Source organism: Palaemon carinicauda, chromosome 1, assembly GCF_036898095.1.
Source record: "Palaemon carinicauda isolate YSFRI2023 chromosome 1, ASM3689809v2, whole genome shotgun sequence".
Classification (NCBI taxonomy): Eukaryota; Metazoa; Arthropoda; class Malacostraca; order Decapoda; family Palaemonidae; genus Palaemon; species Palaemon carinicauda.
This window is the reverse complement of record NC_090725.1, coordinates 297,566,414-297,688,913: the sequence shown is the minus strand read 5'-3', so window position 1 is coordinate 297,688,913 and position 122,500 is coordinate 297,566,414. Positions and strand designations below refer to the sequence as shown.

Here is a 122,500-nt window from a genome sequence, read left to right as displayed (position 1 = left end):
AGCTCTTTCATATATAAACTATAAAGAGAAACTTATGTATTTATATAACACACACACGCACATAGAAATTACAAAATTTCAACAGAACCATTAGGCCGCACTGGGGTATACTAAGGAAAAGGTCAGTAAAACTGATCATTTATATAATTTTCATTATTGTTCCATACTCGGAGAATAGAAAACATACAAAAAAAAAAGGAATAAAAGTAATTCTACCAATGATTTACCATATAATAAGGAAATCTAATTTGAAAACAAAGTTAAATAAAGTAGAATAAGAACGAAATGTTAAAACACGGAAAGAATAATCCTTGGGTGAGCCATTACAGAGGTATACCTTCGATATTACTACTAACATGAACTTATTTTGACAGGTAATCAAGAAATGTAAACAAAAGATTATAACCTTAAATTGGTGACTTTATATTGGTGTAATTGATAATTTATAGAAATTTATGGTAATTTATATACACCATGGGTTAATTATTCGACTCAATTCATCATTTATAGTGGTAAATATGACAACTTTCGCCCAAATTGAGTAACACAGGATCGTTGGAGAGAGAGAGAGAGAGAGAGAGAGAGAGAGAGAGAGAGAGAGAGAGAGAGAGAGAGAGAGAGAGAGAGAGAGAGAGAGAGATATTTCGCATGTGGAAAATCCTGATTTAGATAGAAAAACCAGTAAATGGAAAATACAGGAGAGAGAGAGAGAGAGAGAGAGAGAGAGAGAGAGAGAGAGAGAGAGAGAGAGAGAGAGAGAGAGAGAGAGAGAGTTGATGGGGGTTAGGTTGGTGTTTTCTTAGCATTATTATTGAATATTGAAGATACGTATAATGGAAGCCATAGTGAATATAGAGGAGCTTTTGTATATCGATGGCCAGGGCTTCCAACGTGCATTGGAAGTAGACATTTCCTGTTTCATAGCCGTGCCCGTCGTACCACAAAACCTGTAGAACACCAAACCTAAACTTCCCCACCTAACCTAACCTATTACAGGAGCGAGAAAGTGGATGTCAGGGTGGTATGTATGTATGACAGCGGCCACATGTATGTATTATGTCTAACTTCGAATACGGCAGTGTAAGGGGGGTCGTTGGGGGCCGTTAGCCCCCCGGGTAGATAATTAGGTAAGGACACGACTTGTAGATTAGGTTGGGGCGGAAAGTTTAGGTTAGTTGATGTTCATTTTTAATCAACATGAAGAACTGGCCGCTGATATACAAAAGCTCCAAAATGAGGTGAGGTTAGGTGGTACACTTGTTTATTTCCTTTGTAAAATGTTGGGTCAAGATATACTGTTGTACAATATTCATAATGAAAAAAAGGAGAAGAGAGTTCTTGGTGTATTTAAAGGTTATTTGAACAATTTTGCTTGAAATATATGTGAAAAAAAAAAAAAATTCAAACTATTGATGTTTTAAAATTTCAGAAGCAATGACTAAAAAACAACATTTAGTTTTGATTTACTATAGTACAATATTAACCAAAGATTTATGTAAGTATTTACTGTACCAGCTGAACTCGGTTGAGTCCCTTGTCAGGCTGGGAGGAACGTAGAGAGTAGAGGTCCCCTCTTTGTTTTGTTTCATTTGTTGATGTCGGCTACCCCCCAAAATTGGGTGAAGGGCCTTGGTATATGTAATGGATGTATGTATTTTAATAAGACCAATGAATTTGATCACTAAAATCCTAGAACCTTCTCAATATGCCCATTTTTTGGCGGCAATTGAAGAAGAAACTGACCAAATGCGTTTCTCAAAAGTAAATTTGCAATCAAGGATCACCTATTTTCAATCAAGAATTCACTACAATTTCAAATGACTTGTATATAGTGAAGAAACATTATCAAAACAGGGGTCCTTTATTTTTTACCCTATCATAAACTTGCATAGAATAAAAACTGTTCAGAATGGGAGCCTTTGTATATCAGCGGCCAGTTCCTCCAGCGAGCATAAAATAACTAACCTAACATACAAGCCATGTCCGTATCTACTTACCTAACACGGGGGGGTGGGGGGGGGGTGGCGCTAACATCCACCTGCAAACCCCCTTACACTACCATATTCTTACTTACATACATACATACAGTTGGACTCAGGTTAGTACAGTTAGGGAAAATAAAAATTACTTAAAAAAATTTGTGGGTACTTAATATCACTTACTGAGTAAATTTTTCAATAGCTTGAGAATACAGCACACTTCTATGCTCCTTTGCTGTGGTGTGCAGAATGATATACTACCAGGCTTATTTGCTCAATAGTTTGGTGGAAAACATACATATGCTAACTTAAATTGACATTACACAATAAGAGAAATTTTCTTGCTATCTATACCCTTCGAAGAATCAGAGGGTACTTCTAAGATAATAATAATCAGCAATGAGAATTATGTTAGATTTTACCGTAGTTATTTAAGCGGTTAATCATATCAATGGATGAGACTTATAGAAGAGTTTGGAGAGACTTAAGGAAGCTTAGGCTTGAGGCTCTTCTGAATGAGTGAGGGATAGAGTGGGAGGCCTAAAAGAACATATCATTCATCAACTGCCACAAACCTGATTACTGTTATTGCTGCTTGATTACTTAGTTCTTTGTCCAAAGTAGAAATAGTAATGACTGCTTATAGAAGAGCCATTAACAGTTTTTATGACCTGCACTTGATAGACCAGGTAATAACTATTTTGGATTAGGCGATTACTTTTGGTTAGTCTGTCTTCAACGACATCCCATCTATTTAGCTTGGACTGGATGGTTGGGGATTCAGTAAAAGTTAAAAAAGTTGCGGGTTTTAGGTCTCCACTGAGACGATTTACATCATTCTCCTCGGGCGACCATTACCCAGCAGGGACTATCACTAGTCCCCTCTAACCTCCCCCCCCCCAGGCACCACCCTGGGAGTAACCCCCGGTAGAAGGTCTCACGGTATTCGCGTCCCTGGCGGGGACCGAACTCGGGACCTCTGCAATAGAAATCCGCGACGCTACCAACCTTGCTATCTATCAGATTCTGATATCCAATATTGTCTTCAAATGTTTAAATGGTTACTCATGAATGGTAGAGGCAAGTAACTGTAACAATACCCTAGAGACTAACCATATATATATATGATCAGTACCCAAGCCCCCTCTCCATCAACCTAGAACCAGGAAAGGCAAGGCAATAGTGCGGATGACTCAGCAGGTACTTATAGGCTCCCTAGCTCACAAGGATGGTGAGGTTACCAACACTACAAGAAACTATCAAGCGTGGGCAGGGCTCAAACCCACGTCAACAGATCGCCAGGTAGTGACGTTTCTAATAGACTACCAAATCTTTAACTTCCTTCTCAGTCTCAGGAATGGGGCAAAGTTATTTGCCTCAAAGTTGTCAAAATCAGCTTCTAAACATAGCAGTGTCATTTACGGTAATCCAATTTGGGAGACAATAATAGACTGTTATTTCTCATGCAAATAAACAGATTTGTAAATTGTCATCTTGATGACTACATTTGAGTCGCATGAAGAGTGTACATGCTTTGACTATTTAAGCTTTACCTTTTCTTGATTGAGATATAATTCAAAACAGAATGTCTTGGAAGACTAGTGTGAGTAAGTAGATGAGAATCATAACTTAGGTCAGCTATAACTTCTAACTCTAGTTCTACATTACCATCATCATCTCTTCCTATGCCTATTGATGCAAAGGGCCTCGGTTAGATTTCACTAATCGTCTCTATCTTGAGCTTTTAAATCAATACTTTGCCATTCATCATCTCCTACTACACGCTTCATAGTCCTCATCCATGTAGGCCTGAGTCTTCCAACTCTTCTAGTGCCTTCAGGAGCTCAGTTGAAAGTTCTACATTATAGATATGAATGTTAATGACAATGTGAATTAAGAGGTTGTTTTCTACTGTAAAAAACAGTAAAGTGACATTATTCTAGTAGCATTATCTTTAGTTCATACAACAGATTTAATTACTATTCTTTGCTCTATTTCAGATTCTAACCAGATCAGAAATAGCAAAGCTGGACTTGTGAAATTAGTAACCAGACTCGAATTGCTTGTAAGGTCTTTCAAGAGGTATCTGAAAATCATCATTGGATCGCCTTGTATCATGTGATTAAAAGCATGTTTTTCTTGGAGTCAAGAAACTGGAAAAAGGAGAAGCTATGTGAGCACTAATAGAAGTAATTGTGGTCTATGAATTTCTTAGTACTTTTTATCATTTTTTAAATTTACAGTATTGCAATTGCAGTTGGTCTGTGCAAAGCTTGAATAAGGTAAAAATGAGGTAAGACATCTTATATCATGTATTAAGTAATTGGTTGTGGATATAAAATATTCAATTTTCAGAAAACATGGGTATTTAAAGCATTTTTTAAAAGATTTTGCCTCTTACGTTTTATCTATTTGTAAGAATTTGATTAACTTATCCTGTAAAATGATTTTTGTGTAATATCTTTCTACCATAAGGAATTAATAATTGATCACACTATGGATCAAACTTTATGAATTTTATGTATTGTAATGTAATTTAACGGAAGCTTCACTATTTCTTTATAGAATTTCAACCATTTAATACAATAGAATATTTAATGGATTTGTATCCAGACATATGAATAGCCCAAAGTCCATGAGAGACTGTCTAAAGAATACTTAGAAATATGGAAAGATGGAAATATTGATTATCTAAGAAACTACTTGTTTAGAACCAATTGCATCATGGATGTGGAAATCGGTCCCGTGAAAATAGAGGAGGTGATAGTTGCCGAAGGAAATTTGGGCGACGTTCCGTATTCGTGTAATGAACAAGATATAAATATCTTTGAGCAAGTCGATCTGGAGATTTTGCCGCAAAAGAAAGTAAGTACGGGTAAGCGTCCTTACGTTTGCAGCACTTGCAGTAAGACGTTCATCAAGAGCAGTCATCTGAAACGTCACGAGCGAATACATACGGGCGAACGTCCTTACAACTGCAGCGTTTGCAGGAAGGATTTTGCCATGAAAGATAACCTCAAGCAGCACGAAAAGACCCACACGGAGGAACGTCCATATGCTTGTAGCATTTGTGGTAAAACTTTCCGTAAAAAAGCTGCCATTACTCAGCACATGAGGATACACACAGGAGAACGACCGTACACTTGTGATCTGTGTGGGAGAAGTTTTGTTCAAGCCGGCCACTTAGAGACCCACAAGAAAAATCACATTGGAGATCGCCGATTCGGATGTGACCTGTGCGGGAAAAGATTCATTGCGAAACCCACGTTAGATAAGCACATGAGAATTCATACGGGAGAGCGACCATTTTCGTGCACTTTATGCGATAAAAATTTCATTCATAAGATTAGCCTTACCAACCACTATAAAGTACACGCTGGCATCCGAGCCTTCTCTTGCGAAATATGTAGCAGGAGTTTCATTCACAAAATAAATCTTGACAAACACAAACGAACACACACTGGGGAACGGTTATTCTCCTGCGATATCTGTAAGAAAACTTACACGACGAAAGACCACCTCAACCACCACACCAGAAAGCACACAGGGGAAAGGCCTTTCAGCTGTCATATCTGCGGTCGGAGTTTCATTCAGAAAGGGTGTCTGAGTAAGCACTTCAGAGTACACACAGGAGAACGTCCATTTAACTGTGATACTTGCGGGAAGACTTTCAGCCAGAGAGGGCATCTCAACAGGCATAAAAAGAACCACACAGCGGAACACTTGTTCTCGTGTAAGACTTGTAACGAAACTTTCCCTCACAACAAAGCCCTTCGGTTACATGCAAAACGCCACGAAAGGGATTCTGTTTATCCCTGTGAGGAATGCAGTAAAATTTTTCAGACCCCACTGAAACTTAAAAAACACACGAAGACCCATGCTCGGAAAAAACTGCTGTCTTCCGGTGAGCAGAGAAAAACTGTCTGTGAAGAAGAGAGTCCTCCCAAAAAGAAGAGAGATGCAGATGAAACCTCTTGCAAAAAAACCAAGGAATTTGTAAGTGTGGATGTAAAACACGAATATGATGAACAGATAAACTTTTCACAAGAGGAGAAAAGTAATTCTCCAAATTGCGAAGAACTCGAAGCACTGTTAGTGTCGGAGACAGGAGACGAAAGTTCTAGCAGAAAGAGTAATGATTTTCTTACCAAGGGAGTAAAGCAAGAGTCTGATGATCAGAAAAATAGTTTATATGGAATGGAAAATAATTGTAAGGATCCTGTAGGAGTTGATGCATCCGTAAAGTCAGATGAAGTTGTTGAAACTTCATGCAGGAAAAGCGAGGATATTCTTAGCGTGGAAGTGAAAGACGAATATGATGAACCGATGAGTGATTTTTGCGAAGAGGAAAGTAGCGATTTCAAGAATCCTGCAGATTGTACTGTCATGCCTACTAAAGACCCTTTATCACTTACGACAGAAGTGGATTTGCAGAGTATCTCGGAAGTTTTTATAAGACAGGAAGAGGAGGATTTCTAAGAATCTTTTAAACGTACATATTAAGGATATAGAGCAGTAGTTCTTAAAGTGGGCAGAACGAGAACGTTGGATTGCTATTGAGGGCCAAAAGCTGTGGGGTAAACAAAGTGGTAAGCTACAACCCTAGTTGGAAAAGCAGGATGTTATAAGCCCAGGGACCCCAACAGGGAAAATAGCCCAGTGAGGAAAGGAAACAAGGAAAAATGAAAATATTCTAAGAACAGTGACATTAAACTAAATATTTTCTATATAAACTATAAAAACATAACAAAACAAGAGGAAGAGAAATAAGACAGAAGTGTGTGCCCGAGTGTACCCTCAAGCAAGAGAACTCTAATCCAAGACAGTGGAAGACCATGGTATTGAGGCTATGGCACTACCCAAGACTAGAGAACAATGGTTTGATTTTGGATTGTCCTTCTCCTAGAAGAGCTGCTTACCATAGCTAAAGTCTCTTTACTTTTTAATTTTTTTTTGCAAAATCTGAATGACCAAACTCAAGTCATAAACACTAAGACAAAGAAACTTGTATAGCGATTATAGATGATGAAATTTATATTAAAATAAACAAATGCAGAGCTTTGTTACGCCGTTTATAGTGTATCAAGGGAAATGGGGTGCAAGGAATTGATCTGAAAGCAAAACGGCAGCCAGCCTGAAAAGAGTTCGGGAACCATTGATCGAAAGTATAATACTGAGGTATATTTCTTTGCTCATGTATTGAGGGGTCTGTGATCGAAAAAACGTAAATTCATTTTATGAGAATTCCTAGCAGCTTAATTAAGAGTGATGCTTGCAGTTGACATGTTACAGAAACCCTTGATCCATTGATTAATGAGCTGACATGTTACAGAAACCCTTGATCCATTGATTAATGAGCTGACATGTTACAAAAACCCTTGATCCATTGAATAATGAGCTGACATGTTACAGAAACCCTTGATCCATTGATTAATGAGCTGACATGTTACAGAAACCCTTGATCCACTGATTCATGACCTGACATGTTACAGAAACCCTTGATCCATTGATTAATGACCTGTTACAGAAACCCTTGATCCATTGATTAATGACCTGACATGTTACAGAAACCCTTGATCCATTGATTAATGAAGTAACATGTTACAGAAACCCTGTGATCCATTAATTAATAAGCTGACATGTTACAGAAACCTTTGATCCATTGAGTTATGAGCTGACATGTTACAGAAACCCTTGATCCATTGATTAATGAACATAAGTTCAAATTTAGGCTTTAATGTTATTAATTATTTCAGCTTATGTGAAAAATAGGGTAAAGTTGTTATTAATGAGGTGATAGAAGAGTTTTGTCATACTTTTATTATGTTTGATCATATGATTTTTTGTTCAATAGGCAGTTAGAATTTTTCATGGACTGTTATATCATTTATGCTATGAATGTTGTTCAGCACATGATCTACCATGAGGATATTTTTAAAATAATTTTCATTAACTTATGAATTGTGTTCTACAGTATAAAAAAGTTGAATTGTGCATATCATAGAAAATGAGGCTTTTAATAGCCAGTTATAAACAAAGTCTATGCTATATTGTTGTAAAGTATATCAATAATTCTCCTAGATTAGAACTTTCAAACATATGATGGGTATCTTTGTGCAATAAACTAAGAATTTTACTCAAGCGCAAAGTAAAATAAAAGTTAACCCTTTTACCCCCAAAGGACATACTGGTACGTTTCACAAAACTCATCCCTTTACCCCCATGGACGTACCGGTACGTCCTTGCAAAAAATGCTATTTAAATTTTCTTTTTACTATTTTTGATAATTTTTTGAGAAACTTCAGGCATTTTCCAAGAGAATGAGACCAACCTGACCTCTCTATGACAAAAATTAAGGCTGTTAGAGCAATTTAAAATAAAAATACTGCAAAATGTGCTTGAAAAAAAAATAACCCCATGGGGCTTAAGGGTTGGAAATTTCCAAATAGCCTGGGGGTAAAAGGGTTAATACACTTTTCTAAAAAAAGTTTATCAGGTTTAAATAACTTTGGAAATTCGTGACGTGTAGGCGTGCTCACTGTCAGTAGAAAGATCAGGTGACTGAGAACAACAAAGGGTTAAGAGTTATGAATTGGATGCCTAAGCTAGTCATGTTGAATAAGACCATTACAACTTAAGAAACGACTCTTGGTCTACATCTAGTTCTTATCTAAGGGACTTACTGTATACTCATTTAAGAAAACCCATTTGCAGTAGCAAATCTATCAGCATGGATTTGCAATAATTATGAAAAAAAAAGAAGTAATCCAGAGACACCAAGTTGGATTGTTGTCTAGATCTCCCAAAGTAGCAATTCAATTGGAAAATGTGTCCAGTAATTTTTAGCTTTGCATAATTTTCCCCGTTGATTAAAGGTATCTTTGGCTAATGGAAATTGACACCATATCTCTCATCTCATCAACTTATAATTTGAAGTATATTTGGGATAGCTAAAACATATAGTCATTATTCTAATTTCCTGAAAAAAAATATGCTACACTAACTAGGAGATAATGAATGGAGAAGTATTGATTTAAAATCTCAAGATAGAGTCGACTGGCGAAATCTAACCGAGGCCCTTTATTTGTGTCAATAGGCATAGGAGGAATGATGATGAACTATATCCACAAGATGCATAAGTGAAATGGTAACATCATCAAATATGAGAGCCAACAATGATGTCACTATTGATAATGTAACATAGTGAGTAAAAGGGCTCATTATTGGTAAAAAGACCTCAAACATGTCAATTTATTACTTGGGTTTGGACAAATTTCATCGTCACGCTGGCCAGCGCAGATTGGTGATGTGTGGAGATTTTTGTCTGATCATTCACAGCAAACCAACCTTGAATGAGTGGCACTAACTAGTATGGTTTTGCTGATCATGGCAATATGTAAACCTTTACACCACGTTAAGGTATCCCTCACTCAGAAAGGGATAAATAAGAGAATACCATTCAATAATCACATACAGTTTTTGTATATCATCATTCTACCATCGATGGACCTGTGTATTGTCACTGTATGGATACAAAGATGACTTAAGTTTATAACTGGCTTTTAAAATCAATGTTTTAAGATTTCAAATAAAATACAATTCATGTTTATATTGCTTAGACTTTTATCACTTAGTAAATGAGAGATCTCTCAAGTTTGTCTTCATAATAAATGATCTGCTGAACAAATTATACATCATGAATCACCTGTGTGTGTATATAAGCCCGTAACTGTCTTGGACATGTTAATGATTTTTATTTTTTATGTTTTGATACACATTGAAACTATTACCTATTGTTATTAAGGTTATTAAGAGAAAACACTGACTTTAGCCTTACAACTTTGATTCAAGAATTTAAGAATAAAGACTTGAAATGTTATAGATAATGAAGAGGGTATTAGATTTTATAGCTTAAAAAAATGCAAAATTCCCAGAATTATAAGAGAATGTCCTAGTGAAAGAATGTTCTATTTTATAACAAAAAATATGAAGAATTGATATTTATTTGTATTTAAAACAAGAAAGCTATCTGTTATAATGTTCTGAATGAAATTCAGAGACTTAGGCGACTTCATTTGAATACCGAGTCAAAAAACCAAACTTTTAAAGGACTAAGGTGACATCATGAAAAACAGAGGTCTAAACCATCTTGAATTTAATTAGTTTAAATTTAGGTATTTCAGATACCTCCTCCTATGATTATTTATGTTCTAGTGGTTATAACATTCCCGTTGAATATTATTATTGTATATTCTACCTTGTATTTTAGTATTAATTCTGTTATCCAAACTTATCCACATATGCTATTACTAGTCGTAAGTATATAATTTTATGAACGTCCAGCTGGAGAGAATTCTCATGTAATTCGTATATTTGTTGGGCCTTGTTTCAGTTATGAAATCTCTTATACAGATATTCTAATACCAAAGATATAGCTTTTATCATTCCCAAATTTACCTTAGTGTCGCCTCTGGAAAATCCCAGAGTTCTATTCATCGTACAGAAGATCCTCAACTTAAAACATTCGAATTACAAATATTCAGAAATACAAACACAAACCCAATTGAAAATAACAAAGATAAGATGAAGAAATACTGTAATAAATCAATATCATATCATTTAACCCTTTTACCCCTAAAGGACGTACTGGTACGTTTCACAAAAGCCATCCCTTTACCCCCATGGACGTACCGGTACGTCCTTGCAAAAAAATGCTATAACATTTTTTTTTTTCATATTCTTGATAATGTTTTGAGAAAATTCAGGCATTTTCCAAGAGAATGAGACCAACCTGACCTCTCTATGACAAAAATTAAGGCTGTTAGAGCAATTTAAAAAAAATATATACTGCAAAATGTGCTGGGGAAAAAAATAACCCCCTGGGGGTTAAGGGTTGGAAATTTCCAAATAGCCTGGGGATAAAAGGGTTAATAGTTAGCAAAACAGCATTAGTAATAACCTGATATCTATTTCATATGAAATCCAGCTATTTGTTGACTTTTGTAGCTGGAAATTATAGGCATGGAATTCACGTTAGGCCTACCCTAGTCCAAAATTTAACAAAATTGGACTTGCAAACAACTCGACTTAAAAACATCTTCTTGTAACCAATTAAGTTTGTAAGTTGAGGAGCTTCTGTATTTACATGTTAATATAAGTGCCTGACCTTTGACCTAATTTTAATACATGTTAATTTAGTTGTATCCAAAATATATTAATCCACTACCAACATTAGGAGAGTGAAGTTATGAAGTGAAATATATATAAACAAGCTCCAAACAGAATTCATCTTAGGGTCTGTTCAGTGTTGTGAGCTGGGTACTGTCACGGCATTTTATAGTGAATAGTTTAAAGGTTATTGTATGGTTTTGACTATTTGCTTACTCATCATGTTACTCATTTCATTTTACATTTTTTATTTGTTTCATATCATGTAATTAAAATCTATGAATTTCACTTATTTTGAAGTTGTGAGGAATTCTTTATTGGGGTGAGGGGGAGGATAGTCGTAGTAGAAGGCATTAGTCGGGTGTAGAACGGCACCTCGTAGTTCCAGGGGATGTTGAAGAAGGAGAGGTCTAACTGGTGAGGGACCTATGGTTGTGGTTCTTACACGCCCCAGTTACTATACCGACACTCATTAGAGTGAGCGAGCTGGTTTTATTCCTAGCATTCCATGCATCTTTTTTATCTGGTATATTTAGCAGTATTTATGCCTCAGAAATGGTGCTAAAAGGAGCATTTCACTGGGCGACACAGGTTCCTCGCCCAGAAATAGATTTTTCCTTCGTCAAAATCCCTTTTTTAATCTTCTACAACCAAAAGACATGTGATATAGTCTTTATTTATATTAGCATACACTTGAATATTATTAATGAGGAGAAAGCTTTACAATATAGGAAATTTTAGTCTTTAAAACACTTACAATTGGAGTCTAATATTATGAGGATTATATTGTGGATGTACTGTATTTGTGAAAATGGAAGGAAAGAAAAATTTATTTCAATCAGGTCATTCTTCCTAGACTTATTTACAGATTCAACGATCATTGATAGGAAGTGGATAGCTCATTTTTCCATATTACGAACAAGCCCATTTTGCTTGTACTGTATCTTAAGGATCAATAAGTAAACTTGCTTAATGTTGAATCTGTAATTATTTTGAGTCAAACTTCAATCCATCAGGCATGAATCTTTTTATCTTGCTACTGATAAACTCAGTTTTGTTGTTGTAGCAGCAGGGCATAGAGACCACTTACCATCCGTACAGTATTTTTCATTTCACTGATTTATTTCTTGGTCAGTTGCAAAATTAGAGAAGAACCGATACTGCATTGGAAGCCGGAGATGAGGGGAGATTTGTTATTATAGACAGAAGGCACTGAGCTACCATTGTCAATGACTTAGTCAGTTCCAAAATTAGAAAAGAACCAATAATGCATTGGAAGCCGGAGATGAGGGGATATTTGTTATTATAGACGGAAGGCACTGAGCTACCATTGTCAATGACTTAGTCAGTTCCAAAATTAGAAAAGAACCAATAATGCATTGGTAGCCGGAGATGAGGGGAGATTTGTTATTATAGATGGAAGGCACTGAGCAACCATTGTCAAGGACTTAGTCAGTTTCAAAATTAGAGAAGAACTGACACTGCATTGTAGGCCGGAGATGAGGGAAGATTTGTTACTATAGACAGAACACACTGAACTAGCATTGTCAAAGACTTGGACAGTTTCAAAATTAGATATGAACTGACACTGCATTGTAGGCCAGAGAAGATGGGAGATTTGTTATAGAGACAAAAGGCACTGAACTTCCACTATCAAGGACAGGTACAGACTTAACAAAACCATAGGATTGGAGATTGGTCAGGAATTGTAGAATTAACAGCATCTCATGTGTCAGGGATGACAGAGAATAAATATCCCCTGTTCCTCTAAGCTCTGAGGGGGTTAAAACCCTGGAGGGCCCTTGTTGTAGGCGAGATGAGTTTGTCGATCAAGGCAATCTTAGAGAAAATGGTAATCATCATTCAAGCACAAGATTGGGTGTGATACATCAACTCTCTTAATACTGCCCTAAGAAGATTAACTTACAGAACACCACCTGTGACACAACTCTCAAAAAAGAAAATACTTTAGGATACAGAGCATGCAGTCAACAATGAAGACAAAAAAACAAGATACTATATCTTATTCTGTATATGCCATAACACCTAGTAGGGACTGTTAACTTACTACTTATCATGTACTTGAAACAAGTGAAGTAGCAACTAACATTAGGCGAGGTTTTGCCGAACCAAGAAAATCATGCCTGCGATATCAACATATTTAACAGCCTCAGTTTTGAGGGAAAATTTTTCATTCAGAATGTTTTATCTATTGTATTGAAATTTCTTTTCTAAGTTCAAAAGGGAATATCATGATGTCTGATATACTTAAAGCAATTAACATCACTAAGAAAGTTAGTAAGATTGTATGTTTAGTTAATCATTGCTTTTCTTAATAAGTAAGAAATATTTGTGAAACTTATTCAATCAAAGTGTTTTTCGTAAGTTTGTATTACCAAATACAGTAGAAGCCATTCTAAATTTTATGTAATCCTATTTTCTTTACTGAACATACATAAGAATTTAAGAGATAACCAGGACTCCTCGCTGCTGGGAGGAAGGACACTGGTGATTGGTGCAATACACGAACATACGCTACCAGGGTCTAAGTGATGTCAGGCAGGGCAGCCCATTGGGACTACGGTCTACCCCAAAGCCAAAGCAAAGTTCTTCAAAAAGAAAGCAAAAGGGCTTACCCCATACAAATGGGAAAAAAGCACGTTAATAGAAGAAATAATAAGTATTATATTACTCTAAGTTCATTTGGAGAACTGTAATATGGTTTGATATAACCTTAGGTGAAGCAAGTCACTGATTTAAGAAAATACTTATGAAAGATTATTATTAGCGCTATACTCTTGTGTTCAAAGTAAGATTTGTGTGTTATCTTTAAAGAATCAAGTATAATAGCTCTTATCCCTTTTACTCCCAGGCTATTTGGAAATTTCCAACCCTTAACCCCCAGGGGGTTATTTTTTCCCCAGCACATTTTGCAGTATATTTTTTTTAAATTGCTCTAAAAGCCTTAATTTTTGTCATAGAGAGGTCAAGTTGGTCTCATTCTCTTGGAAAATGCCTGAATTTTCTCAAAAAAAATATAAAAAATATGAAAAAAAAATTTTTATAGCATTTTTTTTGCAAGGATGTACCGGTACGTCCATGGGGGTAAAGGGATGGCTTTTGTGAAACGTACCAGTACGTCCTTTTGGGGGTAAAAGGGTTATCAGGATGACTGGGTTATCTAGAGAGGCACTGATGTATCTTTATCGTATGCAATTCTTTCATTTTATAAGAAATAAAGTATTTTTGTCACTAAGTAACGTTTCATTATCTTCATAGTACCAACAGGTTGGATTTCTATTCAAAATACTGTAGTATATTTTCTATTTTCTTAATATTTTCAATGTTATTCTTAAAGTGTAGTGTGTTTAGCACACTACTGGTACTGTGGTTTTTATGAAAAGTTCATTATAATGTCCCACTGTCTGGTTTAAATTAACAGCAAATTTCTGAATTTTACAGACAAATAAAGCAGTTTTATTAGAACTCCCCATATTTTACCTATCCAATTACCAAATTTTGGAAGAATGGAATTTAACAAAATAAAAAAAATTTTATCCGCATAAAAGATAAATCCTTTATCCTATCCCTATGAGAATCAAATGATTTGTGTCAGTGGTATAAATGAAATACTTTAGATCTACAGTATTCCATTTAGCTTCAAATAGTACGTTTTTGCTCCAATTTTAATTTATTTCATCTCAGTAGATATTGTTGAATTAATATGAAAACAAATGGAATTGGTTCCTAATTGAATACAAACCTTTTATTCTTTAGTTAAGAGTAAGACTGGAATGACCACTGAATCATAACAAGGTACAGTAGCTATAGCTACCAACGGGTGGTGCGGGATTCCCCGTCACTTTCTGAGAAGTGATGTGGACACAGAGATGGAGATTTGAAGGACAGATACCTGGCACTCTTTCTACCACTGTGCAGTTACCTCTGGGTTTCAAGGCATCTAAACACAACTGTGGCCAAGCCTTCAGTGGCTTCCCTGTCTTCTGAACTCAATCCAGGAAAGGTAGCAAGGGGAAGAAGTGAAAAGGATGCTGAAATACACAGTTCCCCTCTACAGGTGCTGCAAGTAGGGAGATGCCTGCCATCCTATTGGATAACATGGCAGTGACATGGGGCCGAGCCACGGATAATGAGTGTCCTTTGGGATGGTTCCTTACTGCCTTTCCAGGATTGTTGGTTCCCCCATCTCACCCATACCTATCCATTTCTATACCTACCTTCCAAGATGCCAGAAGGTTATGACTCAGTTGCCAGTGATGGAAGCTAAGTTGGTGAAGAACGCACTGAAAGTTGTAGATGACCAGTTTCCAGGCTTCTACAGTTGACTCTTCCTGATGGTGAAGGCAGCTGTGGAATGGAGGCCAGTTTTCAAAAGCGCACCACTGAAGAAGTTTGCTCATCAAACCTCGTTCAGGATGGAAATAGTTGTACCATACTGTCTTCCATCAGATAAGGAGATTTAATGATTTTAGTGAACTCAAGGGACTTGAATTTCAAGATACCCATCCATCAATCCTCCCAGAAGTACCTCCACTTTGTTCTCAAGGGAGCAGTGACCTATTTCAAGTCCATGTGCTTCGGACCGTCAACTGTTCCTCAGATATCCATTCTGATGTCTGCTTTGACCCATTTACTTGGGATACATCTCTTGGGGTCTTTCAAAGATTAGTTGATTTTGGCATTTCAAAGATTAGACATTTCAAAGATTTGTTGATTCTGGTACCGTCAGAAGCACGGCTCTTCAGGATCAAGAGAGCCTCCTCACTTTTTTGTCAAAATCTTGGGATTGTGATAAACTGTGAAAAGATGGGTCTCGTACCTACACAAAAGACAAGCTTCCTGGGCATGCCGATTGACATAGCAAAAGCACGAGTCTCTCTTTCAGACTCCCCATCTATATGCTCAGGGAAGTAGCACAACACTTTCCTCGATTACCTTTCATCTCTGGAAAAGCCTAGGCTTCATAGGTGTCTCAGGCAATCTGAAAAAGCAGCAGTCATCCATTAAGTATCTTCACTCTCATCCAGTCCCAGTGGATCAAGAGGTATGGGAAGATCTCACCTGGTGTCTAGGTGACAGAAACCTTAGAGAGAGTTCCCTTGAACTCTCAACCATGAAATGCCTCTATTCTTTGACTGATATCAGGGATTTGTGCCACAAGGCATGAATATGCTACGTAAAACTAATGAGTTGGTGAAGGAACAGACACATCCCTGCAGAGATTATCATTTTAAAATGCTGGTAAAAGAATGATCCTCATCTAAGCCTCTCAGCAGATGAACCTTAAATCTATATGTTAATCCAGCACCAAAGTTCTAAAGTCTGTTTTTTTATCATAGGATTATGGATTTTCTCAGATACTTTGTCTTTCATTACGGATTTTGGAATGGGCTTATTCGTTAAAAGTAACTAACTTCAAACAGAACAATTCTTGAAAAGACAGTACAGTACTGCCTTTTGGAACTAGAAGAAAAAAAATAATTAAGTTCTTAGAGTAGATAGGTTTCATTTGAATAAATTATTTTTAAGATTTGTAAATTATTGGGGTTGAGGTACTTTCCCATTTAATGGAAGTGAAGTTAAGCCTGTACAAAATTATACAAATACATATTGAGAAATTACCATTTATTGGTACAATATATCTGTAATTAATATTACAAAACCACTTCTAAAGTAAATAAAATATACAGTGAATCCTGTGGTTTAGGAACAACTTGCTCCCAAAATATATTTAAAAACAGTACATACAGTTGGCCTTCAAGTTATGCATATCTAATATATAAAATTGAAACCCTTAAATTCTACAAAGCAGAATTCATTTATCTCATTACCACCAAGCACACCAAAAACTATACAGTATATCATAAACAATGCGACCTAATACAAGGAATTGCTAGGATTAGTTTGTTACCATTACTACGGTCATAAAAATATGTTGTTATATAATTAAGGAGTTTGGATCAAGGAAATATTTTTGGGGAGGTGCTGTGTGGTCTTCAAGGACTTGACTGTGAAAGCTAGTGCAGGTAACCCAATAAGACATAAATACCAAAGAAATATTGTCTCCTCAGCCCTAAGTCAGTGTATTAACGTGCAAGGCACAGATTCGGTGTTTATAAGGAGGAAACCTTGCAAATCAAGGCTCATTTGAACCTGCCACAGTACCTCAGTTGCTGAAAGTCGTCTGCTACGAGTGACGTCGTGCGCGGCGTCCATCCAGGATTCAGTATCATATAACCTTATTGTTTACCAAACCAAAGGTTATGAAACTGCAAAAGTGAGTCTACCCAGCCTTAAAATAGGAAGAGATTTACTTAATATATGATTCTATCATATACATGGTTCTATCATATCACTCTTCTCTCCCTCCAATACCAATATCAGATGAAAATGGAAGGACAACTACTTGTAAGAACTGCTAACTGACAATCAGCTCCCTCATCTCATGGTCATATAACCAATTGTATAAGGATGGGAACCACTCTTCACCCTAAAATATTGAGTATTCCAATACAATTATGTATGTAGGAATAGTCTAAAAAACAGGGTCTAAAGAATCACTGTGATATGGCTGTAAAAATAAACTAATCCCGCCTCAATACTAACCTTACTGTAATGTTTTAATTTTGTATACTTTTAAAAAGTCCAAATTTGTGCTTCGGTTGTTATCACTTGCCTTGTCCAGCACTAGCTAGGAAATAATAAGTGATGTAGAGGGGACTTCGTACGGAAAGTATAATTTTGTGTACTGTCGCCGCTTGGTATTCAAATGGTACAGAACGGTTTTGGGAGCAAGACTTTTTTTTTCTGTTAAATGCTGTGCAATATAGCGATGAGTTACAGAGTTCTTAGGGAGGAACTTCGGTATGTATTGTTTCAATAGAAGTTATATTATTTTCAATGAAGTTTTGTATTTACTAGGGAATTGTGTATTTGTTTTAGTTTGATTCAAGTAATGTGCTGGCTATTAGATTGTGTTAATGTTTAATCCTCGAGTGACATAGCCTTCCATATCAGTGTAAAGTACTGTGGGTAAGCGCTACTTTGGCACTTACCTTTTGTTTCCATGTTCATGTGATTGTAGAGTTCTTTATTTTGATATTATATTTCTTTTCGTTACAGTTTTACAACTGGAATTATGGATTAGCATAATAAACTGTGTTAACGAAAATGCCTGAGACTTATTTACTATTCATGCATCTGTCTGGTGTCTAGCCTTGAACCTTATGTCCGTCACACTTACCAAGGTTATGACTGATAGGCTAATGAACACTCAGTTAGGATTCAACTATCATCAAGCCAGAAATTTACTCCAGTACAATTAAAAGTGATAATATTCACCCTTAACTGAGCTAGACATCCTCTAATGAGGTTATGCTAGCCTAGCCAAGGTGTGGATACCCGCAATTAACCTTCCTTCGTATTTCATAACTAAATGTGATAATTAGAACTGGTTGATAAGACATAGGAGGAGATGATGATGAAAACGAAATGAAGTTACCAATTTGGCACCAACAATCAACAACCCTCCCCTTTTACGTCACTAAGATACAAAATGTCTAGGACAGTAAAAGTCATTATGAAATTATAGGAAACACAACACACTAATGTTTGGAAAGAAAGAAAATAAATTGATCACTACAGTGCCAGTGCTAACCAAGCATGCTTATATGCAATAATCAAAACCATGAAAGGGAGAAAAAACCTGAATACAGGTACTGTATTTATTCTTAATAATGTTCTTGAAGTGCCTGATCACACAGAGATACGTGTGTACCCTTCAACAGCAAAGGTATGAATGGTAGATAAGGGTTTGTTGTGACGTAAGTATGCTGGCGAGAACTGGAATGATGGTTCCTTTTTGGGGACGCCATGTATGACGTTGTTCATAGAAGACGGCTTTCAGCTAGTGAGGTGCTGTGGCGAATTCAAATGAGCCTGAACTAAATACCTAGGTCTCCCCTATACACACTGAGTCCATGCCTTGCATGTTGATATGCTGGCCTTAGAGAAGGAGAGACAATATTTCCTTGGTATTCATGTATTGCATTCCTTGTTCTAATCTCTCACAGGAAGTCCTTGGCAACCACATATCACATAAATGCCAAAAACAACCTGAAAACAAAACTTTATTATTGTACTGTATATCCTTATGACTTCTGGTTTCATTCCTTTCTATAGCAATTATAGAACAAAGATGTTAAACAGAAATTAACACATATATCCTTACCAAAATGTCATGTTTGCACTGAACTGTTATACTGTATTAGAGAAAATGTCTGGCTTAAAATGAATCCAAATACTTAAAAAAACTCCACTGGAGATAGAATGATTTTATATCACTTTATATGAGGGCAGGTAAGTTGAAATCTGGCAATTGAGATACTGTATTTTCAGTATCTATTAAAATTATTCGGTTTTGTATTTAATTTTCCATTTTAGATCATCAATACTAAAGTTTATAAATAAATGGAAGTAATTCGTTGGTCCGGAATAAAAATAAACCCTCATATTATTGCACTGTTGGTTATTCAGTTATTATTATCATTATTACATATTGTAGCTTCTTGTAATACACTTAATTAAATCTTGTCGCCACACTACCCATCCTCCTCCACTTTTTCAATAATTTCAAGACTACTTTCAGAATTAATTACTGTTCTTTTATCTACACTTGTCAATGGATCTCCCGAGTTCCTTTTTATACTTGCATCGGTTGTATTAGCTTGGCCTGGCCCACTGTACAGATCACTAAAGACTAAATTACCTCTCAAATGAGTCCTTTTATGCTTATCTAGGTGACCCTTCTGTCTAAAACTTTTCCCGCAATAATGACACGTGAAAGGCTTATCTCCCGTGTGAGTTCTTTTGTGTTTACCGAGTATATCCTTCCGTCCAAAACTCTTCCCACAGGTCGTGCAAGTGTACGGTCTTTCGCCGGTGTGAATTCGCATATGGACGTCGAGGTCGTTCTTCTGGCTGTAAGCTCGACCGCACACTTCACAGGGAAACGGTCGGTCTCCAGTGTGAATTCTCATGTGAACTCTAAAATGTCCCTTCTGAGTAAACGTTTTTCCGCATTCCGAGCAGACGAATAACTTCCTGCCGGTGTGAGTTCTTTTATGTAAGTTCAAAGTGCCACTGTGGGCGAACCTTTTCCCGCATTCCTCGCAAGCAAATGGTCTCTCGACGTTGTGAGAACCGATGTGCTTGTAAAAGTGATCTCTTTGACCAAATACTTTCCCGCAAATGTTGCAAATAAATGGTTTAGCATTAGTGAGAGTTCCTGGAGCAACAGACTTGGCCTGATTTTCAAGAGCTAGTCCACTCGAATTATTTTCTAAAGTTTCCACGTCACTCTCACTCGATAAAAGCGAGTCATTTGTTTTCACTTGCTCTGATACCGGAAGGCAATTAGTAGAGTCTTTTTTTACACTGGTCTCTTTATCGACATGAATATCCTTATTTCTGTTAAACAAACTGTTAGATACTTCAACTTCAATATGTTTCTCTTCAAAATGACTGTCGATATATATTTTCTTTCCTGGATGCATCCTTTCATGGTTTATTAAACTCCCTTTGTGCTTAAAGACTTTACCACATGTATCACATTCGAACGGTCTATGCCCCGTGTGTATTGTTTTATGCAAATTAAAAGTATCTTTTCGGGTAAAACCTTTCCCGCACTCTAAACATGTGTACGGTTTATCACCGGTATGAATAATCATGTGCATCTTCCAATCGGCTTCTTCAATATACCCCTCACCACATACTTCACACATAAATGGCTGGTTACTTGTGTGAGTTTTCATGTGTGCTTCAAGATATTTTCTTTGAGAGAATCCTTTTCTACATTCCGCACAAATAAACAATTTATCTCCTGTATGTGTCCTCGTGTGTAATTCCATAGCCTGAATCTGATTAAACGTTTCCCCGCATTCCTTGCAGACAAATGGTTTCTCAGAGGTATGAATATCCATATGTTTATCTAGGTGTTCTTTATCACTAAACACCTTTCCACATTCTTTACATAAAAAGATTTTTTCATGCAGAGGAAGCGTTACTTGTGATTCACTTAAATTAGTCCAAGTTTCATTGTTCAGTTTGAGGGGGTCTTTCTCTTCGTGATCCAATTCATGCTCAACAGGACACCTTTCACCTTCTGCTTCCAAAGATATTCCAACGTTACTTCTTGGGCTTCTTGTTATTCTCGCTTCGTCACTGAGGAAAATTTCTTCTTGCCTACGGAGATCAACGTCGGAAATGCCTCGCCGAACCAATTTATTTCTTGGTTTTTTTCTCGTGGGCAAGGTTCCCGCAAGGTGGGCTTTCTCATGTTTATCAAGGTGACCTTTATGGATGAATCTTTTCCCACAGCTGGAACAGGAATGTGGCCTATCTTTTGAGTGATTTCTTTTATGTTTAACCGTATGATTAGCGTGGATGAGAGAGTTTTCATTACCAACACAAGCGTACGATTTATTTCCTGTACAAATTCTCTTAAACTTAGTACGACCAATTTTCTGAGTGAAACTGTTTCTAAAACCAGAATCACTTGAGAGTTTTTCTAATGTGTGAGATCTCATGTGAACTTCAAGAATGTCCTTCTGTATAAAATTTTCCCCGCATTCAGTACATACAAATGATTCATCCTGTAAATGAGACCTCATGTGGCGTTTTAATGTTTCGGCCCGACTGAATTTCTTCCCGCAATCCAGACAGTAGTGCGGCTTTCCGGTCATGTGAACGACAACATGTTTTTCAAGATGGGCTTTCTGTTTAAATCCCTTTCTGCAGACGGAACAGGTAAATGGTTTCTCTCCAGTGTGAATTCTCATGTGCTCAGTCAGTTTTCCTTTAAATAAAAACACCTTTCCGCAATGATTGCAAATAAACTTTTTCTCATTGGTCCCAGTTTCCCCTTTCTCATACGAATTGCCATTTACTTCGCATTTCCGATTTTCCACCGATGGGGAATCCTCTTTAATTCCTTCCTCTGTCTTAGTCATGCAGATCTGGCCATCACAGTCCGTCTCTACCTGCATGTCAAGATCATAATCGTAGGAATGTTCCTGTTCCTCTTCTTTGAAAGAACGCACAATATCAGAGGAAGCCATGCTAGGAATATTTCCATTAGTTTGCAAAAGGATCTTCCCCTGCTCAAAAACTATGAGTGTATCTTTACTATTATATGATGCTGATAGAATAGAATTTTCTTAGGTATATAATGGTTTATACATCTAATACATTTTATAACTAGAGTGGCACTCAGTAGAGGGCATGCCTTCGACACCCCAAGCAGTCTTATTTTGCTCTTAATTCCACTGCGTACTTGAACTTGGATGTATCTTCTTCAAATTCTATTGGATTTGTCCTTGAGTCATACACCACAAGTCCGCCAAGTTTCCTTGAAATAGATTTGGTAGTTTTTCCGTAATGTTGTTCACAAACAAAAAATAAACTCCCAAAATACTTGTCATTTACTTAATATTACAATTTTTTAAAATTACTGCTGCATACTTGTACTTTGATATACTTAGTCTAAAATGTTAACAGATTCATCCTTGGGTCATACCCCACATGACAACTGAGTTTGGTCAAAATCGGTTGAGTAGTTTTCGTATAAAATTGCTCACAGACAAACAAACATTAAATAAACGACGGTAGGAGTGAATATATACCCTCCAAAATATTTCCAAGGCAATCACAAGGAATTTATAATGCAGAACACTGACAATGGCTCCATTAATGTTTACAAGAGTGAATGACTTACCAAGCTATGGAATCACTAAAATTATATTTCTTCACCATTTATTTCTGTCTTTGGGATAATTTTCTACATTGTCATGCCTTCAAATTTCCCATGGATCTAGAAATTAAAAATACAAGGTTCTTAAGCTTAAATTTTCAACACTCGAAATACCTAGAAGGAAAACAATATTAATTACCATACAATTGCTTAAACCATTGGTTCCAACACTTTTCTTTATATTGATATCAAGTAACTATGAATGCATTGTAATATTAAAATGAATTCAATCTTAATGTATATTTGATTCTACTCATATCATTTTCTTCTCAACTTTTAGTTTCATAGTTAGTTTTTTTACTCTTCAAATATTTGATTGACAAATTCATACTCTTCATAAATAATACCAATAGGAACCAAATATATAACTTACATTTAATGTTCTCATCTCACAGATCATTCAAGAATAGTTTTCTGCAAATTAAAATGCTTCCATTGTGTAATAATCATCCTTAGTACACTGAGAATTCATTCAACTTGTTACTTGCATCATAAAATTAATAACTGGAGTCTAATTCCTGGAGATGGAGTTCTGATTATTTCCATTGCTTGATTTTATCTGAAAATAGAAAATTGAAATACAGTGGTATATATAAAAATATGCTTAGGGTTACTGTATTGTCAACCATGCAAAAAGGCTTCTATTCAAGCAATATTTGAAATATTTTTAAACTTTGGAAAGAAAATCACAAATTCTAAAAACAATTTTGTCTTTTTCTTAACTATGCAAACTCGAGTCCTTTAATAGAACTTCAATTTCAGCAAAGCTTGAAACTCAGCTGTAAAATTTTTTGGAAGTGGCGTTGGTGGCTACCGGTGGGTAGGTAAGGATATGGAACCTTAATTAGGTTAGGTGGTGCCCTTGTGTTTATTTCCCTTTTAATTTCTTCGTTTTCAGTCATAACGTCTACAATTCTAAAATGCCTATAATTTGAAAAATATGACAATTTGTCCTAAATTGTATTTTTCCTAGCTATACAATCATTTAATATAGGAATTTGCTTCTGCTCAGCTGAAACAGCCGAAGAGAAAGAAAACCAGGCAGTTGTGCTGATTGGTTGGCTGGCGGTATGGGGCGGAGCTTAGCTCCGGCCCCCACCACCGCCAGCCCGCTTTCCTCATTCAAACGCTTTAGGCTCAATGTGGAACATGAGAGGGGTGGTAGAGGCGGGCATTTATATTAAATGATTACGGGTTTGTATAGCTACGAAAGATGGTATTTTTATTATAAAATAAATTTTTAAATATACTTACCTGGTAGTTACATATATATAGCTTAAATCTCGCGTTTCGACGTGGCACGACAGAAAATTCATATTCGTGGCGATCGCCGCCATGACAGTAGGTGGTCATACATGAACGCCATCACTCGTAGGTTATCAGAACCATTCCCAACATTCTTCAGAAATTCCATGTCTCTATTTTCAGAGGGGAGGAGGGAGGGCCCTTTTATATATGTAACTACCAGGTAAGTATATTTAAAAATTTATTTTATAATAAAAATACCATTTTTAAATATGTAACTTCCCTGGTAGTTACATATAAATATCTGATTCACACCATTGGTGGTGGGTCGAAAACCTCATCCCATTGGGAATTCGTATAATTATTAATAACTACAAATAGTAGTACTAACAATCTGGTTCTAACCTGATAAGGAAACTGGCTTCATAATGATACTGCCTCATTTCGCCTGCATTCCTTAAGAGACTCAGCGATCCACTTAGGGGGCTGTAAAAGTCTCTTGGGGCTGCCACAAGGTCCTCGACCTTAGAGTGGCTAGACCACCACCCTTGCAAACCTGGCATAGGCAAGGATACTGATTCTGACCACCTACTCCAAAAACAATTTTTTTTTTTTTTTTAAACTAGCTTGAGTTGCATCCCAGACTGACGGAAGGCTGTGACAACCTTCACAGACAACCTGTGAACACATTAAAACTAATTTGATTTGCATCCCAGATTGACGGAAGGCTGCGACAACCTTCACAGGCAACCTGTGAACACAAGTACAAGAAAAAAGGTAAGGGTATATATTACGTTATCGGGAAGAGGCAGTAGACCCTTCTCCAACTACGAAGCCGGAGGTAACGTACGGACCCAGGGAACAGCAATCCTCATACTGGGTCTGGACATCTTTGAGATAGCAGTCTGTGAAGATTGATTTACTTCGTCTGAAAGTAGGCTCCAAAATTGACTTCATTGACCTATTATGTTTGTAAGCCAAGAAATTGCTACAGCTTTAACCTCGTGTGGTTTTACCTTAAGGATAGGGAAAACTTCTTACTCACAATCCTGGAGAGTTCCCCTTATTAAATCCTTAATGAAAAAAGCCAGGGTATTCTTTGATAAAGGCAAAGAGGGCTTTTTAACTGATCATCAGAGGCTGTCTGTCTCGTCTTTGAAAAGAAAGCCTAGCTGAAGGGAACAAATTTCATTGTCTCCATTAAAGCCCATCTTCTTGCTGATGGCTTTTAACTCTCCTAATCTTTTGACTGTAGCCAATGAAATCAGGAAAAGTGTCTTCTTGGTGAGATACTTCCAAGACGCCTTGTCCAACTGTACAAACCTACTTGAGGTTAAAAAGGCCAGGACTACATCCAGGTTCCACGAGGAGATTGGATTGTGCTTCCTCTTAGTCGTCTCAAAAGATCTAATGAGATCTGAGAGATCCTTGTTACCTGACGCACCAATGTGTCGATTACGAAAGACGAAGGTTAGTACGTTGCGGTAACCCTTGATGAAAGGCACAGCTAGCTTCTCTTTTGTACGCAGATACAACAGAAAACTCTGCTATATTGGCTATAGAGGTATTGGTAGAGGAAAGTCTATTATTCCTGCACCACACTCTAAATATGTCCCACTCGGATTAGTGAACCCTAATAGTGGTAAAGATCTGGGGCTATCTACCAGCCACTCCATCATCTCCGCAACCCAATGTCTCATGGGCCAAAATGGAGCTATCAAGGTCATGCGGACGTTGGGCGAATCCCTGAATCCTTTCAGGACTCTGTCCAGGATCTGAATGGAGGAAAAGCGTACACGTTTAGACCTTCCCAGTTCAGAAGAAAAGCGTCCACTGCGACTGCTTCCTGGTCTGGTACTGGAGAGCAAAATACCAGCAACCTCTATGTCATTTGTGAGGCGAAGAGGTCTATCGAGTGTTGACCCCACAACATCCAAAGGCTGGTGCACACCTCGTGATGTAGGGTCCATTCTGCAGTCAGACCTTGCCTTCTTCTGCTGAGCAGATCCGTCCTGACGTTTTTCTCCCCTTCTATGAAGTGAGTGAATGGCCACTAGCACTTTGATATTTATGTGTCATTTCCTCTGAGACTATCCACAGATCCCTGTCGAGAATCGTATGCGTCAAACAGGGACAAAATCGACCTCTCTAGTTCAGACAAACCAGACACTTGAAGCTCGCCGTGTGCGCGAACTAAACCGTGTGCTGATTGCTGCGAGGGATCGTCAACAGTACCCGTGTGACCACCAGGGGAAAGTCCTTAGGACATTTCCGGAGTGCCTTGAGCGCGATCTGAATCGATTATCATCCCCAGAAAAATGAAATTCTGTGAAGGTGTTAGTTAAGATTTGGCCAGGTTACCATCAGACCTAACTGTTGCATTAAGGGCATTATCCTTTGAAGAGCCTCCAGACACTTTACTTGTGATTCTGCTCTGAGTGGTCAGTCGTCCAGGTACAAAGAAAATCCTTACTCCCTTTATGTGAAGCCAGGGAGCCACGTTGGACATCATCCGGGTAAAAAACGTACAGTACTTGTACAATGGACTGCCGTCCAGAACAGGTTTTCATCCCCCCCGAGCTTTTCGGAACTAGGAAAAGTATGTTGTAAAAAAAATCCTCCGAGGAGGTGTTCTCTACATTTCTATGACTGATTTTGACAGCATAAGGCTCACTTGTTCCTAAAGAGTTGCTGCCTTGTTTCCTGAGTGGACTGTTGTCAACTCTAAGGGTATCGACGACATGGGAGGCATAGCACGTCTCACTTTTTGATTCAGTTTGTCGTCTTGGAAATCTGCGAGTTTGACCTCCAGCCGCAATCCTCTGAGTTCCCCTTGACGGGGCTCTCCCACGAAAGAGCTGACAAGTGGGAAGAGCCTCCTTTTGTATCCTTGCTAAAAAGCTAGCTGGGAGGACTTATTTAGAAGTCCTAGAGAAAAAATCTTGCGCAGCCTGTTAATCTCTGAACAAGGGACAAACCTGAAGATGAGAATAAACAACACATACAGTAAACCCTCGTTTATCGCGGTAGATAGGTTCCAGTCGCGGCCGCGATAGGTGAAAATCCGCGAAGTAGTGACACCATATTTACCTATTTATTCAACATGTATATTCAGACTTTTAAAACCTTCCCTTGTACGTAGTTCTGTTAACAAACTACCCTTTAATGTACAGAACACTTAATGCATGTACTACAGTACCCTAAACTAAAACAGGCACAAATATTAAAGGTGATTTTATATCATGCATTTCCTAAACACGCTAAAAAGCACGATAAAAAATGGCAACCAATGTTTTGTTTACATTTATCTCTGATCATAATGAAGAAACAAACTGGAGGTAGAGCTTTGCTTATTACCCAGACATATTTCCCATACTTTTCCCTTAGAACTACATCACATCTTCCTACTTTAGATATATATATATATATATATATATATATATATATATATATATATATATATATATATATATATATATATATATATATATATATATATATATATATATATATATATATATATATATATATATATATATATATATATATATATATGTGTGTGTGTGTATATATATATATATATATATTTATATGTATACACATATACATACCTACATATATACATAAATACATGCATACATATATATATATATATATTACTGTATATATATGGGTTATGGAAAAAATCCGCGAAGTGGTGAATCCGCGATGGTCGAACCGCGATGGTCGAACCGCGAAGTAGCGAGGGTTCACTGTAGTCCTCTTTTTAAGAACTCCTGCTGTGAAAAGGGGCGGAAAGTTCGATGGGGCCATCCTTCCCGGCCTTATCAGACAGGCAATCATCTGAGCCTCGTTCTTAGGGTCTGTGGCTTCTGCGAGAGTTCCGAGAGTCCAGTCCGTAAGGCTGAAGACTTCTATTGTCTAAAAGTTTCCTTCAGCAGATGGTCCTTTCAGAGTTGGACCACATAAACTTCGACTTGCTCATAGTTAACCTGAGTGAGGAGTCAACATGTCTGGAGAAGTCTCCCTGGGAGGATGCAGGAACTCCCAACTGAGAACTTCCCCCAGATGAATACCACGCACTAGATCTGGAAGCCAGTCGAGTTTGAGGAAAAGAAAAAGGAGGCCTTCCCTAGATCCTTTCTCTTGGACGTCCATTGGTTGAGAGTTGATTAAGCTCTCTTAACCGATCTAGCCAGGACCATCTTGAAGGAGGATGTTTTCAGGGTCTGCCCTTCAAAAACTGAGAGGGTGGGCTCTGAATAGGTTGAGAAAAAATCTTCTGGATACAGAGATGTTAACACTGTACAAAGTTTTATTTTCTTTTTTTAAATCAGCTGTCTGTAATGAATCCTGAGATTCCTCTTCTAATTCGGCTAATGGAACATCGATTCCCTGATTCGAATGAGTAGGAGACAAAACCGCGTCATCCTGTCGGTTATTGTCTTCCAAAATTAATTCATCTTGTCCTGAAGAAATCTTGTGAAGGATATCATCCAGTTGCAAAGAAGCATCAGGTTTATGTACTGTACTGTAAGCCTCGACGGAGAGACAGGTTCCAGTGCTTCCAGCATAAGATCATCATGCTGTAAGGAAGCATCAACATCTGTAAACCCATGCGAGGGAAAATCTTGATCGCGTGCGTCCAGCATGCGTTCAGCATGTTGTATGTCAACAGCCTGACGCGAGGGAGTGTTAGTTGCGCGTTCAGAAAATCGCGAAGGAGAGATAAAAAAACTTGTCTATCCAGTTGCGAGGACAAGTCCCGATTATATGAGTCCATCATGGGTCCAGATTGAGAATGTTGTATGTTTCCATGAGAGGTATCAGTCTAATGCATGCGTCCCGAATGCCGTGATTCTGCTGCGAGCCATGAGGAAGCGTTAGTATCGCGTCCAGTCAATCGCAAAGAAGAGACAACTGTTTGTCTATAGTGACATGGGACAAAACCTGACTGCATGCGTCCAGCATATGTCCAGACTGCCGCATGCGTCCACTTTGCCATGAGTTTCCAGACTGCTGCATGCGTCCAGATTGCCGTGAGCTAACAACGTGTTGCATGCGTCTCACATGAGCGATAGTCGCGCGTTCCACAGATCGCGAAGGCGAGACAGTTGCTTGTCTATAGTGACGTGGGGACAAAACCTGACTGCATGTGTCCAGCATATGTCCAGACTGCCGCATGCGTCCAGGTTGCCGTGCGTCCACTTTGCCGTGAGCTTCTGGAATTTTCAGAATGCCGGGAGCTGTGCGTCCACCTTGTCGCTTGCCGCAACGCGAGCTGATCGCTGCGAGGGAGCGTTGCTGAGTATCGGAGACATACGCTGTCCGATAATATCGGAAGACCGTTTTCTTGGTCTATTGCTGTCCTTAGATTCTTTTAGACGCGATTTTTTCTGCCCGAGAATCGTAAGCGTCCAACAGAGACGAAATCGACCTCTTTAATTCAGACAAATCAGATACATGATGAGCGCCGTGTGCGCTAACTGAACGATGTACTGATCGCTGCGAGGTATCGTCAACTGTCGATACTTCCAGCGCGCCTTGATCCCGATCTGTATCGATTGTTGTGAGGGATCGTCAACAGTATTAGGGTGGACACCAGGGGAAAGTCCCTGTGACATTTCCCAAACTGGGGGAGGGGTAAACGCGTGTACTGATGTAAACTGAGCACCTTTCACCTCCGACGAACTATGCGTCTTACGGGACTGTTTCGGTGCTGACACGTCGACTTCGTCCGCACTGCAGGATGGTTTATTAGGAGACATACGTCTCTTGAATGAGTTCTTGAACATAGTGGTTGGCCCCAACCACGTTGCGGTTATGCATCGTCCAACGGAGACGCAGACATTTTAACCTCGCCTTTCCTGTGGCGAGGCGGAGCGATCTGGGGATCGTCAACATGACCGCTCGAGGGGACGTCCATTCGCTAATCAAGGTCTGCCATATCCTTTGGCCTTTCGACATTCCTTCTCCCAGGGGTTGGGGAGCATGGAAGAGGTCCCGGACTGGGATTATGACGGACACGAACGGACGCACCCTTCACTGCACTGACATTGAACACTAGCACTTTTAATTATTTCACATTAGATCTTAATAGACCTTCCCGTTGCGAGAGATTATACTCTTTCGTCAAGGGCTAGAAAGAAAATACATTAGGATATATGATTAATATTAGTATTCTCAAAATTTAAATATAAAATAACAATACAAGTAATTGTGAAAACAAAAAACCATTGTCAAGAGTATTACGTATTGTAAATTGACTGCATTGCGTCATTATATGTGCCATTGAACACTAGCACTTTAAACTACAGTATTTCACATTAGATCATAACAGACCTGCCCGTTGCGAGAGAATATCCTCTTTAACCAAGGGCCAGAATGAAAATACAATAGGATAAATGAATAATATTAGTATTCTCAAAAGCGAAATATAAAATAACGATACAAGTATTGTGAAACAAAAACGATCGTTTAATATCTGACATCTCCCTTAGTAATACTACAAGCATAAAATGACTGTACGATTGAGAAAACTCTAAATCAAAAATTGACTAAGGGAAATATACTAATAGGACAAATATATACTTGACTGAATTCCTTCAAGGTAATCACATTCCGCTCTGCTAAGAGTTACGTCACAAAATAGTGACATCACAATGTTTAATGTAGTAAATGTCTTCCTTCCATTATAACTTTAAGAGTTGTTCGTTAATAAAGTAAGGGGAAAAATCTTTGATCCCTCAATGTACGAACATAGAAAGAAAACAAATACATACATGCTCCCTGTTAATTACAGTGCAGGAAGTAAGAGCAGCTCGAAAGCCGGTCTAGCCCAACACCCAAAGTTTAACAACAGAAGAGCCATCTTGAAAATCAAGTTCAATTACACTGTCCAAGTTGGACCAGCAAAAAACTATCCTATACAATATCTTCGATAGTTGAAAGGCAGCGAAAGCTATTAACAATAATCAGACAAAAGGTACTTCACCAAATTGTAGAATAAAGTAATATATCCACGAAACGAATTCCCGAGGTGTTGACTCGATCAACGACAGAGAATTTCTGAAGAATGTTGGGAATGGTTCTGATAACCTACAAGTGATGGCGCTCATGTATGACCACCTACTGTCATGGCGGCGATCGCCACGAATTTGAATTTTCTGTCATGCCACGTTGAAACGCAAGATTTAAGTGATACAGTATACATATATGTAACTACCTGGGAAGTTATATATTTGAAAATACAATTTAGGACAAATTGTCATTTGTTGCGACGCGATATACAAACCTCGTAATCATTTAATATAAGAAGACTCACTGGTCGGTGAGAGGTCTGCCTTTGCTGCTTGTGGACAGCTAACTGCCCGGATATAGACCTGGTCTCGAATGAGAGCAGAGGACTAAATCCACCTACCACTGTCTCTTGACCTGACATGATGATGGTGGGGTCTGAGAGACTGGGAGCCGCCGCGCGATGTGTAAGAGCATCGCGCGACCAGAGAGCGTGAACGTAAGAGACACTCGACCCTAGGGTCACAGTGACTGGATGAAACTCCGAAACCAAAAGGTAAAGAGTTTATACATCAACCATCTTCCCTGCCTAGCAGAAGATGACAGGGGGAGAATACTGGTAAACAAACTCTAGCAATCTTACCTGGGAAGACTTGTCTTGATGTATGGAACTCCAAGGGAGGAGACAGAGAGAAAGGCGGATCACCAGCAGACTGCTTTCACACTGTCAAACATAGCATAAAATCAAGACAAGAGACTTCCCTATCCAGGAGGAACTGGAGAGGTCAGACAATAGCTTGAGCTGCTACCACAGGGCCAAGAACAAAAGTTTCCAAGGACTTGTGCGTAAACTCCCTCAAGTAAAAGGCCGTAAAGGTGGTCTGGCGTTTCCCAACACCAGCCTTCAGCACTTGGCCCACTGCAAGATTTCTCTTGAAAGCGATTGTGGGGGCAATGCCCCAGATCTCCGTGAGCTTTAACCCTCGCTGGTGCTTGGACCCTTGAGGAAGTCTCATACGCCTTGCGGATGGTTTCACGGACCCAGAAGGATATCGTGTTCCTCGACACCTCCCTCTTGGTTCTGCCGGTGCTAACGAAGTCGTCGACATTTAGGTCTGAGATGCCGAGTTCGCTTAAGATAGCGTCGGAGACACCTGACGGGACAGAGAAGCCTCTCACTTGAACCTCCACATCCGGTAAAGAAGGAATAGTGAAGGCCTCGAACCTGGGATCGTGGATCGCTGGATTCTGAGTCTTGGCAACAACCTCTGGCACAAAACTCAAGGGGATCTCCTTCCAACCATCTGCGTGAGTGATATTACAGGAGAGGCCGTGTAACTCCCCGACTCTCTTCGCCGATGCTATGGCTAGCAGAAAAAACAGTCTTAAAGGTCAACTGCCTGTTTGAGGCACGGCTCAAGGGTTCATACGGAGCATGAGTAAGAGACCCGAGAACTAAGGTGACATCCCACTGGGGAACTCGAAGTTCCCTCGGGGGACACGACTGTTCGAAGCTCTTAATGAGCATAGAAATCCCCAGGGCGTTGGAGATATCTATACCCTTAAGACGGAACACCATTGCAAGGGCATACCTGTACCCTTTAATGGCAGAAACCGAAAGGAGCTTATCTCTGAGAAGAGAGACTAGGAAGTCTGCAATCTGAGTTAAAGAGGCTCCGACTGGAGAGATACCCCCTCCACTACACCAATCACAAAAGACCAACCACTTCCCCTGGTAGACTGTGGAGGAGGATCTTCTAAGGTACCCTGACATCTCTCTCGCAGTGAGTCGCAAAAAGCCTCGTATTCTGAGATGCTGATTAGTCTACACGCGTGAAATCTGAGCGACTGCATCGCCTGGTGGTACCTGTTCGACAAGGGTTGCCGAAGGAGATTGGGCCAGTATGGTAGCTCTCACTGTGCCTCGACCAGGAGCGCCAACAGATCAGGAAACCACTCTATGTGTGGCCATAGTGGAGCAATGAGAGTCCTCCTGAGTCCTGGTGTTACTAGGACCTGGTAGAGGACTGCGCGAAGCAAGCAAAAAGGGGGGAAACGTGTAGCAATCCAGTAGATCCCAAGGATGTTGCAGTGTGTCCTTAAACGCAGCCGCAGGATCTGGTACTGGAGAGCAAAACACGGCAAGCTTGGCGTTGTGCCGTGTTGCGAAAGGTTGATGCATGGCTCTCCCCAGAGGTTGAGAACTCGACTCCCGACCCAAGGGTGAAGAGACCATTCTGCCCCTATTACCTGGTTTCTGCGACTTAGGGTGTCTGCCAGAACAATTCTCTTGCCTGGAATGTACCTGGCTGACTCTCTGCCCACAGAAACACCTGCCTCGTCAACTGTTGCAAGGGACGTGAGAGCGTGCCCCCTTTGCTTGTTGACGTGCGCGACCACGGACGTATTGTCGCTCATTAGCACTACCAAGTGCTCTCTCAAACGGGACTGGAAATGGAAGAGTTCTCTTGAGACTGCCATCATTTCCAGCACGTTGATGTGCAGGTGTTTCTTCTCTTCCAACACACACCCCTGACACAACCAAGTCGTCCAGGTGTGCACCCCAACCTTCCGTGGACGCGTCTGTGAACAGACGGAACTGAGGTGGAGAAAGGTTTATGAGAAAACCCTCTCATGAGGTTCTCCTCATTTAGCCACCAAAGGAGATCCTCCCTTACCTCGCATTCCATGAAAACCGGATGAGAGGGAGGATCTTTGGCTACCGACCACTGGTCCTTCAGACACTACTGAAGGGAGCGGAGGTGAATCCACCCGAAAGGAACGAGCTTCTCCAGCAAGGAGAGGTGACCTAGAAGAGCTTGCCACTGGAGGGCTGGAATGCCGAGTCGATCAGCATTCCCAGATACTTCACCTTCTGCTTGGGAATGAGGTTCGACTTCTCGCAGTTTACCACAATCCCCATATCACGACAAATTGCCAGAAACGAGTATCGATCCTGAATCAACTGCTCCTGCAAGGGAGCGAGAGTCAGCCAGTCGTCGAGGTACATCAGTAGGCGGATGCCCCTCGAGTGGGCCCAGTCTACTACTGTCGTGAACACTCGCATGAACACTTGGGGAGCTGTGCACAGTCTGAAGCACAGGACTTTGAACTGATACACCTCCCCCCTGAAGATCTGAAGATGAATCAGAGGTACTTTCTAGACGACCGATGAACTGGTACTTGAAAGTACGCGTCCTTCAAGTCTATCGAAAGCAGGAAGTCGTACTGCCTGATGGCTAACAGCACACTGCGAACCGTTATCATCTTGAACGCAGTTTGCTGAACAAACATGTTTAATGGCGAAAGGTCGATGATCAGTCTCAACCTCCTGGTGACTGATCGTGTACGACTTCTCGCGTAACCTTCTCCAACATTTCCTGGACCTCCGCCTCCAAGGCCAGAGCCTTCAGGGATGTTGGATCGTATGTGTGGAACACTATTGGAGTGGAGGATAGGGGGGGTCGATGAAGCACAAACGGAAGCTTGTACCCTTGGTGAAGGGTCGACACTACCCATTCCTTGGCCCCAAGGTGCTGCCACATCGCCCAATGGTGCGATAAGCATCCCCCTACCCTCGGTAGCATGGGAAGGGGAAAGCCAATCTCAGCGTTTCCCTTTCCCTTGCTTGCCCCTGTTCTTTCCTGACGTGGAGGAGCTCCCGAGGGAGGCTGAAAGGTCTGTTTGGGGGCAGAACCCTTTCTGAACAGGAGCAGGTCTCGGCTGCACAGGAGCACGACCAGTGGTACCCTTGTTACTTCCGGTGGGCTTGGCCTGACTCAGCCTGGCTGCTGACGGTTTCGCGGGACTAGGTCCCTTGAAACTCACAGCCTGCGCCTGGTGGATAATGGAGTCCTTCGAGTCTGAACTTCCTCTGGTGGAAAGAGAGAAGTTGCAGCTCTAATAGGAGTGTTCCTGAGTGCCAGGGCATATCCTGAACCAATCTGTCTCGCCAAACGAGGGGCTACTGCCTCTCGTTTTTTTTTTCTGAGGATCAGATTGGCATACTGGGTAGCAAGCTTGTCCAAAAGAAAAACAACAGCTTTCCCTCCAGACAAAGCCAGGTTCCTGTACTGCTCCATGTGTTTGGGGGTAGCGAGCTTGGTGTCCCGCGCAAACACTGTGGCCGTACCACACCAGTGGTCGAGCCACGAAGCAGCCTTGAGAGCAGCTACAGAGATGGACTCCATAGTTGAAATCTCAGAGGCCGAGAAGGCCACTCTCTGGGATTTCAAGTTCTCAACCAAGGAACCCCCAGCAAGTGCTCCGACCGTGGGGTCGAGAGGGAGAGGACAAGACACAGAAGACTCAGTGACATAGTACCTCTTCTGTCGCTGGAGTGGTTGAGGGAGATGCTTGTTAGAAACTTGGCTCCTAAGCGAGTCACCAGGTCCTGCGATCTGGTCACTCACTCAGTCCAATGCTCGAGCAGCCTGTCTCAACCAGGGTAGTGTGAAGGGCTGTTAACTGCCTTCGGGAGCTCCCCATAGGATCTTCAAGGCTGTACACCTATCTCAGACACTACCTCAGGAGGAGCCCTGAGGCCATTAATCTCACACATGGGGTTAATGACCTCTAGGAACTGTGACTCCAACTCGGGATCTTCCGTCTCCATGGCCGGTGAAGGCCGTGGAAATGGCTGATCCCTCGGTCCCGCTACATCGTAGGTGTAGGGGAAGCGACATGCTGCACGGGTGATGACATCCCCCATGAACACCCTTGCTCTGATCCTTGGACCAAACCAGGCGTGTATTCAGGAGTTAAGGAAGGACCCTGGCAGGGTTCATCCCCAACGGAATGCATCGAGATTCCCACTGCGACCGAGTGCGCGACTGGTCGCTGCGAGCCCCTCAAAGAAAGTGTAGACAGGTTAGTCACACGAGTGGTGCGTGCGGCCTCACCTGTTACATGGCCAGAAAGCATGGGGGTTGGCTGCATCTAGCGCGGCTGGTATGCGTGAGAGCTAGCCTGGTCGTGCACGACCAGCCCCAATGCCGCAGGCTGAGCCGCGAGGTAGCTCCATGCCGGGCCCGAGTCGCGCGGTCGAGTACGCGGCTGTCTGGGCCTGCTCCCTACTCACGCGACACTAGTCGCTCAGTCGGTCCGCATGGCTACCCCGTGGAGGTAGTTGTGCATACCGCGGATTCTTCACAAGAGACCACGGCTGAGATTTCTCATGCCGAAGCCAGGACTCTCCTTTCCCCGGTCAAGAGCGGTTCAATTCGAGTCTGAGCAGTAGATCGGGGGCCTGAGGACCCCATCACCATGCTTTGGGAGACGATACCTACGCCCTCGAGCGCGGTTGTCGTGTATGGAGGCCTTACGCGAGATTCGCCGTGAACAGTCCCACTAGTGCGGGGAACACACGAATCTCGCACATCGCCCTCATTCTCCGCAGAAGAAGAGGTGGCTTGCGGCGCCATGTCCCTTTGACTACGACTGGCCTTCCTGGCCCTCTTTGCTTTCCTCTTCTTCTCCTTCCTCTTTCCCCTGGGTGAGAATTCTGAGTCAGAAGATGAAGATGAAGAGGAGGAGGAGAGAGGAGGAGGAACTAGAAGAGGAATAACACCCAGGCTTCCTCTTCTTGTGCCCCCTCCAAGGTGCTAGAACGTTAGTCGAGGCAACAGCAGACGACACTGGACGAGGATGAACAACCTGAGCCATGTCTGTAGGAAGAGCCGTGGTCAATGAACATGGTGAACCTGAAAAATATATTGTATCAGCAGGAGTTTGGCAGATTTTAATTTTAACCCTTTTACCCACAATAGACGTACTGGGACGTTTCACAAAACTCATCCCTTTACCCCCATGGACGTACTGGTACGTCCTAGCAAAAAACTGCTATTTACATTTTTTTTTATTTGCATGTTTTTGATAATTTTATGAGAAACTTCAAACATTTTCCAAAAGAATGAGACCAACCTGACCTCCCTATGACGAAAATTAAGGATGTTAGAGCAATTTAAAAAATACATATTGCAAATTGTGTTTAAAAAAAAAAAATGCCTGGGGGTTAAGGGTTGGAAAATTCCAAATAGCCTGGGGGTAAAAAGGTTAAATGCTTATCAGCAGGAGATTTGGCCGATTTTAATTTCAACTGACTTACGGGCGAAGCTGTAAAAGGTTTGCAATCAGTCGTTAAAGAAATTTCAGTGATTAAAACCTTACTCTCCCTTGTTTTAACAGGGAGTCCTGCAATTATTTTACCCTTGGAAAAAGTTTGCATTTTGCCAGGAACTAATGCTTTATCAGGTACATAGTCAACAACAACAGGGGCATCAGTGAACATGGGAGTCGATAAAGTTACAACCCAGGGTTGCCAGGTTTCCTAAGTGAGAAAAGGCCAACTTTGATCAACTGCAGCTTAAAAAGTTAAAAAAAGGCCAAAGATATAGCCTTTAAGGCCAAACTTTTATGATATTCCTAAAGGCTAACCAATTTTGAATAAAAGGCCAAATATGATGTCTTTAGCTGAAAAAAGTCAACCTAGTAACCAGTTACAAACTCAATTACATTAATTTATTCATCAACAATCGTATCATTCAAATAACGTTGTTGAAGCTCGTCCGCCATATTTAAACGGCGTTTTAACAAATTTAAGTCAAGTTTACCAGATAATTCGAGAGACGCCCAAAATTCCCCCTTCTTACCAGGTAACATGTCGTCATCGGTATCAGACTGTCCAACAATCATTTGAGTGTTTCTCGTAATCGCCGAAATATGACAAATTCGAAGATAATTTGTATTTTTCCTAACCATACAAACCTTAGCTATTTACAAAGGGTTATTACTTTTAGCGTAGCTGAAATGGCGAGCCATTAGAATTTAACGAGGGTGTATTACCCCCGCGCTAGTTAGCGGGGGGGTAGGGGAGTGGTAGCTAGCTACCCCTCCTCCCCCTCACACACAGGTGAATACTCACTTTCACTTAGAGGTAGGACTTGTCTTGGGGGACAGGGCTGGCGGGCAAATATGTGTAAATAGCTAAGGTTTGTATGGTTAGGAAAAATACAAATTATCTTCGAATTTGTCATTTGTTCCGTAACCGAAATACAAACCACGCTATTTACAAAGGGTGACTTATCCCTTAGGAAGGGTGGAAAGTCCCCAGCCATACTGGCTTTGGCTTTACCCGGGGACTCAGAATCCGAGTGAGTCGCACTCGAGAAAAGGAGTCCCTGCACCTCACAAGTTCCTTGCACCGCAAGGAACCATGTGGCCTACGTAAGCTTGTGTGTGAAGGAAGAAGTGTGACCCGTCCTAGGCAGTTGACCTGGAGTTCCAGAAGGAACTCTGGGTTAGGACGTTCCCAATACCACCTCGTCAGGGTATGGGGGACGCGACAGTATTGACTCAATACTCGGAACACAAGGAAGCATGGTTTACCTGCAGAGGTTCGAGGTCAGCTATGCAGAGACCAGGATGCTGCTTCCCCGTAGAGGGGATGATGAAGAAAGAAGTAAGGGCCAGACATACTTCTTTCGTTCATGCAGACTAAAACCTGATAACAATGCCCTCAACCTTCTGCTACCTGTCCAAAAAGGAGCCTGAGGTTAGACCAGCTGTTGTGTAGCCACCACAGAGCGATAGAAAACGTATCGAGACTCCTGTGGGTCACGCCCTGCAGGAAGCGGGCTGCGAAGGTCATCAGACGCTTCCAGACTCCAGCTTGTAGCACCTGCGTCACAGAGTAGTATTACTCGAAGGCGAGGGACGTTGCGATGTATCCAACATCGTGCTGTAGGGCGACGTGACGGGGGAGGGTCTGAAGACAGGTCGAGATGAATGTCCTTGAGTCCGGGCTGAAGAGGTATACTGGTGACTCTCCCCCCATGTCCTCCTTGTGTTCCCAAATCGGCTGCAACTGAGGCCAAACTGCAGCTGTTCCCAGCGCTAACCTCTCGATTCCTGTACTGGCAAGAAAGAGAAGGTCTTGGGACATCAGACACAGAATGGAGACTCAAAATCTTGAATGAATCGGACCGAAGGGTCGGGACCCTCAGATTCTGAGTCTAGCCAACAACTCAGGAGCGAGCCTGAATGTTGCCTTCCCCTCTTCCTTAGAAAGGGGGGGGAGTAGTAAGAGACCAAGAAGATTGCTTACACACTGGCCGTGGCCAGAGTGAGCAGAAGACCCAAGGCGGAATACAATCCGAGGCCTGTCATAAAAGGGTCTTGAGAAGATCTCTTAAAGGACTAAAAGTCCGAGCCATGCTCCAAGTTGGAGGTCTTCCTCCGACTAGGGCAGGGACGATCGTAGCTTCGCATGAGCGAGGATAGATCCAGCGGGCAGGAAAAAGTTATTCCTTTAAGCCTGAAGGTCAGGGAAAGGCTGAGCGACAGGCTTCATTGCCAAGAGCGGAAAGGAGTTTCCTCCCGCCGAAAGGCAATAAGACCGTTATTGCTGGAGAAGAGGCCTCACGGGAAGAGGTATATCTCCCACGGCACCAACCACCTTAGACTCTTCACTTTGCCTGGGAGACCCCTGTGGATGACTATCGCAGATGACGCGACCTCCGTACCGCGACTGTAGCGGGTTGTCTCTTCTAGAGGAGGAAGCGTAGTGTCTCCAGGCATGAAGCCGAAGCGACGTCCCGGTTCGGGAGAGATGTCGCAGTGTGGTTGCTTGAGTAGTCTGCGCCGTGGGAGAAGCTCTCCCGGGAGTTCCGTCAGGGGAAGCAGAGGGTCCAGAAACCGTTCTGCGCATAGTCCCAGTGGAGCTCTCCCATTGAAAGGTTGACAGACAACCTGGTTTTGTTGAGACCCATTGTCCGCAGACAAAAAGGAGGGAAGACGCAGGCGTCGAAGTTGTCCCACCATCACCGGAATGCATCTTGCCAGAGTCTCGGGGTCTGAGACTGGGGGGAAAACTAGCGGAAGCTTGAGGTTCCAAGCTGTCGCGATCAGGTCCCCCAGACCAGCACTTGCTGGTTACCCAAGGTCAAAGACCCTTAGGTACACTCTCTCTATGAGGCTCTGCTCGGATAGTCTGAGAGAAACATTCCCCTGCCTGGAATGAGAGAGCCGATGGTGGAATTGAGAGAATCTCAATCATCCCGGTATCTCTACTGCAAGATGTGAAGGTGTGAAAATGCGTCCCCTGCTGGTTAGCATGAAGTCGACACGCAACGGGGCGACTTGGCAGGAGCGGTAGGATCTGAAGAGGGGCCAGACTAAGGCCCTTAAGCCTGCCTGAATGATGGAGAGGTATCCTTCAGGTCTTGACCATAGGCCTGGACCGGAACATGCCCCCCCCCCTTTCCTTTGACGAGTCCGAGAACCGCATCAAGAATGTGGGGAAAGGACGAGAATATCCACTACCATCAAGAGGCTCCATAGGTCAACACCCATTGCAGGTTTAATAGTTCCGCTGGTCCCATAGGGCCAGGGAGTCCGGTTAAACATTGCCTGAAGCCACCGGAACTTGGATCGCCCCACATGGAACTTATCCTGAGGCGACCGTTCGGACTATAAACGGGTCAATGAGGAAAGAAGAACTAGGAAACGTTCCAAGGTAGGGCTGAAAACTCTGCTTGACTGAGAACAGGTACTGCGACTCTCCTCAGTCTTGCCACAGTCAACCGAAAGGAAGGCTCGGAGGATGTGGTAACAGAATCTGGCGTCCCCAGGTGGTCACCCATCCAAGTACCGACGTTGCTTAACCTCGCTGGACGGACGAGAAGCGGGGTTTCCAACGTGGTAAGGCGGTTGACTCAATATCATGGCCAGATACTCCAGATGTTGAGGCAGAGGAAGAGAAGGCTCCAAGCAAAATACCATGAGCCCACACTCATGGTCAGCATTCGGAAGCTTTTCCCGGCGCTGAAGAAGGTCGAAACCCGAGCCTACCGGAGTTGACCAGCCCTCCAAACAGCAGAGGAGGCGGAAGTCTGCACCTGAGCGGCCAAGAGGAAGGCAGGGAGAGTTCTCTGGGGAAACAAACCTGCTATGCCACGGCGGGATAGCCACACTGCATCATAAGCAGGAATACTTGCAGTTTAGGCTGAATTCGACGAGCACCCTGGAAGATGGATGGAATGGAAACTGAAAGTACCCGTCCTTCCGATCCAGGGTTAAAGGAGTCCTGTCGCCTCGTTACCAGTCTGATCGATTCTGCTGGTCTACGCTGGCCAAAGTTTGTTCGACAAACTTGATCAGGGCTGAGAGGTCGACTATGGACATCCCCTCTCAGATCCTTCCTTACAAGAAAGGATCGACTGAGGGGGCCGGGGGTGAAGCCGTCGATGATCCTAAGGAAGACCTTCGCCTAAGGTATGGATCATTCTGCCCAACAGGGCAACTCTGCTGATGCTATGGCATAGAGGTTCAGAGACACTGAATTCGCTGACAGAGACGGCAGGCGCGATATCCTTGGCTACTCACAGAGATTGTGCGGGAATGGGCATCGGGAAGCTGTCATTCGGATGAGTAACCTTAAGCATCCTCCCAGCGAAAAAACCTGCAATCCTAGAGTTCGTGAACTCCTTTTAGGACTATGCCCCCCCGGGGGAGTCTCCCGTGCCATCTGTTCCTGACAGGAGGAAACTGCAATTGGACACCTTGTCCCAGTTGTCGTAGCCGATAACTTAGGCCGACGTGGTTGAAAGAAAAGGGAGCTGGAGCCCTGCAGAGTCTGGAAGAAAGCGCCTTGGAGGAGTGAAACCGGAAGTCGATTTACTCCGCACAGCAGATGTTTAAGTCTCTGTCCTTGGGCAAAGACAAAACTCTTCTCAAGGATGGAAGGGTGTCTGAGGTCGTTGACCTCCACAGATGAGACACCCGAAGGAAGCCTTCAGTCAGTGCGTCCAGATGGTACAACATCGAGCTTGTCCGCAAGTAGATACTTAACGACGAAAGGCCAAGGTGCCTGAGCTCGAGAGGAGGAAAGTACCCTTGATCTTCCTGTAGCTTCCTTGAACCAAACCTCGGGCCGTAACCGAGGAGGGAAAGAACCTGGTAAGCTCCCAGAGGAAGAGGTAAGCAGTCACCCCTTGTCCGATGGAGAAATCTTCAACGGAAAGCCCCCCCGCCAAAAATCCTTCCAGGGCGGGAGAAGGAGAGAGTACTCGTGCAGGAGAGGGGACCCTCGAGACCGACCTCTTGGGAACCAACTTCGCCCTGGGGGAAGTCACCACGAAGTCCACTCCTCTCTTTCTCTTCAGCGTAGGAGAGACAGCCGCTGGTTTGTTACCCTGGCCGGTGAGAGCTGGTTTCATAACCCTCATTAACGCCCGTGCCAGCGGATCAAACCATGTCTGCTGCTCCAAGGACACAGAGTCCGAAATCCTCGCTAAGGTGAAAGGGATCGGGCGATCCTTTGGAGAGGACACGACGGTTCCTGCCTGAAAAGAAGGTGGGAAGAATGCTGTACTGACCTGTCTTCGTCCTGCACTACCAACCTGTGCTTGGATGGAGGTGATCCCGAGTGCCGCCTAGGAGCACGCGTCCCTGCTGCTACCACCGGCTGTGGAATTCGCCGCGAACTATGGTCGCGCGAGGGCGAACGGTCGCGCAAAGGCGAATGGTCGCGCGGGCGCACAGGCGAGTGGTCGCGCGGGCGCGCAGGCGAGCGGTCGCGAGGGCGCGCAGGCGAGCGATCGCGCGGGCGCGCAGGCGAGCGATCGCGCGGGCGCGCAGGCGAGCGATCGCGCGGGCGCGCAGGCGAGCGATCGCGCGGGCGCGCAGGCGAATGGGCGTGACGGCGAGGGATCGTGCTGCCGCGTAGGTGAAGAAGATCGCTGGCGGTAAGCGATGGCGAGCAGCATGTGTAGGTGAATGATCGCGTCGCAAGAGGGCGAGCGTTCAGGGTTGTGCGATGAGGAGCAGCATGCGTAAGCGGGCAATCGTGCAGGGTTGTGCGATGGCGAGCAGCATGCGCAGGTGAATGATCGCGTGAAAGGGTGCGATGGTGATCAGCATCTGCAGGAGGGCGATCGTTCAGGGTTGTGCGATGAGGAGCAGCATGCGTAAGCGGGCAATCGTTCAGGGTTGTGCGATGGCGAGCAGCATGCGCAGGTGAATGATCGCGTGAAAGGGTGCGATGGTGATCAGCATCTGCAGGAGGGCGATCGTTCAGGGTTGTGCGATGAGGAGCAGCATGCGTAAGCGGGCAATCGTTCAGGGTTGTGCGATGGCGAGCAGCATGCGCAGGTGAATGATCGCGTGAAAGGGTGCGATGGTGATCAGCATCCGCAAGAGGGCGATCGTTCAGGGTTGTGCGATGAGGAGCAGCATGCGTAAGCGGGCAATCGTTCAGGGTTGTGCGATGGCGATCAGCATCCGCAGTTGAGGGTCGCGCGATGGCGATCAGCATCCGCAGTTGAGGGTCGCGCGATGGCGATCAGCATCCGCAGTTGAGGGTCGCGCGATGGCGATCAGCATCTGCAGTTGAGGGTCGCGCGATGGCGATCAGCATCCGCAGTTGAGGGTCGCGCGATGGCGATCAGCATCCGCAGTTGAGGGTCGCGCGATGGCGATCAGCATCTGCAGTTGAGGGTCGCGCGATGGCTATCAGCATCCGCAGTTGAGCTAGTAGCTGGCGAACCATGTTCCTTCAGAAGTGTTGGAGAACGTTGGCGTGCCAGCTGTAACACACGTGGGCGATCCGGAGATCGCTGGCGAGCTGATGATCGCTGACGAGCTGATGATCGCTGACGAGCTGATGATCGCTGACGAGCTGATGATCGCTGACGAGCAGAAGGCTACGCGTGGAAGCCTGCGCAAAGAAGAGTCCTTGACCCCGACCTGAACCGAAGTTCTAGATCGCGAGGGCGAACGTGGGCGCACAGGGCACGTAACAGGAACCGCAGGGAAGATCATCTTGAAAGCGCTGACGAACAGGAGAGCGCTGACGAACAGAAGGGCGCGCAGGGAAACCCTGACACGCAAGGGAAGAACCCCCGTGGGGGCAACCCTTTGCCCCGAAGGGATCGTTGTCCGCCGGGAGACTGATGTCCGTCGGAAGACCGCTGTCCGTCGGGAAGACCGTTGTCCGTCGGGAAGACCGTTGCCCGTCGGGAGACGAGATTAGACTGCTGTCCATCTGCACCAAGACGGAAGATCGAGAAAAAGAAGTTGTAGGCTGCAAACGGAGATTCAAAAAGGCGCCTCAAGCACCCTTATAGGGAGATGAGAGGCCCTTACGACGAGGCGGACGGAGGGCCTTACGGCGAGGGAGGCCAACAGCAACAGAAGAAACCTCCGAAGAGGAGTCTCTATGAGTGTACTCTCTCGCGAACGACAGAGAAACACTTCGTGGAAGAGACTGGTCAGCCAGTGACCTAAAAGGGGCAATCCTCCGAAGAGGAGCCCCTGCAGTTGCCCAGCCCCTTGAGCGAAACTGCAGGTGCGACCGCTCAGCACCAAGAGCATAGTCGCACGAAAAAAAAGGCAAGAGAAGAACCCCCCAAAAGAGGAAAAGCTCAAGCCTGGACAGGAAAAAACTTCCCTCGGAAGGAAAGTTATCCGCCCAAGAAGGCAAGCCTCCTGACTGTTCTAAAATGAACTGGAGAGCTGTCCATCGACACGGGAGTACTACCAGTAGAAGGAGACACGCCCCTGACGACAATACAAGGGGGGAGGCAGCAACAGCCGAATCCCCAGGACTCAACCAGACAGCTCACACCGTTGCTATATTACAGAAACGAACTAGATCGGTAACTGTAAAAAAATAAAACAAATAATATTAGTACACATTCATTCCCCCGGGAAGGCTCCGAAGAGGAATCCCGAGGAAAAGGAACAAGAATTACACAACAGGCACGTGCCCTCACAACCACTTACACTCGCGGAAGGAGAGCTGTAACCAAAACAGAATTATAACAATTATAATTATGTAACTATGTAATTATGTAATTTAAAAAAAGAATGAACACTAAAGAAAAAAACGAAAACCCCGAAAGGAATCGTTCTACAAGCTGAAAAATTAACAACTACAATTAGATTCATAAACTAATTGAGACAAAATGTACGGCGTAGCAACCCCACCCACACGGGAAGGAAGCTACAATGGGCGTAGTAAAACATAGTAAAAGGGTGAACGACCTCAAGAGAGAGAGAGAGAGAAAGACCGAAGTCAAACTCGATCGCAACCCATAAAATTAGGCCGTGGTGGCCTAACTGCCGAGGCCTCCACGTAGATATCGTACACTACACACACATCTGAAAAGGAAACTTACTTATTTCTATACTCAAATATATATACAAACATGAAAACATGTTTACATATATATTGAGTAAAAGAAAAGTAAGCGATTAAGTAAAGACAAAACAGACAATGGCTGCCAAGCGAGGACCAAGACAGAGACGTCTGTCACAGTCCGAGCCAAAAGTGAAAGTGAGTATTCACCTGTGTGTGAGGGGGAGGAGGGGTAGCTAGCTACCACTCCCCTACCCCCCCGCTAACTAGCGCGGGGGTAATACACCCTCGTTAAATTCTAATGGCTCGCCATTTCAGCTACGCTAAAAGTAATAACCCTTTGTAAATAGCGTGGTTTGTATTTCGGTTACGGAACAAATGTTATTTTCATTAGTAAAATAAATTTTTGAATATACTTACCCGATAATCATGTAGCTGTCAACTCCGTTGCCCGACAGAATTCTACGGAAGGGATACGCCAGCGATCACTATACTAGAAGGGGGTGTACTCACCAGCGCCACCTGTGGCCAGGTACTGCAGTACTTCTTGTTGACACCACCTCAATTTTTCCTCGGTCCACTGGTTCTCTATGGGGAGGAAGGGTGGGTCAATTAAATCATGATTATCGGGTAAGTATATTCAAAAATTTATTTTACTAATGAAAATAACATTTTTCAATATTAATCTTACCCGATAATCATGTAGCTGATTCACACCCAGGGAGGTGGGTGAAAACCAGTGTACATGTATATCAGTAAGCTAAGTATCCCGTATTTCATATTATTAGTTATTCAAAATAACAATGAAATTATAAGTACCTGGTAAGGAAGTCGACTTGAACCATTACTCTGCCTTTAATAAGTTCGTCTGCCTTACTGAGCGCAGCGTTCCTCTTAGGAGGCTGAACAACCCTAAGGTGCTGAAGTATAAAGGGCTGCAACCCATACTAAAGGACCTCTACACAACCTCTAACCTAGGCGCTTCTCAAGAACGAATTGACCACCCGCCAAATCAAACAGGATGCGGAAGGCTTCTTAGCCTACCGTAACAACCCAAAAAACAACAATAAAAGCATTCAAGAGAAAGGTTAAAAAGGTTATGGGGTTAAGGGAATGTAGTGGCTGAGCCCTCACCTACTACTGCACTCGCTGCTACGAATGGTCCCAGGGTGTAGCAGTTCTCGTAAAGAGACTGGACATCTTTGAGATAAAAAGATGCAAACACTGACTTGCTCCTCCAATAAGTTGCATCCATAATACTCTGCAGAGAACGGTTCTGTTTAAAGGCCATCGAAGTGGCTACAGCTCTCACTTCGTGGGTCCTTACCTTCAGCAAAGCAAGGTCTTCATCCTTCATGTGAGAATGAGCTTCTCTAATCAGAAGCCTTATATAATACGAAACTGCGTTTTTGGACATAGGCATCGAAGGTTTCTTGATGGGGTATGAAGTTGAATCCTAACAAAACTCAAAGTATGATTGTAAGTAGGTCAAGGACGGTGGTTCCTCAACATCCGGATCTCAGTATTGATAATGTTTCTTTAGATATGTATGACTCTTTCAAAATTTTAGGTGTGATTCTCGACAGTAAATTTACTTTTGAGAAACATATAAGGTCTGTGTCTTCTTCAATTTCACAAAAAATAGGCTTATTGAGAAAGTCTTTCAAGATTTTCGGTGATCAATCTATTCTGAAGAAGTGTTTTAATTCTTTCATTCTACCTTGTTTTGAGTATTGTTCTCCTGTCTGGTCTTCAGCTGCTGATTCTCATCTTAATTTGTTGGACAGAAACTTACGGTCTATTAAATTTCTTATTCCTGATCTAGATATTAATCTCTGGCACCGTCGTTCAATTAGTTCATTATGTATGTTGCATAAGATTTTTCACAACTCTGACCATCCTTTAAATTCAGATCTCCCTGGACAATTCTATCCTGTTCGTAATACTAGGCAGGCAGTTAATTCTAATAGCCAGGCCTTCTCCATCACGAGGCTCAATACTACGCAGTACTCTAGAAGTTTTATTCCAGCTGTGACCAAGTTGTGGAATGATCTTCCTAATCGGGTGGTTGAATCAGTAGAACTTCAAAAGTTCAAAGTTGGAGCAAATGCTTTTTTGTTGACCAGGCGGACATAGTCTTTTTATAGTTTATTTGACATATTTGTATTTGATGTTTTTGATAGTTTATTATATGACATGTCTGTTTTGACGTTGTTTCTTATTTTAGAATGATTTATTGTTAATTTGTTCTCTTCATTTATTTATTTCCTTATTTCCTTTCCTCACTGGGCTATTTTTCCCTGTTGGAGCCCCTGGGCTTATAGCATCTTGCTTTTCCAACTAGGGTTGTAGCTTGGATAGTAATAATAATAATAATAATAAGGCCTCTGACTGTCCTCGTATAGGTTTTGACCTTTTAAGATAGTATTTCAGAGCTCTGACAGGGCAAAGAACTCTCTCTAGCTCGTTACCCACCATGTTGGAAAGGCTAGGAATTTCGAACGATCTAGGCCAAGGACGTGAAGGAAGTTCATTTTTGGCTAAAAATCCGAGCTGTAAAGAACATGTTGCTGATTCGGATGTGAATCCTATGTTCTTGCTGAAGGCGTGAACCTCACTAACTCTTTTGGCTGTCGCAAGGCAGACGAGGAAAAGAGTTTTGAGAGTAAGGTCTTTGAAGGAAGCTGACTGGAGAGGTTCGAACCTAGGAGACATAAGGAACCTTAAGACTACGTCTAGATTCCAGCCTGGAGTGGACAAACGACGTTCTTTAGAAGTCTCGAAAGATTTAAGGATGTCTTGTAGGTCCTTGTTGGAGGAAAGATCCAAACCTCTGTGGCGGAGGACTGAAGCCAACATACTTCTGTACCCTTTAATCGTAGGAGCCGAAAGAGATCTAACATTCCTAAGATGTAATAGGAAGTCAGCAACTTGGGTTACAGAGGTATTGGTAGAGGAAACTGCATTGGCTCTGCACCAGCTTCGGAAGACTTCCCACTTGGATTGATAGACTCTACGAGTGGATATCCTCCTTGCTCTGGCAATCGCTCTGGCTGCCTCCTTCGAAAAGCCTCTAGCTCTAGCGAGTCTTTCGACAGTCTGAAGGCAGTCAGACGAAGAGCGTGGAGGTTTGTGTGTACCTTCTTTACGTGAGGTTGACGTAGAAGGTCCACTCTTAGAGGGAGAGTCCTGGGAACGTCGACCAGCCATTGTAGTACCTCTGTGAACCATTCTCTTGCAGGCCAAAGGGGAGCAACCAGCGTCAGCCGTGTCCCTTCGTGAGAGACGAACTTCTGAATGACTCTGTTGATGATCTTGAACGGCGGGAATGCATATAGGTCGAGATGGGACCAATCCAGCAGAAAAGCATCCACGTGAACTGCTGCTGGGTCTGGAACTGGAACTGGAACTTTGTACTGTTCGTACAAAGGGAGCCTCTTGGTCATGGAGGTGGCGAACAGATCTATCGTCGGCTGACCCCACAAGGTCCAAAGTCTGTCGCACACGCTCTTGTGAAGGGTCCATTCCGTGGGGATGACTTGATCTTTCCTGCTGAGGCGATCTGCTGAGACGTTCATATTGCCCTGAATGAACCTCGTTACCAGTGTGAGGTTTAGACTTCTTGACCAAATGAGGAGGTCCCTTGCTATCTCGTACAGCTTCCTCGAATGGGTCCCTCCCTGCTTGGAGATGTATGCCAAGGCTGTGGTGTTGTCGGAGTTCACCTCCACCACCTTGTTTAGCAGGAGGGACTTGAAGTTCATTAAGGCCAGATGAACTGCCAGCAGCTCCTTGCAGTTGATGTGAAGCGTTTCCTGTTCCTTGTTCCATGTTCCCGAGCATTCCTGTCCGTCCAAGGTCGCGCCCCAGCCCGAGTCTGATGCGTCTGAAAAGAGATGAAGATTGGGGGTCTGAATCGCTAACGATAGACCCTCCTTGAGAAGGATGTTGGTCTTCCACCACATGAGAGTAGTCTTCATCTCTTTGGTGACAGGAATAGAGACCGCTTCGAGCGTCAAATCCTTGTCCCAGTGAGCTGCTAGATGGAATTGGAGAGGGCGGAGGTGGAGTCTCCCTAACTCGATGAACAGGGCTAACGATGACAGGGTCCCTGTTAGACTCATCCACTGTCTCACCGAGCATCTGTTCCTCTTCAGCATGCTCAGAATGCACTCTAGGGCTTGGCTGATTCTTGGGGCCGACGGAAAAGCCCGAAAAGCTTGACTCCGAATCTCCATTCCCAGGTAAACGATGGATTGGGAGGGAATAAGCTGGGACTTTTCTAAGTTGACCAAAAGACCCAGTTCCTTGATCAAGTCCAAAGTCCAGTTGAGACTCTCCAGACAGCGACGACTTGTGGGGGCTCTTAACAGCCAGTCGTCTAAATAAAGGGAGGCTCTGATGTCCGCTAAGTGGAGGAATTTTGCAATATTCCTCATCAGACGCGTAAACACCATAGGCGCTGTGCTTAGGCCAAAACACAGGGCTTGGAATTGGTACACAACCTTTCCAAAAACGAATCTCAGGAAAGGTTGGGAGTCTGGATGAATAGGAACGTGAAAGTAAGCGTCTTTCAGATCCAACGAGACCATCCAGTCCTCCTGCCTGACCGCTGCTAGGACCGACTTCGTCGTCTCCATAGTGAACGTCTGCTTGGTGACATAAGCATTGAGCGCACTGACGTCCAGCACCGGTCTCCAACCTCCTGTCTTCTTGGCCACCAGAAAGAGACGGTTGTAGAAGCCCGGGGATTGATGGTCCCGGACTATCACCACTGCCTTCTTCTGTAACAGGAGCGACACCTCCTGGTGTAACGCTAGCCTCTTGTCCTTTTCCTTGTAGTTGGGAGAGAGGTTGATGGGAGAAGTGGTCAGAGGGGGATTGCGGCAAAATGGTATCCTGTAACCCTCCCTTAGCCACTTGACAGACTGGGCGTCTGCACCTCTTCTTTCCCAAGCTTGCCAGAAGATCTTGAGTCTGGCTCCTACTGCTGTCTGGAGAGGAGGAGAGTCAGTGTTTGCCTTTCGAAGGCTTGGGACCTTTCTTAGACCTGCCCCTGAAAGCGTCTGGACGGGTACTTCCTCGGCTGGGGGCTCTGCCACGAAAGGGCGGAATAAATCTTGTAGCAGGAGTATCGGCCACTGGGGTGCGGTAAGTTCTAGGAACTGAAGGAGCAACCTTAGCCTTACGAGCTGAAGAGGCCACAAGGTCATGAGTGTCCTTCTGAATAAGGGCCGCAGACAATTCCTTGATAAGCTCCTCAGGAAACAGGAACTTAGAAAGCGGAGCAAAAAGTAACTGAGACCTTTGACAAGAGGTGATACCAGTGGAAAGGAAAGTGCACAGTTGTTCCCTTTTCTTGAGTACTCCCGAAACAAACATGGAGGCAAGTTCGCCGGACCCATCGCGAATTGCTTTATCCATACAGGACATTATAAGCATGGCCGAGTCCTTGTCAGAAGGGGCAGTCTTCTTGCTCAAGGCCCCCAGGCACCAGTCGAGAAAATTGAAAATCTCAAAGGCGCGAAAGACACCCTTTAAGAAGTGGTCTAAGTCGGAAAAAGTCCAGCAGACCTTAGAGCGCCTCATAGCCGATCTACGTGGAGAGTCAACCAAACTTGAGAAGTCAGCCTGGGCAGAGGCAGGGATTCCCAAGCCTGGTTCCTCTCCTGTGGCATACCATACGCCCGCCTTAGAAGTCAGCTTAGTAGGAGGAAACATAAATGAAGTCTTCCCTAGTTGCTGTTTGGACTGCAACCAATCCCCTAACATTCTTAAAGCTCTCTTAGAGGATCTAGCAAAGACGAGCTTAGTGTAGGCCGACTTAACAGGTTGCATGCCTAGAGAAAACTCTGATGGAGGAGAGCGAGGGGTAGCAGAGACAAAATGATCCGGGTAAACCTCTCTGAAAAGAGCCAGGACCTTGCGAAAGTCAATGGAGGGTGGTAACGAATTGGGTTCCTCCACGTCCGAAGAGGGATCATCTAGGTGCGCAGCTTCCTCCTCAGAAACCTCATCACCTGAGTGTTGAGAAGCGAGAGGTAAAGTTACAGCGGTATGCTGAACAGCAGAATCCTGACAAGCGGGTGCAAAAACACTTGCGGTCTCATCCTCAAGTCTCTGTTGAAGAGGATGAGGGCTAGTAATGACAAAGTCATGAGGTTGGGATGAAGGAGGTTCTGCGGAGGTTTGAGGAGCAAGTGTGGTGAGAGGCGACTGAAGTAAAACCTGAGGTTCAGGCTGCAAAGACTGGTCAAGTAGAGGAGAAGGTGGTAGATGCATGCGTTGAGGTGGCTGACTCATTGCATGAGGTTCCTGTCTCAAGAGTTGCGCTTGCTTCAAGGGTTGAGGTGGTTGCGCAGTAAGAGATTCCAGTCTCACGAGTTGAGGTTCTTGAGGTGTGAGCTGCGAGAGTTGAGGTGGCGGCTGCGCAGAACGCGGCTCCTGTCTCACGAGTTGAGGTTCTTGAGGTGCTTGCCTCGAGAGTTGAGGTGTCAGCTGCGAGAGCTGAGGTGGCTGCCTCAAGGATGGTAGAGGTTGTCGTACCTCAAGAGGTTGCTGCCTCGAGGATGGTCTTACTGCAAGAAACTCTTGTCTCAAAGGTAGAGGAGGTTGTAAGGCATAAGACTCCTGTCCCCATTGTTGAGGAGGTTGCCGCGTGGTAAGAGGTTCCTGCCTTAAGGAAGGTGGAGGTTGCTGCACAACGCTGGTATCTGGCAACTCCCAACGCGGTAGCTCACGCATGGAGGTAGCTTGAGGAACCTCAACTTCGTACGTCTGGCAGACTGGACTGCGGAGAGGAGGAGGAGCGCTCGCAGGCGGAGGTGTAACCTTCTCTGCCTGAAACTCACTCATTAAGACCGCAAGCTGCGACTGCATGGACTGCAGCAAAGCCATCTTGGGATCAACAGACGATGAGGTCTGTTGAGGCAAAGCCTTAACAGAAGTTGAGGTCTGTTGAGGCATCGCCTTACCTCTCTTAGGAGGTGTGCAGTCACCTGATGACTGCGGCGAGTCAGAGCTAGCCCAATGACTACATCCGGGCTGTTGAACTCGTGAGGTTTGGACTTTACGCTTAAGAGGTCTTGAGACCTGAGTCCAGCGTTTTCTCCCCAAAAAAGCTACTGCAGACGAGGAAATTAAAGGCTCAATCGTCTGAGAGTGGAAGTGACGATCTCCGTAAGATACGCCCGCAACCACCGAGGATACTTCTGTGCGCCGATCAAGGCCTGCCGAACCCTTTTGCCCTTCGACATTGCTTCTCCCCTGGGCTTGGGAGCTTGCAAGAGGTCCCGGACTGGGAGGACGACTGGCACGCACAGAAGTACCCTCACGCACAACACTGACACTGACACTAGCACTCGGCACAGCACTGGCACTACCACTTCCCACTGCACTTTTCACTTTAAGTTCCTTGACGTCCGCCAAGAGGAACTTGTGGCCACTCACTACCGACTCCACTTTATCACCTAAAGCCTGAATGGCACGTAAAACATCAGACATATCAGGCTGAGCACAAAAAGTAGGTTCGGGGGTAGCCACTACAGGGGGAGGAAAAGGTTGAGGATCATGGGGTGAGGAATAAAGCGAAGAGCGAGCCGAACTCCTCCTAACTCTCTCTCTCTAACTTAGTGGTATACTTTAGGAATCGAACAAAATCAAGTTCCGAAAGTCCGGCGCATTCCTCACATCGATCTTCCAACTGACAGGATTTTCCCCTACAGTCAGAACAAACGGTGTGAGGATCAACCGAGGCCTTCGGAATACGCCTAATACAAGTCCTACATCGTCTTTGGGGAGGAGCTTGAGAAAGGTCAGACATCTTGAATCAAAGAACAGTCAAGGGGGATTCCAATTAAAGCAAAAGATCGTTAACCATTAATCAAATCAATATAAAAGCTATCTAAGCTAATAGACAAGTTTCCAGTATAGCGAAAGCTGAAATCTTAGAGCAATACTTCACCAAAAACCGTGAACAAGACTCCAAAATTATAAGCGTATCCATGTATGTCTTGCCGGAAGCACGACAGAGGAAAAATTGAGGTGGTGTCAACAAGAAGTACTGCAGTACCTGGCCACAGGTGGCGCTGGTGAGTACACCCCCTTCTAGTATAGTGATCGCTGGCGTATCCCTTCCGTAGAATTCTGTCGGGCAACGGAGTTGACAGCTACATGATTATCGGGTAAGATTAATATTGAAAAAGCGAGAGCGCTAAGGTCAACAGCTCCCCCGCCGAAACCTGAGAAAACCCTGACAGACTGTGAATCCGGGCTTACCAAAATGGCGGCCAGGATTCACACTACGACAAGGAGAGCCTTGAGAGCAAGGTTTTCCCCTGCATGTCGAGCAGAGCGTGTACAGGTCTACAGAAGGTGACAAAAGCCACCCACTGCAACGCCCGCCACGGCCTGCATAACATCGCATTTTAAAGAATAACTTTCTCCTGCCAATCACTAGTACACAAGCACAAGAGAAGGCAAAGGGCTGCTAGCGTAGAAAACGGAGAGTAGCACAACCATCCACATTGAGCCGAAGTGAGTGAATGAGGAAAGCGGGCTGGCGGTGGGGGGGGGGGAGCTTATACCGCCAGCCAACCAATCAGCACAACTGCCTGGTTTTCTTTCTCTTCTGCTGTTTCAGCTGAGCTGAAGTGAATTCCTATATTAAATGATTACGAGGTTTGTATATTGCGTCAGAACAAACTGATTTTCTGATTTTCGTCAAGTATTTTCATCAAAACAGTTCAAACTAATATTAAATACACCAGGAACACTTCTTACTTTCTCCATTAGGAACATTGTACTATATTATTATTATGATTATTACTAGCTAAGCTACAATCCTAGTTGGAAAAGCAAGATGCTATAAGCCCAAGGGCTCCTACAGGGAAAAATAGCCCAGTGAGGAAACGAAATAAGGAAATAAATAGACAATATAAGTAATGAAAATTAAAATAAGATATTTTAAAAACATTAACAACATTAAAACAGATATTTAATAAATAAAATATAAAAGGACTTATGTAAGCCTGTTCAACATATAAACATTTGCTGCGAGTTTGAACTTTTGAAGTTCTACTGATTCAACTACCCGATTAGGAAGATCATTCCACAACTTGGTCACAGCTGGAATAAAACTTTTAGAATACTGCATAGTATTGAGCCTCATGATGGAGAAGGCCTGACTATTAGAATTAACTACATGCCTATTACAGTATTACGAACATGATGGAACTGTCAGGGAATATCTGAATGTAAAGGATGGTCAGAATTATAAAAATTCTTATGCAACATGCATAATGAACTACAGTAATTGTACGACGGTACCAAAATGAGGAAGTTCAATCTCCTTTTACTAAATGAAAGCAATATGTCTTAACCTAAGGTACCCGCACCTATCCCTTTGTACAACGGTAAAATTATAGTTACAGACAGAACAACGTTATGAACGGAAAAAGTTTTCCTTCAGTAGATAACGTTATTCCACTGAATTTGACTTTCATTTCAACAGCAAATAAACAGAAAACCTGTTACACTATCTAAAAACAGGGATATTTTTTTAGAAATCTAAAGGTTTTTGCTCTCCCATGCGCTCGTTTCGTTCGCAGAAAATAAGAAAGATCAAGCTCCTATGTACTGGCAAGCAATACATTGATTGTTATTTGTAAGATGACGCGTTTCTATAGGAAACACCTGATTTATAGTAGAAAAGCTTTTCCCGTTCGTAACGATAATAAAACCCTAACAATGACCTGCCATAACTGGTGGGGGACCCTTTGTATATCAGCGGCCAGTTCCTCACGCATTGATTAAAAATGGACATCAACTAACTTATACTTTCCCCCCTAACCTAACCTTCAAGCCATTTCCTTACCTACTTACCTATCGGGGGGGGGGGGGGGGGGGGGAGGGGGCTAATGTCCCCCTGCAACCCCTCTTACACTTTCATATTGTAAGATAGCCATAATAATACATACAGGTGGCCGCTATCATACATACACCCCCTGCAGGGCTTAATGCCCCTCCCCCATTACATCTAGTACTTGTACAAGGTATTGGGTGGACACGCCATTCTGCAAACTACCCAGCCTCTTGTAATTTGTTGAGACGGTTTGGGTGTAAAATTACTAATTAAGACTGAAAACCCATATTTTAGAAGTGCCGTATTCTTAGCTTACCCTATTACTAAGTTCCAGCAGTTTTTATTCTATGCAAATTTCCGATAGAGTTAAAAATAAGGGAGGTATGGGCATGGCCGCTATCATACATAGAGGTGGCCGATGTCAGACATACAGGTGGCCGTTATCTTACATAGAGGTTGTGGAACCTTTGCATATCAGCCGCCAGTTCCTCCCTTAAGGATTAAAAATGGACATCAACTAACCTCAACTTTCCCCCCTAACTTAACCTACTTACCTAACGGGGGAAGGACCCCCCTAAACTAAAGTACTCCAAGTTAGCCGTAATCGTATATGCAGGTGTCCGCTATCATACATACACCCAGAGGTGGCCGCAATTATACATACAGGGGGTCGTTGTCATACATACTGGTGGCCGCTATCATACATAAAAGTGGCCGCTATCATACATACAGGTAGCCGCTATCATACATGAGGGTGTCTGCTATCATACATACAGGTGGCTGCTATCATACATGAGGGTGTCTGCTATCATACATACAGGTGGCTGCTATCATACATACAGGTGGCCGCTATCATACATACAGGGGGCCGTTGTCATACATACACTCTCAAAAGAGCATCTATCATATCACATAAGGGTATTCTTACCTTCGAAAGGTGTTAATTAAAACACCTTAGACTGTCAAGCTGATGTCGAATCCAAACCGGTCAGCCTGTATAAAATGAAAGCCAGCTCTGGTATATCTTAATTGTAATGTTATTTGACGGTCTACGTAGTTTTATTTAGGATGAATCTGGAATTATTTGGCAGAATTAAGGTTCAGCTGTTGACTTAAATGACAAAGAAGGAAAATATCCAATGTAGGCCATAAGTCAAGGTCACCGATCACCTACAAACGTCAACACAGTCATAAATGTAAACAAAACCTTCTTCTTCTTGCGTGTAATGCTAAAGAATTAACATCCTATTTCTTCTTCATTTAATAAATTATATTCCTTAACGCTAGTTTTATAATGATTACTTTGCCCAATATATAACTTAATTTGTTTAAGGAATGCTTATTGTATTATTTTTCTGTCTTCTATTCCTTTGATATTGGAGTCAAAAGTAATTTTTAGTATATTTATGCATTAAAAAATGTTTGTAATTCTATTTCAAGGTAAATTAGGATAATATATACATACATGCACACACACACACACACACACACACACACACACACATATATATATATATATATATATACACACTGTTCAGTAATGCATATAACGTCAGCAAAATAACTCGGGAAATGTTGTAGCATGGGTGTATTAATTAGGGCTCTGTCAAAATTCTATTATTCTTACAGATTGATGAACTGTATGTATAAAACGTAATGAGTTAGAAGTAAATTTTCCCGATATTTGAATCTTCAAACTAAAATAATACTACTCCCTCTGTGCCAAAAAATTGCTTCACTGACATTTACTGTATATGCTATCAGAAAGAAAATATTTAAGTAACAGTTGCTTACTTTCTATCATGAAATCCAATACTGATAAGTTAAAAATTCAGGATTAAATGGAAAATTATATTTTGAGAAAACATATTGATTTACATGTTTCTAGAATTTGAGCCATATGAACAGGTGTTGGTACCAAGGAGGCCATGCAGCTGCAGGGTGCAAGTCGAAGTTTAGACATTTTATCATAACCTGTTAGTATCACTATTCGTAAAAAAATTTTAGAAATTTACTGTGTGACATTTGAAAGTTTTGTGATAAAAACAAATCCTCAGTTCATGATTTAGTATCACCCTTATATGATAAAGAGCAAGTCTCTCTCTCTCTCTCTCTCTCTCTCTCTCTCTCTCTCTCTCTCTCTCTCTCTCTCTCTCTCTCAACTGGGCTCCACAAGGCACTAGACCAGTTGAAAGTTTTATGTGGAAAACAAATCCTTTGTTCATGATTTAGTAACGCCCATTATGATAAGGAGCAAATCTCTCTCTCTCTCTCTCTCTCTCTCTCTCTCTCTCTCTCTCTCTCTCTCTCTCTCTCTCTCTCTCTCTCTCAACTGGGCTTCACAAGGCACTAGAACAGTTGGAAGACCCATGCCTACATGGCTGAGGACTATACATTTGGAAATCAAATCGCCTAAAATTATATATAAAAATCAGACTATATATAAGTTTTTTGAGATTAGTGTTACTATATGGATATGAATCATGGTATGACAATGAAACAATCACCAATAGATTTAGTAGATTTGAGAGCAAAGCCACCAGAAGGAAATTGGGAGTTAAAGGGCAGGGGAGGATTAGAAATGAGACTATAAGATATTATTCGAGAGCCATATGTGGATGAGATCATGATGAGGGGTAGATGGAGATGGTTTGGACATGCTCTTCACACATCCCCAAGAGAGATTAGTTCATCAAACGTTTAGCTGGTCCCCACAAGGTACTAGAAGAGTTGGAAGACTATAAAGCGTGAAGTAGGAGATAATGAGTGGAGAAGTATTAATTTAAAAGCTCAAGATAAGAGATGACTGGCGAAATCTAACTGAAACCATTTTTGTCAAAAGGCATAGGAGGAGACGACGACGATGATGATGATGTGTGTTACAAAAATAAGAATTAGTATCAGGTTATTGTAATATATCACTCATTCTTTTTGTGCCAGCCCTGTCTGTAGTAAGAATACCTAAAGGGGTGGACACAATGAAGTCACCATTTAACAGATATTGGACATATCAACAAAGTTATTAAAGTTTTTAATTCAGATGCAACAAAATTGACTGGGTTTGTCATACATTCTACTCCTGATTATGAGGCCATAGCCAGGAATGTGCAAAATTACTGAGGATAATTGAAATATGCATCTCTGGATTACTACTTTAACACTGGTAATTTTCTTGGGTATATTAGTTTTGTGTTTTCAACGAAGACCCAGGCCTACATGGCTGAGGACTATGAAGCATGAAGTACATGTTGAGTGGAGAAGTGTTGATTCAAAAGCTCAAGATAGAGACGACTAGCGAAATCTAATCGAGGGCTTTTGCGTCAATAGGCGTAGGAGGGGGTGATGATGATATCAGTTTTATAGATACTGTATACTGGATAAGTGGTAATCACTAATCAGAGGAGTTGGAGAAATCCACATTTGGTTATATACTAATAACATATTCTATAGCTTGAAAAATTAGGTAAGAACTGTCAGTTACATCACACTGACTAACGGGGTTTTTATTCTTATCATTATTCACTCTAGTTTTGGGGTGTTTGAATGTGCATGTATGTAGTACGATAGAGAGTAAAAGATGTGAGATTAGAAGTATGTTTAGGAATAGAAGGATGGATACCTTGGCTTTGTGTGAGACAAAGATAAAAGGGAAAGGTGAAGTGATGTTTGGTGAAATGTCTGGTAGAGTGTCCGGGATTGAAAGGGGAAGAGCAAGAGAAGGTGTGGCTTTATTGCTGAGTGAATGGATGACAGGTAAAGTGGTGGAATGGAAGGAGATATCATCTAGGTTAATGTGGGTAAGGGTTAGGTTGGGTAGGGAATGTTGGGCTTTTGTCAGTGCATATGGGCCATGTTATGAGAAAAGTGAAGAGCGGAATGAGTTCTGTAATGAATTAAGTCCTGTAGGTGTGTAGAAGGACTGGGTAGAAGGAATTATGTAGTTGTTATGGGTGACTTAAATGCTAGAGTGGGTGCTGGAGAGGTAGAAGGTGTCATTAGGAGGTATGGCTACCAGGTGAAAATGAGAGTGGTGAGAGACTGGTAGATATGTGTGTTGAGCAAGAGATGGTGATAAGTTCTAGCTTTTTAAAAAGAAAGATAAAAACAAGTATACATGGATAAGAGCGGTAAATGGAAGAGTGGTAGAAGGGCATTAGTGGATTATGTGTTGATAACTAAAAGAATGTTTGAAAGATTGAAAGATGTGCACGTGTTTAGGGGTATGGCTAACGGTATGTCTGATCGTTTTTTGGTGGAAGGATAATTAGTTGTAGCAAAAGAGTGGGGAATAGAGTAGGTGGATGTAAAAGGGAGCTAGTGAGGGTTGAAGAGCTAATAACAGTGGGGGGGGGGGTAAAAAGTAAATATCAAGAAAGGTTGAAAATGGCATATGACAAAGTGAAAGTAAGAGAAACTGGTAATTTAGAGGAGTGGAAGTTAGTTAAAGAAAATTTTGTTGGGATTGCAAGTGATGTGTGTGGCAAGAAGTTTGTTGGAGGCAGCATGAGAAAGGGCAGAGGAAGTGAGGAAAGCACTAGATGAAACGAGAGTAGGAAAAGCATCTGGTATGGATGGTGTGAGAGCTGAGATGTTAAAAGGGGGTGTGACTGTACTTGAATGGTTGGTGAGATTGTTTAATGTGTTTTGTGTTGTCAATGGTACCAGTAGATTGGGTTTGTCGTGTATTGTACCACTATATATGGGTAAGGGAGATGTGCATGAGTGTTGAAATTCAAGGGGTATTAGTTTGTTAAGTGTAGTTGGAAAAGTGTATGGTAGAGTACTGATTAATAGGATTAAGGATAAAACAGAGAATACAATCTTAGAGTTACAGGGTGGTTTTAGAAGAGGTAGGGGCTGTATGAATCAGATTTTTACAGTTAGGCAGATATGCAAGAAATATTTAGCAAAAGGTATGGAGGTGTATGTTGCATTTATGGATCTGGAGAAAGCGTATGATAGAGTTGATAGGGAAGCAATGTGGAATGTGATGAGGTTATATGGAGTTGGTGGAAGGTTGTTGCAAGCAGTGAAAAGTTTCTACAAAGGTAGTAAAGCATGTGTTAGGATAGGAAATGAAGTGAGCGATTGGTTTCCGGTGAGAGTGGGACTGAGACAGGGATGTATGATGTCGCTGTGGTTGTTTGACTTGTATGTTGATGGAGTGGTGAGAGAGGTGAATGCTCGAGTGCTTGGACAAGGATTAAAACTGGTAGACGAGAATGACCATGAATGGGAGGTAAATCAGTTGTTGTTTGCGTATAATACTGTACTGGTTGCAGACGCGGAAGAGAAACTTGGCCGATTATAGACAGAATTTGGAAGGGTGTGTGAGAGAAGGAAGTTGAGACTTAATGTAGGTAAGAGTAAGGTTATGAGATGTACGAGAAGGGAAGGTGGTGCGAGGTTGAATGTCATGTTGAATGGAGAGTTACTTGAGGAGGTGGATCAGTTTAAGTATTTGGGGTCCATTGTTGCAGTAAATAGTGGAGTGGAAGCAGATGTACGTCAGCGAGTGAATGAAGGATGCAAAGTGTTCGGGGCAGTTAAGGGAGTAGTAAAAAATAGAGGGTTTCGCATGAATGTAAAGAGAGTTCTGTATGAGAAAGTGATTGTGCCAACTGTGATGTATGGATCGGAGTTGTGGGGAATGAAAGTGATGGAGACACAGAAATAGAATTTGTTTGAGATGAAGTGTCTGAGGAGTATGGCTGGTGTATCTCAAGAAGATAGGGTTAGGAACGAAGTAACGAGGGTGAGAACGGGTGTAAGAAATTAGTTAGCAGTTAGAGTGGATATGAATGTGTTGAGGTGGTTTGGCCATATTGAGAGAATGGAAAATGGCTGTCTGCTAAAGAAGGTGATGAATGCAAGAGCTGATGAGAGAAGTGCAAGAGGAAGGCCAAGGTTTGGGTGGATGGATGGAGTGAAGGAAGCTCTGGGTGATAGGAGGATAGATGTGAGAGAGGCAAGAGAGCGTGCTTGAAATAGGAATGAATGGCGAGTGATTGTGACGCAGTTCTGGTAGGCCCTACTGATTCCTCCGGGGCCTCAGATGATCGCGGAGATAGCAGCAGTAGGGGATTCAGCGTTATGAAGCTTCATCTGTGGTGGATAACGGGGGAGGGTGGTCTGTGGCACCCTAGCAGTACCAGCCAAACTTGGTTGAGTCCCTTGTCAGGCTGAGAGAGGAACATAGAAAGGAGAGGTCCCCTTTTTTGTTTCATTTATTTATGTCGGTTAACCCCCAAAATTGGGGGAAGTGCCTTGGTATATGTATGTATGTACTATTCAAACACTTAAGGATTATGTATGTAATCAACAGATAGGTTTACTTAAGAAACTGGATATTACAGAATAATATACGCACAAACAAAGCCACTCCATCACCTTCTAAAAACATAATGGACAACTCACTTGTCTCAAACTGTCACCTAACCGCGCCAGGACTCCTCACTACCAGGAGGAAGGACCCTGGTGAAAGGTACAACGCATGAACATATGCTACTGGGGTCTAAGCAATGTTAGGCAGGGCAGCTGATCGGGACTACGGTCTATCCCAAAGCTAAGTCCTTCCAAAACGCAGGGCAACTGTACTTACCCCATACAACATATGGGTAAAAAAGTACGTTAAAGGGCAAGGGTCTCAAACCGGAAAAGAAATATCGTAAGAAAATAGGAATTGAGAAGTAAAAAGAAAAAAGATAGAAAAAGTAAAATAAATAATTTACCAACAAACTATGGAACATCTCGTGTCTTCATGCTTAACAAATCGCAATTGCACAGTTAGAACATCTGAGATTCCACAGATCCAACCACATGGTTTAGAATTTGGTCACAGGAGAACCTAGAAAACGTGACCTTGAATGTCACCCAAGAAAAGGCAATACTGTAATGTTAAAATAAAATGTACAATAGCTAGATTAGGGGAGATTTAAATTTAAAGGACAAAAAGAATTTTGAAGAAGATTATGCAGCTAATTAAATGAGAGGGCCAGAAATATATGCCATGATCAAGGATAAGAAATTTGGTACAGTAAAGGTGTGGTTTTGGTTCTAGTTTTATAAGAATAGATACTCACCAGAATGTCACTTGGGCAAGCCCAAACTCACACTGTGGTGCACAACCAAGGTAATAGCCTCCCCAGCAAACAGCTTAAACTCAAGGTCTAAGGCTGGGATCGATCTGCTGCCATGCGAATGCTAGGCGAACACATTACCACTGTACTACGGTTTTCGTCCAATAATTCAACAAGGGAATCAGCAACAAAAGACAAAATAGAAGAACATTCTAAAAAAATTAAATTAAAGCTATTTGTACACGACAGACAGGTCTCTTAAAATCTTGCATGACTCTTTCTTTGCACAATTCCACAGATGTACCAAAGACTTAAAAGTTAATTTCCAATCAAGAATTAAAAGATCAGGGTTGGGAGATTCCACTGTGCTATATCTACTGTACTAAAGATCAAAGTGCTAATTGCTTTATTAGCATTCAACTTCATTATGAAAATTTGCACCATGCACAAATAGGGGTTAATTCTCTTTCAAGAGACTTAATTACAGTATTCATAGTTTAGATTTTAGTGATTGACTTAGATTTCTAAAAGGAGTTTAGTTCCAGTTTCAGCCATCATTCAAGGTGAAGGTGTTTCGTTTCAGTTCCAGAACAGATGCTCCTCAGAACGTCAGCTGGGCAAGCCCAACCTCCCAGTAAACAGATTAAACTCACAGTCCAGGATGGGGATCGATTTGCGGCTATGTAAACGCTAGGCGAACACGTTACTATTGTACTAGCCAGGAGGCTAGGGTTTTTAGTTGTGCAATGGGTATATCTTTCGACAGATATCCAAAAAGTAGATAAATTTTCTAGTCAGATTAAAGTTATAATACAATCAATATAGAAAATACTTTACTCTCATTGAGGGAGTCAAAATAGAACTGGGTTGGTGTGGTCTGATTTTTCCCTTCACATCTATTTTCTGTATCTCATATAGCTTAAAACCTGCACATAGGGTGTCTATATTTTATCCTTGAAAAAAGTCCTTGGAGGAATCTTTATCAATGTATTCGTTTTCAACAGATAAAAAGAAAAACTTAGTGTCCAAGGAGAACTTACTTGATGTACATCTTAAACTCAGTCCCTTATGAATTGTCAATAAGCTGAGATTAGATAAAATATTGAGGACAAGGCTTCACCAGTCTTTCAACTTATTCAACAATATTAACGACATAATTTTACAGGCAAGATGGTATGCTATCCACTTTCATCCTTCATCATAATCAATGAACTAATAAAATCAATAAAAGTGGAGTAGAAAGTACATGATAGCCTAACTAATTTGGTATAGAGCAATTAATAATGGTAAAGTATAAGTCAGAATAAGGTACTGTAATTGCTTTGTAAAGCCTTCACCAAATGACATGGGGTTAAGAATCTGAGAGATTTCCAAGTTACCAAGGCATGCTGAACACATTTAAAAAGTTCTACAAGAGGTTTGTTCATTGTATAAACCAAATAATTTGATAACAGTTCATTAATTAAGATTTATGGATATTGAACCACATATTAAAATCAAATTTTAAACATGTGAAGACTAAATAGTTATTTTTCTTTCGTAAGATACCACAAATACTCACCTTTAAAACTAATGGTTCATAGCTTTAGCTTAAGGTTTGTTTTACTCCTCGACCTAGTTAATAACAATAAATGATTATTCTCTTATCAATAACCAAACTCATATGAATCTTTCTACATTTTCTAAAGATTAAAAGTAAGAGCAACGCAGTATATAAAATGTATGATCTATTATAAAATGAAAGCAGAAGTGAGTAACAAAAATATATTTATTCTTATAAACTTCCAAAGAACTGTAGATCCCCACATTATAGAAAAAACTATGCACAGACTGCTATTACTAGAACTCAATATTAAAGACACAGGTTCCTAATGAAACTTTTATACAGATTTTTAACCCAAACCCATAACCTATTAAAACTTCTCAATTATAACAACGTTTTCAAGTTTCACTTGTTTTCAACAGTATCCCAAGGATATTGGGCATCTACACAAAGCACGGCACATAACGAAAAGACAAATTTACACAATTTTCCCTGCGCATGAAATGCAGCGGCATTCGTGCTTTCTCATACATCACATGTTTTGTGACAACGAACAGGATTTCCAGAAGTCACCCTTGAATTAGTGACTTGAGAATCTAAAATGCACAATTTATCATGAGTTTTACTGTACAGTACAAAACGTCACCCAAATGGAAAGATTAACAGCAATCACAATACTCATGTGAAATTATCTCCCGTTTCCTCAACCTCTTCCTTGATGAAAATCTGGTCAAAATCGCAACCCTCACCGTCTGTCTCCTCTTTAACAGCAACTGGCGGAGGGGTTTTCATACCCGAGTCACCAACGCCGAGCTGTGTCTCGACAAAACTACTGGCCATTCCAGGCATTAAATGCGACCTTTCGTCAAATTTATCCTTCAACGACACACCAACGTTCACGTCTTTCTTTCTCGTAAGGACCTCCTCCGCTTCACTCTCGGTTAGCGATTTCTCTGAAGTGTGGCTACACTTTTTATGGGCTCGGAGACTGCCTTCGTCGTTGTAATTTAAACCGCACTCCTCGCAGGTATATAATTTTGTTCCAGTATGGCTTTTCATATGCTCATCAAGACTGCTCTCACTGTATAGAATCTGTCCACATTCAAAACAAGGATATAAGTGCTGCCCAGAGTGAGATTTCAAGTGAATCTTAAGAGTTGCTCTATCCCTGAAGTCTTTGCCGCAAACAACGCACAAAAAGGGTTGTTCTCCTGTGTGTTTCATCCTATGTCTAGTTAGATGTCCTTTCTGAGTAAAGCTGAGTCCACAGAAACCACAGGAGAATGGACGTTCACCTGTGTGTATTCTTATGTGTTTGTATAGAGTTCCTTGTTGTGTAAACCTTTTATTGCATATACTACAGCTATACGGTCTTTCGCCAGTGTGCTTTCTCATATGTTGCTTCAAGTGGTCTTTAACGGTAAAACTCTTCGCACAGATATTGCATTGGAAAGGCCTTTCACCCATGTGATTCCTCATATGTAAATTAAGATTGTCCTTCTTCATGAAATTCTTGCCACACATGTCACAGGCAAATGCCCTTTCTCTAGTATGCACTCTCACATGATTACTATAACTATCTTTATGAATGAAACTCTTCCCGCATATGTCACAGGTGAATGGATCGTCCATCGTATGTATCTTCGTATGCTTATCAAGACTTACTTTGTGAATGAACTTCATACCACACACATTACAGGCAAACGGTCGTTCTCCAGAGTGTATCCTCGCGTGCTTATCGAGGTTTGCCTTCCTAAGAAAGTTCTTGCCGCATAACTCGCACGTGAAAGGTTTGTCGCCGGAGTGAATCAACTTATGACTTGCTAGGTGTCCTGCTTGAATGAAACTCTTCCCGCAGAGTTCACAAAAGAAGGGCCTCTCTCCCGTGTGTATTCGTTTATGCTGGTTTAGTGCACCCTTTTTATAAAACGTTTTGCCACATATAGAACAAGAGAAAGGTCGTTCACCGGTGTGTATTATCATGTGTTCCTCAACACCTTCTTTATAAACAAAATCCTTACCACAAACACTACAAACAAAAGGTCGCTCACCGGTGTGTATTTTCTTATGTTTATTGAGATTACTTTTTTTAACGAAACTCTTACCACATATATCACACGTTAAAGACTCCTCCAATTCTTTGGCTGAGCGAGAACCGGAGTCAACTTTCTCCGACGAGCTAACCCTTTTTTTACGAACCGGAGACTTAGTTACAGGCGAGTTCTCTCGAATAATCATCCTGAGTTTTTCCGACAGCCTCACCCCTGATTCTTTCAACGGCGATGAGGTAGATGGCTGGTCTTCTTTGCCACTTACCACATGGTTGTCACAGGAATTTGATCCACTTTCGGGTTTCTTGGAATTCTTCTCTGTTTCAACAAACGATGGCGAGGTAGTTAGCGTATCTTTAAAACCTACAACAGGGTTTAACATACTATGAGAAACTAATGATTCAGATGACTTTGTTTTTGTGTCATCCGTTACTACATTATCAGATCTTGTTACAGATTCAACCAGCATCAATGAGGATACAGAGGGTTTTTTCCTCATATCCACGGCGGTGGAAAAATCTACACTACTACTTTCCTCATAGGGAAAAGATTTTAACTCATGTTCTTTAGTCCCTTCTGGCAAGTTTTTCGAAATATTTACATTTTCAAATGAGGGTAACAAAGTTTCACTTGTACCCTTCATACCTACAGTTACTCTTCCCGAGGAACCTGTCCCGTGAGCGGACAAGTGCTCAGGATATTTCTCTCCGATATCTTCCCCCTCCTCTTGTTTTATATAAATATTTTCAACGCTCATCCTCCCTTCTATTTAAATAATAATCTTCTTTTGCTTTAAAATATAGGTATTCTCATAACAAACTCATGATTGCATTTATAATGCCATAAGCCAAATGTAACACTCAAAAATGAATAAGTTATTGCAACATTTTATAAAAACTAGCTCTATAAGACATGCTCTTATTTACATTCAATCGTCATCAAATATCTTTTCTTCATTTCTACGTACATCAAGAAACAAAATTAAATATCTATCAAATTTCATTTAATATCCTGAAAAAATCAAATAAACATACTACACATACTGTACTGAACTATATTAAAACAAAATTATTACACTTACATATACTTGATACAAAATCTTTTCATTAAATAAACTGTAAGAGATTCTCTTTTGTTACAAATCTTTGCATAAAACTATTCCAAATATAAAACAGTACAGTAGTTACAATACATATGGTGAATGTAATTATAATTCATTTAATTACCATTTAATAATCTGGAATCCTCCTCGACTCAATAAGTTTGACCACCGATAAGCATATTTATTGCCGTTCGTCTTCTCATTTACATAATAAATAATAAACACTTTCACGTTTATCTGTATAAATCATTTAATTACCATTTATAAAGCAGGAATCCTCTTCCACGCAATAAGTTTGACCACTGATAAATATATTTGTGTTCGCCTTCTCATTTACATAATAAATAATAAACACTTTCACAACTATCTGTATAACTCATTTAATTACCATTTATAAAGCAGGAATCTTTCTCCACGCAGTAAGTTTGACCACTGATAAATATATTTGTGTTCGTCTTCTCATTTATATAATATATGCAGTTTCACACAATCATTTGTATACGACGACGAGAATGTTACCGCTTGAGAAACTTTGGACTGAAGTAAAGCTGGTTTTGCATAAAAGCCTTTACATATCCTTTAAAATGCCTCTTGAAATCAGTTTCAATCTGAAAGATAAATGATTTTCGTTAACTTATTCTGTAGCAAAGGACAGTATGGAAGTTTATTTATCTACACTTTGAAAATATATTGAATACGTAGCAAGGACGTCAGATGTCAGAACCCACTAATTTTTACATATTTGTCAACCTTTACATTTTAATAGTCTTACACTTTAAAAAAATGTATGGAGCTCATTTACAGTTCTTTTATCCTATGGCACTGTAAATTGCAAACATCACTTTTTTAAAAAGTTTATTTATACATTTTTACTAATAACTAGAAAACATTGAATACATGAAAACTACATTGTATTAAATCTACGAGCTAGAAGCAAGCTAAGTGACTGAATACAAGAGTTGGTTACAATTTAAAGATCTTATAAAGCAAGTCATTAACTTTCATTACTCAATTTCTGAGAACATATTCTGATGAGAGAAAGGTTGTAGTAAAATACTGTATGTGGGTGATGATAAATAAAGAATATAAAACCAAGAAAAATCTATAAAAAAAAACTCCTTATAATATCACAGTACTTGAAACTATAGAGGCACTCAGTAGAGCGTAGAACTCTACTGCGGCAGCTCATTTCTCGACCTTTGGCTTGACCTTGACCTTAACATGTATTAATAGGCATGGATTTTCATACACTCAAATATGAACCAAGTTTGAAGTCTCTGTGACAACGATGTCCAAACTTAGGGCTGATTATGTGAATTGGACATTCTGCTTGACCGTGACCTTGACCTTCAAAACTTTAATAATTTCCAGCTTTTTACATTACAGTTAATCCCTGCAAGTTTCATTACCCTACAATTAACCCTTTTACCCCCGGGGTATTTGGAAATTTCCAACCCTTAACCCCCAGGGGGTTATTTTTTTCCCAGCACATTTTGCAGTATATTTTTTTTAAATTGCTCTAACAGCCTTAATTTTGGTCATAGAGAGGTCAGGTTGATCTCATTCTCTTGGAAAATGCCTGAATTTTCTCAAAAAATTATCAAAAAATATGAAAAACAAATTTGTATAGCATTTTTTTGCAAGGACGTACCGGTACGTCCATGGGGGTAAAGGGATGGCTTTTGTGAAACGTACCAGTACGTCCTTTGGGGGTAAAAGGGTTAAAATTGTGGCCAGGAAGCTGTTCACAAACGCACAAACAAGGGGTAAAATATAACCTCCTTCCAACTTCGTTGGCGGAGGTAATTAGCCCATTATGGTGACGCATATATGTTTCCAAACACTTCACCAAATGTTCTAACAGAAACGATGGTCAGTTGGTCGTACTGCTTATGCGAGGGCAGATCCCAGGATACCTGGCATCAGAAATAGTTATTTTTCGTATCATCTGATCTAAGAGCTGTGTGAAATTAGCACGGATAGATGAGAATCCCATTTTAAGCACTGTCATGAATATAAACTTATCAGAATGCTATATATTTTTCACACAACCCAACCATATAATCACCCAGAATATTAACTAAGCCACAAAGGATGTAACTGCAAAAGATTTCTAAATTGATAAACACTAACTGTAAAATCCAAAAGAAAGTTTTTGAGACTCATCGTATTATCATCATCATTATTACTATTACTAGCCAAGCTACAACCCTAGTTGGAAAAGCACGATGCTCTAAGCCCAAGGGCTCTAATAGGGAAAATAGCCCAGTGAGACAAGGAAATAAGAAAATAAATAAACGATGAGAACAAATTAACAATAAATCATTATAAAAACAGTAACAACGTCAAAACAGATATGTCATATATAAACTATAAAAAGACTTATGTCTGCCTGTTCAACATGAAAACATTTGCTGTAACTTTGAACTTTTGAAGTTCTATTGATTCAACAGCCTGATTAAGAAGATCATTCCACAACTTGGTCACAGCTTGAATAAAACTTCTAGAATACTGTGTAGTATTGAGCCTCATGATAGAGATGGGCTGACTATTAGAATTAACTGCCTGCCTATTAATATGAACTGGATGGAATTGTCCAGGGAGATCTGAATGTAAAGGATGGTAAGTATTATGAAAAATCTTATGCAATATGCATAATGAACTAATTGAACGACGGTGCCAAAGATTAATATCTACATCAGGAATAAGAAATTTAATAGACCGTAAGTTTCTATCCAACAAATTAAGATGAGAATCAGCAGCTGAACACCAGACAGGAGAACAATACTCAAAACAAGGTAGAATGATAGAATTAAAACACTTCTTCAGAATAGATTGATCACTGAAAATCTTGAAAGACTTTCTAAATAAGACAATATTTTGTACAATGGAAGAAGACACAGACCTAATGTGTTTCTCAAAAGTAAATTTGCTGTTGAGAATCAAACCTAAATTTTAAGTCATACAAAGTTAAAAAAACATTATCAATACTGACATCTGGATGTTGAGGAGCCACTGTCCTTGACCTACTTACAATCATACTTTGAGATTTGTTAGGATTCAACTTCATACCCCATAATTTGCACCATGCACTAATTTTAGCTAAATCTCTATTAAGGGATTCAGCAACCCCAGATCTATATTCAGGGGATGGAACTGAAGCAAAGAGAGTAGCATCATCTGCATATGCCACAAGCTTGTTTTCTAGGCCAAACCACGTCATGTGTATATAATATAAAAAGGCCTCTATACGTGACATCCCTATGATATGAGCTAGCAAATGTTGAGAGGTATCATGTCTGCCATTGTAACTGCATCCCTCTAAGAATGCTACTGAAAAGTATTGAAGAACCTGCACTACAGTACATTTCAATATCTTACATTCCGAAGAGCCCTCAATATAAATTTCCGACACAAGTATTATTATTATCACTAGCTGAGCTACAACCCTAGGTGAAAAAGCAGGATGTTATAAGGCCACGAGCTCCAACAGGGAAAATAGCCCAGCGAGGAAAGGAAATAGGTAAATATACAAACTACAGGAGAAATAATGAACACTCAAAAAAAAAAAAAAAATTAATAGCAGTAGCAACATTTCATTATAGAAAGGCTTATGTCAGCCTGTTCAATGTAAAAGATATTCGCTGTAAGTTTGAACTTTTGATACGATATTTCCGGATATTTTTTTAAAATTAAGCTTCAAGTACAAATAAAGTACTGTATTTAAGTGCCTCTCCTGACCCCCTTGGTTCTCCAGAGATACAGGAAACGTGCTCTGACAGGGGATTTTCAAGGTCCCCTTTATCTGTAGGAACCAATCAGGAGCCTTCCCTAGGTTAGGGGTCCAACCCCAGCAATTCAATTGGTGTATGGAAAGAAATTTTCTCTTTTACCAAACATCAAACGCTCGCATTTAGTAGAAATAAGCAATGTGACCTAGGGGTAACTACTGTATCAAAATAATAATATTCATTAAAATTCTGTTTTATTTTCAATTATTATTACATAACCAAATGGCAGAAAAGGATTAGAAATGAAACTAGAAGATAGATTACTCAAGTGCCATTTGTGTATGAGATCATGGTGAGAGGTAGATGGAGAAGGTTTGGACACGCTCTTCACACTCCCCAAGAGAGATTAGTTCACCAAACTTTCAACTGGGCTCCACAAGGCACTTGAAGAGTTGGAAGTCCCAGGCCTACATGGCTGGGGACTATGAAGCGTGAAGTAGGAGATGATGAGTGGAGAAGTATTGATTTAAAAGCTGAAGAGGGAAACGACTGGTGAAATCTAGCTGAGGCCCTTTAGGTTAATAGGCGTGGGAGGAGATGATGAAGATTGCAAAAGCTGAATGAATGCTACATGGCAAAGAGTCGCAATTAGAAAACAGACCTGTATGTAAAACAACATTGAGATGTCAGAAGTAAACTATAAAAGTGAAATACAATAACAAAGAAGGAAAAATAATAAAAATAAACAAAAAACAATAAGACATGAAAAACTATAAAACAAGATTCATGTCAACCTGCTCCGCATTTGTCTTAGTTTGAAGCCTCATGTTGCATGATTCAGATGATTCTTTCACAATTTGATCAAAGAAGAAATAAAACTTTTAGAACACTAAGAAATAGTGAGCCTTATATAAAGGAAGATGCAAAATGATGGGTAAAAAAAAGGATAGTCCATAGGAACTCCACCGATTACACACCAAAGTAAAATCAAAGATTTGTTTAATGTAAGAATATACAGTAACATTTATTCAAAACAGAAACCTTTGCAGAAATTTTTAGGATAATCAAATATCTACTTTTGCAAGGGTTAAGATGAATTGAAAGCCTATGTGATAATCCTTCTTAAATTAAATAAAGTAATGGAAGGTTGTTAAAAGGAGAGGGGGCAAGGAAAAGATGGGCGGAATATTTCGAAAGTTTACTGAATGTTGGGGATAATAGGGAGGCAGATATAATTGCTGTTCCAGGTGTTGAGGTGCCAGTGATGGGAGATGAGAATGAGAGAGAGATTACAATAGATGAAGTGAGGAGAGCACTAGATGAAACGAGAGTAGGAAAAGCATCTGGTATGGATGGTGTGAGAGCTGAGATGTTGAAGGACTGTACTTGAATGGTTGGTGAGATTGTTTAATATGATATTTTAATTATAAAATAAATTTTTGAATATACTTACCCGGTGAATATATAATAGCTGCAACTCTGCGGCTCGACAGAAAACACACTCAAAAACTCGCGAGCGATCGCTATGAAGGTTGCGGGTGTGCCCACCAGCGCCACTATCGGCCAGATACCACTCTTGCATGTAAACAAACCCTTCAATTCTTCTCGTCCCGCTGCGTCTCTATTGGGGAGGAAGGGAGGGCCTTTAATTTATATATTCACCGGGTAAGTATATTCAAAAATTTATTTTATAATTAAAATATCATTTTTAAATATCTAACTTAGCCGGTGAATATATAATAGCTGATTCACACCCAAGGCGGTGGGTAGAGACCAGAGTTAATTAAGTGTACAGCGTATAAGCTAAGAGTTTTTGACAGTTATCAATATAACAAAACCAAAATATATAGGTACCTGGTAAGGAAGTTGACTTAGACGATTACTCTGCCTTATAAGTCTGTCTTCCTCACGAAGCCCAGCGATCCTCTTAGGATGCTGAAAGACTCCCAGGAGCTGAAGTATTAAGGGCTGCAACCCATACAAACAGGACCTCATCAAACCCTTAATCTGGGCGCTCTCAAGAAATGACTTTGACCACCCGCCAAATCAATCAGGATGCGAAAGGCTTCTTAGCCTTCCGTACGACCCAAAAAAAACAATATTAAAAACATTTCAAGAGACAGATTAAAAAGGATATTGGAATTAGGGTAATGTAGTGGTAGAACCCTCACCCACTACTGCACTCGCTGCAACGAATGGACCCAGTGTGTAGCAGTCATCGTAAAGAGTCTGGACATCTTTTAAGTAAAATGACGCGAACACTGACTTGCTTCTCCAAAAAGTCACGTCCATAATACTTTGCAGAGATTTATTTTGCTTGAAGGCCACGGAGGTTGCTATATCTCTAACTTCGTGTGTCTTAACCTTAAGCAAACATCGGTCTTTCTCATTCAAGTGAGAATGAGCTTCTCGTATTAAAAAAATCTGATAAAATATGACAAAGCATTCTTTGACATAGGCAATGAAGGTTTCTTAACTGAGCACCATAATGCCTCAGATTTCCCTCGTAATGACTTAGTACGAGCTAAATCAAACTTAAGAACTCTAACAGGACATAATACTCTTTCCAGTTCGTTGCCTACGATCTCTGATAAGCAAGGAATATCAAAAGATTTAGGCCAAGGACGAGAAGGCAGTTCATTTTTGGCCAGGAAACCAAGTTGAAGTGAACAAGTGGCTTTTTTCTTGTAGAAAAGCCGATGTTCTTACTGAAGGCATGAAGTTCACTGACCCTTTTAGCCGAAGCCAAGCACACTAGGAAAAGTGTCTTGAGGGTGAGATCCTTCAGGGAGGCTGAATGTAATGGCTCAAACCTGTCTGACATGAGGAACCTTAGGACCACGTCTAAGTTCCATCCAGGAGTTGCCAAACGACGTTCCTTAGAGGTCTCGAAAGACTTAAGGAGATCTAGGAGATCTTTATTGTTGGAAAGATCTAATCTAAGCCTCTATGTCGAAAGACCGAAGCCAACATGCTCCTGTAGCCCTTAATCGTGGGAGCTGAAAGGGAGTGAACCTTTCTCAGATGTAAAAGAAAATCTGCGATTTGGGCTACAGAGGTACTGGACGAGGACACAGATACTGACTTGCACCAGTCTCGAAAGACTTCCCACTTCGACTGGTATACTCTAATGGTAGAAGCTCTCCTAGCTCTTGCAATCACACTGGCTGCCTCCTTCGAAAAGCCTCTAGCTCTTGAGAGTCTTTCGATAGTCTGAAGGAAGTTAGACGAAGAGCGGGGAGGCTTAGATGGACATTCTTTACGTGGGGCTGACGTAACAGATCTACCGTTAGAGGAAGACTTCTTGGAAAGTCTACCAGCCATTGAAGTACCTCGGTGCACCACTCTCTCGCGGGCCAGAGGGTAGCAACCAACGTCAACCTTGTCCCTTCGTGAGAGGCGAACTTCTGCAGTACCTTGTTGACTATCTTGAATGGTGGGAATGCATATAAGTCCAGAAAAGACCAATCCAGTAGAAACGCGTCTATGTAGATTGCTTCTGTATCTAGGACTGGAGAGCAATAGATTGGTAACCTTTTGTTCAACGAGGACGCAAAGAGGTCTATGGTGGGTTGACCCCAAGTAGCCCAAAGACTCTTGCCCACGTCCTTGTGGAGGGTCCATTCCGTGGGTATCACCTGACCCCTCCGACTGAGACAGTCTGCCAAGACGTTCAAGTCCCCCTGGATGAATCTCGTCAACAGGGAGATGCCTCGAATTCTTGACCATAAGAGAAGGTCCCTTGCGATCTCAAGCAGCGTGAAGGAGTGTGTGCCTCCTTGCTTGGAGATATACGCCAAAGTTGTGGTGTTGTCTGAGTTGACCTCTACCACTTAGTTTCGAAGAAGCTTTCTAATATCATCAAGGCCAAGTGGACTGCTAATAGCTCCTTGCCGTTGATGTGCATGCTCTTCTGACTTGAGGTCCACAGACCCGAGCATTCCCGACCGTCCAAGGTCGCACCCCAACCCAAATCCGACGCGTCTGAGGACAACACGTGGTTTGGGTTCTTGACTGTTAGGGATAGTCCCTCTCTCAGACTGATATTGCTGTCCCACCATTTCAGGCATGCCTTTACTGGTTCGGAGACTGGGAATGATACCGTCTCTAATGTCTTGTCCTAGTTCCAGTGAGAGGCTAGATGGAACCGGAGAGGCAGAAGGTGTAGTCTCCCTAGTGAGACAAACTGCTCCAGGGATGAGAGAGTCCCTACGAGACTGTTCCAATTCCTGACTGAATAAACGTTTCGTTTCAGCATTAGTTGGACTTCGAGCAGAGCTTGGCTGCGAATCTCCATCCCAAAATATAGAATAATCTGGGATGGGAACAGTTGGGACTTTTAGGTTGACCAAAAGTCCCAACTCCCTGGCCAGACTCAACGTCCAATGTAGATCCTGCAGACAGCGAAGACTGGACGATGCTCTGAGAAGCTAGTCGTCCAAGTACAGGGAGGCTCGGATCCCCGATAGATGGAGGGATTTTGCCACATTCCTCATGAGCCTCGTAAACACGAGAGGCGCAGGACTGAGGCCAAAGCACAGGGCTCGAAACTGGTACCCCACATTCCAGTAAACAAACCTCAGAAACGGTTGGGAATCCGGGTGTATAGGAAAGTGGAAGTATGCCTCCTGAAGGTCGAGAGACCATCCAGTCGCCTTCATGACGTTTGTCTTGACAATGAACACATTGAGCGCACTTGCCTCTTACGTACTCCTGCAGTGAACATGGCTGCCAAATCATTGGAGCCATCCCTGAGGGACTTGTTCCTGCAGAGAACGTGGCTCTCAGATCATAGGAGCCATCCCTGAAAGCCTTGTTTATGCATGACATAATTGTACAGCAAAACTTCAAAGGCTCGAAAATAGCTCTGAAGTCGACCTGTAAAATCTCGGAGCGTCTCATGGTCAGGCGCCAGGGAGAGTCTATGAGGGTTGAGAAGTCTATCTGGGCAGAGGCAGGAACTCCCAAGCCGAGAACTTCTCTCGTGTCATATCAGACTCTCGCTCTATAAGCCAGCTTAAAAGAAGGGAAAGCAAAGGCTGTCTCCCCCAAACTCCTCCTGGTGATAAACCAGTCGCCTAGCAAACGTAAAGCTCTCTTAGAAGAGCGAGAGAGCACTAGCTTATAAAACAACGGCTTCGAAGTAGCTAGGCCTAGTGTAAGCTCTGACGTTTAGGCGAACGAGGAGCAGCAGTTACAAAAAGATCCGGACAAAGATCCTTAAAAATCAGCATGATTTATTTAAAGTCCATAGAGGGCTAAGCAGCTTTAGGCTCCTCTCCGTCTGACAGAGTCCTCAAGGGAATATCAGTAGGAGGGGGAACAGCAACTTCCTCATCTGAAGGAACCTTGTCCGACAATAGCCGAGTCTCAAGCAAGGGAGAGACCTACCGTGGTGGCAATGCTTTACAAGCAGAGTCCACACGCACTGGTGCATTAGTAGCGGACCAGGACGCAACGTTATGTAACTGCTTGACAGTCTGTGAACTGTCAGCAACAACAGGTGCGTGAGGACGCACAGCGTCCACTCGAGACTGCTTTGACCGCCTAGACTGAGCAGTCAAAACAACTCTAGAATGCGGAGGTTGACGCTCAGCGTCAAAACAAGTCAACTCCGATTGTTGGCGAACGTCCTGAACGTCAACAGGAGCATCAGCAAGTGGCCTAACGTCCAAATGTGGCTGAAAATCCACACGAGACCGCATCGAGTGTGGTTCTAAACAACCTGACTGACGTGACTTGGCTACGCCAACGTCAACAGGACGCACAAAGGAACGTTAGGGTGGCTGAAGGCCAGGATCTCGATGAGATAAACGGCTAGGCTCAACGGACTTATCGGCAGAATAGTCTTCCATAAGGGAGGCAAGCTTATTCTGCATGTCTTGCCGTACAACCCATTTAGGATCAACGGGAATGGTTGCGGTAAGAGACGAGGGTAACGTCTGTGACTGCAAAACCTTGCCTACAAAAAGACTCTCGGAGTCTGTGTTACGCTTTTGTTTAGGCGGCGAGCAGTCTTCCGATGACTGCATAGGGTCAGAGCTGTCCTAATAGTTAAAACCAGGACGCTGGACCTGTCCTGAAAGGACTGACTTTCGCTTAAAGGGCCTCGAAACCTTGTTTCTTATGCGAAAAGCCTTCGGATGACGAGGAGAAAATCGTTTCTCTCGCCTTATGGTAGGGGTGATCTTGGTAAGATACACCTGATACCATAGAGGGAACGTCTGTTCGCTGATCAAGGCCTCTCGAACCCATAAGTCGTACGACATTACTTCTCCCCTGGGCTTGGGAGCTTGCAAGAGGTCCCGGACTAGGCGAACGACAGGCACGAACAGACGAACCCTCGGTCGCAACACTGATAACACTTTGCGCAATATCACTTTATCACTACGATTTTCTGTTTTGCACTTATTTCACTGAAATCGAATTTTTTAACAATTCACATTAGGTATGAATAAAACTGATTTCTACCTGAAGCACGCAATTCTACCCTCATCAAAAGGTTGTAATTGCGAAATCAGTCGTATAATGTAAGCACATTAATACCAGCAAAAACAGTAAACATATTTTAAGATAAAAAAATCAGTGGCTGGGGAAGAGACCAAACACTAGTTCATTCAAAACTACGTTTTCAATCTCTCACCGTACAATGCCTTGGGACGAGAATAAAAAACTAAAAACATTTTATCCTTTCTCCCCGTACAGAGACTAGGGACGAGAGTAACTCGAGAACAACGTTACTCGCTTGGGACGAGATAAAGATCGGAACGTTCTCTCTCCTCTCTCTCTCTCCGTCTCTATCTCTCTCTCTCTCTTGATTTCGCACCGAAGAGAAGAGCCCACTTACCTTTCGTCAATAAACAGGTTATTTGACCAAAGGAAAAAACTGAAAGGTTTTTCAATTAAAAGTTCCTTTAAAATAGTCTTTAAAACATTTAAGCTTTGAAAGAAAAAAGAACAAAACGTCAGAATCGATTTACTCTTTCTGCAAAGTGAAACCGTGATACTCTCTCTCTCTATCGTAACGATAGAGCGCAAACTGCGTAGCATAAATAAACTAAACGTTAGTTCATCTTTGAAACAGTACGAAGACTATTCAAAGAAAAAAAACTATCATAAAATATTTACTAAAAATATTTCATTTAATAAGTTTTAAATCATTAGCTGTGTAAAAGTTATTTACGATTGAAAAGGGCTCAACGTTGTTTAACTTTGGTTTCCAAGTTAGGACCGCCTACTCTCAGGAAAGGTCGCATATAAACAAATCATTAAAATTTATTTTGATGTTTATTATAAATGGAAAGCTAATCGAAGAGGCCTAATAAAGGCGGTTGAGATATAAAATATATAGAGGAAAATCTATAATTAATTTATAACGTGATAAGATAATTGCTAAAAGCCTAAAACACACTTCCGTCTAAGGGAAGGGTCGGCCATTTAAAAGTCAAAGAAAGTCCATACTCTTTCTTGTCATCAAAAATTAAATCTATCCAAAAACGAGTTCAAGATTTAAGATGAAGATAAAACACCTGCACTGCGAAAGCTCAAACCAAAATGAAGTACTTCACCAAATATGTTGAGAAAACTCCAGGTTCTACAGCGAGTATTGATACGTCTTGTTGTCAACGTCGACAGAGAAGAATTGAAGGGTTTGTTTACATGCAAGAGTGGTATCTGGCCGATAGTGGCGCTGGTGGGCACACCCGCAACCTTCATAGCGATCGCTCGCGAGTTTTTGAGTGTGTTTTCTGTCGAGCCGCAGAGTTGCAGCTATTATATATTCACCGGCTAAGTTAAATATTTAAAAATGTGTTTTGTGTTGTCAATGGTACCAGTAGATTGGGTTTGTGCATGTATTGTACCACTATATAAGGGTAAGGGAGATGTGCATGAGTGTTGTAATTCAAGAGGTATTAGTTTGTTAAGCGTAGTTGGAAAAGTGTACGGTAGAGTAATGATTAATAGGATCAAGGATAAAACAGAGAATGTAATCTTAGAAATACAGGGTGGTTTTAGAAGAGGTAGGGGTTGTAGGAATCAGATTTTTACAGTAAGGCAGATATGCGAGAAATATTTAGCAAAAGGTAAGGACGTGTATGTTGCGTTTATGGATCTGGAGAAAGCGTATGATAGAGTTGATAGGGAAGCAATGTGGAATGTGATGAGTTTATATGGAGTTGGTCGAAGGTTGTTGCAAGCAGTGAAAAGTTTCTACAAAGGTAGTAAAGCATGTGTTAGGATAGGAAATGAAGTGAGCGATTGGTTTCCGGTGAGAGTGGGGCTGAGACAGGGATGTGTGATGTCACTGTGGTTGTTTAACTTGTATGTTGATGGAGTGGTGAGAGAGGTGAATGCTCGAGTGCTTGGACGAGGATTAAAACTGGTAGACGAGAATGACCATGAATGGGAGGTAAATCAGTTGTTGTTTGCGGATGATACTGTACTGGTTGCAGACACAGAAGAGAAGCTTGGCCGATTAGTTACAGAATTTGGAAGTGTGTGAGAGAAGAAAGTTTAGAGTTAATGTGGGTAAGAATAAGGTTATGAGATGTACGAGAAGGGAAGGCGGGGCAAGGTTGAATGTCATGTTGAATGGAGAGTTACTTGAGGAGGTGGATCAGTTTAAGTACTTGGGGTCTGTTGTTGCAGCAAATGGTGGAGTGGAAGCAGATGTACGTCAGAGAGTGAATGAAGGATGCAAAGTGTTGGGGGCAGTTAAGGGAGTAGTAAAAAATAGAGGGTTGGGCATGAATGTAAAAAGAGTTCTATATGAGAAAGTGATTGTACCAACTGTGATGTATGGATCGGAGTTGTGGGGAATGAAAGTGACGGAGAGACAGAAATTGAATGTGCTTGAGATGAAGTGTCTAAGGAGTATGGCTGGTGTATCTCAAGTAGATAGGGTTAGGAACGAAGTGGTGAGGGTGAGAACGGGTGTAAGAAATGAGTTAGCAGCTAGAGTGGATATGAATGTGTTGAGGTGGTTTGGCCATGTTGAGAGAATGGAAAATGGCTGTCTGCTAAAGAAGGTGATGAATGCAAGAGTTGATGGGAGAAGTACAAGAGGAAGGCCAAAGTTTGGGTGGATGGATGGAGTGAAGGAAGCTCTGGGTGATAGGAGGATAGATGTGAGAGAGGCAAGAGAGCGTGCTAGAAATAGGAATGAATGGCGAGCGATTGTGACGCAGTTCCGGTAGGCCCTGCTGCTTCCTCCGATGCCTTAGATGACCGCGGAGGTAGCAGCAGTAGGGGATTCAGCATTATGAAGCTTCATCTGTGGTGGATAATGTGGGAGGGTGGGCTGTGACACCCTAGCAGTACCAGCTGAACTCGGTTGAGTCCCTTGTTAGGCTGGAGGAACGTAGAGAGTAGAGGTTCCCTTTTTTGTTTCGTTTCATTTGTTGATGTCGGCTACCCCCCAAAATTGGGGGAAGTGCCTTGGTATATGTATGTATGTATGTAACTTCTTTAATATTTACCTTTGTAAATGATGATCTGCCAGTTAAACGTCTATGACATTCCACCCTTGTGAAGGTCTTAAACTCAGTCGTCTGGTTAAACTATTTGCGTAATAGTAATCATCCATCGTCATAGAATTTCAGTAAAGACTGGAACATGGAAATAAGAGCCCTAAAAGATCATGTTACATTATTCACAATAAATCTGAATCATTGTAAAATGTAAGAAACATTATGAAGCAAAAATGTGTTATTCTAATAACCTTGTAATGAATTACAGAACATTACTCAAGATATTTTCATCGTAATGTAACATCCAAATCTACAACCTATCAAATTTCTTTAATCTAAGTCTTATTTATAATGACACTCGACGATGCTATTTCTTAGGGAAATTCCTTTTTAACATTATCGGTTATTATTATTATAAAATCATTCTGTGGTGGATAATGTGGGAGGGTGGGCTGTGGCACCCTAGCAGTACCAGCTGAACTCGGTTGAGTCCCTTGTTAGGCTGGAGGAACGTAGAAAGTAGAGGTCCACTTTTTTTTGTTTTGTTTCATTTGTTGATGTCGGCTACCCACCAAAATTGGGGGAAGTGCCTTGGTATATGTATGTATGTATTATTATAAAATGTTTAAACAGACCATTGAGTCCATGCTAGACATTCACAGGGCCAAAAGATTTGCTCTTAAATGAATCTGGAAATTTGAGTGAGACAAAGGTGAGGAGTCTTGACATCTACTTCGAAAGATATAAGGAAAATTTTGAAATATAAAAAACCTCTAGTTCTAAAGTGACTAAATGGAACTAACATTCATAAATAAAGGTAAAATCAAATAAATAACAAAATACAGAGATAAAATAGAATGCATGAATGTTAAAAAGTAGTTAATTGGGGATCTCTAGAGCATTATATGAAGTGAAATAAATTTTTCTTAAAAAAATTGTATTTTTCATAATTATACAAACCAGAGTCCCTTAATAGGAGTAAAATTTCAGCAAAGCTGAAACAGTTGTTAAATTCAACACCGTAGCACGATGCAATTAGATGGCAGGACAAGATTGGACTGGTAGGACAGAATTAGAAATGAAACTATAAGACAGATTACTCAAATACCATATGTGGATGAAATCACGGAGCGCGGTAAATGGAGATGGTTTGGGCATGCTCTTTGCACTCCCCAGGAGAGATTAGTTCACCAAATTTTCAACGGGGCTCCACAAGGCACTATAAGAGTTAGAAGATCCAGGCCTATATGGTTGAGGACTATGAAGTGTGAAGTAGGAGATGATGAATGGAGAAGTATTGATTTACAAGCTCAAGATAGAGACGACTGGCGAAATCTAACCGAAGCCCTTTGCGCCAATTGGAGTAGGAGTAGATGATGATGATGTTGAGGAAGAAACAATAATAGCTTCTTCAGAAGATACCAAAAGGTAATACTAAAAAGAAAATTAAGCTAATAATAGGTAATTAACAATAGACCAAAGGAGGAAAAGATGAAAACTGCTAATTTAAAAGGGACAAAAGAAACCGATGAAAAAGAAGACAGAGTAAACTAACTGGGACTGAAAGGAGGCTACAAAGAGCAAGACCCACTGAGGGCAGTGGTATGGTACCCCCTTCAAAAACAGCATCTTTTCTTAATAGAGAATTTCATAAATAAAAGTACTTCATTTATTCTGTTCTTAACATACTATTCAATACCATTAATTCTTGGTGCTATACAGTTTTCTTATTGTTCATTTGTTTTTCTCAAGAACACAAAACCATGAACGGTCATTCTTACAAGAAGATCTCGAGACGTAACTTTAAGAGAAACTTTCCCCACACTTGAAAGATTTAACTACAACTACAACTTTCAAGGGAAGCTACCCAACTCATTGACTTCCTCTTTAATAAAAATAGGCTCAAGCACAAGGACTTCATCCTCTGTTGGTTTTGGCAGTGACTAGAGCAGGATCTTTGGTCACCAGACCGCTGAACCCAAAGAGGAGTCTCAGTAAAATTGCAGGCCACGTCTGATATGAAACGTGCTTGTTTGTCAAATCCACCTTGCGATATTACATCAGCGTTTTAGTCTTTCCTTCTGGTAGGAACCTCATCCACTTCTTTATCAGCAAAATCTGTCTCTGAATTGTGACTACAGTACTTTTCTTATGAGCCCTAAGGCTTCCCTCGCAGTTAAATACCTTTGTTCCTGTATGACTTTTTATGTGATCCTCAAGATTGGATTCACTATGGAGAACCTGGCCGCACTCAATGCAAGGATACAGATGTTGATTAGAGTGAGACTACAAGTGAACCTTAGAGTTGTTCTATCCCTGAAGTCTTTGCTGCACACAACAGAAGAAAAAGATGGCTCACCTGCTTGTTTCCTATCTGACTGAAGGTAAGCCCGGAAAAATCGTAGGGGAATAGACGTTATTCCGTGTGTATTCTTGTGTGATTTCTGAGATTTCCTTTTTGGGCAAACCTTTTATTACATATATTACATCAGTATGACCTTTCTTCATCATGCTTTCACATATGTTGATTTAACTGGTTTTCAACACTAAATCTCTTTCTGCAAATATTGCAATGGAAAGGTCTTTCTTAATAAGATTCTAACCACAGACGTCACAAGCAAATGGCTGCTCTTCAGAGTATGGCCGCTCTTCAAAGTGCATTCTTGGAGGACCCAGGCCTTCATGGCTGAGGACTATGAAGCGTGAAGTAGGAGGTGATGAATGGAGAAGTACCGATTTAAAAGGTCAAGATAGAGACGACTGACAAAATCTAACCGAGGCCCTTTGCATCAATAGGCGTGGGAGATGATGACGATACTATTCCATACTTAAAACTTCAAAGAGCATAAAATTATAAGACAACTGCATTACACAGAGAAACAGTATGAAAAAATGACAAATTCGTAGATAATTTGTATTTTTCCTAACTATACAAACCTTAGCTATTTAATAGGGGTATTACTTTCAGCTTAGCTGAAATGATGAGCCATTCATTTTTAAAGAGGGTTTACTACCCACACCACTAGTTAGTGGGGATAGGGGAGGGTAGCTTGCTACCCCCCCTCTCACACACCTGTGCTTGAGCTCACTTTGCTTGGAGGTAGGACTTCAAGGGGGTCAGGGCTGGCGGGCAAGTTTGGTTAAATAGCTAAGGTTTGTATAGTTAGGAAAAATACAAATTATCTACGAATTTGTCATTTGTTCAGTAACTGGAATACAAACCCCGCCATATAATAGGGGTGACTCGCCCATTAAGAAGGGTGGACGTCCCAGCCAGTCTGGCTTTTGGCTTTGCCCGGGGGCTCCTTATTTGAGTGTGTCAGCACTCAAGAAATGAAGAGTCCCTGCACTTCGCTAAAACCTTGCTATGCAAGGTCTGCGGCCTACGCAAGCTGTGTGTGAAGGTATGAAGAAGCGTGACTCGTCCTAGAAAGTTGTTCTGAAGTTCTTTGGATGGAAACTTGTAGACTAGGACTTTCCCAGTACCAACTCGTCAGGGTATGGGGACGTAACAGTTTTACTATTAACCCTTTTACCCCCAAAGGACGTACTGGTACGTTTCACAAAAGCCATCCCTTTACCCCCATGGACGTACCGGTACGTCCTTGCAAAAAAATGCTATAAAGATTTGTTTTTCATATTGTTTGATAAATTTTTGAGAAAATTCAGGCATTTTCCAAGAGAATGAGACCAATCTGACCTCTCTATGACAAAAATTAAGGCTGTTAGAGCCATTTAAAAAAAATATACTGCAAAATGTGCAGGGAAAAAAATAACCCCTTGGGGGTTAAGGGTTGGAAATTTCCAAATACACCGAGGGTAAGTGGGTTAATACTAAGAACACAAGGGAGCATGGTTTACCTGCAGTGGTTTGAGGTCAGCTATGCAGAGAACCTAGGATGCTGCTTTCCCCAAGAGAGGGGATGATGAAGAAAAGAATAAGGGCCAGTCAAACCTATTCATTCATGCAGACTAAAACCGGGTAACAATGCCCTCAACCTTCTGCTACTTGTCCAATAAGGAGCTTGAGGTCTTAAACCAGCTGTTGGGCAGCCCCCACAGGACCGATAGAGAAAGTATCGAGTCTCCTGTGGGTCACGTCTTGCAGGTAGTGGGATGTGACCATGGTTTGCCGTTTCCACACCCCAGCTTGAAGAACCTGCGTCACTGAAAAATTTCTTTTGAAGGCCAGGGACGTAGCTATGCCCGACATCATGTGCTCTGGGGTGACGTGACAGAGGAGGGTCTGGATTCAGTGCCAGGTCATTGACCCGGCGAATCCATGCAGAGATGGAGTTCTTGATGACCCTCCTCTTAGTCCTTCCTGTGCTGACAAATAGTGCTGGTACACGAGGACGGGCTGCAGCTGTTCTTTTGAGGTACAGCCTCAAACTCCTTACTGGGCATAGTAAGAGATGGTCTGGGTCATCTGTTACAGTACGGAGACTAGAAATCCGGAAGGAGTCGAACCGAGGATCCGCTATTCCGGGATTCTGAGTCTTAGCAATAAACTCAGGGACGAAGCTGAACCATACCTACCCCCATGCCCTTGAATGGGCGATGTCATATGAGATATCATGAAGTTCGGTGACTCGCTTGGCCAAGGCCAAAGCTAGCAGGAACACCGTCTTCCAGGTTAGGTGGCGATCTGATGCCTGGCGTAATGGTTCATAGGGAGGTCTCTTAAGAGACCTGAGAACTCGAACCACGTTCCATGGGGGAGGTCACACTTCCGACTGAGGGCAGGTAAGTTCATAACTCCGTATAAGTAGAGAAAGTTTTAGCGATGAAGGAATATCCATTCCTTTTAGCCTGAAGGCGAGGCTTAAGGCTGAGTGATAGCCTTTAACTGCCGAGACTGATAGGTGCATTTCTTCACACATATACCCGAGGAACTCCGCTATTGCTCGAATAGTGGCATCGAGTGGAGAGAAACCCCTTCCACGACACCTACCACAGAAGACTTTCCACTTTGCCTGGTAGACTGCTGCTAATGACTTTCGCAGGTGTCCACACATCGTGATTGCAACTTGTTGCGCAAATCCTCTCTCAGAGAGATGCTGGATAGTCTCCAGGCGTGAAGTCGTAGTGAACCTACGGCTTTGTGGACAATGTTATCGTGAGGTTGTTTGAGTAGATTGTGTCGTGGAGGGAGTTCGCTTGGCGGCTCCGTTAGGAGTTGCAGAAGGTCCAGGAACCACTCTGCGTGATGCCATAGCAGAGCTATGAGGGTCATTGAAAGATTGACCGATGTTCTGGTCTTGTTGAGTACCGTCCTCATCAGACAGAACAGGGGAAAGGCTTAAATGTCGATGTTGTCCCACCGTTGTTGGAAAGCATCTTGCCAGAGAGCCTTGGGGTCAAGGACTGGGGAACAGTACAGTGGGAAACTGAAGTTTAAGGCCGTTGCGAAGAGGTCCTCAGTCGGAGAACCCCACAAAGTCAGGACTTTGTTGGCTACTAGATGATTCAAAGACCACTTGGTACTCACTATCTGAAATGCTCTGCTCAGGTTGTCAGCGAGCACATTCCTCTTGCCCGGAATGAAGCGTGCCGATAGTGGTATTGAGTGGAATTCAGCCCATGTCAGTATCTCCACTGCTAGATGGGATAGTTGCTGTGAAAAAGTACCTCTTTGTTTGTTGATGTAGGCCACTACTGTGGTGTTGTTGCTCATCACCACCACAGAGTGACTTGCCAGGTACTGTTGGAACTGTTGAATGGCTAGAAAGACGGCCTTCATCTCTAGGAGATTTATGTGGAGGTACTTTTCTGACTCTGACCAGAGGCCTGAGGTTGTGTGGTGCAGCACGTGGGCCCCCCATCCATTTTTTGAAGCGTCCGAAAACAGCATCAAATCCGGGGGGAGGACGAGAAGATCCACTCCCTTTCGTAGGTTCTCGTCTGCCACCCACCACTGGAGATCTGTCAGTTCGGCAGGTCCCATGGGGATCTGGATGTCTGGGGAGTCGTATGCTTGATTCCACCGGGACTTGAGTCGCCACTGGAGGGATCTCATCCTGAGGCGACCATTGGGAACTAGACGGGCCAGCGATGAAAGGTGACCGAGGAGATGTAACCTTGATTGGGCTGAAAGTTCTTCTTGTCTAAGAAAAGGTCTTGCGACCTTCCTCAGCCTTGCTATCCTGTCGTCTGATGGGAAGGCTTTGTGGAGAGTGGTGTCTATAATCATGCCTAAGTATACCAGTCTTTGAGTGGGAAGCAGGGAAGACTTCTCGAGATTTACCATGATCCCCAGATCTTGGCAAAGTCTCAGAAGTTTGTCTCGGTGTTAAAGAAGGGTTGACACCGAGTCTGCTAGGATTAACCAGTGGTCCAGGTAACGGAGGAGACGGATGCCAATCCTATGTGCCCAAGATGATACTAGGGTGAACACTCTGGTGAAGACTTGTGGTGCTGTGGAATGACCGAAGCACACCACCTTGAACTGGTACTTTCTGTTGTCTAGGCTGAATCTTAAGTACTTCCTTGAAGACGAATAGACTGGGATCTGGAAGTACGCCTCCTTTAGGTCCAGTGTACACATGAAGTCTTGCGGTCTTACTGCTAGTCTGACCGTGTCTGCCGTCTCCATGCTGAACGGAGTTTGTTTGACAAACTTGTTCAGAGCTGAGAGGTCGATGACTGGTCTCCAGCCTCCAGACGCCTTCTTTACAAGAAAGAGTCGACTGAAGAAGCCTGAGGATTCGTCGAGGACCTCTTGGAGAGCGCCCTTCTTCAACAGGGTCTGGACTTCTGCCCAAAGGGCTTCCCCCTTGCCAATCCCATGGCAAGGGAGTTCAATGACAATGGATTCGTTGTCAGGGGAGGTAGAGATGTTATGAACAGGACGTGATATCCTAGACTGATCACGGAGATTGTCCAGGAATCAGCCCCGAGTTGCTTCCACCTGTTTGAGCAACTTTGTAGGCATCCCCCCACTGGTGGAAATGCAGGGAGACTGCCTATCCTAGCGTTTGCGGCCTCGGCTGCTCCCTCTAGGATTTTTGCCTCCCCTGGAGGACTTTTTGCCTTTCCTTTCTTTGACAGGAAAGGGCTTAGACACCATAGTCTTCGCTGCTGTTGTCGACGTAGTGGTCTTGATTAGACGGGACTGCTGTGGTGCTGGAGGCTTATAGGGCTTGGATGTTAAAGCCCTATGAAGGAGGGAGTCTTGATGAGACTTCCTCCACCTCTCAGCGGCATGTTCCACATCCTTAGACTCGAAAAGAACAGACCCCTCGATGGAGGAATGTCTGAGCCTATTGATCTCGGTGCTAGCGACCTTCTGATGGAATCTCTCAGCTACTGCATCCCGACGTTTCAGGATGGTATTTTCCCATAAGTTCGAGACTTGGTGGGCCAGAAACTCAATCATGCGAGTACCTGAGAGAAGAAAGGTTTCCATAGCTTTCCTGATACGTTCCTTGGAGAAATCCTCAGAACGTATCAGGATACCTAAGGTCCCCAACCAGATATCGACGTGGCTTGCATAGTACACTTCGCGACTTTCTCCTGATTGAGGATCTCGGCTGTCGAGAATGAGACCGGCCGGTTGGAGAGTCTCTCAAGAAGGACTTCCCTGGTTAGCTCTTCCAGCGAGTGTTGAAGTGGAAGAGCTAGACAAGGCTCCTCTAGGATCTCGAAGTACCTCCTCTGCTGTACGCGAGGAGGTGGGAGGAGCTTGTTGGTGGTACGGAACGGTTGGAGGAGGACATCTCAGACAGCTGTTGTGAGATCTTGTCCTTGGTACTCTTTACCCCTTGAGACCAGGTCAGGGCTGCACTGGTCTTAGAGGGCTTTTGAGTACCAAAGACGCGGTCTAAGACCGTGTCTTTGCCCTCTCGAGGAGGGATCTCTGGGTCGGAAAACCCGTTGGGAGCCCTCATTAGAGTCAGAACTTGCCAAAACGCATGTTCTGACTTGCTGGTCTCCTGCTGTAGGACTTGCAGTAAAGTCTCCTTCTATCCCCGAAGGCTCTTCTTGGGGAGAGTCGCGGACATTCCCTGAGTGGCTAGCTGGCTCCATCCTAGTCCTCGTGGGGGACTTAGGCAATGTTTCGGAGTCTTTAGATTCCTTCCTGGGAAGGATATAAGACTACAACATTGACAAGGGTGGCATGTTCCTTCCAATCTCTGACTGAGAGGACCCCTCAGCGAGAAGAGAGGTTTCCTCCATTGGTGCGATGGGGCAAAGTCTCTCCTCGCGTGATTCCCTTGGAGACGGGAAATCTTCCTCTGAAAGGGAAGGAGAGGCAGTCTGAGGAATAGAAGGAACCTGCCTCGAAGGTCTGCGTGGAGTCAGTTTCGCCCTTAGTGAAGTGACCGCATCTGGAACTCCTCTTTTTCTCTTCAAAGGGGTAGAAAAAGCCATGGTTCTATGTCCCAATTTAGAGAGGACAGGCTTGAAAGCCTGGGTTACGGCTCAGATCAGTGCACCGAACCAGGGCTGTTGGCTGATGGACGCGCTGTCAGACATACCCCTTGAAGGGAAAGGGATTGAAGGATCCCTGGGAGGAGTCACAGTAATTGGTGGGTTCGCCTGTGGTAGCTTTGGGATTCTGGACCCCTCTGGAAGTTTCCCTTCTCCCACAATGCGCAGTGGTATGCGCTTGCGGGGAGGGGAATGAGGGTATGGCGACCTTGCCGTACGTCGTTCTTTGGTATGTGTAGGCTCGCGCGCGGGAGGATATTGATGCTCGCGCGCGGGATGATATTGATGCTCGCGCGAGGGAGAATATCAGGGCTCATGCTAGGGAGACAGGTGGCGCGCGGGCGAGTGTTCGCGCACGTCTGTGCCAGCCGTAGGGGGTGCGCGTGCAGGAGAAAGTTCCCTAGCGAGCGGGCGCGCAGTGGATTTATGCGGGGCGCACAGGAGAATGTTGGCGCGCATCTCTAGGAGAGGATTCACGAGTCTGTGCATGGGGCGCGCATATCCTTGCGGATGCACGCGGAAAAAGGCTGGCGCGCAGGTGAGCACTGGCGCGCGGGAGAAGGCAGCATGGCTGACTTGTTAGAAGTCCTGCTATCGGTAGAAAGTTGGTGCTCAGGTTTTACCTGGCGCGTAGGATGGTGCGGTGTATGGCGCGCAGGAGTGAGATGTTGGGCGCGTATGCACACATGCAGGAGAATGTAGGCGCGCGGGAGAGCGCCATTGCGCAGGAGATTGATGGCGTGCAGGTAGCTTACGCGCATGTGAGCGCTGGCACGCAGGTGAGTGTTGGCGCACAGGTGGGCGCTGGCGCGTAGGGGATTGTTGGCGCGGAAGAGCAGGGCACGCAGATAAGACCTGGCGCGCAGGAGATTGTGGGCGCATGTGGGCATGAGGGCGCACATGGCACGTGATGGAGCTATGCTCTTGTTGGAGCGTATGCGCAGTTGGCGCATACGCTCTTGATGCTCTGTGTTAGGGTAAGGATGAAGATCAGCGCGTAGTGATGGGGACTGACGAGTTGTTAATGAGCGCCTGTCAGGTTTCAAGGGCGCGTAGCACGTAAGTTGTTGGCGAGAAATAGCACATTTGATTGGAGCCTTGTTAGGCCCATGCAGGAACGGCGACGGCAGGTCAGCAGGTCTGTCGGGTGGAAGGTCGACGTGTCCTTTAAAAGGACGACCTTCCACCGAAGGAGATCGCGAACGAACTGCAGAGAGGTCCAGGACCAATGCAGGTGCAGTGACGGATGATCAGGCTAGAGGCTCCTCTGCGGGGGACTGCATAGATGTTGAACCAAAGAGGCGCCTCCTCACCCCAGGTGAAGGAAGGCCTTTATGGCGAAGAGGAAGGCGAGCCTTCCGACGGATGCGCCTTCTGGGGCCATTGGATCAGCGAGCTGACCTTCTGCAGTCCTCCGAAGAGGAGTCTCTGTAAGTGAACTCCTCCGAGGGGGAGAAACACTAGCTGGAGAGACTAACGATGGACTTAGTTTCCCCCCGCATAGGTTGATCAGGAACGGGAGAAACTAAACTGTCAGCTACCGTAGAGTTTGGAGTGGAAGAGGAGATGGGTGAGACCGCATTGGATACCTCTGACACCACAACGTCGACAAGAGACAGAGGATCAACCTCTGACAGTGACCACAATTGCTTGACAGCAGCACCCAATTGGATGTAGTTGAACAAAACCTCCTTGGAGGGCCAACCCGTGAGCCCCAAGGAGGACCAAAGCTGAAACAAGGAGGTTAGTGACATATCCTCCCCCGGGGGGAGAGATGGAGCTGCTTCGCTAGGGGAAGCAACGTCATCTCTCGAGACCCGAGGTTGGTTAACAATAAATCGGTCTACGCTACCACTCGACGGTCTCTCGAAAGAGACCGACCGAATGGGAGCTTCGGAGGAGGTTTGGGCAACGGAAGAAGAGGGCTTGGGATTTCTCCCTTCGAAGCAACCTTTGAAGGAGAAATATTCCATTTGGGCTTCTTCTTCCGTCGTCGCGAAAACTTCTCCCACTGGAAGGCAGACCACTCCCTACACTCACTACACTTGTTGGTACTATCACGCCGTTGGCCCCCTACAAGAAGGACAAAGGGCGTGAGGATCAGTCTCGATCGCCGACATGAATGTTCCACAGGGGCAGTCGGGAAAACCAGGGCAGGTGCGCATGATCGCAGAGGCCACTTCACATATACAGAGACTAGAAAAAGAAAAAAACAAAAGCAATTAAATGGCTGCCAATATGACAGCGAGGATGAGAGTGGACACGTCCGACCACCATCCGAGCCGAGAGCAAAGAGAGCTCAAGCACAGGTGTGTGAGAGGGGGGGTAGCAAGCTACCCTCCCTTAACCCCACTAACTAGCGGTGTAAACCCTCGTTAAAAATTAATGGCTCGTCATTTCTGCTACGCCGAAAGTAATACCCTTATTAAATAGCGTGGTTTGTATTCGAGTTAAGGAACAAAATGAAATTCTTTACAATCTTTTTGTAATAATCTCTTCCTATCTTGAAAAAGTTCCTAAAGTATCACATCTGTAGTGAAGGCAGTTAAAAATTAATTCTTTGCTTTAAAATGAGAGGCTTACAAATGATACCATACCTTCAGGCAATTGACGTCTTATCCAGATGAAAATAATTGATAAAACCTTTTACAGTAATTTGTGCGCTACCGATAGCAGGTTACCTCTTGAGAAAAACTTGGACTGAAGTCAGGTTTGTTGCACGAAGACACTTTTCATCACTTCTAATGACTAGAATCTGAAAATAGAAAAAGAGTTTAGAAGGTTCCAGGCTTTCAAACATTCGGAGATACAAGCACAAATACAACGGAAAATAACAAAAATATGATAAAGAAATTCTGTAAAAAAACAATATATCATTTGATAAAATAAAACAACATTTGAAATAACCTGATATTTATTTCATATGAAACCTAAGTATTTGTTGACTTTTCTAGCAGGAAATCCTAGGCATGGAATTCAGGTTAGGCTTACCAAAGTCCAAAATGTAAAGAAATTCAACTTACAAACAGCTTCTTGGGACCGATTAAGTTTGTAAATTGAGGACCTACTATATGCTGAAACATGTTATTTTGATTATAAAATAAATTTTTGAATATACTTACCCGGTGATTATATAGCTGCAACTCTGTTGCTCGACAGACAACTCTACGGAAAAACTCGCCAGCGATCGCTACACAGGTTGCGGGTGTGCCCAACAGCGCCATCTGTCGACCAGATACCCAGCTCTCAATGTAAACAAAGACTCAATTTTCTCCTCGTCCCACTGCGTCTCTATTGGGGAGGAAGGGAGGGTCATTTAATTTATAATCACCGGGTAAGTATATTCAAAAATTTATTTTATAATCAAAAAGGGATTTTGACGTAGGAAAAATCTATTTCTGGGCGAAGGACCTGTGCCACCCAGTGAATAAGCTCCATTTAGCACTTATTCTTAGGTAATTTACTGCTAAATATACCAGAGAAAAAATGTAAAGGAGTGCTAGGTTAACTAGCTCGCTCACCTATTGGTGTCGGTATAAAATTGGGCGTATATTCCAGAGGTCCCGCACTATTTAGATTAATCCACGACAGAGAACCCCAATAGAGGAGAGCCGTTCAACCTCACTCGGTACTACTAACAATGCATCCACTCAGAACCCAACTCCTTAGCACCCAAAGTTTGGGGACTCCAAGGGAGAGGAGCTGGGAGGGTTCACTGGGCGGCACAGGTCCTTCGCCCAGAAATAGATTTTTCCTACGTCAAAATCCCTTTTCTGGGCTCGAACCTGTGCCGCCCAGTGAATCTATACAAGAGAAAAATGTCACCAAACTTGCAAAATAAAGGAAAAAACATAAGCGTAAGGGAAATACAGGATGCTTTAATCAGAGATGAGTACCAAAAAACAATTATAAGGGTATCTTAAATATGAACATAAATCCAATAAGGTAGGTATAATAATGCCGTGAGTGATAATATATACAGATACTCAGGAGCATAAAATTTACAAATATAATAACAGTATTCAGGTGCGAGACCAACGAATACAATAGGGTATAAATGAGGCAGGTAAGAGGGAGATAAAGAGTCAAGGCATTAACCTGTGAGTTACTTGGGAGTAACTACGCTCCCTGCGGCTACTGTAGAAAATTTTAGGGCTTCCAAATGTTTAAGGTAGTGTTTCTTGAACACTGACGGTGATTTCCACCCTGTATACCTGGAAAGGTCTGTAAAATTCATGTGGTGAAAGAAGTTCACCGAGGTGGCAACCGCCCTGATATCATGTGCAAGAGGAAAAGTCAGGGTTAGCTTGTTTAATAAAATACAAAATTTGTTGCCTGATCCCTTTAATAGTAATGGTACCGCCTTGTTCTCTAACGAATAGAGGCCCCGAGGAGTTAGAGGAGGTCCGGGATAAATAAGACCTAAGAGTAGTGACAGGGCACAGCGACGGATCTTGCGTGAGGGGAACAATTTTCCAGGAGGTCCATCTGTTTTGAGGGTCTTCATTCTTAGCCAAAAAGAATTTGTTAGGAGAAAGAAGGACCTCTCCTGAAGGCAGAAAGTCAATATGACCCGGGTCTCTCGACAAGGCTGCCAATTCAGAAATTCTTGCCCCGGAAGCCAAGCTCACTAGGAAAAGTGTTTTCCTGAGAAGGGGCATGTAATCACAAGAACTGTTAATGGTATCAGAAGCCAATTTGAGTACGTCATTAAGGAACCAGGTCACCGGGGTAGGACGAGTAACCGGTTTCAGTCTGGCACAAGCTTTCGGAATTGAAGCTAACAAAGAGTCGGTTAAGTCTATGTTAAAACCCACTAGGAAGATCTTTTTCAGAGCCGATTTAATAGTGGTGATAGTATTGGCTGCCAGACCTGATTCTAGTAAAGATCTAAAGAAAGTGACTGTAAGGTTCAAGTTCATACAGTTCACGTCTGAGTCTATTAAAAATTTTGCCAACTTTTTAACTGCAGAGTCATACTGGCGGATGGTGGAATCCCGTTTATCCGATTCTAGGAACAAGGTGTTTTGAGGATCAATATTGGCACCATGCATAGCCGCAAACTTCATAAAGTCCATAAAGTTAGGGCGCTCTGAATGTTTGAGAAAGCGTACACAACGCGTGTTTGTACTATCTGAGACAGAACCGGATTGGGTATCGGGTGAGGGTATAGTCTCAACTCCCGCAGGAGAGGATACCAGTTGCTCTTGGGCCAGTTGGGTGCGACCAAGGCTACTTGTCCCTTGAAGGATCTCAGTTTGTCTAGAACTTTCAGTAAAAGATTCACCGGGGGAAAGAGATAAATCTTTTCCCAGTCGTCCCAATTCTGTGACATGGCGTCTGTGGCGTAAGCCTGAGGGTCTAGATTGGGAGCCACATATACTCTCAATTTGTGGTTGGATTCCGTGGCGAAGAGGTCCACTTGGAGACCGGGAACCTGAGAGAGAATCCACCGAAATGACTTTAGATCGAGTGACCATTCCGATTCTAGAGGGGAGGTCCGGGACAGGGCGTCTGCCACTACATTCCGGACTCCCGCCAGGTGGACACCTGAAAGATGCCAACGGTTCGAGGCTGCTAGGGAGAATATGGCTACTAGAACATGGTTCAGAGGCCCTGACTTTGACCCGCCTCTGTTGAGGCAGCGGACCACCACTTTGCTGTCGAGGACCAGACGAAGGTGTTGTTTCTTGGGAAGAGCGAGACGTTTCAGGGTTAGAAGAACTGCCATGGCCTCTAGCACATTGATGTGAAAATGGCGGAACAAGGGAGTCCAAAGACCTTGAACTTTCTTGAGCTGAGAATAGCCGCCCCAACCTGATAAGGATGCGTCTGTGTGAATGATTAATTCCGGAGGCGGAAATCGAAGGGGAACTGACTTTGACAGACTGTTTGCTCTTGTCCAAGGAAGAAGTCTTTCCCGTAGAATGGGAGGAAGGCGGACTTTCCTGTCCCGGAGCTTCCGGTTCGCCCTCGAACGCCAGACACGATTGATATCTTTCAATTTTGCCTTCAGAAGAAGATCCGTCACAGAGGCAAACTGAAGGGACCCCAGAATCTTCTCTTGGAGTCGTCTGGAACTTACTTTGTCTTTGAGAAAGCGTTTGGTGTTCCTTGCAATCTCTAACCTCTTGGGTATGGGAAGACACAGAGTATGAGATATAAGATCCCATTGCAGGCCGAGCCATTGGAACTTCGATTTTGGAAGAAGACGGGACTTCTTGAAGTTGATCTGGAAGCCTAGAGACTGAAGATAATGGATGACTTTGTGAGTGGCTTTTAGGCAATTTTGGGAGGTGTCTGACCAAATGAGCCAGTCGTCCAGATAGGCTACTACTTGAATCCCTTGATTCCTGAGTTCCTGAAGAGCGACTTCTGCTAGCTTTGTGAAGATCCTTGGGGCGATGTTGAGCCCGAAAGGCATCACCTTGAAGGAGTAACTTTTGTCCCCTAAGCGAAAGCCTAGGTACGGACGGAAGTGTCTCGCTATCGGGACGTGATAGTAGGCGTCTGTAAGATCGATAGAGGTGGTGACGGCCCCACGGGGAAGTAAGGTCCGCACCTGCGAGACGGTAAGCATTCGAAACTTGTCGCATTGAATGGACAAGTTGAGAAGGGATAGATCTGGAATCACTCTTCTCTTGTCTGAATCCTTCTTCGGGACACTGAACAGCCGACCTTGAAACTTCAGATGTTTCGTTTCTTGTATGGCGTTCTTTTGTAAAAGATCCTGGACAAATTCGACCAGGTCCGGAGTGGAATGTTGACGAAATTTGTTCGGAGGAGGAGGTCCTTGAATCCAACTCCACCCAAGTCCCTTGGAGATGATACTGAACGCCCAGGGACTGAACCTCCATTTGTTGCGGAAGGCATAGAGCCTCCCCCCTACCTGCTGCACCTCAGTATTGGTTTGAGGAGTTGCCTCCACGTCCGCCTCGGAAGTTCTTTCCTCTGCGAAAGGCTCTTCCCCTGCCTTTGTTCTGGTTAGAGCCACGGTGGTAGCCTCTACCTCTACCATAACTCTGGGAAGAGCTATGAGCCTCGTAAGACTGGTTAAAGGCAGGGGAAGTGGCGGAGGCACCAGAAAGCTGGTTCTTAGGTAGCAGAACGGTGACATAGTCATCCGAAGGAGCCCGAGAGGTGGAAGGCTGTGCAGGGACAACAGAAGATGGAGGAAGAGGCAGCCGGAAGTTGGATGAAGCACTCTGTTGTTGCCTGAACTGGGTGGAGGTATATGGTCTAAGCTTCTTCCTTCCCCGGGCTTGATAATTTGCGGGGTCATATTTGCGTTTAGGGGTCAAACCCCAACGGGCTTTAAGGCTCTGATTAACCCTAGTGGCCTCCGCCAAGACTTCCTCTACGAGATCCTCGGGGAAGAGATTTGAACCCCAACAGGAGGACCGGATGAGTTTATCAGGCTCATGCCTAATCGTTGCCTCAGCTAGGACATGCTTGCGACATCTGCGTTTAGCAGTAGCGAAGTCATATAAGTCATAATATAAAGACTGTAACGTAGCCTTGTTGAGAGACTTAAAAATACTCTCCGTATCGTAAGTCAAGGCTATCGACTCCGTGGATGTGGCCAGGTTTAGAGTACGGCCCACACGTAGACGGGAATCATATTCCTGTTTAATGAGGGATTCCGGGAGACGGGGAAGCTTCTCACTAAACAAGACTGAGGCACAGTCTGCTGCAAGCTTGCCGGAGGTAAAGGTGGTATGGACATTGTCCCAACACTCAATACCTGAGGGAAGAAGGAGGGAGATTGGATCCACCTCTCGGATGGGAGGCAAGGGCTTCTCCTCCAGAGCATATTGAAAGGCAAGCTCTGCCACCTTATTGACGCATGGAGTCAAGGTGTTCTTGTCCATTAAGAACATCGTAAAGGAGCTTTTAAAAGGCGTAAGCATGGTGTTAGTGCAGCCAATGTCATTCAAAAATCTGGCCCAAACAGATTGGGCTTGTTCCTTCGGGAAGATGACCGTCTCTTTGGGGACCTTGTCTAACCGAACTAAAGCTTCCTCGGTAAGTCTGGCATAACCATGAAATGGAAATGCCAGACCAGGAGGAAAGAATTCAAAGTCCTCTAGAGGACGAGTGCCAAGGCCCTCCAGAGTCAACATTCCGTCTGAGAACGGGGAATAAAGAGCCATCCGCCAGGGGTTGTTCTTGGCAAACGGCGGAAGCTTAGAGGCATCCGGGATGAGAGAGCTTTGGACTCTCTCCGGAGCTCCTTGCTCTAAAGCCCCAATTCTCTGACCGAAGTTAGAGAACATCGAGTCCATCCTCGACTGCATCTCCGAAACCAACTTTGCCTGCATCTCCGACACGATGCGAAGCATGGCTGATTCGGAAAGGCCCGGGCTAGCAGCAGGAGGGGCGGAAGGAACTCCCGGGTCGTGAGACTTAGAGGAGGAACCAGAGGTCTTTGAAGACGGGTTCGTACAATGTTTAGAGCCATGAGAAGTCTTGTGAGGCTTGCGGGCTTTGGGTAAGGTCCTTGAAGTAGACTTATCCTTAGGGGGAACCGGGTATGAACGTTGAGACGAATCACGGTCCCCAGAAAATCCAAGAAAAGAAGAGCGATCAGAAGAAGAAGAAAGAGCGGGGGCTGAGGATAGGAATCTCAGCGCCGGACACACCTGCCTCACTTACCACCCTACCTGTATCCGGCTCGTCTAGCAACATTGGTTCGACGTCCAGGTTCATGGAGGCAACATTATCCTCCAGACCTCCGGGGGCGTCCGATGGATCTTGCTCTGGGTCGATGAGACCCGTTATAGTGGCATCAATGTGGGCAATGATGGGAGCTGCCACATGCCTAGCCACAGCAGCTGAAGACTTGGCGTTGGGGTAAACCATGGTGCAGTAGTCCTCAGATAGGACGTACGGCCGCTTAGACTTCACATTCCGGGCAAACCCACCAACCCACACCTTCAGTGTGGCCCGAGCCGCAGACTTTTGCTCCGGGGATGCCTGAAATAATAGTGGGAATTTATAAAAGGGAGACTCCCAATGGTCCTTCAAGACCATATATATCTTACTAATAGTAAATAAAATAAGAAGGCAATATAGCCAACAGGACTCACCGAGTCAGATCCAAGGGTAGTGATGAGGTCGAAGCAAATCACACAGTTATCCGGGTGCCATACCACAACGTCTTCCAGTTGAACCCCACAAGGGGCGTGAGATCGGCAGACGGAGTGGCCACAAGGCTGGTGCAGAACAGCTGCACAGGCCGGCGTCAGACAATGCACCATCTATAAAAAGAATAGTATATGAGAAACTGTAATTCTCCTAAATAGGGGCGGGTCCGAAGGACCCGGGCCTAACATAGGTCTAACACAAGATTAGAGCTTAACTGTACTATTCTTTAAGTAGGGGCGGGTCCGGAGGACCCGGGCCTAACATAGGTCTAACACAAGAATAGAGCTTAACTGTACTATTCTTTAAGTAGGGGCGGGTCCGGAGGACCCGGGCCTAACATAGGTCTAACACAAGATTAGAGCTTAACTGTACTTATTATTATTATATATATTTTTTTTTTTTTTTTTAAGTAGGGGCGGGTCCGGAGGACCCGGGCCTAACATAGGTCTAACACAAGAATAGAGCTTAACTGTACTATTCTTTAAGTAGGGGCGGGTCCGGAGGACCCGGGCCTAACATAGGTCTAACGCAAGGTTAGAGCTTAACTGTAATATTCTTACATAGGGGCGGGACCGGAGGTCCCGGGCCTAAACATAAGTCTAACTTGAAACTAAAGTATAGCCATCCATTCCGGTCAAGCCGGGAGCATAAAAAAGGATGCAATAACAAGGAATTAAGACACATGGTGTCTGATTTCCCGGGGCGGGGTAGACCCCGGGCCGGGAAATAAAGGTATATTCAATACCAATTCCTTTAGGGACTCCGGGGTAGTGATCTGTCATATATAATCATCATAGGAAATGTTATAAAATAATAGGGGGGCGGAACTGTAGCTAAGAACTGCCAATCGAACCCGGAGGGTTTCGTATAACATAAGCCAGAATGAAAAGTGAATATAAAATAGGGTGCACCGGGATCCAACTCTGTTGACCGGTGGCCAACCAGACTAGACAGAGACGAAACCGCCGGGCCACCCGGAGGACAAAGTCCATAAACACTTAACTACCCCCTCTAAAAGGAGGGAAGGCAACGGTCCCTTGGTGGAGGGGGGAGAAGCCTAGCCTCCCACCTAACTAGAGGGGGAGCGTGGGGGAGGATCACGTGATACGAGGCAGCAGGGCTACCAACTGACGATCCCCAACCAGACAGATCAAACGGAGTAATGGCACAAATATTCATTATAATAATAATAATAACGTTAAAAATATGAATAAACACATAGAAAATTTTTTGGGCAAGGCATGCAACATAAATAATTAAATCACAAAAGACACACCTGAAGGCTAAAAATAACATTGCCGCCTTAGCACGAAGGTCGGCAGCCATAGCGATACGTAAATGATATCGGCCCAAAAATTGAACCACGAGGATTCTAAACGCTAAATAATGAATATTCACAATAACAAATAATACAGTATTTGATAATAAAAATAATACACAAAGTAACACCGCAAGTGAAAATTAAAAGCTCTCAAAAACAGGAGTACCAACTGTAGTGAAATCAAGCAAGATCGGTATGAACGAAGAGAATAAACTCCTATAATATAAATATTAAACGATCTAGGTTGCTCAAAACACAGTAAAACCCAGCTTGGTACTTAACTTAGACGGTGTCTCCTGGGAAACCGACGAAGAAGCCATAATTCACTAGAAAATAACCAAAATTCGAGAGCACCACAAAAATGCGGGTTACTTTACTCGTCGTGCTAAAAGGAGTTGAGTTCTGAGTGGATGCATTGTTAGTAGTACCGAGTGAGGTTGAACGGCTCTCCTCTATTGGGGTTCTCTGTCATGGATTAATCTAAATAGTGCGGGACCTCTGGAATATACGCCCAATTTTATACCGACACCAATAGGTGAGCGAGCTAGTTAACCTAGCACTCCTTTACATTTTTTCTCTGGTATATTTAGCAGTAAATTACCTAAGAATAAGTGCTAAATGGAGCTTATTCACTGGACGGCACAGGTTCGAGCCCAGAAATAACATTTTTCAATATTTAACTTAGCCGGTGATTATATAGCTGATTCACACCCAGGATGGTGGGTAGAGACCAGTAATATATGTTTACACTTTTATGAGCTAAGAGTTTTTTATTTCATTTTAGAAGTTATCAAAATAACAAAAACAAAATAAATAGGTACCTGGTAAGGAAGTCGACTTGAACAATTACTCTGCCTTTTAAGTACTGTACGTCTTCCTTACGGAGCCTCGCGATCCTCTTAGGATGCTGATCGACCCCTAGGATCTGAAGTATCAAGGGTTGCAACCCATACAACAGGACCTCATCAAACCCCTAATCTAGGCGCTCTCAAGAAATGACTTTGACCACCCGCCAAATCAACCAGGATGCGAAAGGCTTCTTAGCCTTCCGGACAACCCATAAAAAAAAAAAATTTCAAGAGACAGATTAAAAGGATAAGGAATTAGGGAATTGTAGTGGTTGAGCCCTCACCCACTACTGCACTCGCTGCTACGAATGGTCCCAGTGTGTAGCAGTTCTTGTAAAGAGACTGGACATCTTTCAAGTAAAATGACGCGAACACTGACTTGCTTCTCCAATAGGTTGCGTCCATTATACTTTGCAGAGATATATTTTGCTTAAAGGCCACGGAAGTTGTTACAGCTCTAGCTTCGTGCGTCTTCACCTTAAGTAAAGTTCGGTCTTTATCACTCAGATGTGAATGAGCTTCTTGTATTAACAATCTGATAAAGTCTGACCAAGCATTCTTTGACATAGGCAAGGATGGTTTCTTAACTGAACACCATAAAGCTTCAGATTGGCCTTGTAAAGGTTTAGTACGCTTTAAATAGAACTTAAGAGCTCTAACAGGGCATAAGACTCTTTCTAGTTCATTGCCTACGATCTCCGATAAGCTGGGGATATCGAAAGATTTAGGCCAAGGCCGAGAAGGCAGCTCATTTTTGGCTAGAAAACCAAGTTGCAGCAAACAAGTGGCTTTTTCTGACGAAAATCCGATGTTCTTGCTGAAGGCATGAATCTCACTGACTCTTTTAGCCAAGGCTAAGCATACCAGGAAAAGAGTCTTAAGAGTGAGATCTTTCAGGGAGGCTGATTGTAACGGCTCCAACCTGTCTGACATGAAGAATCTTAGTACCACGTCTAAATTCCATCCAGGGGTAGCCAAACGATGCTCCTTGGTGGTCTCAAAAGACTTAAGGAGGTCTTGCAGATCTTTATGTTTGGAAAGATCTAAGCCTCTATGCCGGAAGACCGATGCCAACATGCTTCTGTAGCCCTTGATAGTGGGAGCTGAAAGGGATCGTCCTTTTCTCAGGTATAAGAGAAAAACAGCTATTTGAGCTACAGAGGTACTGGTCGAGGATACAGAAACTGACTTGCACCAGTCTCGGAAGACTTCCCACTTCGATTGGTAGACTCTAATGGAAGACGCTCTCCTTGCTCTAGCAATCGCACTGGCTGCTTCCTTCGAAAAGCCTCTAGCTCTCGAGAGTCTTTCGATAGTCTGAAGGCAGTCAGACGAAGAGCGTGGAGGCTTTGGAGTACCTTCTTTACGTGTGGCTGACGTAGAAGGTCTACCCTTAGAGGAAGACTACTGGGAACGTCTACTAACCATCGAAGTATCTCGGTGAACCATTCTCTCGCGGGCCAGAGGGAAGCAACTAACGTCAACCTTGTCCCTTCGTGAGAGGCGAACTTCTGCAGTACCTTGTTGACAATCTTGAACGGTGGGAATGCGTAGAGATCCAGATGTGACCAATCTAGGAGGAAAGCATCTATATGTATTGCTGCTGGGTCCGGGACTGGAGAGCAATAGATTGGAAGCCTCTTGGTCAGCGAAGTTGCAAAGAGATCTATGGATGGTTTTACCCCAAGTGGCCCAAAGTCTCTTGCACACATCCTTGTGGAGGGTCCATTCGGTTGGAATTACTTGCCCTTTCCGACTGAGACAATCTGCTATGACGTTCAAGTCGCCTTGGATGAACCTCGTTACTAGGGAGATGTCTTGACCTTTTGACCAGATGAGCAGGTCCCTTGCGATCTCGTACAACGTCAGTGAGTGGGTACCTCCTTGTTTGGAGATGTACGCCAAGGCCGTGGTGATGTCCGAGTTAACTTCCACCACTTTGCCTCGAAGGAGAGACTTGAAGCTTTTCAAGGCCAGATGTACTGCCAACAGCTCCTTGCAGTTGATATGCATGCTCCTCTGACTCGAGTTCCACAGTCCTGAGCATTCCCGACCGTCTAGTGTCGCGCCCCAGCCCACGTCCGATGCGTCCGAGAAGAGAACGTGGTTGGGAGTCTGAACAGCCAGGGGAAGACCCTCTCTTAGGTTGATATTGTCCTTCCACCAAGTCAGACAAGACTTTATCTTTTCGGAAACCGGGATCGAGACCGCTTCTAGCGTCTTGTCCTTTTTCCAGTGAAAAGCTAGATGGTATTGAAGAGGACGGAGGTGTAGTCTTCCTAGTGACACAAATTGTTCCACGGATGACAGCGTCCCTACCAGACTCATCCACAGCCTGACTGAGCAGCGTTCCTTCTTCAGCATCTTCTGGATGGATAGCAGGGCTTGATCTATTCTGGGGGCTGATCGTCTTGTTGTTCAGCAACGTCCTCATCAGAGGGTTCCTCATCCGAAAACTGATGAGGAAACGGCAACGGAGTGGGCAACGTCTGGCTCGCTGAGTCCGGTCGCACTGGTGCATGCGTGACGGAGCCGGACGCAACATCATGGAACTGCTGCACAGTCTGTGAACTGTCAACAACCATGGGTGCGCGAGGAAGCACAGCGTCAACCCGAGACTGTCTAGACCGTCTGGGTTGTGCAGTCAACACCCTACCGGGTTGCTGAGGTTGACGCACTGCGTCAAAACAAGTCACCTCTGCTGGTTGTTGAACGTCCTGAACGTCAACAACCACCTCCGAGCGTCGCTTAACGTCAACGTGCGGCTGGCAACCCACACTGGGTCGCATCGGTGGAGGAACCACCTCAACTGGCAGACGCGAGTAGGTTACCTCAGCGTCAACAGGGCGCACAACCGACCGGTTGGAAGGTTGTTGGCCAGAAGGTTCGGTAGCAACCTTCTCCGCATTAAAGTCCTCTATCAAGGACGCAAGCTTGGACTGCATGTCTTGCAGCAAAGCCCATTTAGGGTCTACGGGAGCAGGTGCGGCAACAGACGGGGTTAGCGACTGAGGCGGTACCGCTTACCATCCCTGAAAGCCTTGTTATGCATGACATAATTGTACAGCAAAACTTCAAAGGCTCGAAAACAGCTGTGAAGTTGACCTGTAAAAAACTTGGAGCGTCTCCTGGCCAGGCGCCAGGGAGAGTCTACGAGAATTGAGAAGTCTATCTGGGCAGAGGCAGGAACTCCCAAGCCGAGAACTTCTCTCGTGTCATATCAGACTCTCGCTCTATAAACCAGTTTAAAAGAAGGGAAAGCAAAGGCTGTATCCCCCAAACTCCTCCCTGTAAAAAACTTGGAGCGTCTCCTGGCCAGGCGCCAGGGAGAGTCTACGAGAATTGAGAAGTCTATCTGGGCAGAGGCAGGAACTCCCAAGCCGAGAACTTCTCTCGTGTCATATCAGACTCTCGCTCTATAAACCAGTTTAAAAGAAGGGAAAGCAAAGGCTGTATCCCCCAAACTCCTCCTGGTGAAAAACCAGTCGCCTAGCCAACGTAAAGCTCTCTAGGAGAGCGAGAGAGCACTAGCTTAAAAACAACGGCTTTGAAGTAGTTAGGCCTAGTGTAAGCTCTGACGTTTAGGCGAACGAGGAGCAGCAGTTACAAAAAGATCCGGACAAAGATCCTTAAAAAAATCATCATGATTTAATTAAAGTCCATAGGGGGCTAAGAAGCTTTAGGCTCCTCTCCATCTGACAGAGTCCTCAAGGGAATATCAGTAGGAGGGGGAACAGAAACTTCCTCATCTACAGGAACCTTGTCCGATAAAAGCTGAGTCTCAAGCAAGGGAGAGACCTACCGTGGTGGCAATGCTTTACAAGCAGAGTCCACACTCACTGGTGCATTAGTAGCGGACCAGAACGCAATGTTATGTAACTGCTTGACAGTCTGTGAAATGTCAACAACTGAACTGTCAACCCCAACAGGTGCGTGAGGACGCACAGCGTCCACTCGAGACTGCTTTGACTGCCTAGACTGAGCAGTCAAAACAACTCTAGAATGCGGAGGTTGACGCACAGCGTCAAAACAAGTCAACTCCGATTGTTAGTGAACGTCTTGAACTTCAACAGGAGCATCAGCAAGTGGCCTAACGTCCAAATGCGGCTAAAAAAACCACACGAGACCGCATCGAGTGTGGTTCTAAACAACCTGACTGACGTGACTAAGCTACGCCAACATCAACAGTAAGCACAAAGGAACGTTAGGTTGGCTGAAAGCCAGGATATCGATGAGATAAACGGCTAGACTCAACGGACTAATCGGCAGAATAGTCTTCCATAAGGGAGGCAAGCATATACTGCATGTCTTGCCATACAACCCATTAAGGATCAACGGAAATGGTTGTGGTAAGAGACGAGGGTAACGTTTGTGACCGCAACACTTTGCCAACAAAAAAGACTCTCGGAGTCTGTGTTACGCTTTTGTTAGGCGGCGAGCAGTTATCCGATGACTGCATAGGGTCAGAGCTGTCCTAATGGTTGTAACCAGGACGCTGGACCTGTCCTGAAAGGACTGACTTTCGCTTAAGGGCTTCGAAACCTTGTGACAGGTTTCTTATGCGAAAAGCCTTCGGATGACGAGGAGAAACAACGTCTCTCTCGTCTTATGGTAGGGGAGATCTTGGTAAGATACACCCTATACCATAGAGGGAAAACGTCTGTTCGTTGATCAAGGCCTCTCGAACCCATAAGTCGTTTGACATTACTTCTCCCCTGGGCTTGGGAGCATGCAAGAGGTCCCAGACTAGGTGAACGACAGGCACGAACAGACGAACCCTCGGACGAACACTGTAACACTTTGCGCATATCACTTTATCACTTCGATTTTCTGTTTTGCACTTATTTCACTGAAATCGAAACTTTTACCGTTTTCTACCTGAAACACGCAATTCTACCCTTCATTAAAAGGTAGTAATTGCGAAATCAGTCGTATAATGCAAGCTCATTAATACCAGCAAAAAACAGAAAATGTTATTTTCATTAGTAAAATAAATTTTTGAATATACTTACCCGATAATCATGATTATCGGGTAAGATTAATATTGAAAAACATATTTTAAGATAAAAAAATCAGTGGCTGGGAAAGAGACTAAACACTAGTTCATATAAACTACGTTTTCAATCTCTCACCGCACATAGCCTGGGGACGAGAATAAAAAACTAAAAACGTTTTATCCTTCCTCCCCGTACAGAGACTAGGGACGAGAGTAACTCGAGAAAAACGTTACCCGCTTGAACGGAACGTTTTCTCTCCTCTCTCTCCCTCCGTCTCTATCTCTTTCTCTCTTTCTCTCTTGATTTCGCACCTAAGAGAAGAGCCCAATTATATTTCGTCAAAAAAACATGTTATTTGACTAAAGGAAAAAACTGAAAGGTTTTTCAAATAAAAAGTTCCTTTAAAATAGAATTTAAAACATTTAAGCTAAGAAAGAATGAACAAAACGTCAGAATCGATTTACTCTTACTGCAAAGTGAAACCGTGATACACTCTCTCTCTATCGTAACGATAGAGCGCATGTTGAACGTCCTGAACGTCAACAACTGCGTAGCATAAATAAACTTAACGTTAGTTCATCTTTGAAAACAGTACGAAGACTATCAAAGAAATTCTTTCATAAAATATTACATTTAAAAAGTTTTAAATCCTTAGCTCTTTAAAAGCTAATTACGATATAAAGGGCTCAACGTTGATTAACTTCGGTTTCCAAGTTAGGACCGCCTACTCTCAGGAAAGGTCGCATATAAACAAAACATTAGAATTTATTTTTATATGTTTATAATAAATGGAAAGTTAATCGAAGAGGCCTAATAAAGGCGGAGATATATAAAATATATAGAGGAAAATCTATAAATAATTTATAACGTGATAAGATAATTACTAAAAGCCTAAACACACTTCCGTCTAAGGGAAGGGTCGGCCATTTAAAAGTGAAAGAAAGTCCATACTCTCTTTGTCACCATAATTAAATCTATCCAAAACGAGTTCAAGATTTAAGATGAAGATAAAACACCTGCATTGCAAAAGCTCAAAACTAGAATATAGTACTTCACCAAATAGATGTGAAAAACTCCAGTTTAGCAACAGCGAGTAAAGTACGTCTTGTCGACACCTCGACAGAGAGAAAATTGAGTCTTTGTTTACATTGAAAGCTGGGTATCTGGTCGACAGATGGCGCTGTTGGGCACACCCGCAACCTGTGTAGCGATCGCTGGCGAGTTTTTCCGTAGAGTTGTCTGTCGAGCAACAGAGTTGCAGCTATATAATCACCGGCTAAGTTAAATATTGAAAATGTAGTTATCAACACCTTAACTTAGGTCCTGAAGAACTTTACTGTAGTTGAAGAGAAGTTGTGTCCCACAAAAGACTTTAATTTTAGTCTAATTTAATACCGTACACCCCTAAAAAAATTTCAATACATTTACTGTCTTTATACTATTACTATGTAGCACAAGAAATTATCGAATATCATAGTCCAAACTAAATCCTCCTATAAACTTCACAATACCAATACCTCTGAATGCTTAATCTTTACATTTTCACTAGAAACTGGAAAAGTAGTTTAAATGCAGTAGAAGTACAGTAATCTTTCCGAATTTAAATGTGCTGAGATACTATGGCCATGTAATAAGGAGAAGAAGCTGGAATCAATCAAGAAAGCTAAGAACATATCAGTGACAGGGACGAGGAGTGTGGGGTGTCAGCAGATCAGATGGATGGATGTGGCGAGGAGGGATATGGGTGAGGTGGGACTAAGGGGAAGAAGAAACAAGGAATAGAAATAGGTGGAAAAAGTCGACTCGAATGGCTGACCCTGTGATAAAGTAAGATCAATAAAGTCGAAAGAAGATTTTATACTACACTGTATGCCCACGATATGTGACTTGGCATTGAAATCTAATTCTTTCCATAGGAAGATGATGCTACTTTCTTTGTGTTGATCCCACCGACAAGTGTAGACGTAAGGTTGCTGAATCTCTAAATAGAGCTCCAGGCAAGATTTGTGCATAGTGTAAATTATGGGCCATGAAGTTAAACCATGATAAAATTGAAAGTATGACTGTTAGTAGGTATTGAACATTGAATCCCCCAAACCCAAATCTTTTCATTGGCAATGTTCCTATAAATATAAAAAATATTAAGAGTAATTTGATTCTACAACTATACAAAACTGATTCCTTTAATATGAGTATGTTTTCAGCTTAGCTGGAACTCAGCTGTTAGAATTCATACCGAGGTGATGGTAGCTACTGATGACTTAACTATCTTTTTACCATATTTCAATGACCGTTTCTAGCTCACCAGAAGATACTTCTAAATAAAAGGTTTGTACTCTCATAAGGAACAATGAGATTTTAACTAATGGAAGTATTTATAAATTTTGGTTATGCAATTCAGCCCAGTGTTGAGGCTTGTGAGTCCATTTAGTGTGCAAGTGCAACTAGTGGCAAACCCTGCAGTTAATACTTACATAAAAATTAATAAAGGCAGGACAACAAAAGGGAAAAATCTCAGATTTTAAAAGTAATTTATTTTTCATAACTATACAAACCTAAGCTCTGACTATGGCAACTCATGGACAGACATCAACATTTGAGGGGTACCGATGTGCCGATCAATAGATGTCACCCCTCCCTTGACAAGAGCCACAGCGGTCTCCTGAAATCACTGTACTGTAATAACAAATGAGTGCGAGGACTTTGACGAACATAGACTCGGGTCTCGGGATTCTGCGCTTCCGCTGCCACTGACCAGAATCAATACTCTCCCCCCACTATGGGGGAGGTTCTCCACGTGTACTTAAGTAGAATTCTCCTCCTTAACTATTTCCATACCAAACCGAGCAAGTAACAAGAGCAATACTGTAACAAGGAAGTGCTATCAGAGGCTGTGTGAGTAGGACCGAGGCACAAATCGGAGAGCAGATACATCACATGAGAGCCTGTCACTGAGTAGAGAGTAGCCTTGCAGACTATTGAGCAAACGTGATATGGCCTCTTAGTACAACCACTCAAAACAGTCCTGGGAAGTTATTTATCTTGATTCCTTATCGCATGGACGAATTGGCAGGTCTCAATGCATGAGGAAGATTTCTAGCGAGGGGAAACTTCATAAAGTTGACAGGTACCGGTGCACGAGAATCTCATGTCATAGACTGGTTTTGGCAAGTATGAAGATTTCCAAGACATTGGAAGGTTTTGGTAAGTAGACTGGTGTGCTGGGAAGATTTCGTTATGTTGACTGGTCTCATGGTGTGGGAAGACCTTGTGTCGAAGACTGGTTTTGGCGAGTATGAATATCTCCACACATTGGAAGGTCTTGTTAAGTAGACTGGTGCGCTGAGAAGATTTTGTCATGTTGACTGGTCTCAGGGTGTGGGAAGATCTCATGTCGAGGACTGATCTTGGCGAGTTTGAAGATCTTGGTGCATGAAGAAATCTCTGTGCATTCGAAGATCTCGGTATGTAGACTAGTGCGCTAAGAAGATTTCGTTATGATGACTAGTCTCGTGGTGTGAGAAGGATCTCGTATTGCGGACTGGTTTCAGCACGAATGAAGATCTTGGTGCATAAAGAGATCTCTGCAAATTGAAATTTCTCATTATGTAGAATGGTGCGTTGGCACAATTTCTTTATGTTGACTGGTCTCGTAGTGTGGGAAGACCTCATGTCCTGGGTTTGTCTTGGCGAGTATGAAGATCTTGGTACAAGGACTGTACGTAGACTGGAGTGCTAGGAAAAAGCAGTTGACAGGTGCTCTGTGACCCGAAAGTTAATTAAGAATAAGTATCTGTTTACGTGGCCTCCAAACCCGAATGTGAGGGGATCAATCCTGGTGGGGCTGGTAACAGAGAAACAAGTAAAAAAGGGGTTGGTAATGAGAAAATCTTGTATCGTCTTCACACCCACGCTCCTCACATCAGGGAAGAACTCGGAGATCAATGGTGGTTTCACTTCCCCCAAGGCTAAGTTTCTCTAGGGTTTCCATTCTTAGGCAAGATCCTGAAATGTTTTTTGACTGTGCAGAAGGGAGGAGGAAGAGGGACGCCTGCCAGCCTTCAACTTGACCGACAGTGTAAGTTCTTGGTCTCGTAGCGAGTAAGCGAACACCTGTATCGTGTGTACCGATACGGCTTCTTGGGGCTGGTTACATTCCTGGCATGTAAAATGTCCTCAACTTAAACTTAATAGGTTCTCAAAAGCTGTTTTTAAATCGAATTTTGTTAAATTTTGGCCTAGGGTATGCTTCACCTATCTCATATGCCTACGATTTTTAGCTGCAAAAATTAACAAAAAGGCCTAGACCCATTTCATACTGCAAATGTCATCCTGCTTACTGCTTTAAATCATCTAATATTTTTTATTACAGTATTTTAATATGAATGGCTTTAGCGACCTATGCATTATAATGACATGATCCTACATAACCTTTCATGATAATTACTACAGTAATATTAATTTCAAATTTACAGAACGAGTCCCAACCAACTACAAACTTAGCTGAGGGGTAAAAATGTATATGGATAAGACAGCATTAATATTAAAACAAACGCTTCATAATCTAGGACGACAGAGGCTATAACCATGGAGAACGTTGTAAACTAAGCAGGAGCTACCTCTGACTGGTGTGTGGACCAGGCTGAACTTAGAAAATGTTGCTGGGGTAAAGGTTAATCCTAATATTATGTAAATAGTAAAAATAGCATCATATTATGGTGTATCAGATCAACATAAAGCACATTTTTCCCATAAAGAAAAACAATTTGACAAGTAATAAGAAAGATATCGACTGTCCCAATGAACTAAATTTACCCGTTTCCATTTTAAAATGTTGTTTTCAGTCCTAACTTTTAAAACTTCACACCCAGTCTGTCCCACCCAACTACAAACGATCCAAGATCCATTCAATTATATGAGTTCCATGTCTTAACTAATATTGTACTATTATTATTATTATTACTTGCTAAGCTACAACCCTAATTGAAAAAAAAAGATGCTATAAGCCTAGGGGTTCCAACAGGGAAAATAGCCCAGTGAAGAAAGGAAACAAGGAAAAATAAAATATTTTAAGAACAGTAGCAACATTAAAATTAATATTTCCTATATAAACTATACAAACTATAACAAAACAAGTGGAAGAGAAATAAGATAGAATAGCGTGCCCGAGTGTACCCCCAAGTAAGAGAACTCTAACACAAGACAGTGGAGGCCATGGTACAGAGGCTATGGTACTACCCAAGACTAGAGAATAATGGGTTGATTTTGGAGTGTCCTCCTAGAAGAGCTGCTTACCATAGCTAAAGAGTCTCTTCTACCTTTACCAAGAGGATAGTAGCCACTGAACAATTACAGTGCAGTAGTTAACCATTTGTTACTGAATACCTAATAGTCTCGATCAGCAGATAACTCCAGCATCCTTCTATGGGGTAGTGTGTATGTATATTGGGTCGCCAACTTTTTGTCCACCAAAATCTTGCCCACTCGGCTAACGCACATAGCAGAACAGAGGAGCTATGAAATAATGTTTAACAGCGAGCGAAGCAAACCACGGCAGAGCAAATACCATTCAGTGAATAATTAGCATTAGTTCATAGACCAACATACTCATAAATACAAACAAAGAGCCTTTGTAGATTAGCGGCCAAATCCTCCGGCGTGCATATAAATGGGAATTGCGTTCATATTTTCCTTCCGTTCGTAAAAAGTGGCTACTGTACTACAAAACACTATGTACGTTGTTCTGCAAAACCTCTACACAAAAACACCACCTAATCCAACCTACAAGCTGTGGAGGCCTTTGTATAATGATGGACAGAACTCTTGCATAGAACATCAGGAGCCTTTGTACATCAGTGGCCAGTTCCATCCATTTGGATTAAGAATTGACATCAACCAACATGAATTTTCCCCCCTAACCTAACCTACAAGCCATGTCCTTACCTACTTACCTAACGGGGCCTGTGACCCCCCTTTCACTATCGCATTCTAAGTTAGCCGTAATCATACATACAGGTGGCCGTTATCATACATACATCCCAAACATCATCCAACTTAAACTTCGGAGTGTATATATGATAGCGGCCACCTGTGCGAATGATGATGGCTGACAAAGAATAAGGCAGTGTAAGGGGGATGTTAGCCCTCCCGGTTAGGTAAGTAGGTAATGACCCGCCTTGTAGGTTAGGTTAAAGGGGGAAAGTTTATGTTAATGTCCATTTTTAATCCACGCAGGAGGAACTGGACGCTGATATACAAAGGCCCCTAATCCTCTTCGCCTAACCTAACCTTCGAGACGCTTCCTTACCTACTTAAACAGTTATTAGTGTGTAGGATGATGGACACCGATATGAAGGACTCTCATTTTCATTGGTAGCTGCAGGCCGGGTAACGCAACGACCTATACGCGTACACTTTTACATCACGTGATTTAAACGTGATTTAGGTTCAAGAAACGATGATCACTCGATCATTCATAGCAATACACCAGATGCTATTTAAATACATTAGACCAGTTGATAATGTTACTAGTAGACTAAAAGAAGTTCTCTTTCAATATAAATTTCTTCCGATAAATAAACCTGTATTAGACCTGTAATAGCCGCCTGCACGTGATCTTCATAAGGTCATCGGTGTTTGTTTGGGGTCAAGACACATAAATAGTCCAAAGAGGTTAAAATATTCATATATATATATATCAGAATGGATTGAATTCACTGTTCATTCTGCTTTGAGCATCAGTCAAATAAAGAAATTCACATAATGTTTATAAATAAAACCGATAAAACTGAAATCTTGGGAGAAATCCTGTGACAGCGAAGGATTTGTTTACGTTTTGTGGACAATCGATGGAACCATAGATATCAATTAATAATAAATTCGTCAATAGAGAGAGAGCCAGGGAGTGGCCATCTTGGAAGGAGACGCAAGGTAAAAGAAGATTTATATTTCAATGTACTATTTGATAAATAAATGCTGTAGGACATATAAAAGAGGTATATTATAGCAATATAGTACTATAGAGATACCTATAGGTACGTGTATGTGTGAATATAGACAGCGTAGTTTACAACAAAGGTATTGGATATTAGGACCAAGACAAGTCACAATACAAAACGTTATAAATATGTTGCCGTATGAATTACAGGTATGCCCAAAATATTTATGATATTGAAGATAAATCGTTCAAGAAACTATTTACTATAAAATATGAAATACATCCACGGTGAACCCCTAAATTAAATGTTTCTTTATAACTAATTTATGGACCAATGTACGGAGTCTAGAAAAAATCGCAGTTCCTCGTCTTTCAAAAGGAAATTGAAGACTTTTTTGTTCTCTAAGTGTTTCGATAATGTAGATTTAATAAGAAACACTGGGCAAAGCATGGTTTTCATGAACAGAGAGAACCCAGCACTAGTGTAAGGAGAACAGGGCAAAAAGAATCCTTGCTTTAACGTGCAATTCAGCTCAAGCTGATTAACCTCACTGATGTCCAAACACAGAACTAAACATGCCTACCTAAGAAAGACATCGAAACCTCATATGTCATTATGCCTGGCATGAAGTGCTTGGTAAATCCCCTACCTGCATTCAATAGGAAGTGGCTGAAAGAAAAGAACCTCAGTGTTGTACATCACATGAAGTCCTATCTTCATAAAAATTGAAGGAAGTCAGCTGTTCTCCATTCCCCAGATGCATGCAAGGTAAGTGTTGTTCATTATGAGATGGAGAGTCGTAGTAATGAAGAAGACACCCTGCAGCTAATATGCAGAGACGCACAGGTGATACGGAAAAGCATCATAAACCTTACCAACACAGCAGTTGACATACATGACGTTCTAACTTAACTGTATGCCATGATCCACTGGGTTATTATAAAACATGCTGGCAGTGTGGAAACTGAAAGGAGGACTAAAGTTGTTTGTAGAGCAGCACTCACAGTAAGCCAGAATATCATGTATGGATTCAAATCCAACTGAAAGGTCAACTATAAGCTAAAAAGAGAACCATCAGCATTCAGGTCACACCATATACAAGAAAACCCACAGGTCCTGGCACTGGCTCTGACTGTTTATCAAAACACCCACAATAAGATGCTGATGGACCTTCTCAATGTTCATGATTACTGTGTTCTACATGACTGTACCCTGCTAAATGCATTCACTCATATCCACATCACTGATTAATACGTACCAACGATCTTCTATGCAGGTACGACTGGTCAAAAACTGTACGAAGTCTATGCATCAGATTGAATCAAAGGAGATGTTAGCCTATAGGCACTTGTGAAGAAAGAGACTAACATGTTCATATCTGGCAACCAAGAAACCCAGAATAAAACTACGAGACAAGATTGTGGATCTGAAGAAGAACAAACACTTGTATAGAAGACTGATGGTCCTGGGCAGGTCCAGCAGAGACATTAACCAGAAAGTGGGCATTTGAAACCCAGACTTCTCTCTGACACTAAGAGCCATTTTTTTTCTCCAGATATTACAATCCAGCCATGCCTGGACAAATTGAAGTTGATCCACCTCCTCAACAAGTTAGCAGCAGCAGAAACTTCACAGAAAGGTCACAAGCCAGAAGATGGGATGGACACCCCCACCAGATTCTCTAAGTTGCAAGATATCCCTGATAGCTGGAACGGTTCTTCTGTAGAAGATGGCCAAGAAACTTGCAGCCACAGTGACAGTCAAAGATATTGAATGTTTCAATTACAAACTGATGTCTATCCCATTAGATTATGATGAAACTATTCCTGTGTTTGACATATAGCCTACTGGGATGATTCTCTGAAGAGTTCTACTGTAGATAAAAGAAAGAGGAAGAGCTCAAATCCAGTATCAGGTAAGAGACAAAACAAACCTAAAACATATTCTAATGAGCAGGTTCCTTTCACACAACAAGTCCCTTCTAACTCCAAAGGCCATCACTGAGATGGTTAACCGATTATTATTATTATTATTACTTGCTAAGCCACAACCCTAGTTGGAAAAGCAGGATGCTATAGACCCAGGGGCTCCAACAGAGAAAATAGCTCAGTGAGGAAAGAAAAAAAAGAAAATGAAATATTTTAAGAAGAGTAACAACTATAAATATCTCATATATAAACTACAAAAACTTCAACAAAACAAGAGGAAGAGAAATGAGATAGGAGAGTGTGCCCGAGTGTACCCTCAAGCAAGAGGACTCTAACCCAAGACATTGGAAGACCATGGTACAGAGGTTGTAGCATTACCCAAGTGTAGAGAACAATGGTTTGATTTTGGAGTGTCCTTCTCCTAGAAGAGCTGCTTACCCAAGCTAAAGAATCTTCTACCCTCACCAAGAGGAAAGTGGCCACTGAACAATCACAGTGCAGTAACCTCTTCAGTGAAGAAGAATTGTTTGGTAATCTCAGTGTTGTCAGAATACGTAAAGAATAGGCCAGACTATTTGGTGTGTGTGTAGGCAAAGGGAAAATGAACCGTAACCAAGGAGATGGATCCAATGTAGTACTGTCTGGCCAGTCAAAAGACCCCATAACTCTCCAGCGGTAGTATCTCAACTAAAAGATTGTTCTGCTAGATGTTCTTGCAGAACGAAGAACTTATGATGCACCAATCTTTGTCAGTGCAGCAGGGAGTATCAGAATGATGAGGACACAACAAATATGGAACTTATTTTTGTCATGAGGAGTATGTTGAGATTTAATGTACACCAACTTAATGGAACGTTCATGTCTGATCACTTATGAAATATTCAGTAAACCGACACTCCAAAATCAAACCATTATTTTCTAGTCTTGGGTAGTGCCATAGCCTCTGTACCATGGTCTTCCACTGTCTTGGGCTAGAGTTCTCTCGCTTGAGGGTACACTCGGGCACACTATTCTGTCTTATTTCTCTTCCTGTTGTTGTGTTAAATTTTTTTTTATTTTATATAGGAGATATGTATTTTAATGTTGTTACTCTTCTTAAAATATTTCATATTTCCTTGTTTCCTTTCCTCATTGGGCTATATTCCCTGTTGGAGCCTTTGGGCTTATAGCATCCTGCTTTTCCAACGAGGGTTGTAGCTTAGCAAGTAATAATAATAATAATAGTAATAATAATAATAATAATAATAATAATAATAATAATAATAATAATAATAATAATAATAATAATAATAATAATAATAATAACCGGAATATTTCAGTCAAATAAGTTTGTGGTTGAATCAAGCTTATTTCCATTGATACCAATGGATTCCTTGGTCCATAAAACTCATTTATCTTTCAAAATCATATTTCTAGACTACATGCTGGAGGAGATATAGACGAAATGCCTTTTTTGTGGCAGACAGTTTCTATATATTTCTGAAAAAAATATAGGCAAGCAATGTTGGAAATAATTTTGTAATATAATGCTTGAAGATCGTACACTATGAAGTCAAAATGCTTTTCAAATCAATATTTCAAATTCGACTTAGTTCTTTCAACAAATTCTTATTTAAAATCTATTACAGCTACGGGGCTGCAGTTTACTTCTAATTGTAAATAAACAATTAAAAAGTTATTGTATGAGTTTTTATTAGCAAAAAGCCTGGAAGAGAAAATAACATATTTGCAGCTCTTCTAGGACGACACTCCAAAATCAAACCATTGTTCTCTAGTCTTGGGTAGTGCCATAGCCTATGCACCATGGTCTTCCACTGTCAATTGAGCAATCCATTTTCACCCCTCCTAACATTTATGTATCGTCGGCTTTACTTTTCCCATCCAACACAATGATCTGATATGAGCTATCGATTATAGAGCAGAAAAATCGAAGTAAATTAGCGAGCACTCAACTCACTTTGCTGCCTCTTCTGGCGGTCGAGTTTATCAGACATGATTGATTAGTTCCTCTCTGGCATCAGTGAGAGTCGATCCAGTTACTGGAAAGCTTGCTGGAAAGCTTGCTGGAAAGCTTCCTGGAAAAGCTGGTTGTTTCTCATGGGACATTTCGTGTGTTGGGAGGAATAGCTTATGAAGGAAAAGAGCATAGTTGAGCAAACTACTTGATTACATATTCGTGAAACTAGACATTCATCATACTAAAATTACAGTAATTTGCATCCGAAAGACTCCGTAAAAATATACTGTTCTCCGCCGTAATTTCAGTAAAATACAGGCGACCGTAACTTTTACCCTACTTTCTTAGTATCCTTTACGGGTTGGTGACCGTAATATCACTCCTTAGTCAATATATCCGTTTTTAAAAGGGTAATTGCCTGGTAACATTTATTCCAGGATTTTTACCGCTATTTTTACTGCAAATTTATAAGTGTAGCCAAATTTGAAAAAAAAAAAATAGATTAAATATACATTGGTGTATTTTGAAAATTCCGATGAAATATTAGAAGAAAAGGATTTGTTTGGCATTATTAGTAAATAAAATAAAATCATTAGACGAATTGTGAAGTAACAAGAGAATTTAAATACTAAAATCAAGTGTTATCGATAATAGTGTAAACAATATTGAGCTAACCTAATTTGATTTGAAAGGGAAAAGCAATCGGAAATAAATCTATATAGGATGAAGTCTATCAAGTAACTTGAAAAAATCAATTGGAATTTATCCTAGAATGAAAAATAGGATTAAAATAACTATCATTCATATTCCAAACCAATGTGGAAATCACATAGGATTTTTAATGAAATGTGATTTCAATAACCTAATGAAATTTAGCATTGGTAGAATAAAGAGAGGCATATATGTGTGTATATTTGCAGGGGACCAGAAAGCGGTATATAATTTATTCGCTTAATATCTTAAGTTGGATCTTCATTTATACAAAGACATTTTGTTTTGCTGCTTACCGAAAATTTGAATTAGGTCCCTTCTGATGTTTTAAGACAGTGGGCTCTGAACCGTTGGCCTGGGCACTAGCTCACCCTGCACTAATTGCCAAGGCTAAATTCTACTTGTCCTAAGGCAGTGGACTCTGAGTTAACCCTATTTCCCTATGGCACTAACTACTAACGCTAATATCTACTTGTCCTAAGGCAGTGGACTCTGAGTTAACCCTATTTCCCTATGGCACTAAATACTAACGCTAATATCTACTTGTCCTAAGGCAGTGGACTCTGAGTTAAACCCATTTCCCTATGGAACTAACTACTAAGGATAATATATACTTGTCCTAAGGCAGTGGACTCTGAGTTAACCCCATTTCCCTATGGCACTAACTGCTAAGGCTAATCTCTACTTGTCCTAAGGCAGTGGACTCTGAGCTAAGCCCTATTTCCCTAAGCCGCCAAGTGCTAAAACTAATACCTACTTGTCCTGTAAAAATAAGCAAAGAAAAATGAAGATGGATAACATAGATCTAATCTTTTGGGTGATGAGAATTTTTATAGGGTTTCCTTACAAGACAAATACTCCTGACGGGCACCCTCATCTGGATCGGAAATGGCTGGCCTATAATATCATAAAGTTCTTGCTAGTAATTTCCCTCTCTGTGACAAATCTCTTCTTGCCGCTTTTCAGAAAGTCAGATAATCCTATAACCAGAATGACAGACAGATATTGGTCTCTCATTTCTATTTTCATCATTGTAACCTTCGAAGCTTATAACCTTGTGCGCTGTCGTCTGCTCCGGAGGCTGTTCCAGAATGTCCAGGACCTTGGGCTGAGAAAAGTGAGCAGCAATGAACCTTCCAGAAAAAGGATTTTAGTCTATGTAGGGTTCTGGATTACCTTTGCTATTAGTTTTCAAGGCTCTTTTCACAGTGGACAAAGCTCGCCAGAAGAAACTAGCGAACGAACAATATGGACAAAACTGACCATTGTTATTCTCTGGTCTATTAATGGAGCTTCTGGACTGACAATTAATATGTCTTTTACAATGTTAACAAGGGAAATGAGGGATTATTTAAATGCAGCGGTCAAAGAATTTATCACAAAAGAAGCTAAATCACAAGGAAAGGGCATCCAGAGAAGGCGAAAGAAGAAGAAAACTCGAGTAGCTTCAACTATACGTTTGGACCTTACTAGTCCTCATTCGCAGAGCATACTAGCGCGTAAAGCGAGTCCAGTTAAGCAAGTAAGAAGACAAGTGAGCATCAATATCCAGCATATCATTAACTTAGAAAGACAATTACTCGACGTGGGAAAAATTGTCAGCTTAATCATGGACTATTTCAGTTTCACTCTTTTTCTAATGAGCATAATGATGCCAATCGGTGGTACCTACATGCTCTACTTTCTAGTTGATTCTTATCTTGTAGATGGACAATTCAACTGGCTACTCTTCATCATGATACCTTCAATGATCCTTAATATGGGACTCCTTTTTACAGAACCGGATGCGTTTAATGAATCGGTAAGTGGAATTTCATGTTTGTAGATTGTCAAGAATTTGATTCTAGATTAATTTGAACAATATTTTATCGTCTTTATTATTATTATTATTATTATTATTATTATTATTATTATTATTATTATTATTATTATTATTATTATTATTATATTTTCAACTTGGAGAGAACATCATAATATTTTCTAAAGTGTTGGGTAATAAAACCTTGTAATTACATATCGTTTTTTATTTGATTTGAGTCAGGAGCTTTTACACTTTTTCCAAAGGGCCTCATAGTTGAAGGATGAGACAAATTGAATATGTGCTCTCAAAGAGGATTTAAAATGAATTGACAATAATCTACCCTATATGATAAAAAGAGCAGACATATAACTACTCAGTCCTTCCGGTCATTTGGGTAGAAGAAAGAGGGAATATTTATACCTGGGGAAGATGAGGTACCCTGAAAGGCACACTTGAAAACCCTAATCTCCCACAAATTGCCAAAACTGTTGCTCTGTAATTAGGATAGGGGAAGGGGGTTAAGACTGTTTGAATCTGTGTGTGTGTACATATGCCATTGTATGTATATATATCTAAATATTTAGTCGTGATTTTTGTTGCGCTGCGTACACTAGTGAAAGAATAAAACTTACGTAGCAGCCCAAGTAGGAGTCAAAGTTAGTTAGAATCTACAGCTTAAGGTGGGGATTCCGTTTTGGAGCCAGACTCCATTTTGGAGCCGGACTTGGTTTTGGAGCCGGGCTCCATTTTGGAGTAGGTACTCCTTTTTTGAGTCAGGATTCCGTTTTGGAGTCGAGATTCCGTTTTGGAATCGGGATTCCGTTTCGGAGTCGGGATTCCGTTTTGGAGTCAGGATTCCGTTTTGGAGCTGAAATTCCGTTTTGAAACCAGACTCCATTTTGGAGCCATGGTTCCATATTGGAGCAGGGCTCCATTTTGTAGACGGGCTCCGCTTTGGAGGCGACGCTTAGTTGCTGGAGAGTGAACAAGGCTATGAAGGCTAATCTAGCTAGTTCCCTATTTTGAATTCTTTCCAATTGCATTGGTAGGTGCCTATTACCCAAATAATAACCGAAGATGCCATGCAAATGATGCTTTCAATTATTGCCTGAATCACAGCTGTGATCTGTTGAAGCTACACTATGAGGCTGGGCATGAAAAAGTAAAGGATCCACATAAGCATATGTAGCTTTATGAGTTTAAAAAAGAACAATCTTAAAAGCCATGTTACTGATGACGTTCTCTTCCTGGTTAACCACCTGAGTTTAAACGTTTAAAGGTATAAAGACACTTTATGAATGACAGAGGCAAGGAACGTTGAAAATTCCCTAGCTAGCATGACAATGCCCAAGAGACTGACCATATATACATAGGATCAGCGCTCAAGCCCGCTCTTCACCCATGCTAGGACCAATGAGGGCCAGGCAATGGCTGCTGACGACTCAGCAGATAGACCTAAAGGCTCCCCTAAAAACCTCCATCCTAAGATCACAAGGATGGTGTGGTTGCAGTGACCAAAGGAACTAACGAGTTTTGAGCGGGACTCGCACTCCAGTCTGACGTTCACCAGTCAGGGACGTTACCACATCGGCCACCACAACTGATGTGATGAATATTTTAGTAATGAGGTTGGACTGAAATTACTACAAGCTTAATTATAATAAAATGCCAATTGTATGAATGACTGTTCCTTCGAATGGCAGAGGCAAGGGACAGTGACATTGCCCTATCAAGCAGGATAATGCCCTAGAGACTGACCCTATATACATATGATCAGCACCCAAGCACTTCTCTATCCAAGCTAGGACCCAGGAGGGCCAGACAATGGCTGCTCCTGACTCAGCAGATAGACATATAGGCTCCCCTAAACACCCTATCCTTAACTCATAAGGATAGTGAGGCTGCAGCGACCAAAGAAACTAACGAGTTTGAGTAGGACTCAAACCCCAGTTTGGCGTACACCAGTCAGGGACGTTACCACATCGGCCACCAGAACCCTTTAAAGAAAAGGAAGGCATATGTTGCAAATATATATACAGTATATATATATATATATATATATATATATATATATATATATATATATATAAATATAAGTATATAAATATATGTATATATATATATAATATATATATGTACAGTATATATATATATATATATATATATATATATATACATGTATATATATATATATATATATATATATATATATATATATATATATATATATATATTTATATATATATGTATATATATATATATATGTATATATATATATATATACATATATATATATATATATATATATATATATATATATATGTATGTATATATATATATATATATATATATATATATATATATATATATATATATATATATATATATATAAAGAATAAGATAACCACTCCTACCATATTCAACATGAACATGAACAGTTGTTTAATTTATGATAAATATACTTTTTAATTTTTCCTGAACTTAGAGAAAACGAATGAATAACATGAAAATCAAAACATGAACCCGAAATTTTTCCTGATCCTATACATAAATTGAATAATATAAAAATCAAAACATGAAGCTGAACAAAATATGAAAAAATAATACCACATTGTAAAGGTGACTCGCAAAACATTGAAAGATGACCCAATTTCCTAATTGACCTCGACCCCATCTCATTAACTCAGGTGCAAAGAGAAATCAGAGAAGGTTCACTTAGCTTTGATGAGTTTTTCAGTCTTTCTATCTTTGACAGAAGCCCTGTTCGTGTTAGTTATATTAGAGCGTCTGGATCGTTTACTGCAGGGATAAGAGGCCTCTGTGAAATGGAATATAGTTAGATAAGGACGACCTTCAAGGAATTGGATAACTGAGTGACTGAATAAAGCTAGAGAGGAAAATAAGGAGCAAGCAATCTTACTTCAAGTTGTTGCTGTAGATTATCTAGTCCTTCTGGCCAATCACGGTACTTGCAATATTATAGCCCGCAATGTATCTCGCTTCAAAGGATAATCGTGTTAATCAACTGAGATACAACTGAATATAAAAAACCTTAATAATTCTAAATGATCATTGCAAGATGGACGACTTAAGCCTCCTGATTTTATTGTTAAAATTATTTGTCAACTTTCCTTATCAGTTTCAGTCTAAAAGGAAGAGGCCGAAATTCAGTCGACCATGGCTTGTGTACTCTGCACTTCAGTCATTACTTGTCATCTCTCTGGCAGTGTTCCATGGCTTTTTACCGCCATTTAGAGTTTCAGACAACTCTACGACTCGACTTACAGACAGACTCTGGTGCCTATTTACATGTCTTTACTTCGTTGTCTTTAAGATATTCTGTCTTTTATGGCATCGTCCTCTGCTGGGAATTTTGCTTAAACTTGGAACGTTGAAAAAGAAGAAAGGAGAGGAATTTCATTGGAGGATCTTCTTAATGAGTGCTGTAGGTTTTGTTTTGTTCAATGGGGGAGTGTTGGGTTTCCTCCAGTTTAATTCTACCCAGGAGAGTCAGGATTTATTCACGACCTTGGCTAAACTTACCCATTTATCATTGTTGTTTCTAGGTGGGAGCTGTGGAGTAGTACTCAACATATTCTTTATAATTTTGACTAAAGAGTTAAGAATACTTTACACAGCTGTTCTCTCTCCATGTTTCCTCAAAGAGAGTGAGACTCAGAATAGTCATTGTAATAAACCTTGCTTTCTTATGATCAAGAAACTGGTACTTTGTAGAAGGTGGATTAAAACGTCTCCTTCATATCTAATCTTCAACAGATGTAAAACAATTTTCCCAGTTGATAATCTGACATCCAGGAATTATGTATCCATGGAAAAACAAATACTGGAATTAGAGAAAACTGTCGATATACTCATGGATTACTTTGGCTTTCCTCTCTTGACGATCAATTTTACCATCCCAGCTGCCATCACTTACTTGCTGTACATCCAGGTCGATTCCTATCTTGTTAATGGCCAATCCAATTGGACGCTTTCCGTCATGGTGTTACCAATAGCAATGGCTTTTATCAACATTCATTTACAACCACACAAACTCAACGAAGCAGTAAGTATTTTAACATTGTCACTGATCTTAAGGCTCGCTTCGCACGGGCGGATTGACATAGAGCGGTGTGTCTGCGCTGATTAAAAATCAATGAAGATCAAAGAGGCCTTTTACATGTTTTCCGCTCGGGAGAATTTCC

General features: G+C 42.3%; 3 protein-coding genes and 1 long non-coding RNA gene across 4 annotated transcripts; 1 reads left to right on the top strand and 3 right to left on the bottom strand.

The window, feature by feature from the left end:
* The first annotated feature begins 409 nt into the window (after positions 1–409).
* LOC137645301 (gastrula zinc finger protein XlCGF57.1-like) lies at positions 410–6,576 on the top strand. The gene is made up of 2 exons (XM_068378120.1): positions 410–512; positions 3,980–6,576. Exon 2 carries the CDS (start codon positions 4,704–4,706, stop codon positions 6,456–6,458), a length of 1,755 nt encoding a protein of 584 aa, XP_068234221.1. The 5' UTR covers positions 410–512; positions 3,980–4,703; the 3' UTR covers positions 6,459–6,576.
* Positions 6,577–19,457: 12,881 nt separating this feature from the next.
* On the bottom strand, positions 19,458–56,414 carry LOC137657991 (zinc finger protein 585A-like). The gene is made up of 3 exons (XM_068392714.1): positions 56,167–56,414; positions 23,351–23,536; positions 19,458–23,037 (listed from the first exon to the last, which is right to left on the bottom strand). Exon 3 carries the CDS (start codon positions 22,283–22,285, stop codon positions 19,769–19,771), a length of 2,517 nt encoding a protein of 838 aa, XP_068248815.1. The 5' UTR covers positions 22,286–23,037; positions 23,351–23,536; positions 56,167–56,414; the 3' UTR covers positions 19,458–19,768.
* A 7,653-nt stretch (positions 56,415–64,067) lies between these two features.
* Positions 64,068–66,907, bottom strand: LOC137657939 (oocyte zinc finger protein XlCOF6-like). The gene has a single exon (XM_068392654.1). It carries the CDS (start codon positions 66,666–66,668, stop codon positions 64,539–64,541), a length of 2,130 nt encoding a protein of 709 aa, XP_068248755.1. The 5' UTR covers positions 66,669–66,907; the 3' UTR covers positions 64,068–64,538.
* Positions 66,908–67,012: 105 nt separating this feature from the next.
* LOC137657945 (uncharacterized) lies at positions 67,013–111,802 on the bottom strand. The gene is made up of 4 exons (XR_011047242.1): positions 111,268–111,802; positions 91,245–91,402; positions 80,224–80,352; positions 67,013–67,621 (listed from the first exon to the last, which is right to left on the bottom strand). It is a non-coding gene; the product is annotated as an uncharacterized lncRNA (long non-coding RNA).
* Positions 111,803–122,500: the final 10,698 nt, after the last annotated feature.

Coding starts and splice junctions, on each gene's coding strand:
- LOC137645301 (XM_068378120.1), top strand. CDS start 4,704: ATGGATGTGGAAATCGGTCCCGTGAAAATAGAGGAGGTGATAGTTGCC.
- LOC137657991 (XM_068392714.1), bottom strand. CDS start 22,285: ATGGCTTCCTCTGATATTGTGCGTTCTTTCAAAGAAGAGGAACAGGAA.
- LOC137657939 (XM_068392654.1), bottom strand. CDS start 66,668: ATGAGCGTTGAAAATATTTATATAAAACAAGAGGAGGGGGAAGATATC.